Source organism: Colossoma macropomum, unplaced genomic scaffold, assembly GCF_904425465.1.
Source record: "Colossoma macropomum unplaced genomic scaffold, Colossoma_macropomum, whole genome shotgun sequence".
In the NCBI taxonomy this organism is placed as follows: domain Eukaryota; kingdom Metazoa; phylum Chordata; class Actinopteri; order Characiformes; family Serrasalmidae; genus Colossoma; species Colossoma macropomum.
In genome coordinates this window covers 5,585,762-5,729,940 of record NW_023494790.1, presented here as the reverse complement: position 1 = coordinate 5,729,940, position 144,179 = coordinate 5,585,762, and the positions used below count along the sequence as shown (strand labels likewise).

The 144,179-nt window shown below is 38.9% G+C and overlaps 6 protein-coding genes, 1 long non-coding RNA gene and 1 pseudogene across 10 annotated transcripts; 5 read left to right on the top strand and 3 right to left on the bottom strand.

Moving 5' to 3' along the window:
• Positions 1 to 17,879: 17,879 nt before the first annotated feature.
• Positions 17,880 to 18,956, bottom strand: LOC118808936 (olfactory receptor 52E8-like). The gene is made up of 2 exons (XM_036571816.1): positions 18,804 to 18,956; positions 17,880 to 18,584 (listed from the first exon to the last, which is right to left on the bottom strand). The coding sequence occupies exons 1-2, from the start codon at positions 18,954 to 18,956 to the stop codon at positions 17,880 to 17,882; spliced, it is 858 nt and encodes a 285-aa protein (XP_036427709.1).
• Positions 18,957 to 23,710: 4,754 nt separating this feature from the next.
• On the top strand, positions 23,711 to 25,220 carry LOC118808807. The gene is made up of 3 exons (XR_005007308.1): positions 23,711 to 23,750; positions 24,290 to 24,327; positions 25,033 to 25,220. It is a non-coding gene; the product is annotated as an uncharacterized LOC118808807 (long non-coding RNA).
• Positions 25,221 to 51,356: 26,136 nt separating this feature from the next.
• On the bottom strand, positions 51,357 to 60,343 carry LOC118809049 (proton channel OTOP3-like). 2 transcript variants are annotated; one of them, XM_036571983.1, is made up of 7 exons: positions 59,763 to 60,343; positions 58,824 to 58,960; positions 56,165 to 56,223; positions 55,760 to 55,887; positions 54,752 to 55,497; positions 53,270 to 53,449; positions 51,357 to 51,579 (listed from the first exon to the last, which is right to left on the bottom strand). In XM_036571983.1, the coding sequence occupies exons 1-7, from the start codon at positions 60,217 to 60,219 to the stop codon at positions 51,409 to 51,411; spliced, it is 1,878 nt and encodes a 625-aa protein (XP_036427876.1). In that variant the 5' UTR covers positions 60,220 to 60,343; the 3' UTR covers positions 51,357 to 51,408. The 2 variants fall into 2 exon arrangements, with proteins under 2 accessions (XP_036427876.1, XP_036427877.1); XM_036571984.1 differs by having other exon boundaries at positions 53,270 to 53,446.
• Positions 60,344 to 70,474: 10,131 nt separating this feature from the next.
• On the bottom strand, positions 70,475 to 84,391 carry LOC118809048 (proton channel OTOP3-like). The gene is given in 9 exon segments (XM_036571982.1): positions 70,475 to 70,701; positions 73,269 to 73,448; positions 74,251 to 74,691; positions 74,693 to 75,000; positions 76,715 to 76,842; positions 77,291 to 77,349; positions 80,271 to 80,407; positions 81,360 to 81,746; positions 84,178 to 84,391. Coding segments are annotated over 9 exon segments (1,884 nt in total). The 5' UTR covers positions 84,251 to 84,391; the 3' UTR covers positions 70,475 to 70,530.
• A 5,394-nt stretch (positions 84,392 to 89,785) lies between these two features.
• LOC118808806 (Usher syndrome type-1G protein homolog) lies at positions 89,786 to 104,251 on the top strand. Its single transcript, XM_036571682.1, has 5 exons — positions 89,786 to 89,949; positions 98,230 to 98,680; positions 99,500 to 100,060; positions 101,235 to 101,521; positions 103,987 to 104,251. The coding sequence occupies exons 1-4, from the start codon at positions 89,786 to 89,788 to the stop codon at positions 101,517 to 101,519; spliced, it is 1,461 nt and encodes a 486-aa protein (XP_036427575.1). The 3' UTR covers positions 101,520 to 101,521; positions 103,987 to 104,251.
• Positions 104,252 to 105,976: 1,725 nt separating this feature from the next.
• dydc2 (DPY30 domain containing 2) lies at positions 105,977 to 117,956 on the top strand. 3 transcript variants are annotated; one of them, XM_036571679.1, is made up of 9 exons: positions 105,977 to 106,067; positions 106,321 to 106,468; positions 107,695 to 107,805; positions 110,484 to 110,606; positions 110,981 to 111,109; positions 113,915 to 114,058; positions 115,234 to 115,338; positions 115,639 to 115,776; positions 117,823 to 117,956. In XM_036571679.1, exons 2-9 carry the CDS (start codon positions 106,322 to 106,324, stop codon positions 117,847 to 117,849), a joined length of 924 nt encoding a protein of 307 aa, XP_036427572.1. In that variant the 5' UTR covers positions 105,977 to 106,067; position 106,321; the 3' UTR covers positions 117,850 to 117,956. The 3 variants fall into 3 exon arrangements, with proteins under 3 accessions (XP_036427572.1, XP_036427574.1, XP_036427573.1); XM_036571680.1 differs by lacking the exon at positions 105,977 to 106,067 and adding an exon at positions 106,071 to 106,181; XM_036571681.1 differs by lacking the exon at positions 110,484 to 110,606.
• Positions 117,957 to 120,857: 2,901 nt separating this feature from the next.
• selenou1b (selenoprotein U1b) lies at positions 120,858 to 129,115 on the top strand. The gene is made up of 5 exons (XM_036571981.1): positions 120,858 to 121,312; positions 122,998 to 123,089; positions 124,588 to 124,728; positions 125,782 to 125,946; positions 128,689 to 129,115. Exons 1-5 carry the CDS (start codon positions 121,168 to 121,170, stop codon positions 128,800 to 128,802), a joined length of 657 nt encoding a protein of 218 aa, XP_036427874.1. The 5' UTR covers positions 120,858 to 121,167; the 3' UTR covers positions 128,803 to 129,115.
• Positions 129,116 to 133,435: 4,320 nt separating this feature from the next.
• Positions 133,436 to 140,663, top strand: LOC118808803 (annotated as a pseudogene).
• Positions 140,664 to 144,179: the final 3,516 nt, after the last annotated feature.

Here is a 144,179-nt window from a genome sequence, read left to right as displayed (position 1 = left end):
AATCCAAATACTATTCAAAATTTCACACACTGTGCTGCATTAAATTCAATTAAACGGGACAAACTGTGCTCTCTTTTCAATCAAACATGGAGTTGGGAAGAGATTTTTAAGCACCGATGATATCCATCGATATACACCGATCAGGCATAACATTATGACCACCTCCTTGTTTCTATGCTCATTGTCCATTTTATCAGCTCCACTTACTATATAGGTGCACTTTGTAGTTCTACAGTTACAGACTGTAGTCCATCTGTTTCTCTGCATACTTTGTTAGCCCCCTTTTACCCTGTTCTTCAGTGGTCAGGACCCCCATGGACCCTCACAGAGCAGGTACTATTTGGGTGGTGGATCATTCTCAGCACTGCAGTAACACTGACTGGTGGTGTGTTCTCACTGTTCTCACTGTCCACTCTGCTAGACACTCCTACCTTGTCAGTCCACCTTGCAGATGTAAAGTCAGAGACGATAGCTCATCTGCTGCTGCACAGTTTGTGTTGGTCATTCTCTAGTCCTTCATCAGTGGTCACAGGACACTGCCCACAGGACGCTGTTGGCTGGATATTTTTGGTTGGTGGACTATTGAGTCCAGCAGTGACAGTGATCACGATAATGATAAATACTGAAATATTGCCCAGCTCTATCAACCAACCAAGAGATGTCAATGATCAGTACTGAATTCCCAAAAGATCTGCTGATTTCTAGATCCTCACACAAATAAAAAGGGTTTGGGAGTATGCCCCAAAACGTTCCTACAATGAACCAGGCTGAGCCCCTGGGTGTTTACACGCCCAGCCAACAGTCTGATGTGAAATGCTCAGTTCTAGAGAAACTTACTAAGTCAGACTTGGTGGTCTGAAGAGCTTAATGTTGCTAAAAACTCCATCATAGAAAGTTATAACACTAAACATGTATAACTTGAATAAGCTGCCTGATGCCTGAGACATTGTTTTACAATAGTTTTGGCATAATATTTTAGCCTAAATGGTATTTTTAAAGGTCATTTATAGTGGAGGGGCTCATGCAGGTTATAATAGTCCCCAAAGAAAACTGTGTTCGCCAGGTTTACCACTACTTTACCATCATCAACATTACATTTAAAAACTTAGAAGACTTGTGTTAGTTCACTGGTGGTGTTGGGTAATAAATAAAAAGGCTATTTTGTCAGACATTGTAATGCCTGGTTCCTATCACCACCACTGTAAAGACATCTGAGTCAGTAAGTTTCTCTGCAATAAACCTTTTAACATCAAACCACTCTGAATGACTCTGATGAGGTGTCAGTGATTGAACTATGCAGACCTTTGGAGAAATTGGTGGAATTAATCTTTAATAACAACCATGATCATACTGTTCACAAACTACACTGCTTGCCAGAAGTGTTTATTGTGATTGTTGTGATTATTATTATTAATAAATGTAATTATTTATCAAACACAATGGGGGTGATTCATTATATCGTGGCATCATGGAGAAGAGGAGTTAGAGGAAGCCACATTACTGCTAAGAGAAGTGCTTCTTTATTAGCACCAACAGAAAAAGGCACATATATTAGGATGAAAATAGCAGGGAGGTCACCTAAAGCCATTATCCCCCTGCTAACACTGACCATCCAACCCACACTAACTAAACCCACACCCCAACACAAAATAACACATAACACAACCCTTAAATAAAGATGGTATTACATTTCAAAAGCAAGCCACTCAGTGCTGTGCTAGTCTTTTACCGCTGTGAAAGGGAAATTCAATTGTTGATGTAACCAAAGTCATTCAAAGCATTGTGGTGTGAAATGGTTAACTGTAGAGAAACTTATGACCACTAATTTCTTTACAGTGGTAGTGATAGGAATCATGTCTACAACACAAATATAACCACTTTTTTCACTAATCAAAACCACTGTACCAGTATTTATGGACTATACGGCCAAATGTATGTGGAAACCTGGACTGTCACACCTATATGAGTTTGTTGGACATCTCATTCCAAAACAAAGGGCATTAATATGGAGTTGCCCCCCTTTGCGGCTATAACAGCCTCCACTCTTCAAGGATGCTTTTCACAAGATTTTCGAGTCTGTGTGAGGGAATCTGTGCCCATTTAGTCAAAAGAGCATTTGTGAGGTCAGGCACTGATGTTGGATGAGAAGGCCTGGCTTATGATGTTCTAATTTATCTTAAAGGTGTTCAGTGAGGTTGAGGTCAGGGCTCTGTGCAGGCCACTGGAGTTCCTTCAAATCAAACTCTGGTAACAATCTGGGTGGTCATTTTCTTCTTTGGCCCAGAGAACACATTATCATAAACAATCTGAGAAGCTGACTCATCAGACCACAATACATGTTTCTACTGTGCGTCAGCCCACTGTAGATGAGCTTGAGCCCAGAGAAGTCAGAAGAGTTTCTGTTGATATATGACTTCCTCTGTGTCTAGAGCAGTCTTTACTTGCATTTGTGAATGCAGTGATGAGCAGGTATTATTGACAACAATTTGTTAAAGAATTCACAAGCCCATCTGGTGAAATGCATCACAAAAGCATGCTGGTTTTTAACCAGTTGATCTTAAAAATGTTATTTAAAGTGAAGCAATCCAGGTACATTCAAACCACTACATGTTTATAAAGATTAGATGTACCTCTTTAAATAATGGGGCCGACATTATTTGTTATTTATTTATTAGTATGTCTATGTTTTGGTACAAATAAAGCCTAAGACAGATAAGCTGCTTCGAAAGCCCTTCAGATAGACAAAGCTCTTTGTAACCATGCATTCAGTTTCTTTTTAGTGCAAACAGCAATGAGATCAAAGTTCATAGAGCCACATAAAGATTCGTCTCAAGTTTAACATCATGTGTGTTCAACCTCCTGCCTTTACTGGGGCATTTTGTATTTCACTAGTGTTTATATTTCTGAGAGGAAATTGTTCACATTTGTCAGGGTTCAGTTTGAGACCAGAGAAAAATGATCTATAGTCTTAAGTGTCTTACCAACCACTATAAAATTTTCAAGAAATATCATAGCATCCTCAGCTAATTTACAAATTTTTGCTGTATACCAAAATATTTATACCCTGGAGGAAAATCATTTTCACGAAGCAGAAGCAGTTTGTGCAACCAACAAAAAAATCTAAGCTGAAATGGGACATCCTTGTCCAAAGCCTTGTGTAAAGAGTTGTTACAGTTGTTCTAAAAAAAATCCAAATGTCCAAAAAAATTCAAAAGTTTTAAAAATAAATTGATGTTCAACAGTGTTGAAAACTTGAACAGGATCAGACATTCATTATTAATATGATAAAATCTGGCATAAGATGAGTGTAATTACATATTTGCCATCCTTCCTTGAAGCCTGACTGATATTGAAAAAATGAATATGCCTACGCCCAGTTGCAGTCTACTAGCAAAAGTAACTGCAAATAATTTGGCATCACATCAACATTACAGATGGTATTCCAGTGTGACACACCTCTACAGCAATGAATTTGACAGCTTCCTTCTGTTGCTCCTGTTGATGCAGGTTTAGCACATTAATGTATTTGTTAAACGTATAGATATCAAATCCAATATTTACATTTACATTTAACATTTACTAATACATTAAATATTTACATTTAAGATTTATTTTTATGTTTCATATTTATATTTACACACTAAAACTCTATAATAATGGTCTAAACGGATAGAAATTAACCCAAGTGTTTAAAAATGAGCATCTCCAAATGAGTAATAAGTTTTTACAGTGTAATATTGTAGTGCAGTGATTTATCAATGCAGGTTCTGAGGGCTTGTAGTCCAGCACAGGTTGGTGCTCAAACATACCTGTGTATTTGTGTCCCTCTAGTGGAACAGAGACGAGACACACACACTCTTACGCTCAGTCCTCCAGCAGAAGCCTGTCCATCTAGAAAGCACTGTGACTCTCACTGAAAGGGAAGGAATTACTCTGATTAGGCTTTAACTATGTTTGTAAATTACAAATGCCTTTACTAATGTATATTAAAACCATCCAGCTAGTGTCTGTCCTTTGGCCACTCTTGGATAAAGAGGCATTTGAAGGTTGACATGATTCGCAACTTGTATGGTACTGACATAAAACGGTAGCCACAGCCATAGCATCAGTGCACCAAGGGCTTAAACTGGAAGCTGTCAAAAGTGGACCAGAGATTCTTGCAGGTTAAGCTACTCATATGTAGAACTGGGCTCATCTTTAACCACATGTTAAAGCTGATGCTGGAAAAAAGTTTCTAGTTACATTTGTCTGCATTTGACCTAACAACCTCCCTCACAGAAAAGTCACCTACATTTCACATTAGAAGTGTGCAAAACTCATGTGTTTATTAAGTAATCATATGTAAACGTGTTTTTTTTTTTTTACGTGTGAAATTCCTGTGAGTTTTCTGGGCTGGTATTTAAGATAGAGTTTAGAAGGTGTGTAAAATAAAATGGCCAATAAGAGGTTTCCTAATAAACCCAATAAACCTTAAAGTGCCTTTTCACTCAGTGTAGTGCCTATTTTATGCATTGTAGGGTTCCACTATTGTTCTGCATCGTGCTGGTTGTGTTAAATCTGTCTGGGGAGGGAGGGCTGTATGTGTGTGTGTGTGTGTGTGTGTGTGTGTGTCTGTCTACTCTCTCTGTCCCAGTTAGCAAAATTTGTCTGGCCCACTTGCGGGCCACATCCTTGGTTCGTTCTGGCCCAATATACGGCTGGGTCCTTGGCCCAGATCTGGCCCACACACTAAAGTGTGTAGAACTAAAGGATATGGCCCAAATCTGGCCACAATCTGGCCCAACTACACTGTTGTTCTGCAACATTCACACCAGAATTGTTCCACAAATGTAGACACAAGGCAAAATGGTATGAAGCTGTCCAGGATCTGGTCCTATTCTGGCCCACATGCCTAGCATCTACCTGGTAGTCAACCAACACTCAAATAGTAAAACGAGGATTGGCCCAAAACTGTCTGCTGTCTGGAATGAGTCATGCCGCCTGCGTTACCCCTGGCATTGGTTCTGTGTTGGGGTTTGTGCTGGGTCACAGTGCTGCACTGCTGCTGGTTTAATAAAAGAGCCTTTCCTGAAAGCACTGTTTCCTGCATGTCCTGCGACACTACAAACTCGAAGATAATTGGCAAAAAAGAATGAACCCTGCCAAAGCCTGCAAAAAAGGGGGGTGAATAGCGAGGATGGGCGATGAAGACGATGGCAAAGGACACAGTAACGAAGAGTCCTGGACTAGGGCAGGTGAGAACACCTGGTTGGTGGCCAGCCACAAGGAGCAGCGTGGCGGCCTGGTAGTGTTGACCATGGCTCGCGAGCGCTGCTTCGAGCTGACAGCAGAGCTGTGTTCGATGGTTCAGCAGGCATTTCTGGCATTTGGGAAGGAAGCACAGTGCATGCTGCTGCCAGGGGAGCTGGACTGACACATGCATTTCGCCGGCTGAGCTGTCACAGCTGAGGCAAGGAGACGCAGCCCCAAGGGACAACTGGCAGCATGTGTGGTTGGGAGTGCGAGCCCATGATGTGAGTGTTTGCTGGGACACTGGACTTTCTATAACCCCTGCTCAAAGAGGCTGCGAGTGGACATGCCCCAGTGCACTTCAGTAACTCTACACAGACTCTGCCCGGACTCTGTGTAGGCCCCCAAGTTGGTTTGCGACTTCGAACAGCAGGGCAGTGTACCATTCCACTATTGGTTTGTTCAGCCATGGATGCACAGAGCCTCCTGGGGCTGGACTACCAGAAGAGAGAGGTTTTATTCTAAATACTATAACACATAATATTATAATACAAAAAAGTAAAACAATTTTCAGTGAAATGCTTTATTATTATAATGATCAAGTATATCAATTGGCAAGTATACAAATGCTTGTTACTGATCTGGCAATGAAGGACATGTCACATTATTTACTTTGTAATGCTACTACAAACACAAAACAGCTGACACGATTGAAGTAACTTAGTGCCACCAGGTTCACCATGACACAGGGGACTGGCGTGGGCCTCAGGGGCTACAGCCCAAAGGCGGTCCACTGAGTCACATCACAACAACATTTGTGAAGCAAACAAAAGGGAGGATTCAAAAGCATTAAGGAAGAATGCAAATACATTAAGAGGAACAACAACATTAAAGGAAAACGCAAAAACAAAAGGGAGCTGATACATTTAGGGAGAACACAAATTCATTAAGGAGAGCAAAAAAAAACATCAAGGAAGAAAGCAAATAATTTTAGGGAGAGCAGAAATAAATTAAAGGAAAGCACAAATTTATGAAGAACGCAAATACATAAAGGGAGAATATTCATAAATCAAGGGAGAACGCAAATAAATTAAGGGAGAACGCAAATAGATTTAAGAAGAACACAAATGCATTTAAGAAGAACACAAATACATTTAAGAAGAACGCAAATAAATTAGGGGAGAACGCAAAAACATTTAAGAAGAACGCAAATAAATTGAGGGAGAACGCAAATACATTTAGGAAGAACGCAAATAAATTGAGGGAGAACGCAAATAAATTAAGGGAGAACGCAAAAACATTTAAGAAGAACGCAAATAAATTGAGGGAGAACGCAAATAAATTAGGGGAGAACGCAAATAAATTAAGGGAGAAGGCAAATAAATTAGGGTAGAACGCAAATACATTTAAGAAGAACGCAAATAAATTAAGGGAGAACGCAAATAAATTAGGGAGAACGCAAATACATTTAGGAAGAACGCAAATAAATTAAGGGAGAACGCAAATACATTTAGGAAGAACGCAAATAAATTGAGGGAGAACGCAAATAAATTAAGGGAGAACGCAAAAACATTTAAGAAGAACGCAAATAAATTAAGGGAGAACGCAAATAAATTAAGGGAGAACGCAAATAAATTAGGGGAGAACGCAGATAAATTAGGGGAGAACGCAAACACATTAAGGGAGAACGCAAATGCTTGAGAACGCAAATACAACGAGGGAGAATGCAAAAATCAGTTTACAGGTGGCGTTTGAACTTCATTCAGCAATAAAAACCTACTGACTGGTTTGTTTTCAGAGCATCAGAATTTTGAGGGTTTACAGTTTAGATGGACCAGAAGTTGTGCTGTCAAAGTGTTTGTCGTGCAGTGGTGGACTAAACGCTATAATGCATTATATGATGAAGTAGTTTTCATCCTCCATCAAGATTATAAAGGGAACAATATTACACAGATTAGATCAGATCACATTGCAAAAAATGGCTCGTCAGATCAACCAAACAAATGACTCCATGTGGTAACAAGTAAATGAACTAGTTTTATTCAACCTAAATAAATACTTTGAATGAGCGATTCAGTGGATTTCTGTTGAATAAAACCAGCTCTGTTGCTTGTTAATACATTAAGTAATTTTAGGTTGATCTGACGAGCCATTTTACAGTGCAGATTACAGGAGGAACGATAAACCTTTACAATGTTAATTTCACAAAAGCTTCAATCGGAGGAGCAATTATCCACTCCATTAACTCAGAGAGCGAGGGGGAGAATAAGAGGGCGGGGGTGGCGAGAAGGGGAGGTAGAAGGGGGAGAGGTGAGGGACGGGGTACAGAGAGAGACGGAGGAGGAGGGGAGAAGGGGGAGTGCAAGCCACAAAATGCGTGAGTGCCTGAAATCTCTATAAAAAGACAATTCTGCTCCACTGCAAAACAATAATCATTTTAAATTATAAAGTAAGTTAACTGGCTGTTTCAAGATTGTAGGTTCACTGAACCTGTAATGGTAAGTTAACGGATCAATGTGCGTTACATCCAGTAAACGTCATTATTTGAAGTATAATGAATGTAATATTTTAAAGCAGCCAGATTAGTCCATATGACGGTGCTTTAGGGCCACTGCTGAAAAAAATTAAAAATAGTAGACGTCGAGAATAAAGTCGTGATATTTCGAGACAAAATGTCCTACAGTGTGACATGTTAAGAATAAAGGAATATTTCGAGATAAAATGTCGTACTGTACGACATTTTGAGAATAAAGTCAAAATATGTCGGAAATAATGCTGTAATATTTTGAGATAAAAAGTCGTACAGTGACGTTGAGAATAAAGGAATATTTCGAGAATAAAGCCATAATATTTCGAGAAAAAAAATCTAATTTTTAAATAACATCGTAATATTTCGAGAATAAAGTCATAATATTTCGATAATAAAACTGGAGAATTACGACATTAAAGTGGCATTATTACCCAGAAAAGCCGCAATATTGTGGCCAAACGGTTTTCAAAAAGGAAGGCAGCACCTCCTCCTGTTCAAATGGGGGGCGTTGAGTTGGTGGAGTTCCACTTTCATATCGATTTCACCCATAAAGAAACACTCAGTCTCCCTGTCTCTCCTGCACATCAGCACCAGCCTGTTATTAGTATAGGAAACGGCTGAGCATAAAAATGTGTGTCTACACGGCTATCAGTGGCTACATCTCCGTGCCGTTCAAAGAGGCCATGTAGTTTCACAGACAATGAGAACGATAATCAAAACGATCGATCCCGACGGAGTGAGCGGAACTCCGGCGCGCTCGGCTTTTTCGCCAGCCCCCCTACAATTAGCCCACCTTGTCCTCGAAATATCGCGAGTTTATACTTGTCATTTTATGACTTTATACTCAAAATATTACGTTTTTGTTCTCGAAGTCTATTATTTTTATTTTTTTAACAGCGGCCCTGAAACGCCGTCGGATTAAACAATTTAGAACTCTAATTTATTTTTTACCTTCTACATAAAAATCACTCATTTGAAAACCAGACCAACTCAAGCGCCGAGCTGTGCATGATAAAATGTTTACCTGATAATCTGTAGGTCTGTCAGACTGCAGACCTCAAAGAATTATCACACAAAATTACACTGTAATATAAAAAGAGTTTCGTCAGGTCAACTAAAAATCGTTATGTGGTAATAAGTAAATGAACTAGTTTTACTAAATAAATACCTAAATAAATACGCTGTAAAAAACAGCTGGTCAGATCAACCTAAAAAATACTTCATGAGGTAACAAATAAATAAACTAGTTTTATTTTGTCTAAATGAACACTTTGAATGAACGATTCTTTCATTCAGTGTGTTTTAGTGAGTGGGATAAAACCAGTTCAGTGACGTGTTACTACATTTTTTAGTCTGATCTGATGAGTCATTTTTTACAGTGCATTTGAAACGAGTAGAAGAGAAGGTTTTCTTCATCAGACTCAATCAACATTGTTGAATCGCTGCATGTTTAGATGTGTAAATCCTCATATTAAATAAAAAAGTAGCAACTGCACATTTTACAGGTTAACTGAATGAAATTCTGGTGGGTCGACATACCAAATAAAAAAATTCTACACTGAACCCCTGATCTTTTAATGTCCAGCCAAACACCCTGTCCAGGAGGAGATCGCAAAAAATGGCTCGCCAGTTCAACCTAAAACAAATGACTTCATGTGGTAACAAATAAATTAACTACTTTTATTTTCAAGCTAAATAAATACTGAGAATGAACGATTCTGTCAATCAAAGTCATTTTTGAGTCGAATAAAACTAGTTCAACTGCTTTTTACTACATGAAGTAATTTGTTCAGGTTGAACTGAGAGCCATTTTTACAGTGTAAAAAATGCTCCCAAAATAAAATTAATACATCTTTGAAAATTATTGAAAACTTTACTGGCCTTAATATTCACTGTAAAAAAAGGTTTTTGCAAAGGGCAACATTATGCAAGCAACATTATATTATTTTTGCAAACCTCAAATTATCGTTAATAAAGCAAATCAATGGCTTTACAGATACAGTGCTTGCTCTGCCCCAGCAGCTGTAATAAGAAAACATCTTCCGTACTGAGGCATCACGCACACCTTCATATTTCGTGGTAAAAAATTCTTGAATTTTTGCTATCTAAAGGTAGCACGAGCGCACCTTTTCTCCTGTATCCCACACGCTCCCTCGTCCCTGAACACAATCATATACACCATTTCCACACCAAGGTCAAAGCGGATTAATCATTATTTTAATTAAGGAACAAATTCATATAAAGAGTTGAAACATGTATTATAATGTCTGACAAGCATCAACCTTACAGACGTTTTCAGAAAATCAGTCCTTTTAATGTACCTGATAAAACACATCTGAAAAGGTCCCTTAACAGTGTTGACTGCACAACTTCCTTTTCACCAGCAGATGTCGCCCTCTTGCGCTATGAATGAAGCATCAAATAGCGAAAATAAATTCCATACAATGACTGTTCTGGAAATATACTGTAAAACGTGTCTCGTCAGATCTACCTAAAAAAATACTTCATATAGTACAAAGTACATTAACTAGTTTTGTTCAACCTAAATAAATACTTTGAATGAACGATTCTTTCAATGTAGTTTTCTTAGAATAAAACTAGTTATTAATTTAACTAATTGCTTGTTACCACATGAAGTAATTTTTTAGGTTGATCTGACGAGACATTTTTTGCAGTGTACATTTCATGTACATATTTTAAATAAAACGACGAAAGCGTCTAAATCTCTGAGTAAATGAAATGCTAATATTAGTTTAGTAAATGGAAAATTAAAAAGGTAAAATTGAATTCAAAATTGAGTCCAAAATTGCATATTGGAGGTGGAAATTTAAATTCAAATTAAACATGAGATTACATTGCCATTTTATCAGGTGTACAGGATGTAGTAACACTATATATGGCCATTGATTGTTCAAAATATGCCAAAACTAAGAAATTATTAAAAAATAATTTTAAATAAAAACAAATTGTTTTATATAAAACAGTAGACTGCATTAGCTACAGATAACCGTTAAACCTCTTCAAATGTTTATATCAACTGATAGATACACACATCAGAGTATATATAAAAACTGACTGTGTCAATCAATGGCAGATTTATTGTAATAAAAACATCACACATCAGTAAAATATGGAACATTGTTTCTGAATTACTACAGCTTTACCAGCTGTTACTGTCAGTTTCATTAATATACTGATTTAACACCTAAATACTAACATCTGAAATCCTAATAAAGTAGAAGAAAATCCCTGTTTTCAGATGTTTTCTCTTTTTTTTTATATAAGTACAAACAGAGCGGTCACTCGAGAGGAAGAGGGACAGGTCTTGAAAAGCCTTGAAGAGAAAAGGAGACGCGAGAGAATACCCTCTTGGCTCTACTCAGGATACCGGCCGAGGACCACCACGATTAGGAGCAGCACCGCACCGCCCCCTGGTGGCCGGCGTGGGACGAGCTCCGGCTCTGACTCCTACACAACCATTTCACACCAAACCACTCTGAATTACTTCGTTTACATCTCAGCTGTTGAATTACGCAGGAAATTTTAAAAATTGGGATTCAATTGTAACCAATTTATGTTTCTGAAATTCGGCTCCTGAGAAAGAAACCTCACTTTGATAAAAATACTGCTTCATATGTGACTCAGTCTACAATGAAGGTCCTGTATAGCTGCTTAGCTGAAGGCTTGTGTAACATAATCATGGTGAAATATCTGCTTTCAACTCTGGATCAGTTTGTGTCTTTAGTCCCAAAATCATTGTTAATGCTGTTAAAAGCAAATATACTGGTCAGCTAACACAGACATCCTGTACAGAAGGGGGCAAAGCTGGCTCTATTTCCTCAGGAGGCCGGGGTCCTTTAACATCTGTAGAAAGCTCCTACAGATGTTCTATCGTAGTGTGGTTGCCAGCTGTCTTTTTTATGCTGTGGTGTGCTGGGGAGCAAGTATGAAAAAGAGACGAGATGCAACTAGACAAGCTGGTCAGGCATGCAGGGTCAGTGGTCGGCGTGGTTAAGGTGGCCGAGAGAAGGACACTGCACAAACTGCTCTCTATTATGGAGGATGATGGCCACCCGCTGCACACCATCATCATGGACAAGAGGAGCATGTTTACAGGCAGGCTGCTGTCACAGAGCTGCTCAACCGACAGACTCAGGAGATCCTTTGTCCCTACAGCTATTAGGCTCTTCAACTGTTCCCAGTGGGGCCAGAAGAGAAGAGAGAAGAGGGGAGAGGAGAGATGAGGACTGAACCTCTTATGCTAAATTACAGGTTTATTTTAGCTGTCTGCACATACGGACACCTTACTGAGGAACCATCATTTTTAGCAGTGTGTAGTAGTTTAACCCACTGCGGCCACAAGGTTTCCCTTTGCTTTTGAGTGGCTCAGTAAAATAACATCATGTTTGTGAATGAACTCATCTGTATACTTCCTCTGTGCGACTGTATTATTGGAACAGTTCTGTTCAATAGATAACTGATAAAGTAATGTTACAGCATGTCTTAGGTATTTTAGCTTTACCATGCAGTCAGTGACACCCCAGATTCAGTGCTTCTCTGTTCCACTAGAGGGACACAGACACACACACACAGGCATGTTTGAGCAGATATGTTTACGTCACACAGTCAAACCGTCTCTGAATGATGTTAAGACCTGTGATTATGCAGGTCATCTCACTACTGGACAGCTCTGCAAGGCAGCTGAGAGCAGTAAGTGCTTAAGGCAAGGAGGCTGCAATTCAAGGAAGATCTCACCACAGCTGACGAAGCAGCAAGACAGCCCGCGGCCCAAGGTGGAGCGTGCTTATGCCGGAAAGGTCGCCTCTTGCAGGGGAGCAAAAGCCTACACTGATGGAAAACCGAAGAGTTTGGAGCATTAACGTGGTGCATGAGCCATCAGGTACTTTGCCTCGCTAAAAGATGCACAGCGCATTTTCTTTTCTTGTTCAGTTCTTTAAGGACCCTGTTTGGATTCATGAATAATGTTTTTTGGCTGCAAGGTTATTCGTGTCTCTTAATATGTGTGACTGTAATATCTTGAGGTATTTTATGCTCATACCATGTTCGGTAACACTTTACTGTAGGGTGCTGTTCATAAGGCCATATGACACCTGATATTACCTTACATAAATGTTTATAAATGCTTATTCCAATAGGCGTCATTCACTATAAAGGTTATATTTGCCAGTTCTCATCAAAGTTAGCTAATGTAGCCTTTAAGACAGATGCTGCCTGTTGGAATAAGCGTTTCTAAACATTTATGTAGAGTTCTGTCGGTTGTCATGATGAGTTTATGTAGGTGTCATGTAGCCTTATGGACTGCACCCTACAGTAAAGTGTTACCCAGTGTTTATAGATACATTTTAATATGTTATGTATCTGATTTCTTTAGTCTTCTCACTCTCACTTTAATCTTTTCACATAAGCTTAACAAAGATACTTGGCAGCAATTTCTTTTTGTTGCTTTTTTCATTCCTTATTTATTTCAAGAACTTGGAAGTATAACCTTTTGAAATGTTATTTTGATGGTAACAAATTTTCTATTAAGCTTTCTAGATTCCATAAGTGTGGTGTGTGGTTTATGAATAACTTTTTACATTTGGAATAATAAATATGTTATTCATCAGAGCAGATCTCTTTTTAATCAGTGGCTCCAAGCTAACATTCTGCAATCATCAACTACTGAATGCAGATCATTTAACTTCTTACATGTTGATGAGCTTCATTTGAGATCAAACTGCCACATTTCAGATTTAGAAGACATAATCGTTTTAGGATCCATATCTGACAAGGGTTTGTCTTTGCTTAAAGATCATACACTGCAAAATAATGAAATAATGAAATAATGAATAGTGAAATTCTCAATTCTAGCCGATTTATCTATTTTTTTTTCTTATTTTGAGATGGTTGTGCACTTATTATAAGATTATTTAGCTTATTTCTAGCCATGCTTGTCTGTTTTAAGTAATTTTATTCAGTAAATTTATCTCACTATACTGGCAGACAGTTTAGCTTGTGTCAAGTCCATTTCTTAAAGCAAGCAAAATTATCTGTCAATATAGGGAAATGATTTTACCTTATAAAATTATTTAAAACAAGGAAAAATGTTTGGAAATAAATGAAACAATCTTAAAATAAGCTTACAACAATCTTAACAGGACAAATATTGAACATACTGACTAGATTTAAGGTAGTTTTGCTTGACATTGATACTGTAATGACAAGTGTATCAGTGTAATAGATCATTGTGTAATTAGCCTGTTACACCTCCTTCACAATCTATATGAATCTCAATGTTTCACAATCTAATATGGGAAGATACCTGGTGTGCACTCAGTCAATACTGTATTACAAATAAAATCTAAGACGTCATTAAGATTACATTACATAGAATTTATCTCTGAGGTTCTTTATCTGAGGTTCCTTTGGAGAGATTTAAATTGAGTATTGATTATAGCTGCTAATTTTGAAATATAACTATAGAGCATCTCTTTCTTTAATGTACCTTTATATCTGTGTTCTGGCATTAGATGGATCAATTCCAGAACGTAGAGCTTGAAATGAATGTTTTTGGAGATGTTAGCTGTGTTGTTACATTCTCATAGAAAAAAACATTCTCAAAAATAAAAGATATATGATTGATCTGTTGTTGATACCAGGTGAATATCACATTCATGAATCAATGTAACTTCAGCCTTTCTTAATGATACTGACTGTATGAAGTTTTCTGTGAACAAGGAGGCTCTAAAGACTGTGTACATGTTTGATGAAGGTGTAGTTTTATAATATCATAACCTCTACTTATTCTTTTATCTATATAGTTCATAATTCTAGTGGTTAGTGGGTTTTACTGCAGTGTGGGCGACTCTAAGAGAACAGTTAAAAAGTATCAGCCACAGCTTTAGCAGAAGGCTGTGTGACAGTAACTGTACTGGCTTAGCATTTCTTATGTATTTTATGGTTCACCAAGGGTTCTTCAGTATAAAAAATGGTTCTACGTAGAACCATAATAACAGTAGTAACAACAGCAGAACTCTTTTGGAGGCCTTTGCAGAAAGTTTCTATATAGAATGGCCTACAGCACATTCTCAATCAATCTGAAGAACCATCTCACCATGCAAAGAACCATTTAATCATGCGAAGGGTTCTTTGAGTGTTCATGGTTCTATATAGAACTATTTTCTTTACTAAAGAACCCTTGAAGAACCATCTTTTTAGGAGTGTAGTACTTCTTAGCATTTCTTAGGTATTTTATGGTTCACCAAGGGTTCTTTAATATAGAAATTATTCTATATAGAAGCATATACACTCAAAGAACCCTTTGCATGACCAAATGATTCTTTCCATGGTGAAATTGTTCTAGATGGCAAGCTTGACATTGTAACAATAGCAGAACTCTTTTGGAGGCCTTTGCAGAAAGTTTCTATATAGAACGGCCTACAGCTCATTCTCAGTCAATCTGAAGAACCATCTCACCATGCAAAGAACCATTTAATCATGCAAAGGGTTCTTTAAGTGTTCATGGCTCTATTTAGAACCATGTTCTTTACTAAAGAACACTTGAAGAACCATCTTTTGTAGGAGTGTAGTATTTCTTAGCATTTCTTATGTGTTTCATGGTTCATCAAGGGTTCTTTAATATAAATATGGTTCTATATAGAACCATGGACACTCAAAGAACCATTTGCATGATTAAATGGTTCTTTGCAAGGTGAAATGAATCTATATGCCACCAAAAAGCGTTCTTCTATTGTTACAAGCTTGACATCGTAAAAATAGCAGTCTTTTCAGAAAGGTTCTACACAGAACTTCTATTTAGATCAGGGGTGCACAACCCCATTCCTGAAGGGCTGGTGTCCAGCACAGTTTGGTGATTTACCTGCTCCAACACACCTGATTTCACTCATCTATTAATTGCCAAGTTAAGTGGGTGTGTTTGAGCAGGGAAACCTCCAAACTGTGCTGGACACCGGCCCTCCAGGACCGGAGTTGTGCACCCCTGATTTAGACCCTCCACTTATTCTTTCATGTATAAAGTTTATAATTCTAGTGGTTAGTGGGTTTTACTGCAGTGTGGGCGACTCTAAGAGAACAGTTAAAAAGTTGTAGCCACAGCTTTAGCAGAAGGCTGTGTGACAGTAACTGTACTGGCTTGACTTCATGAAGGTTTTTGTTCCGGCACTCAGTGGAACGGTATTAAAGAGAACTCACCCTTCTTGTATGACAGATATTCTAATTATTTAATTAATAATAACTTTATATATAAAGCACTTTTTATACCGGTGGCAGCTCAAAGTGCTTCACAGATGGGTGATAAAGTTAGACAGGAAGAGAAGAAATTAAAGTTGAGTTTGATTTTCTTCTGTTATTGTGTTACTGTAAAGCTGTTTTATCAGTGCTAAATTTAATATTGTAAATATCATGTATTGATTTATTAAACACACAAGACACGCATGCTTGTGTTCTTGTTTTTATTTACTTATTGTTATTATTTGTTTATTCCAGCTCTTCACACATGCTTGAAAAATGACACCTGAATTGTCCATGTACAGTTTGATCTGAGATGTTTGATGTGAAATAGTGTGCAAAAATAGTCTTAGGACGCTCTGAATACAACGTATACGATTTATATCTTGTTTATTCATTACTTTCCATTGTAAATGTGTCATTTATTCATTTGTATCCATCAGCAAAGCTACAATAACCAGCAATAACAACCACTGAAAACAAGAGAGTAACCACTGAACTACCACTGAACACAAGGCAAGCAAAAGCACTGGAACAAACATTAGTGTCTCTTTCCTTTATGTAGTGTTTTAACCACTTTTTTTCCTCTTTTCTTGAGAATATTAATGAAATATAGAGTTGGATGGTGGGTTTGAACCTGTGTGTGCATTTGGATTCACTTCTCAACATTTCTTTTAAAGTAAAACAACTTTTCTAGCTGGCTATTGCTCAGTTAGGCACAAAGTATTGACTCATAAATCATAACTCAGCTGGCATTATGCACTTTTGAACATGGTAAAGCTTCATTTCAGCAACACATTAACACAAAATTTGTGGGCTTATAATTACACGGTTATATCTGACGTTTTCGCTCACACTGAGTTAGCAAGAAACTCACAATGACATTTAATTGATCATTTAAATTACAAATATAACACCGTAATCAATATAGACTTGACTGAATAATCTGGCTCCATACTAAACTACATAACTACATAACACTACACTTTACAATAAAGGTAGCATTCATTTATTACTAATACTTATGGTCACAATCACTACTAATGCTAATAATTTCACTACACAACACATTTTTACACGTCAAAAATCCCATATAGCACAAACGAACATATTTACTTTCAGATAGCAGCATTTTAGGCAAGACACTGCAGGTGAAGATTATTTAAACAACAGACAAATATATATCTGAGTGGATGTGAAGAACATATTCACTGCCAGAAATGGTGTCTCGTCAAGTAAAATTATCTTAACTATAGTGAATATATCTAATATTTCTCCTGTTGAGGTTGTCACAAGCTTTAAGACTATGTACCTTATTTCTAGACATTGTTCATTTTCGAAATGTGCTTGAAACCAGCAAACTGGTCTGCCAGTACAGTGAGATAATTTCACTAATAAAATGACCTAAAACAAGTAAAAAATGTCTAGAAATCAGCTGGTTAATCTTATAATAAGTGCACAACCATCTCAAAATGGGAAATATTAGACATATCGACTAGACTTAAGATCATTTCACTTGATAAGATGCCATTTTTTGCAGTGTTTCTATTGAGTTTTGAAATGCTTATGATTAAAGAATGTGAAAAATGAATGACAGGACCAAAATCAACATCACTGCTGCCTGCAGTGTTTTGCCTTAAACCAACATGATCAAATAACATGCAGAGACATACAGAATATTACAACACAATTCATGAAATTTCAGTGTTTAATATGCTCTCCTCTTCACTACCTGAATGCTTTCTACTTTTGCATCTTCACAACAGCACTCTGGCATCATGTGATATCAAGGGGTGAGTGAGGTTGCAGGGGTCTGAGAGGTTGCAGCACGGTGCATTATGGTGCCTCTGGACGCCCTAAAATCATTGAACGTTTAGACTGGGCTCGTCTGAGGAGCCTTGAGAGCGAGAGACAAGCCGTGTAAGTTATCGTCAGTCTCTGGTCGTCTCACAGTCATTCTGAAACCACAAAGACGCTGTAGTGCCCGGCGCACCTCCATGTTTCTGAAACCGTAAGCCAGAGGGTTGACACATGGTGGAACCAAGAGCAGTAACACATAAACCAAGTGGTAGTGCGCTTCCTCATGATACATAGTGACAAACTTAAAAGCACATGGAAACAGCTGCAGGAGAAAGACACCTAGATAGAAAGCCACAGTGCACTGAGCACGTTTATTGTCCTGCCGGAAGGGCTGCAGCGCCTGCCTGGCTGCCTGGTACATCCGGCTGTAGGAAAAGGAGAACACGAGGAGACCAAGGAAAAGTAAGGTTCCCATAGTCACCTTGTCGAACATCTCGAAATGCAATGAAAATGCCATCTGCACCCGCATGACGCCAGGTTCACACACTAATCCTGGGATGCTGTGACCAAACCTGGGTCCTCCTAACATCATGATAACAATGTGGGTGATAGCCACTGCCAACGCCAGCAGCCAGATGAGAGACAGGCAAGTGTATATACGCACGTTTGTCATAATAACCAAGTAATTAATGCCACAGCAGATGTACACAAAACGCTCCAAAACCATGAAGAAGACAGTCAGGAGTGAGATGACGATGGCCAGAGTAACAGTGAAAAACTGAACAACGCAAAACACACCAAATGTCAGAGTATGACGGTAAATTAAGTTGTATAAAAAAGAAGGCGTCAGAGTCACTGATTGCAGGAGATCACTGGCAATTAGATTCTTCAAAAATCTATACCGCGCCCACCAGGAGAGAGCCTCTGACTGCCCCAGTCCAACTAGAAGAAAAGTGTTGATCACCAGGGAGACCAGAAAGAAGGCCGTAACCAATACCCCTGAGACGTACATCAAGGCCTCATTGTTGAAAATGCTCCCAAACTGACAGACGGCCACATCAGAAGGCAATGGTGACGGCGGCTGTGTCCCGTTGAGAGACAGCATTGAAAAACTGGCACAGTCAGCTTGGCCTCTTCTTGTAGTGTTCATGTTGCTTGTAGTTCAGCACGCAAGAACAAGTCAAGGAGAAAAACACAACAATACCTTGTGTATGCGCCGGTTACAACCTTAAATAGCCAAGCAAGGAGGCTGACGTGATTCACTCATTGGTCTCTTGAAGGTGACGGGCACCTTCGTCATCTCCTAGTAACCGTGTTAGTGTTCTGCTTATTATGGCATTATTATTGAGAGGATGTCAATGGGTTCCACTCAATGGGATTGTCTTTAATTGTGAGCTACGTACATATTTAGCATTATGATTTTTTTCCTGTTTTGAAACTCATGAATCCGAGTCATGTGCATGACTTGGGGCATTATCAATAGGTAACGTGTTCAGAAAAGTGCTTTAATTTGAGTTAAGCTGGAATTTAACACAGAAGGATATTGCTGGCTGGAAACTGCTCAAATGAAATATGCCTGATCTTTTGTATTTTGCTCTAATAAAGTAGCCTGTTCAATCCGACTGTTCTGTCTGGGTGAGTTATGGAAGTTTATATATGAAGGGTTTAGTTCCAAAATGCACTACAGTCCACAAGAATTTTCTTTTTTGTCCATGATATGCAATGTTGGGAATGGACTTTACTCAATTAAGAAATATTAATGCTATATTATGATTGATATCAGCTTTATTAGAGAAGTAAATCTGAAATTGTTACGAATGGATGTACAGCATTTTGGAATGACCCTCATGTATTCATACACCTTTTCTGTTTGTGTTTTGCCAGTTAAGACATCAGGTAATTTGAGACTGTATAGTTTGGGACAGTCTTTCATCACAGACTTTACTATTATTTGATTTAATAACAACAACAACAACAACAACAACAACAAACAACAACAACAACAACAGGGGAGAATGAGGTTAGCTGACATGGTGTTACCCAGGGATGTTGGCTGGAAGATTCAGGGCTCAGCCCATAAGTTTAGCAAAGTAACCTTTAAAATGGGCTACTTTCATATTTAATGCAGGGCTTATTCAGCAGTGTTAAATGGATCATATTAACAAAATGATTTAAAAAAAAAAACAAACAAAATAAGAAAATTGTGACAAAAGGTTAACAAAATGTGTCAAAATTGGAGAGGTTTCCTCATTAATGCACTATCATTATCAACATTTCATTTATAGTCTTATATTCTTCAGAAACTGAACAGTCATCCAGTGAAACTCTTCCTCCCTGAAACCCAACAAGAAACAATATTTTAGGTATAAAAGACGACGTTAAAACAAAGCATTCAAAACCTACTATTACAGTTTCAGTGAACTGAAAACAGCCAGTTTACTTACATTCATAAGTTAAAATGATTATTGTTTTACAGTGGAGTAAATCTGGCCTTTTTACAGAAATTTCAGGCACTCACGCATTTTCTCCACTCTCTCTTGCTCCCTCTCTCCATTGCGCAGCTCTCGCTCTCTCTGTCTCTCTCTCTCTCTCAATTCCAGTTCAGTTCAATATTGGCATGACAAATATTAGCACTTCTATTGCCAGAGCTTTTGAAATGTACACAAACAGAATACAGAAAAAAGTAATAATAATATTAATACTACATATTTAAACAAAAATACTACTACTACTACTACTACTACTAATAATAATAATAATAATTAGTATAATGCATGTTTGTAGGTGTGTATCTCTGACATGATGTGGTCACTTACTGTCCTCAGACTGTGGCAGGTGTAAATGTACTGTACTGCACTACCAGTACACTCCTAGAACATACAGCAGGTCTCTCTCTCTCTGTCTCTCTCTTTCTCTCTATCTATCTATCGCACCTCTCTCTAGCAATCTATTGCACCACTGTCTCTCTTTCTCGCTCTGTCTATCGCACCACACTTTCTCTCTCTCTCTCCTAATGCTGCATTCTCTCTCTCTCCCTCTCTCTCTGTTATTGCTGCTCTTTCTCTCTCTAGATAGCACATCTCCATCTCTTTCTCTTTCCCTCTCTCAACTCTTAGAGTTTCAGCCTGCTAAATTCTGTCTTAAGGCCTTTGTCTTAGTTCAGCCTCTGTATATAGAAATATGTATGTAGAAATACAGGCCTAATTAAGCTCCTCTCATGTGTCCAGCTACACTCAGCGGTTATACTGGACTGGAGGCCTGACGTTTACAGTGTTTCGCCTTCGTCTCGCTCTGATTATGATCTGTTCAGAGCAAATGATCTTAATGAAGAAGGCTTGTTCTGCTGGTTAGCTTGTTGTTCATGATGCATGTGTTTCGTTCACTTGACGTTATTGATCAGGCTGTGCGTGTGTTCCTAAAGGTCTCTTCACATTAATGACAGATGTGAGTCGCTTACATACCTAATAAAGCTATTACTGTTTTGATCAAGTTTGTGTTAGATGGGCGCCTACCTGTGGGTGGTCCCACCTCCCACCTCAGCCTGCTGATTCCTTTCATTAAGCCTTGTCTTAGTTAAGCCTCTGTGTGTGAGGGTATGTGTGTTTGTATAAATGTGTTGACCTGCCGAGATGATTGTTCTCTATTCTCAGTTCTCTAAGGATGTTTTTCTTATATTTCTGAATTTGTGTGAGTCATGTTGTGGCAAATAATCCAACAGCTCTTGGTGTTTCCGCCTGGTTGCAAAGCCCCGTTCCAAAGTGTGGTTTAAAAGGACAAGCAATTCCAGAACCTCTGTTTCCATGACTGACTGACCATCCCTATAAAAGTAGGCCAAGTTTTATTCACAAAGTATTGCATGGGTCATGACCTAAACAGAGGTCTATGTACAACTCAAAACTGAATTAATAATGTAAAATCACTGAAACACATGCAGTGTCTTACAAACATCAGCGTCTCTTTCCTTTATGTGGCTCAGTATTAAGTATTTTATTTAGGTCAGTATTTTGTTGCATATCTCTTCTTTTGAGTTGGATGGTCTGTTTGAACATGTGTGTGCATTTTGAATAATCTCAAGATGCCTCTGCAGTCCACAAGATAAAACTGACCCGATCATTTAAGATGTAAATATAACACAGTAATCAATATAGACTTGCCTGTTTAATCTCATTACATAATAAACAACAAAACAGTACATACTCAGCTGTCACTGTGTCTTAAGATGTCTTGACAGTATTTATAAGATGTCTTGAGACATTTTCTTATGCCAAGACATCTCAAGAACGTCTTAAGACATATGAGTGAAGACACGATTTTTGTCTTGAGACATGAAAGTTAACGTCTTAAGACAAAGAAGTAATTAATTTGTGTGTCTTGAAGATGAGGCATGACTTAAGACATCACTTTGTTCACTTTGGTCATCACTTTGACATGTTGTGTCTTAAGACAGTTCAGTTGAGTCCAAAGAGTGGTCCATTACAAAAGGTTCTGTGGTATGAATGTGGTATTCCTGTGGTACTGCCAAACTGAAAATTACTACTGAGGATTACCAGGATTACCACAGCACTGCCTAATGTAAAATATAATGAGAATATAACAAGTATGTCCTCAAGAAACAGCCTGCTGTAATCTTATGGTTTTTGTGTGATATTACTAAAAGAACATTCACTAAGGCTTTACTTGCTGTACTTTTGTGATTATTTTTTTTTTTGTATGTTTTGTTTTTTGATTATTGCAGAAGTGTGTTTATAGTAGCAAAACAGCAAACGAAAAAATCAATTCTTAAATCATTTACCTTACCTTAAAATGTTTAAACTCATTTCCTTACATCATTGAAGTTCATGGTAGAATAACTTTTAATTTGTAACATTTACCAAAGGAGATAATCACAGCCAGTCACAGCCTTTTGCTCATTTGCAGAAAACATGCTATGATTAACACAACATTGATCTATTTTCAAATGTCGAATTGTAACCAGAGACAACAAGCTAGGAACCAAGATAAAACAACTTTGAACTAATAGGAAGTAAATGTACTTAACAGCTAACCTGTGTACTTCAGAGATCACATACCACCAAAACTTAATGCAGAAAAAGCCCTTGGTTCACTACACTTCTGTTTATTTTCTTAAGCAGATCAGGGCTGCCCAAAGTTAGACCATTAGGACTTTTAATTTGGCCCAACAGAAAAAGAAAACAAACTTTTTATATACTGTGTATAACTTTCAAAATGATTATCTCCAGGTATTTGGAAAACAAACAATAATAAACAAATGTATTTGAGTAGTAATATAAAAGACCTGTATTGTTTCACCACGTAAAATTACATAATAAACTGATTTTTGTTTAAATGTCCAACTTCATACTTTGACTTTAATATATGAAGACATGGCCTCCAGTGATGCTTTGTAAAATAATGCTGTACAGCTGTCTCATGTATTTCAAGAGTTTGCAGTTTTCTATTCTGTGTCTAGATTAAAACAACAAACAAACAAACAAACAAACAAACAAACAAAAACAAAACCGCACAGTTCATTCAGTAGAGCAGGGCGGTGCGAACCAGAAAAAAAACTCTATGGGAGGACAAACAAAAGACTGGCGGGAGTTTCAGACCAATTAGAGCGCGAGACTCCGCCGCTTGGACGTTCGGTTTAGAAGCGCGAGCGCTCTCCGCCGTTCCTCCTTTTAAAGCCAAGCGCGACCGTTACAGCCGTTTACAGTGAGTGACTCAGTCACGTCGCTAACGCGGGCAGTTTTATCGAGTTTGTTTAGCGAGTGTTAAACCAGTCTCTTACATTCCTTACTAAGACAGCGCCGCCTGCCGGATGACGCTTTCAGCTCCCAAAAAAAGGAGGATTTTCAGCTGCGTAGTTAACGCTAACCTAGCTAAGTAGCTGACTGGACTGAGTGGAGTGGCGACTGCAACGGTCAGAATCTGCTTTTAAAAGGTAAGTAGTGACAAAATGAGATGAGCAGCCTCACTAACAGTCAGCTGGAGTAAACTTTTATTTCTGTATTTCTCGGTCGATCTGCCGAGTGAAGACACCAGCGTTAGGTTAGCGTATGTAGTTAGCTAGCTAGCTAGCTGTCTGTTGGCGCCTCGCGGCTGCGTCAGATGCCGCTTAGCCCCGCTCCAAATGAGAGGCTGCCTCAGAATTAAATCTAAGACTGAACACAGTGCAGCAGGGTCAGCACGCTGATCAATACAACAATGAAACTGAACATAGTCCGTCAGTCTGTGTAGTTCAGAGAGGGTGGTAATGATTTTTATTTGCTCAGTTACATTTACTCCAGTAACGTCTTGGTGGATTTGTACTTTCTAGAGTATTTTTAAAATGTATTGTTTGTGCTTTATATTAATAATCTATGTTTTACTCGGCTACATTTATTAGTAATATATAATGACCAGTTTGTTTTGTGTTTTTCATTGTAATGCCTGGCTGTTATTGTTTTGCTGCATTTACCTCATGTGTCTCTTTTGTTTTAGATGTTTCTCATCAGAAATCATCTGAAGCTGAGCAACTGGTGAGACTCAAGTTACTATATGAATGTCAGACAGATGTTTAGATTTGGTGGGTATTTCAAACAAATATATTTCATGAAGTATTTATTGTAATACAGAAGAGCAGAATGTTTAGGTAAAGCTGGGTTACAGTACTCAAATATCTGCGCTTTGTTCATTCAGTTTATTAATATGTTATTTGCCATTACAGCTGTGTTCAAAATATCGATATGGCAATATCACCAACACTGGTCAATATTTATGAATTTACTTCTTCACAGTGCTTTAATGTGTAATACTGCAAGTCTCAGAGCGCTACAATTTATAGCATAAAGCATGTGGTAAACATGCTCTAATAAAGTTTAGCTCTTATTAATAATCATTTCATGTAATAAGTCTCTGTGAGAGAGATTAGAGGCATTGAACTCTTCAACCGTCTGGTTCTTGTCCCTGCCACTATGAACAACTCTGACTCTGTAAGTTTTTCCACAATGGAACATTTTGTATCAAACTACTTTTTTGCATCTTAGTGATGAAATTGTGCTTAAAAAGCATGTAATTATTCTTTAACACAGCTTTCAACAGATACAGATATCAGTACTAAGCTCACACCTGCCTCAACTGCAAATGATCATTTCTGTCATGTGTTGACTGAGGCATGTTAGAGGATGAAAACAATAGAATTGTGAATTATCTAATCAACTTTGTTGTTTTCAATCCTTCCAAAGGAACATTCTCTCTTTGGGCCTCATCCAGTATGGTGGCAGTCCATATCATTCTCAACACTCAACTGTGCTCTTACCCAAGTAGCCTCATCTTGATGCTTCTTTCATTACACTGAACATCATTGTCTGAACATCAGCTATGCGTGAGAGCTGGGTGCCACGCTGGAGTTCATGCATAGGTATAATTTAAAGCCTTGTCACATTTCTTTGTGTACTAAATGCCTGAGTTGATTTTAGATGAGTAAAATTATGTATACTGTACATTATATTCTACTTATAAAGGGAATATATAATGCTTTCCCTTTTATTTACTGTTATGTAGCTTTTTGTGCGTGTAAGATACAAAGCTGAAAGTATATGCCAGAGGGAGAAACTCTTTCCCACAGAAACCACTTTTCTCAGCCGCCTGAGGGCTGGAGTTCCCCAGCCCTTTCCTTTGTTACAAGATGATGTAATCCCATAACACAATCCTTATTGCCCACCTACCAGCGAGCTTGGCATGCCCTCACACAACGCAACGCATCTACCGGAGGCCGTGTATTGGTGGAACCGCTCTGGCGCTTGATCAGTCAGAGCCAAGTGAGCGAGCTAACTAATCTGAGCGTACTGGGCTCATCAGGAAGGAGGGGCTTAAAGACACAGGAGTTCTAACAGAGTGTTTCAGACAGAGGGTGAGTAGAGATTTACAGTATGAGAAAAATAATGCTTTCTGGAACACTGAAGCATGTAAATATATTATAGTAGACCCCAAAAATAAATTTATGAACATTGGAAATTAGCATAACAGGTCCCCTTTAAATTCAGCCTGTTTGTGTATGCAGATCCAAAAGTAATTTCAAATTTATTGTCTTAAAATTGATTTTTTAACAGATGCATTTTCCTCATATCTCTGACAAAGAAGACCAACACTGAGAAAAAAACAGAGGAAGAAGCGATGGGCTGTGAATCTGACAGTTCTCTCACTCATCATGGATTTAACTCTAAAAGGAGAGATCGGTAACATTAGCAGTGTGATATCAGTAATGTTAGTGTTCAGGCATTACGGCATGGACATATACACATCGAGTTATCTGTGTCCTGTTTCCTGTGTCCACATATGTCCACAGCTTGGCTCTCTTCCAGCTCCCAGCACATCTGAGTCTGGTATTAATTGTTTGACAGCTGATCATTATCTGGCTCAGGTATGTTAGCAGTGCTGCTGGGGTTCAGACCTCTGTATTACTCTGTTGGTCAGTTTTTTCTTTTTAGTCCATATGAATTCGTCTTAAAATTGTTTCCCATTGTTTATAATTGTTCATAGTACTATATTGCTGATAACTTTAGCATAACTTATATACGGAATAACAGCAGACCTTAAAATCAGATTTAGTGGTCAGAACTGTATTTATTGCAGTATGTTTCAAATTTCTACACAAAGTCAGTTAACATGTTTTTCCCCATCTGTAGAACATATCAAGTGTGATGACGCTATTGTACTGTGCATATACACAGTTGTAAAAACAATAAACAATAACTGTAATCTATATTTTTTGAAAGCTATGTGGGTGCTTTTTCATGGGCTATGCTTTGGATTGCAGAGTAAATTATTTGAATGTAGAAGTGTTCTGAATTTTTAACAGATTAACAAGGAAATACAAAATTGTAAAATAGTGATTTTTCCATAACCCTTTAAATTACATTACTGTAATTTATGCATACTTATTATTGTTCGTTGTTCTCCTTATTATTATTATTATTTTAAAAGTTGATAAAATGATACCTTCATTAAAAAATGAAGGAACTGTAAAATAGTAATTGTAAAAAAAATGTTTAACACATTTTTAAAACATTAAGCATTAATTACTATAAAAAGATATTTAAAAGAACTGAATTAGACTTTTAAATTTTGCAGCAATGCTGTATGACAAAATAGTTGTATAAGAGTCTTTCCTCATACTACCACCATGTTGAAGGCATGGTCTGAACTCACAAATAAATTATGCAGAGTTTCAGATTCTGAAAGAATTTTTAATCTAGGTCTCACAGTTCAGGAGATACAGACCAAACATGTAAAATGCTACTCTATAGCACTACCATCAGGCCAATTGAGCTCAATTTATTTGCCTGAGAAGTGGGTCAAAAATTACACCTAATCTCCAAGTTTGGTGCCTGGATGACGGCATCTTCCCTACAAACATAAAGGAGGAGAATGATTCCAACAGGGCTCCATGCACCCACGATGCTTGGACCCCTAAAAACAGTGAAGCCACAAGCAAGGTGTGCACCCACAACCTCAAAAATCTGAGATGGGTATTTAACCACTGTGCCACCACCACCATGATGATGAAAACACTGTTGAGGGGTTTTAAACAGAAAGAGACAGAAAAAAAAGACAGAAACAAAGGCTAAAACAAAGAAATGCTAAGACAGCATCTTCAAACGAGATATTTCAGAAAGTTTAGAGGGAAAAAAATAACACAAAAACACACAGGACCTTCCTTTTTCTTTTCTTAGGCCTAGCATTTTTTTATTTTTATTTTTTTTTAAAAAAAAGGAAGAAAGACACAACTCGAGAAAGAGGATAGGCTCGAGAAGTGACAGAGAGAAAGAAGCTCGAGAGAAACACTCCAGAGCTTCTACCTGAAATTACCGGCTGGTCTGTTTGCCAGAACTCTAAAACAAAGACTCAGCAACATGAGTCTCTGCCTCAGGCCTTAAGTAGCCCTACATCCAGGTGTAGGCCGTTGTGCTTGATTGCAGTCGGGAGTTGCACTGCGTCTCCCCCCAGTGGTCGGAGGTGGTCTTGCTCTAGAGCTACCCCTTGCAATAACACTCATCTCGATCTGCAACTGAACTAAAGAAAGAAACTCGATTTCTCTTCCAACACTAAGAGTGTTGATGGGCCATTGCTATAGTATCCTAGGTGGTTGCTAAGGTGTTGCTAGCCAGTTGTGATGGTATCCTAAGTGATTGCTAAAGTGTAGCTAGGCTGTTGCTATGGTATCCAATAGAGGTGGGAATCTCTAGGCACCTCACGATTCAAATTGATTATGATTCAGAGGCTGCGAAAGCCCTGTTGCGCAATGACTGAGAACTGGCGTTTCTCACGTAGCAACGAGGTTTCGCCGAGCTAGTAGCAAACGAAAAAGGAAAAGAGAAAGACAGACGAACATTTGGAGATGAATGGATTTATTCGCATTTATAAGCAGGGCAGTTTGCTGGTACGTTAAATCTGCAACTAGAGACAGTCAAACACTAACTAAAAAGTTGTGAAGATGAAGTTGCTTCTCTTTCTAATTTTCCCGTTCCACCTTAAATGGTGCCGCATTTACATTCGGCGCCTCAGTCAGAATTTAAGGTGGAATGGGAAAGTTCAGCAAGAAGCTGCCGAGTGAAAAGCAACTTCAGCCTCGCAAAACATCCGAATGCTGAGACATTTTACAAGAAACTATTCAACTAATGAAGAAAAGTTTTCTGGCGGAGATGGGAGGAAAGCGGCTATAGCTAAAGCTTAAAGCAGAGCAGAGCAGAGCAAGTCCGCGTTTTCGTTTACATTTTTTAGCCTATACTAGGACATTATGACACATTGAGACATACTGGACATTAAGTGTTGAGGCTCCCAAGGTGGTCTGATTTTTTATTGAAAGGACAAAATGGCTTGTCTTATCATTTGGGTTGTGACTCCTGATCTACCTGGCTTTAATACAGAGAGAGCCGGTCGGATTCTCACTCATCCAGTAGTGTTTTTGTTATGTGCCGCCACAGACTGTCCGGGCGCTGCACTTCCGCACTTCCAAGTTCCGCCTTTTACGTTCCGTCAATATTACGTTATCACTTAAAATACAGAAAATCGATTTTTTACATTTGTAAATTGATTCAGAATCGTCCAAGTCTGCATTGCGATGCATCTAAGAATCGCCCCTACTACATACTAAGGCTACTACATACTAAGGCTTATTATTCAGTAACAGGGACATCAGTGCAAACTGATTATTAGGTAATAGGAAGTGTGTAATAAAACATTGGCCATATAAGAGGTTAAATGTAAAAAGCTACATAGCACAGCCAGGGTAAACACGCAAGTGGAAAGTTTATTATAAGGAAGGTGAGAAAAAAGCCGGCAGGTCACTTGAAAAGAGAACAACCTCAGCATGAAAAACAGTTACACAGAATTCAAAAGGCAATAGACTACACAACAGTCAACATTACCTACACCCCACACCAGACTCCCCTGTTAAAAAAAATAAGCACAGAGATATGTGTCTAAAATTTGCACAGAAGCATTTAGACACATCAGAACTCTGGACTGGAACAAATACAGAACTCCTTGGCAATAATTCAGCTCAACTTGTTTGTAGAAAAAAAGTGGTACGTGTATGAACAGCATTCTCACAGTGAAGTTTGGAGGTGAGAGCGTCATATGTGGCTGCTTTTCTGCATACAGAAAGGCATTACATATCAATGAAGCCAACATGAATGGAGCGATGTACCTTTCAACAATGGCTTTGCAACAAAGTGTTAATGTCATTAATTTGTAGTGTCTTTTACTTACAAAAAAAACAAAACAAAAAAAAAAAAAAACAAAAACCAAGTGAATACTAGCTTACCCTCACTGTATCATATCCACAGAAATCTATTGTCTAAATGAAAAAAAAAAAGAGTACAAATAAATGTTATAATGCTCTTCAAAAATAGCACCTCAGAGTAAGATAAGCTTACGAGAATAAATCAACACATTTAAATAAGACTAAATGCTTCAAAATTTGATTAATATGGCATTAAAACACTTACCATTAGTTGAATCATACAGCTTATTCAGCCTTTTGTTTTTCAGTTGTCTGTTTCTCCGTTCACTTGTAAATTTCTTTTTTGCTTCTTCTAATTTTGCTTTATAGGGCTGTAATGCTTTGCAAAATTGGCAAATTTTACTTGCCACTCCTATCAGTGAACGACAATTAAAGCATTGCTTTTGGGTAGGCATCTCTGAAACATTCCTACAAAATAAAAAAAAGGTTTATGTACATTAGTGAAAAAGACTTTTGATGAGAATGATGAGATTCAAACCAACAGCCACATACGTACCTCCAGAGTTACAGATGCTGAGCTCTATAATTAGCCAAGGCTGGCCAAAGTTTTCCTGTAGAGTTCCAGCACAAATTCAGAGATATTTCCCCTGGATAAACAGACTCACCACATCCAAAGGCCTAGTGTTGTTTGGTGACAGGATGGTCCCACCACTCTATATGAGCAAAGAGCTCCTGCAGCGATTGCATGATGGGCATCAAGGCATGGTTAAGTGCAGAGAAAGAGCTCGTTTGAGTGTGTGGTGGCCTGGAATGGAGAAAGAATTATGTGAGATGATAACGGCTTGCAGAGAGTGCTTTGACATTAAGCCAGCTCAACAGAAAGAGCCACTAATGTCCACGCCACTACCTTCACGACCATGGAAAAGGATAGCTGCAGATATTTGTGAGTATGACAAGAAGCACTATCTAGTCGTCATTGATTACTTCTCACGTTATTTAGAAATCTCACATCTTCCAGACCTGAAAAGTGACACTACATGTAATTGTCTGAAAAACATCTTTGCAAGATGGGGATGTCCAGATGAGCTTGTTACAGACAAAGGACCTCAATTCAGTGGGAGTCAGTTCAGACAGTTTGCTGTGGATTATGATTTTTGCCATATCACCACTAGCCCACACTACCCTCAGGCAAATGGAGAAGCGGAACGGGCTGTTCAGACAGCCAAGAAAATCCTGAGACAGAAAGATCCATTTCTTGCTCTGATGAGCTACAGGGCGACGCCCCTTCAAACAACAGGTTCAAGCCCTGCACAGCTTATGCTTGGACGACAGATCAAAACAACTGTACCTACACTGGAGAGAATTTTAGCCCCAAGATGGCCAGATTTCAGGCTGGTCAGGAGAAGAGACGAGTTAATGAAGGAGCGCAATAAACTTGCGTTTGACAGACGACACAATGCACATTTGCTTCCAGCTCTCAGACCTGGGGAAGAGGTTGCAGTAAAACTGGATGGAGAGACCGGCTGGACTAAAACAGCAACCATACTTCAACAACATTCAAGTCCACAATTATACCTCCTTGAGACGCAAAAGGGGACCCTCTGACGGAACAGACGTCATCTTCGTTCACTACCTTCACCAGATTCCCAACCTGTTCAAGTGTCGGAAACAGGAGACTTAGAAACAAAGGAAGAGAGGACTGAGCAAAACCCTTCTTGTGATACTTATAAGATCAGTTCCAGAGGCAGAGTCATTCGGTTCCCAGAAAAGTTTAAGGACTTTGTAGTTAAAACATAGCTTGCTACATGAGGCAGAATAATCCTCAGCAGCTATGGAGGTGACCGGCAGTCTACCTGGAAAATCCTCAAGTTAGGATCTATAATGACTTATATATGTATTTGGTATTGAATGCATGTAAATCTCAAAAGAGAGGGGGGTGTAACGTAATGATCTATAATGTTGTCCTTGGTGAGCACCATTTACCTTTCGCATCCATGCGCCCTGCGCATTACTACGGGAAATAGCCCCGACTGAACGAGAGACCTCTCTGCAAGACATAACCTGGAAAAGAGAACAATAGCTCTGTTATCTAATGCTGTACATAAAGCGAATAAAGTTCATGTTACTGACCTCGACCTGTGTCCTCCTGCATAAGAAGAACCATCTTACAGCCACCTTTCTCTTTCATTTAGCATCTCCAGCTTCATTTTGAGGATTGTGCTTTTCAGCTGGCAGTTTTCGTCCTCCAGTCCGCCCCCTCTCCTCTTTAAGAGCACTCTCGAGGTGCTCCCTCTCCACTTCAGGAGCACTCTCGAGGTGCTCCCTCTCCACTTCAGGAGCACTCTCGGACCGCCCAAGCTCTTCAGCATTCATCGCGTTCAGATTAGACAACGCGATTTGCACGAGCTCCCTCAGTTTCTCCCGTCCTTCTCTGCGTGCTGTCTGTTGTGCAACAAATGTGGAATGTCGCACATGAGCGACATCACTGCTTAACTGTGCTATGAAAATCGAAGCATCTGTTTTGAATTCTTCTAGTACATCCATTTTTCAGGACACTGCACCAGATAAATTACTGGAAACAAAACGCTTTCAGTTCTCACAGACTGATGAACGCAAAGAGCGCAGTATTGCACCGCTGAGGCGCAACAATGGAAAGCGGAGGTTTTTCACTCCTATATATAACCTCGGTTCGGTGACGTCAGTGACGACGCCCTTTGTGACGTCACAATATAAATGAACGTTCTACAAAAGATGTCACTCAGAAAAAAACCCAGCCATTCCAGCCTGAACACTATGGGGGTGAACACTATCCTGCTATAGGCCTGTACATGGAGGTAATTTTAAGCATACACTTTTAAAAACAAAATAAAATCCTTAAGAAAACTCTTAAGCTCACATATTTAAACACAAAGTCGCAAATTTAAATAATCGGAAGTGAATTAAACTCAGTTTCCCCAAAAGAAAGCCGGTGCAGTTCCTTGATCAAACGCTAGGTGGTGATGTACCCACACTAACAGCGCTGGAGAGCTCAGCTCATTTCGCTGATTCTGTTCCTACAACGAAGCACTGATCACGCAAAGAAACGACCGTATAGGTCGATTATTCCAGTTTTCAAAAAAAAAAAAACAGGATCTAATTGAACGTCTGTTGTGTGCAGCGCCCCCAGTGGCCTGCGGAAGAATTGACAGTGTCAATGTAAAGCTCGATTTTAGCCCGTTTTTAACCGACTGAATTTCAGCAGACTGAGTTGAACTGCGAGGTATAAACAAATACAGTGTTTTTTGTCTTCGTAGAGCTGTCTGTACACCGCCTGCTCTTCAGCTTCAGTGCACAGTGTAGCACGAGTCAGCAAAGCTGTTGTAACAGGGTTTGTCAGTGGCTGAATCTCCAACAGCCCATCCTTCCTATGTAGTGCACCAAGTTCTGGCTTCTACACCAAAATAGTGCACCGTTTGTCCAGTATGGAACTGTGCACACATGGCTGTATCTCAGAAGGCTATTTATTAGACACGTGGTGCACTTTATGGGTGCAGGATCAACTATTTTAATATGTGGTGCACTATATAGGGAACAGGGAGCCATTTGAGATTCAGACAGTCTTTTTGATCAGGACTTGGAGGCGCAGCGTGTTGTTTTGAATGAAATATCGAAAGCCAATGGTGCCAAAACGTCTCCAGACTTTTCACCTACAGACCGCAATATCATCACTGTATGGACGTAAAAGAAATACTTGTACAGACGGAAATAACGTCTCAAAGCCGTTTTTAAAGCTGCAAATCTAAAAATGACCTACGCTATTTCCCAAAGTGTGCTGATGCCCCCTAGGGGGACTGGCTGGAGTCTGGTTGGATGAGAAGTGTCCATTATACTTCGTAGTGAACAAAAAAGTGCACTGTATTGCAGTTACCAGTGGGAGTCTTCTTTTTGCTCTTCTGAAAATCTTTATCTTGCACCTGATGGTGTAGGAGTGTGTGTGTGTGCGTGCGTGCGTGTGTGTGTGTGCGTGTTTTGGCAACTTATAAAAAATACTAATAAAAAATTCTCCATTTTACCCAAAAGCTACAAATAATTAGTACTTGTTTTATTATTACTATTATTATTATTATTATTATTATTATTATTATTATTATTATTATTATTAGTACTTGTTTTAAGGTTGTTTTCCCTTGCATGGTTACGGTGACTTCCTCTTTGGAGAGACAAAAAACTACTATCCAAACAACTGTGCATCAGATGTCATCCATCAGTGGTCACACACACACACACACACACACACACACACTTCTTTTTTTGGCTGGACTGTTCTCACCTTGGCAGTAACACTGACATGTAATAACTCCAGCAACACTGCTGTGTATGTTTCCCTCATATTAGCACCACACAAACGTCCATCGCAGTGTCAGTGCTGTGCTGATAAAGGACCAGCACCCAATTTATAAATGATCAGTAGTGGTCCTATGGTGGTCCCCTTCCATTGCTGAATGTAGAGGGGGTGCCCCAGAAACTGCCCCAGATTGGTTACAGTCAGCAACTGTACACATACAAAGTGTACCTATATGGTATGTGTAAATAAAAAGGACGAAGAGATAAAAAGGTTTGAGAACTGTGGGCGATACCTGAGAAAACAGAGCGGGGTAGTTTAGACCTGAATAGTCATGTGGGTTCATAAACTCAGTTGCTGTGTCCTTGGAAGCTGTAGTTTAAAGACAACCTAAACTAAACTCAATTCCTGTCATTTTACAATCTACTCAATTCCTGTGTCATTAATAACTTAAATGTCTAGATGTTGCTCTCTCTGAGGTTTGTCTTAAATCTGCGACAGACATGGTTCTACTGAGGTTTATGCTTACTAAGGTAAGCATATTGTAATTAAAGCACTTTTTCAGCTCAGATATTGTAGTATTTCACAGATAACTCTACATACTTCCCACCATAGTGTTTGTGTAGACACTGGCAACAGTAGGGACAAAGGGGTGGGACTGTTTGGAAAGTGGGGAGGTTTTAGGAGTAGTTTGCATTAGGTTAGGTCCATTAGGTTCCATTATGTTAAACTGGCCATGTTATTGATTGCTGTAGACAGAATTTCAGCATTTATCAATGAGCCACAAGGCAGTATTTTTTTCATGCAAGGAAATGAGCCTTGGCTTGAGCTGGTAACACTCATCTATCATTGAGAAAACGGTCCAAGGCATGCCTGCAAGTGTGTTATTACTTTCTTAATAGCAGCAAAATACAATAATACAACATTCAATATATAATTTATTACTATATACTATATTAATTGCAATACTATATTAATTGCAATAGACAGTTCTTCAACCAAGCATGTAGTTTGTTACCAGCAGGTGTTTAATAACTTCAAGCACTAAAGAATTATGTGTGGTTTGAACATAGCTCAGCCAATCAGACTTTAGAACTGTTTTATTAATATTAATACTATGTTATAACTGAATTTAATAATGAAAGTGAAGTTATATACATATATATATAGAAAAAGAAAAAAACTGTAATTAGCTTAGCAGCAGTTTGGTCCCTGTATAACACAGGTTCACTATTATTTATATATATACCAAATATATACCAAAGTTAATGACAGAGTAACAGCCCTGGTATAAACACTTATAAAAAAAACAAATATTTGACGTATATAAAATGTTATCTGAAAAGACAGACAGATTCAACAGTGGACTAGCCATTGAAGAAAATATACCATGTGCCATATAAGCAATATGAACAAGTGAAGAAGGTTACCATCCAAAACACATAACAGGTGTTCAATGAAGTGTTGATGGACTGTTCATTAATGTCTCTATAACATAAAAGCGAAGCTTTCCATTACAAAAAGAGAGTGAGTGGCACATGCACGTCCCTGTAGAACAACAGGAGGGTGAGTGGTGCATGCAGGTGGCTCCACAGTGATCGTACTGGTCTGGAGGACCGGCATCCAGACACAACCAGACAGCAGGGGCAGTTGTTCAGCTTTTTAAAAAAACAAAAAAACACACAGATTTTTAGTTCTTTTTAGAACCTGGACATGATATACATTAAAAATAGACTGCAAGCAGAGACTCTGGCTACAAGTGCTTAGCTAAAAGCTCCTGGAGATTTTAACGTCCCATCAGTAATTTTCCACGAACCCCCCTGATCTGCACCCATTTTCTAATGGGAAAAACTAATTACCAAAAGCTTGACTAAACAAACAGGTTTTCAGCCATATACAAGCTAAACACCCTGGTCAGATTACAAGCTTTGTTGCTTTTCTGCGTGAAAATAAATACACATTCTCTACAAGGAACAAACTTAACTATGGCATATTCTGAAAATTTCTAATGAACTGCATCGTTTAAGATATTGAGAAAAAAAATAAAATACAAAATGTGCCCTATTTTATGCTTTGATGTTAAATATTTGTTAAAGTGATTGTGTGTAATTGTGATCTCTGTAAAGAATGTGTACATACATACACACACAGGCCACTTTATTACATACACCTACTTACCGTACACTTTGTAGTTCTAAAAATTACAGGATTGTACTCTGTTTCTCTGCATAATGTGACATAATGTGAATGTACATGTTTAAGTACTCACTGACAGTCCAATACCATACAGAGTAACTTACTTAGAATTAAGTTTTAGCATAATAAGTACAATGTACCTTAACAGTTTAATCATTTAAAATGATTTTAAATTAGTGTACTTTAAGTACATTAGCCAGCTATGCTAGAGTATACACCTTGTATTGAGTAGCGTTGCAGTGGAGACAAGCGGGTTTTATTCCATGTCATGCACTCCAGACATAAACTGTGCAATTTTAGAAATCTTGTTATTTGGTGACTCAAACTGTACGTTTGAAACCTGTATGAACATGTACGAAAGACACGTACGAAAACACTCCGTCTGATTTGACATGCTTCGGAAAACGCAGCCCCTACACACAACTGTGTCTAGATACAATTATCAATAAAGCAGTTCATTCAAAATAACGTGCTGTGTCCGAGTACTGAGCAGAAACGCTGAGAGCAAAGCTAACTCTACAGCAGCTTTGCTGATTTGTGCCACACTGTGCACTGGAACTAAAAGTAGGTTGTGATGTACATGGTAGAACAATACTGTCTCTCTACAACTTATTTTTAAAAGACAATTTAAAAGATCAATGCATTAAAGCTCATACCTCACAATTCTATCCAGTCAAACAGATTAATGTCGCATATACCGACTTTGCTGTCGAGCAAACATGGACCCCCCCTACATTTTGTTAGCCTATGTGTCTCCAGCCTTATCGGGGAAGTGGTTGCGATTGTGACTGTTTGTGTGCGTTCAAAACTGCACAGTGTATTCCTGGCAAGAATCTACCAAGGTAGAGTGCTTAAAGTGACCAATGACTTTATGTCTGACTGTCACCAACAACACTTTCCTGTGTGAACAGATCCTCGTTCACAGCCAGGTCGAGTCATCTGTTCATTAGCGCAGCAGTGTACACTAGGCTTACCTCACATGTTATCAGGTGGTATCAGATGTTGGTGTCATTTTTATGAGTATGAGTAAATGAGCACAGTATCGGGCTGACAGCCGACACCAGTTTCAGTATCGATGAATCCCTAATTATGGCATATTACCCATGGGAGCCCCTGCTCTATGGCTGCATGATTCCTGCAGCCTTTTCAGTGTATTTATTAGCTCTGCTGCCCTCTAGTTCATCATTATTGGTCAATTCAGATCCAGACTACTTTGCATTAGTTCAACATACAAGATGACTCAACATAGCTTTAGGCATCATCTTACAATTGAATTAGGGACATCCAGATAAATTTTTTTTGACCCCCACCCCAACCCTCACACTCATATTTTACATGCCTGGTGTGTAAATGAACGTCAACTAGCTTAAACTCAGTGGAAATACTGGAGCTGCAGATACTACACGTCTTAAGCTTCCTGTTTAAAAGAGTTTAACACTGCAGACATTTAAAACGTTTTACATTCTGAAAATGCTCCGTACTGCTGCAGATTATGGAATAATGCTGATGTTTATGGAGTAAACAGAGCGCAAAAACAAAACAAAGGATCTGAACTGGATTGGGTATTATTAGGCATTCTGTGTCCTGAAATTTTGCAATATCTATTTTAAGAATTTGTAACTTTATAAGGATCTGCGTAAATCCTGTAGAAGGTAAGAGGAACTGATCAAATGAACGATGCGTCCAGATACAAAGTAGGTGTCACTACTAAAGTGGCCACTGAGAGTGTGTTTATAAATACATTTTATATGAGACAGAGTGAGAGAAAGTGTGACTATCTACAGACTGTATGTTGAGCTGGTATGGTTTTATCTAGCACACATGCGTTGCCAAAATGAAAGTACAGAGAATGGGCGAACACTTGCCTTTTAGTGTTCCTAGGAGGAAAAAAAAAAAAAGTCACATCTCAAAAACTCACAACTCTGTCCTGAGAGTGAGGGGTAAAGACCCCTCGTAGTCTGTGCAGAAGGGAAGTCATATCACAGTTCTCTAAAACTGCCTACAGGGAGAAAAAAAAAAGAATATATAAATACAGACATCCACAAGTTTTTACATTTATGGTGGAGGCAACAGCTCAAGATATTTTTGGAGGCAACAGCCCAAGATTTTTGTTTTTTTGTTTTTTCCAGATCTGGTGGGAAACTAAGGGGTTAAAAGCAGTAAAGCCTACCTGAAAAGGAAGGTTGGTCTTCACTAAAGTACAGACTTGAAAGAGAAAGCAGCGGAGCCCATAAGAGGTATAACTCTAGTCTGTGATAGGGTCAGACTACATTCTAGTAGTGGGTGGTATGGGCAAAAATTTATATCAAGACATTAAGGTTACTGAGGTTTCCAGTTTATACGGTATTGTGTATTTATGTATAATCTTTCAAATAACACCATTTTGGATGCATGAGTAAATCTTTTTTGCAGATTAACAATGGCATAGTGTTCTGGATTTCCCTTCACTTTTAATAAGAACCACACTTAACAACTAAGTAGACCTAAAACATTTTATTGGGCAAAATAGTAAAGTTGTCAATACTGCTTTCTAACCCTAATAAGATACAGCAAGATCTCTGAGCCTGGCAAAAAACAATGCTGAATTGTTTTTACATCCAAAAATCACGTCTCGTATGTGCATCTGTTACAATCAAACTTAAATCTATGACCGTCAGACACTGCTGGAATTGAGTAAATATTATAAAACGTTCAGTATCAGTTTTTTCTGAGAAGCTCGGAGCCTCATGGCTTTTAAGCCAAAACCACGGCATCGCCTGTAGCTGCTGGCTGAGCAAGGAGCACCATAGGTGGTGGGCATGGAATCTGTCCTTTTAATTTTAAATATTAATTTTAATCCAGTATGGAATTAATATTACAACTTAATCCCTGATAGTGATTTAAGCCATCAAAATATCATAAATATTTATTTAATACTGGTAACATTTCTGATAAGCACCTTCACTGGCTTCTTGTTCAAGGGTGGAATGGGACAATTTGAACAAAAAGCTGGCAAATAAGAAGCTGACTTTAGGTCTGTAGCTTTAAAGCCAGTGGGATTTTTTGATAAGGTGATTTAAGCTATCAGAATATCCAAGAGGTTTTATGTATGGAGCAAGTTCAGCGGTGCCAAATGAGCACCGTCAGCACAGTTCACCACCATTCTGAACAATTAGCCAGCAAGGTGCAACTGTGAATAACTGAATACTCACATTAATGATGAGTTTGGCTGACACCGCGTGACGCAACCCTGCATACAGACAACACAAAAAGCGTGCAGGGTGGAGAGGGACATGCAGGGCGTTGTAAGGAAAAGATATTACCCGCAGATTTTTTTTTAATTTAGCACTATTTTACCATTATCAGCATAACATATAAGAATTTACAGGACACAGGTAAGTTCCCTGCTCATTTTGGATAGCAGAAAAAATGGTGATATTTGTAGTGTAGACATACAGATGTCTGGTTCCTATTACTACAAGGGTGAACAATTTTGACTGGGTAAATTTCTGTGGAAAGACGAAACCACTCAATGATTTTGATCTCCTTCCTCTTCTCTTACCACATTAAGCACTGAAAGGTGCCAAGGTGACCCTCGTGAGTTTGGAGCGTTGACATTCTGACAGAAGCCGTTATTTTTCTCAATTAGTTGGTGGTTGTTTTAGATCAGAAAACACTTTTTGGTAGCATAACGTGTTTGAGATTGTGTTTTTGTTGTTAATTTAGTCTGTTTATTAAAATATTCGCTAGTAAAGTGAAATACTCAATAGCTCGTTGTAAATTCGTGTACAGCATCTAATTCAAATCCCTGTAAGTAAGTTTAATTCCCTTCATTTTCTGACAAACTGACCGACAAGGCGAGTCACTTACATCTGGTTAAATCTAGTTTGTTAGCTAATATGATCTTAAGAGATGCGGCTAATGTACGAGGTGATTTTAACCAACCCTCAGTTAACCTCAGCGATATCTAGGCTAGCCAACGAACCGTTAACAACTAGCTAGCTAGTTAGCTTAGCGACCTAATGTTAGCAAAATCATACAGTGTCATCGCTGCCCGGTGATTTTGTGGCTAGACTTCAAGTTTGTGGTCGAGAGAATCAGAGCTAAATTATCGCTACGCCACCAAATGACAAAATACTGCATTAAGGTTACCACTGACTTTTAGCTCAGCAACAGATACGATAACAGCAGCCGACCCTAGCGTTAACATTAGCAAGCTAACGCTAAGTAGACAGCCAGGTTAACGTTTGTTAGATTTGAGCGGCAGCTGTTCTTCACGCAACACATTCAAACTGATCCTTGTTTATCGAAGGCTTTTATAGTTTAGTAATCGACACTGATGATACACTTCACAATAAACAGTAAATTAACAAAACATATATAAAATAAAAACCTACCTCTTAACGTGAAGCTAACGCACCCCACATACAGGGGTCACCTCGCCTGAAATGAGCCAACGCCTTTTATTTCAGCAGCAGCTCCGTCTAATGCCAAAGCCCGCAGAGCAGCAGGGGAGGCACCAAGTATTGACTCAGCTATGTACAAAAGAAGGAACAGAATATCAGATTCCTCAGTCATGCGAAAAAGTCCTTACTTTGTCAAAGGAAGAGCATTTATGATATATGACGCCTATGCAAAATACAGTTATTAAAGTTCTTGTTTATCTTTTTTCTTCAGCCCTGTTCATCTGGCAGTATGTCCCCCAGAACGGTGAGTCCAGTAATGTTCAACAATGAGGAGTCAGTAAGATAGTTATTCCATAGTTATTCCAGTTCATGATACTAGAAAAGATCTAGGCTGAATCTCAAATGGCTCTATACTCCTTATGTGCACTATGTAGCTCATTAAATAACGTCTTCTACACAAAAAAAGTCCATTGTGTGTGTGTGTAATATAAAACCGTTTATTTTCAGACACAAGCTGCACGACTCTGTTTTAATATTAAATTAATTGAAACAAATTAATTCTTAAATTAAAACTTTTGCATTTTTTTGTAGTCAGCAAAAATTGTTCCAAAGCCCATTAGACTTCTTTAAAAAAACAAGAAAAATGTGTAGAACGTGGGTCGTTTAAAGACAAACAAGGTTTTATTATTGAGCATGTTTACTTTTGTACATTAAATAACATAATTAAATAACAATCCTTAAATTTTATATATTTGAATGTCCAGAAAACAATTTGGAATTGGTGCACACAGCGTGAAAGATTTAGAGAAAACTAACAGATTTGCTATTACCAATATAGCAAGACAAAAACACCTGAAAAGTTTCAAAGCCCTTAGGAATTATTAGGCCATCTACATGGTTGACTCCCAAAATATTACAGATATAGAGCTGGGCAGCATGATATTATTTGTTGTCATTGTGATAAATTACATCATAATATGTCACATTATCCTTTTTTCTGCTTTCACATTTATGCTTTTTTAACACACATCCCAGCTGCATGTATGATTAAAAAGAGAGCATAATTAGTCCTATTTCACTGGATTTAATGCAGCAAAAGTGTGTGAAAAGTTAAATACAAATAATTAGATTCATAGTTTCTGATACTATTTCAGAAAAAAAAAAATCAGATATCAGAAAAAATATAAATTGGGTATTGTGAAAACTCCTTTAAATATTCATATTACATTTTTGCCATATCACTCAATTCTATTCTGATTTTTACCCAATATAATAAATAATTATTTGACAAAAACATGATACATAAATCATTTGACAAAAAAATATATATTTATATCTCTATAACGAACAAACAGTTTAAATAATCAAGGTAATTGATAAAGTATGTGAATCTAAAATAATGGCTGCTGGAAAAGAAGACAATTGGAGCAGTTTTGAGTGTTATGGATTCTTATTGGTTACTCTAAGTTGGCAAATTTTTTTTTGAATAAATATCCACTATTTCCTATGTTACCTCTTATAACAAGGACATAGGACATTCTCACAAAAACATTTCAGAAATCAATTTGGACTAATTCAGACACAATATTTCATTTGGTGTCATAGCTGGCAAGTGTCCAAGTGTCTATATCAGCAGCTGCTATGTTTGTTTTTGTTAGAGGCATATTTAAAAAAAATGTAACTGTGTTGTTAATTTATAAATTTTTAACAGGCGTATCAGCTAGAAAATCATGCTAGAATTTTTGGGTGATTCAGTGTAGTATGATACGCCAGTTGCATCATATGGACATGATATGTCTGGTTATCTGAACTGAAAAATCACCCCAAAAATTCTAGCATGATTTTACAATTGATTTAAAATGACATATTGCATGTTTATCTTACAAATATTTCATTTGTATCTAACATTAGTTAGTGCTTGTTATATAATCACGTTAAGTAGATAATTAATGTTGCTATTTCTACATAAAAAGAAAAGTACATGGTGACATGGTGGCAGTCTGTTAAAAGCAATAAAACAGTTTATTTACCGAATGTGTACTCATCTAAACTTTTAAACTTCAGCAGTAAAATATTGGCACTTGCAGTAGATCCTGAAATATTACATGAATACTTTCGAAATATTCAACATTTTAAATCTCTGTCGCTCTGTCTTTAAACCTACCTATTTGCTTAAACTGGAAACCTGGCATCTTTTCTTTGCTGTAGGTTTATTAATGCTTGGGCTCAGTTTCTGAGTTGCTGCGCTGACGTTAAATGTTTATACTGGCTAAACTGCAGCTGAAATACAGCTGGTGTGTTTCGTGATATGACTGGTGTGGAATTGTGTAGAATTGTGTAAAACTAAGTGTAACTGTTGTCCCACAGATTGTTGTTGGGGTAGGATAGTCAGAGCGCACATTACATTGCAGTGCATGCTGGGGACTGTAGTGCAGCGCACTATGAAACGGGCTAATCTTAATAGAGAATTAAGGGCCTGGTAGGGTTGTGTCGTGTGCCTGATCTGGCCCATGGGCCTTGTGTTTGACACATGGGAGCAAATGCATCAAAAAAAGAGTAAGAGTTTAATTCACCACAGTGCCTCTAGAAACTGCTCCAATCGTTCCGATGCAGAATGAATTTCCCCGTGGTATCTGTGAAACTCTCTGTCGGACTGCTGAAGAGGGTAACGCTGTCATTTTGTTCATCAAAAACGAATCAAAAAAAATTTAACTTGGACTAAATACAGATTCTCAATACATATTCTGAATACCTGTATTCCAATACATCCAAACCCTGTTGAAGACTCAAGGCCACTGTTCTCCACATTATCATGCTTTGGATGTGGAAGCACCTCTCTGTGGTGGGACTGCCCTAATTCTAAGAGTGCTTCAACTGTGTAAAAATGAGCCATATAAAGTCTAAATGCTTACAATCTGCTGAAGTTGTACAGAGTTCTCCTCCAAATGGAATCTTAGACTGGAAGCCACCCACAGCGAACATCGCAGCCAAGCAGTGGGTCATCACCAACAAAGGAGAACGGAGGCCTAGTTGGCATCAGCCTCTGGACAAATGGGCACAAACATCGCAGATAACTACATAGAGGATGCTGGTGTCCGTAACTGATCTTGACCTCAGTACAACACCAGACACATTAACTGTTTTAGGAGTAACCATCCAAAAGTGTTGTCAACCCTCTGGAAACTGATGAACACATTACAGGTCCACATATATGCAGGTCCAAACTCGGTGGGAACAATCAAAGGTTGAAAAAAAAGGCAAAATGCTCATATATTTCCATGACATATATATATTGAATTTCTTAAGTACTCTTACCTGGCACCTATACTGGGCATTTATTCTGGTACTTGTATCATACAGATGCACTCAAGTGCTTATTTGTTAAAAAACACTAAAAACACTAACATTAGAACAGGTACAAAAACAGATCAACAATGCATTGTGACTTGATGTGTGTTAGCATAACCATTTTTAAAACTCTTCTGGAGGAAGTACAGTCTTCAGGTGAGCTGCTGGTGAAACAGAACAAATCTGTAAAGTTGCAGGGGTGTACAGACAAGTCAGCAAGCAAATCTTTGATTCTAATCAAAATATCAATAACTTTACTGATAACAGTCTCACTACTTTTTATTATTTGTATTTGTGTAAAGATGGTTATTTCTGAGTTTTCAACAATTTGCATGATAGCCTAAGACTTTTGCACATGCCAGATACACAAAATGAATATATATTTCACTCACTATATTAAACTGACTAAATTACAGTGGCCATGGTGAACAACCACTGGAAATTAGTTTTCATCTAGGATAAGCCTTAATCTGGGTCTGGAAAACCAGCCCATGGAGTTTCTGTCCAAGACTAACTTACAGGGCTGAGCAGGAGAACGACCTAGAGGAACAGCTTAGCTGTAGAAGGCCAAATTACTGTCAACACAATTAACATGGCTAAATAAACAGACTTGTTAATGGAACTGTTGTATGAAATCAGTATCATACTTGAGTATCAAGCTTTGATAGAATTTATCAGTATCGTTCAGATCATCTTCAGCACTCTGCCTATATTTAGATACACATAAAATCTGTAATTTACAGAAAAAAATAATAATAATAATAATTTGTCTTTACTTACATGAATGAAAACAGAATCAGAATTATGAATATCAAATTTTATTTTGTTCAGAAAATACAGACACATCAACAAAGCATGTCGCTGTCAGAACAAAACTGTATCTCCGTTTTTTATTTGAAAACTCAATTTCATGATTATTGGACCAACAAACAAATGACAGTATTACTTGAAATAAAATAATAATGTTACATTAGCTTATTTTGCAAGTTACTGAATGTTTAAGCTTTTCCTGTAGTTACTACACTGGAGATATCAGCCACTCTGCTAGCCATTACTTGTTACCTGGGCAGAAAACAAAACACAACCAAGCATTTTTTACCATTTCCAGACCACCCCTTGAGGAGCGGTATTTACAGTTTACAGGTCCTGGAGATCTACTGTCCTGTAGGAAACGTCGTACATCTTACAACTCATTCTGTAATCAAGGACGTCTGAGGACAATATTGGATAAGGCTCAATTGATCATGATTGGAACTAAAACACAGTCTGAGCTAAGAGCCATAAACAGGATAAACCGTCTAAGAGGTTTTACAGCTTAAAAGAAAGTTACCCTGGGACCAAGCACGGACACGGCGGGAGGTTATTAACCTTCTGCCCCAAAGGGTACACAAAGCAGCAATAAAACCCTGCCTGGAATCCAGCTGTAGAGTTTTACCAAGACTCTTAACTAAAACTTCTGAATTACAGAAAATCAGATTTCCAAAGTGTGCATCAACTCCGTATTGCCACCATTCATCAGGGTTCATTTCAAGACGCCTGGAGACCCCAAAAATGAGGTTGTTATGAAAATCTATAACAGAGGTAGCCCTCTTTGGGTTTTATTGACAATTTAGATATGGAGCCACAGCACCCCAAGTGGTGCGAATGAGACACACCACACCGCCACCGTAAAGACATTGCTTATAAAGAAATGGACCCAAGGAAACTTGTTGCATTGACTGCTTGATTATCAACATTTATATAATCCGTAAGCAATACTGCTTGTATGTTATGTAGTCTTACTGTTGTGTATTTCCTAAGACGTGTATCTTTTTCTCCTAATAAATGCTAGAAATATGTTGTGTATAACTTTGATAACAGACTGATGCAACCATTTCATTCTAGTGAGTTTAGACCACTGACAAATATGTATCCTGAATGTGATTTTCTTTCCTTTCATTTCCTTTTATTCTTGATTTTATTTCTTCATACATTGGGTAACGATCCAGTTTGAATGTATTCGTAACCAGCAATACCCAGATATTACAGGCAAATGTTGCATGTGTGTTTTAACACTGGGGTTTTCAGCCTGTGGGGCGCGAGTACCTGGCCAGGGGGTGCGAAATTGAGATTTTTGACTTCAACCACTTAAGAGAAAAATATAATAATGTGGTGAGCCCGTCCTGTCAGTCCTTAGCAATTCATTTTTCAACCAGTAGAGGGAGCTCATCTGATTAGTCTCGCTGATTATGCACGCTACTCGTCTAATGTTATCCAGCTCACCGTCTGAAAAATGGACCGGTGACTAGCAAAATTTAAAAATAGGGCTAGCAGTGAAGATAAATTGGTTGAAGCAAGTGGCAAAAACAAGGACTGCATTGTTTCAGCTGAGAAATCCACAAGTGAGGCCATCCATCCTGACCCCATCGATGCCACATCAAGTGCAGGGCTACCACGAAGTGAAAGCTACCTGGTAATTCCAAAGCCCTGGTTTGCATCAAAATGCAGAAAGTATGATGAAAGGCGCTTAAAATACGGATTTACATGCATCATACAAAATGAAAAACATTGAGAACATTACACTCTCTGATAACACCATCAGCCACCATGTTACTGAGATGGCAAACGACGTGAAGTGTAACTAATAAAGACTAAAAGGCATAAAGAAATTCTTTGCAATTGGACGAGTCGACAGACATCTCAAATGCATCCCAACTGCTTGTATTTGTCCGCCATTGCCACAAGGGGAAAACTGCTTGAGAATCTGTTGTTTTGCGGTGCACTGGAGGGAAGATGCACAGGGAGATCTATCTTTGAACAACTCAACAGCGAACTGGATGGAACGGGTCTGTGCTGGGACAGTTGTGTTGGTGTGTGCACAGACAGAGCAGGTGCCATGATGGGGAAAAACAAAGGACTAATAGCAATGGTTCGTGATGTAGCTCCCCATGTTTGTTTCACTCACTGTATGATTCACAGAGAGGCCCTTGTAGCAAAAACTCTCTTTTCAGAGTTGAGCAGTGTGCTACAGACAGCAACGCAGATTGTTAATCTTATCAAAACTCGTCCAATGAAGTCAAGACTGTATGCCTTGTTGTGCAAAGAAATGGGGTCAGAACTACGGATTTTCCTTCTTGATTTTGCATCTCCCTACACAGAATATTTGAGCAATACGGAGTGGCTCACAGATCTTGCTTACCTGTCGGACATTTTCGACAAACTTAGTACCCTTAATTCGTCACTTCAGGGCCCAAATTCTAATTTGCCAACATTGTCTGACAAAATCGAAGGGTTTGTGGAAACCTGGAACGATGGAGAGGCCAGGTTAAGGGTGAAAATGTAGACATGTTCCCAACCTTGGAAGAATTCATAACTGAAAATGAACTTAGCTGGGATGGTGCGAAAAAGGAAATGACTCTCAATCTCCAAACCCTCTCTGATCATTTCAGGAAATATTTTCCCCGAGGATCAAAGACAGGATCAGCACGACTGGGTTCATAATCCCTTTATCACCAGTGCAGGGTGCCAGTTGTCGCTAGACCAGCAGGATGATGTTCTGGACCTTTCAAGTGACCGATCATTGAAGGCAGTCTTTGATTCAACCTCGCTGCCAGAGTTTTGGCAGTCAGTCAAGGCAGAGTATCCTGAACTGGCGAACCTAGCAATTGATGTGCTTTTGTCTTTTCGCCAAAAGTTGTTCAGGTCGCAGCCAGGTTCGCCACATCACAGCCGCTTTAATTAACGTTCCTCACATTTCCTCATGTTCCTCATGTCACAACCGCATTTATTAACGATCGTCACGTCACAGGCGCTTTCATTAAGGTTCGTGACGTCACATCCGCTTTTATTGACGTTCGTCACGTCACAGCCGCTTTTATTAAGCGTCTCCACGTCACAGCCGCTTCTATAAAGGTTGTCGTTATATATACCTTGTCTTTCAGTTTCACTTCTTTTCAGGGTTGTTCATTATTATGAATATGTTTTTGTACATTTTTCTGTTCTGGTTAGACAGGAATGGAAACATGGTGTGTAGTTTCTATTTATTTAGTAGTTAGTTCATTGTTGTTTGTTGTTATGGAAAATAAAATGGAAAGATTTAGAAGGCAAGCATGCAAATTTTGAAATGTGTCTGGCTGATCATTTTACCAGAGTGAACTGTTAATCAGGTGAAACAAACAGATGAATCAAGAATTAAATTAAAATTACTGAAGGAAAAATGCAGGATGAAATAAATAGGAAATTATATATATTTTTAGTCTCAAAAATTTCAGATGAGTTTCAATTAGAGGCAGACATGTACATTTTACATTTATATTTATGGTATTTGGCAGACGCTCTTATCCAGAGTGATTTACAATAGTAGTGTTAGGAGTCTTGCCCAAGGACTCTTATGGGTATAGTGTAGGGTGCTTACCCAGGTGCGGATTGAACCCCAGTCTACAACTTAAAAGGCAGAGGTGTTACACACTACACGATACCAACCACATATAAGGCATGTAGGGCAAGGCAAGTTTATTTATATAGCACACACAAAGGCAATTCAATGTGCTTTACTGTAACACGGCCAGACAGATCAAAGTCCGGATGTACATAAGTGATCCAAACACACAATTCAAATGGGAAAAGATAAAAGGCAGAATCCAGAAAAAAGAACAAGCAATAGAAACAGTACATGGGATAAGCAAAAAATACATGAAACCCACTCAGTAGTTCTTTAGAAGACACAATACCTTGCAAAGCCCTAGACTACAAGAACGGGCTTTTATACTAACTAAACAAGACATCAAAATTAGATGCAGGTGAGGCATATCAATATTCAGGTGAGGGAGAACGGAGATTGGTTGGTGTTAATGAGGAAACCGTCATGTGATCTCTCTGGGAGTTCTACTGAGCCCACTGAGGAGTAGAGGGGTCCCAGGCATTTGATTTCTCAGAGAATTCAGGGAGATCAAGTCTTTCATGAGAGCAGAGTCAGAGGGATATGTGCTCAATATTGAAGAGTGCAGTAGCTTTAAAAAAAAAATAAATAAAATATAAATACTTAAGCAAAAGTAAAAACAAATGTAAAAAGAAAAATTAAAAGCAAAAAAGGTCTTCAGTTTAGCTTATTAAATATAAATTGCATTGAAAAGTCACCATCTTCCCTACAAACATAGAGGAGGAGAATGATTCCAACAGGGCTCCATGCACCCACGATGCTTGGAGCCCTAAAAACAGGGAAGCCACAAGCAAGGTGTGCACCCACAAGCTCAAAAATCTGAGATGGGTATTTAACCACTGTGCCACCACCACCATGATGATGAAAACACTGTTGAGGGGTTTTAAACAGAGACAGAGAAAAAAAAAGCTGGAAACAAAGGCTAAAACAAAGAAATGCAATACAGCATCTTCAAAGAAAGGAGATATTTCAGAAAGTTTGGAAAAATTAACACAAAACACACAGGACCTTCCTTTTTCTTTTCTTAGGGCCAGCTTTTAAAGGAAGAAAGACACAACTCAAGAAAGAGGATAGGCTCGAGAAGTGACAGAGAGAAAGAAGCTCGAGAGAAACACTCCAGAGCTTCTACCTGAAATTACCTGTTTGCCAGGCTGGTCTGTTTGCCAGAACTCTGAAACAAAGACTCAGCAACATGAGTCTCTGCCTCAGGCCTTAAGTAGCCCTACATCCAGGTGTAGGCCGTTGTGCTTGATTGCAGTCGGGAGTTGCACTGCGTCTCCCCCAGTGGTCGGAGGTGGTCTTGCTCTAGAGCTACCCCTTGCAATAACACTCATCTCGATCTGCAACTGAACTAAAGAAAGAAACTCAATTTCTCTTCCAACACTAAGAGTGTTGATGGGCCATTGCTAAGCCCTGTTTCGCAATGACTGAGAACCTGGCATTTCTCACGTAGCAACGAGGTTTCGCCGAGCTAGTAGCAAACGAAAAAGGAAAAGAGAAAGACAGACGAACATTTGGAGATGAATGGATTTATTCGCATTTATAAGCAGGGCAGTTTGCTGGTACGTTAAATCTGCAACTAGAGACAGTCAAACACTAACTAAAAAGTTGCGAAGATGAAGTTGCTTCTCTTTCAAATTTTCCCGTTCCACCTTAAATGGTGCCGCATTTACATTCGGCGCCTCAGTCAGAATTTAAGGTGGAATGGGAAAGTTCAGCAAGAAGCTGCCGAGTGAAAAGCAACTTCAGCCTCGCAAAACAGCCGAACGCTGAGAGATATTTTACAAGAAACTATTCAACTTTTGAGGAAAAGTTTTCTGGCGGAGATGGGAGGAAAGCGGCTATAGCTGAGCTAAAGCTAAGCAGAGTAGAGTAAATCTGCGTTTTTGTATATATTTATTAGCCTAAACTAGGACATCAGCACATACTGGACATAAAATGTTGCGAATCCCAAGGTGTTTTGATTTTTGTTGAAAGGACAAAATGTCTCTTCTTAACATTTGTGTTGTGACTCCTGACCTAACCTGGCTTTAATGCAGAGGGAGCCGGTCGGATTTCTTCATCCAGTTGTGTTTTTGTTATGTGCCGCCACAGACTGTCCGGGCGCTGCACTTACCCACTTCCAAGTTCCACCCTTTGCATTCCGTCAACATTACGTTATAAATTAAACATTTAGAAAATCGATTTTTGACGTTTGTGAATCGATTCAGAATCGTCCACGTCTGCATCGCGATGCATCTAAGAATCGATTTTTTCCCGCACCCCTAGTATCCAAGTTGGTTCCTAAGGTGTTGCTAGCCCATTGCTGTGGTATCCCAAGTGGTTGCTAAAGTGATCTTGGCTGTTGCTGTGGTATCTGAGATGGTAGCTAACATATGTGTGTACATATATGTGTGCTAGTATGTAATGTATGTCATATGTATGTTTGTGACATCATTTGTGGCAGTTACATTTAAGCTTTCTCAACATTTTGCATATCATGTCCTGTGAGGGGAAAAAGACTGATTATACAAACACTGTAAGGAACCAAACATGAAATTAGTTCAACAGCACAAGCACACTATTCCTTTGTAGTCTCTATGGTTATGCAAAGTTTTGTGGTTCTAGCTCAAAATCCTACGACCCATCAAAATGATAGCAAAAAAAAAGGATAAAATAATAAGAAGAAATATCAAACCAACGTAATAAATAAGAAATAATCAATGATAAATATTGTCTACATAGGAATCCTTGCACTGACATGACAGGTAGTTTGTCTATATGTAACGTGTAAATGTGAATCATATTCTGCAGACTTGGATCTTTATTATCCCATCAGTCATCAATTGATTAGTAAGTAGAAATACACTTGACGAGTGAGCAACCCATCATAACAGACTGATCAGTCTTCATCCAACTCATAAAACCAAAAAGAACAGCCCTAGAGCTCAGCTACAAGCCTTATTTGATACACTCAATCCAGGTGATGACAGCTTTCAGAGGCATCTGAGTATTAGAGGCAGATGTGTTGGATCTAAACTCTTCAGGATGGTAGATCTTTAGGACCAGGACTGGGCACTAATGCTTTAAACCTTTTCAAAATTACATAACTTCCGTAATAGATTCACAGTAGTTGCTGAAAAATAAGCCTTAATTTAACAAAAGCACACTCAGGGTTAAACAGTACAAAGTTTTTATTGTATATAGGGTTGAAACAGTCTGTTTTTTTCATGCAGAGATGAGCAGCTCCATCAGAGCTCCTACAGAGTGCATCCTGTAGAAGACGGTGAGCGGCTGGCCCAGATTCACAAACACGAACCACACGGAGAAACCATAAAACTGCTTCCCCACTCCACTCTCAAACTGCGGGTGGGCACCGAAGGCTGGAATCACCCATAACTGCACACAAACACACACACACACACACACAAACACACACACACACACACAGCTCCCATCAGACCTGATAGGCAGTCGGTGTTGCTGTATAAACATATCGTCGCTGTCCAATTAAAACATGTATCTCCATTTTTTGCAATTTTTACTTCTCTGCATCATTTGAGCTCAGCAGCTGTCCTTTACATTGTATGAAAATTTGTGACAATTGGACCAATACAAATGCTCCAAAATTGCTTAGAATAAAATCTCTTTCCATTAACTTACACTGAACGTTTTTGCCGTCTCCTGTGAAGTTACTTTTTTGGTGATACTGGTTTTTCTTTGGACAGCGACGATATACAGAAAACCTACTTGAAATCCCTAAAAAAACAATATTGCCCAAAGATTCATAGAATATTATCTACTGACACTTCTTCATAAACATAAGATTCTACTCTTAATAAAGTAAACCAAAATCCTGAATGATTAAGTTTTGTAATGCATGAGTCTACTATACTAATCAAGCTGTAATTTACCCATTAAACATTGAAATTGAAACATTAAAAAAAAACTTGTGCAAACAGAAATATATATCTATTATTTCCTTTTTCATTTTTCACAAGAAGGACCTTCTAGAAGGAAATACTTACAAACACGTTTCTGAAGTAAATACAAGGTCAATCAGAAACAGTGCTGGATTTGGTTTTGGAGGCAGACAGTGTTTATCTCACCAGCTGCCATATTTGTTTTTGTTTATGATAAGATAAAAAGAAAACATTCCAGTAAATGATCAACCAATACAAAGACTGAGTTCTGTTCTTTCATAGAGCTATGATACCTGGAAAAAAATGTCCAGTATATGGATATTTGGAATTAAGAGAATATATATATATATATATATATATATATATATATATATATATTATATATATATATATATGCACCTGAGATTGTTTAAAACCATTCATGTTTGTAATGGTTTAATGTAATGGTTTGTAATGGTTTAATTTGACCCTGAAAAAACATAACATATTAAATGCGCCAAAACTTTTGCACAGGCCACATTTTGTGTCTTTTATGTGTATGTTAAATTATAATAATATGTTAAATTCAGCAAATAAATATCAGTTGTGCATTAAAAGTGCAGAGGTGTGTTCTCTGTAGAGGATGTATTCACTTATTTACATTTGGCAAATCAACAAAACATGTCAACTGACCAGGGTGTTCGAACCTTTGCATACAACTGTGCATATCACGGCTGTCGGAACAAAACCTCCTATCTCCATTTTTGAAAATGCCTTTTGCCCTTTACATTGTGTGTGAATTTCATGATGAATGGACCAAAAGAAATCCCCAAAATGACATGGACAAAAGTCTGGTTCCATTGACTTACATTAAAAGTAAAGGATTTTTTCCTTCTCCTGTAAAGTTATAATTTTGGAGATATGAGGTTTTGTTCTGACCGCAGTGACATACATGTGTCTGTTGGTTGTACATAAATAAAATATGCTGGATCTGCACAGTAAAAAAGCAAACTTACAGATATCAATTGTTTTGATTTTTTTTTTCAGTAAAAGTTTTCAAGTTCCAATTCATTTATCTAACCAGGTGTTTGCTGTGTTAATTTCACCTGTGTTTGTGTCCCTGATGCAAAAGATCTCCCCCTTTCTCTCAGTAACACCTCCCTCTCTGCTCTTCATCATATTCTTACCATGATGTTGGACAAGATGAGGAAGGCGCAGATCTCCTGAATCACTCTCCTGCTCCAGCGGTGAGTGTCATGTCCTGGTTTGCCTGTAGGGGGCACTGGAGCATCACTGCTGCCTTGTAAGAATGCTTTTCCCTCAGCCTCCTCCACAACTCCTCCACCCTCCGCTCTCCTCTCCACCTGCTTTACAACAGGACATAAACCAGATCACTACATTCCTGTCATTGATGCAGGACTATCAGCACAATACGGAAGAATATACTCTTAAAAAGATGGTTCTTCATGGGTTCTTTAGTAAAGGAAATGGTTTTATGTACTATGAATACTCAAAGAACCAAAAAGGGTTCTTCTATTGTAATAATGTCAGGCTTGTAACAATAGAAAAACCCTTTTGGGTGCTATATAGAACCCTTTACATTTACATTGTTTGTACCTTGATGAACAAAAAAGTACCTGCACAGAACCTTTATTTCTAACAGTGCGTTTATGCACATTTTCCATCAGTCTCAAGAACTCTTTCATGATGTAAAGAACACTTTAATCATGCAAAAGGTTCTTTGAGTGCTAATGGTTCTATATAGAGCCATTTTCTTTGCTAAACAATCCTTGAATAACCATTTTTTAGAGTGTTCAGCACAAACATTAAAGCAATAAACCACTTTAACACCTGTAGATCTCATTAGGAAACTATCAAATACATTTAGAATCAGTCATTGTTCACCTGTTACACCATTAGATCCTTTACACTGTGATATCAAGCCATTAAAAAGCAAAACCACATGACAAAACCATCATGAAACAACAGAAACACTTAACGGTTTCCGTTTTTTTTTTTTTCAGCAGGGATATGTTTTGGTCTATACTGTTAAAGCCTATAGAAAGTTCTATAGAAGAGCTGTGTTACACACAGGTTACTGTTGGTTTCATGATGTTCATGGGCTCCGTTTAAATATTTCTACAAAGCTTCATTAAAAATCTATCAAATAAAGGCATACAGCTCCATTCAAAAGTACACTCTTAAAAAAGATGGTTCTTCAGGAGTTCTTTAGTAAAGGGAATGTTTTAGTTAGAACCATGTGTTCTATATAGAACCATTTCAGGCTTAATTGGTTCTTTCCATGGTGAAATCATTCTTCAGGTTGATGCAGAATGTGTTGTATATGGTTCTATATAGAGTCTCTATATATGGTTCTATGTAGAATCACCCAAAATGGTTCTTCTATTGTTACAAGCTTGACATCATAACAACAGAAGAACCCTTTTTTGGTGCTATATAGAACCATACACAAGACATTCTCCATCAATCCGAAAGGATTATTTCCTTGTGCAAAGAGCCATTTAAGCAGAACCATCCCTTTTACTAAAGAACCCTTTTTTCAAGAGTGTATAAAATAAATGCTAGCATTAAATTACCTACATACCTACATAGAGACACCCTGTGCAAGTTAGCCTTCAAATAAAGTGTTACTAAGAAGTGAAACTGACCTTAAAGCCAACACTTCCTTCTGGTGTTTCCTTCTCTGCTCTCTTTTGATCAGAGTGTGTGTGCAAGCTTGCGTGTGTGTGCTCTTGCAGTCCCTGGATGATAAACACGTTCTGCAGCACCAGCTCCAGCAGGCTGAGCAGTGAATATGACAGATCTAGACTCCCCAGAAGGCCTCTGGGTCCGAGAGCCAGAGCGGCCACCAGAGAGAAGTAAGAGAGGGACAGCTGGCCCAGGCCGGACCCCACCAGCAGGAGTACATCCAGACTGCGAGTTGGGTTTTTAGCAGACCCTCCCTCCTCTTTCTTGCCCCGCCCCCTTCCCTGTAGTCTCTCTTTGCGGCGGTACACCACCGTTCCTGCCAGTGAGCAAAGAGCCATGAGCGGCATCACGCCCAGGTGGAATCCGTAGAACAGCAGGAAGGCCTTGATGCGCCTCCCTCGCTGCCCCACCCACACCTGGTACAGTACGAAAATGACCACCCCGGAGATCAGCACCAGTAAACCCAGCACAGGACCAAGCAGGACGCCTCCATAGCGCACAATACGCAGGGTGATTTTTTGGGAATGACCAGAGTGAGTGCCAGTCGTGTGACGTCCCACGTTCTTCCACATGACGTAGAGCATGCAGCCTGCCAGCAGGCTGAACTCCATGTTAAAGGGGTACAGGACCTCGTAGCCTTTCCGCAGAGCGGAGCACGCTGGCTGTCTGCCACAGTGGCAGCCTGTGGCGTTGCCGTCGTCCAGATCTAAAAAAATAAACACACAGTAAATAAATATTTAACTGTAAATAAAATTTACAGTTTACAAATTTACATTGCAGTAATCAACTTGAATCCTTTGAGTTTGACATGCCTGGACTAGAGGATGGCTAATACAAACTGTACATCAACAGACTGACTACACTGTCTAACTGTAGAGACGGCAAGGTGGAGCTACGAGAGGGTTTTCACAAAAAAATCACAAAAAGTGAGTTAATAATCAAAAGCCTTTGCAGAGGGAGCAATGTACCTAACTCTGCTCTGAAGATGTGCTGCTTGTACTCTCTCTCCATCTCGATCTCCATGTGAACAGAATCTTCTGTTACTGCACTCAACCATAACAAGATATCTGTGCACAAAATCACCATCAGTCCTGACCTGAAACATACATACATACACCATTTGTTGGCATAGTTGCGTGAATTAAACTGATGATTTAGCATAGACAGTCCAGGCCATCTCATCAGGATCTTACCAACACTTCAGGCCGGCTTCCCAGATATGGCTTAAGCTTAGTCCTATTGCAGTGGCAACGGTGAACATCATTGGGAATTCTTTTAGTCTAGTCTTAGGCTTAATCTGGGTGTGGTGATCTGTCAGTTTATTTCTAAAATCACAGTGAAGACAGAGGGCCATTCAGAGTGGACAGAGGTACCTGGTGAGGATCCTGTGTTTGTGGATGCAGTCTTTGGAGTGAGCCCACAGCAGATAGGTCTGTAGGAAGAGAAGATCAAGATCAATGTTTTATTTCTTCTTTTCTTGTTCTATCCCTGCTGCTTGGTTGCTGAATTGCACTGTTTAATATTTAATATGTTTTTAATATGAGTTTATCTGCTTTATGGACCATTCTACTAAATTAGTTCAAACTGTGGTTTCACAGCAAAAAAACAATAAAAAACTATTCAGAAACTATTCAAAACAATTCAGTATATTTACAAGGATTATATTATGATCCATTTAAACATAAGGCATTAATAGAGATAGTAATACATATTCATCATATGAAAACAGGGTACGTTCTGTTGGGCGGTGTCCCAAACTCTAACCCCTAAATTTACACTTGTGAAAATAATACTTGCATATTTTTTGATTGTTTGTTTTAATGTTGTTTTTTTAAGGTCTTTCTGATTTTTTAAAGAGAAGTAGAAAGATTTCGATTTATTGCAAGTAAATAAATCCTGTCCTACACAAAGAGTTGTGGTCTGTAGGTGGAGCCTAATTTTAGCCACACCCCTGCATTTTAGAGCAGGAAGTAAGACTGCATCCCTGTCCCTCATGGCCACATGGTGAGAAGATAGATCCCATTCTTTTAACGTAAATGTGTCCCAATGTCTGAAAATCAGTGTGGAACTGTAAGGGTTCAGCCGGCCCCACCTGCTGCCAGCAGAGGGCGACAGCGGCATGGGGCCATAACTTCAGGGAACTGCAATTCCCAGAAGTCCGCGGGCTGATTAGGCCCAACGCGACACACCTGCGGACTCCTCTACTTAAGGCCGTGGCAAAGAGTGGTGTTTTTCACACCTTTGTAGAGGGGTGACCGGTACGGTACTTAGTGTCGTTAAAGAAAAGAAAATAAAAGAAAAGCAAAGAAAAGAGGGCTGAGAAAAGAAAAGAAAAGAGGGCTGAGAAAAGGAAAGAAATTGCCCCAAAACTAAAGAGCAAACACCTCAAACAAAGTCTACCTTCCCTTCATTTTTACAGGGGAGGTGTATTTTGTTTTCTCTTTTATTTCACCTTTCTAGTTCAACCTTTGTTTGAGCACGCTGTGTTTCTTTTGTTTGACGTTTCCTGCTTTTTCATTTCCCCCTTCCTTTTAGGTGTCAGCCTGGTCGAGCCTGGTTCAGGGTCACCTCAGTTATAACGTTTTCAAACTCACAATCCAGTGCCCCAATAAATGCATTTATCCCTCTTTCTATCTGTTTCCATTTCTGCACTTGGGTCCGCCTCCCCGCCGTCCCGTAACAGGAACATTAAGAATTGTCACTCCCGAAACACATGATTTCTGCAATTAAAGAAACTTTTTTTGTGTTTTAATAAAAATATTATCATTTTATGTGTGTACAGCCATTCAAAGCTATATTTGCTTGTCATGTACTGGCTAGCATTTTTGAGTTCTGCTCAAAATTAGTTAAAATTGTCACTACTGTAACATTTCTGTAATGGTATGATTGATATGGTAATGACAGAATGCGATGTTTAATCATTGCTTTATAAAAAATAAACATAATTAAGACATAAGTTCATTCAAAGCAAAATGATTTTAGTCTGAAGTCCAAGTCAGTTAATAGTCCAAAGTGTGTTTTCCTCTCTGACTTTGAACCAATCGGTAAAGTGATCCATATAGATCATTCTATATATGCATCTAAGGAAACGCCAAGTTAAGTGTCCTCTGTCAAAAAGAATAGTTATCGCATCTAATCTAATCTGAAAGAACAGTAAAGACGTTTCACATCAATAGTACAATGTAGTCATACTGTACTGAGGTTTAACTGTGATCTCCATTATTCAGAAACTACCACTAATCTCTTAAAGAAACTAAAGCTGTGCTGGTTCAGTCAGACAGTGCAGTGAGACAGTTCAGTGAGACAGTGTGAGGCACAGCTGAGATTCATTTTCCATTTCCGTTCACTTTACAGAATCAAGGTAATAATTCATTGGAAGCCAAACTGTTTCATTATCTAGATAAATAGATGTCTTGTTTGTATTTTAAAATCCTCCAGCCAGATAGTTATTTACCTACTTTACTAATTTATATGATAACTGTGGCAATAAAATCAGTAACTGTCTCGTTCTAGCGTTCATTCATTAACTGCAGTTTGTCCAATAGCATGTTCTTCTTGCCTTTGTCTGTTTGATTTTGTTAGGTTATAGTTACAGTTCAACTTGGTTAAATTATGGTTAGAATATGTTTAGATGACGCAACGGTCAGACTATCATACTATATATCATATTATGGTTAGATTACGATTAGGTGATACTATGGTTAGATTGTGATTAAATGATATTATGGTTAGATTATGGCTAGATTATGATTAGATGATTAAATGATATTATGGTTAGATTATGATTAGATGATTAAATGATATTATGGTTTGATTATGGCTAGATTATGATTAGATGATGATTAAATCATATGGTTATATTGTGGTTAGATTACGATTAGGTGATACTACAGTTAGATTGTGGTTAGATTATGATTAGCTGATGCTACAGTTAGATTATGGTTAGATTATGATTAGGTGATGCTACGGTTATATTATGGTCAGATAATGATTAGATGATACCATGCATAGATTATTGTTAAAACTGCTGACCTGCAGGCTGAGGAAGGGGGTCTGGATGAACGGTAAAAGAACTTTAGCAGATGGCCGACACTCCTTCATCAGAATATTGTGAGTCATCATAAACACACAGAGCAGTAAACTGAAGCCTGCAAAGAGCATTAACACCACTGTGGCACACACACACACACACACATACATACACACATACATACACATGCACACAACCCTGGATCAGAGAAGAAAGCAGGGGATATATTGTCACTGTCCAAAATAAACATGTATCGCTATTTTTTTCCATTTTTTTTTGTACATCATGTCAGCACAGCAGCTGCCCTTTACATAGTCTGAAAAGTTCACAATGAATGGACCAATAGAAATGCTCCAAAATTACTTGGAAATCTCTTTACCTTAACTTACATTAAAAGTAAAGAATGTTTTTGTTCTTTCCTGTAAAGTTTCTATTTCCTTTTTTTTGTTTGTTTGTAACATTGTTGCTGATAGAACAAAACCCTTTATGTCCAAAGTGATAAACTTACAGGAGAAGGCAAAAAAAAATACTTTTATTGTAGGTGCTTTTACCCAAGTAATTTTGGACCATTTCTAGTTATGTCCATTCTTAATTAAGTTAATGTACAATATAATGTAGAGGGTAACTCCCATAATTTTTTTGGGCACACCCAGCTTTTCGTTAGAGCAAATGGCAAATGTGCATTAGTTTGCATTGAATTACTATTTTGCATGCATTTTACATTTTTTATCGTTTCAGCAGTTTAAACTCTCTTTGGGCAGAAAGAGCTGAAATTGTCAAACCCTTTGTTAAAACCTGCCCTTTTTAACAGTAAAGATGTGCTATGCGCTAATCATTTGCTTCATCATCATCAAACTGTCTTCCGTCTAGTACTTTCTAGCACATTTTAAATCAAAGTGTCCTCAAATGTTGGCTTTAAATATAAGTTTCATGTGGCTTACCGGTGACAGTGGGGCCCCCTGCATGGTGGTCAGTGTGAGGGGGTAATCCAGGCTGTTTGCGTGCCCATAGCAGGTACCACAGCATCCACACCAGGCTCAGCCCCATCAGCAGCAGAAGGAACACCTCAGGCTCCTGGTGCTGTAAGCCTGCAGGGTGAAAAGCATCACCGGCCACCAGGGCGGCGCCCAGCAGCACCACATTCAGCCCCAGAAGCCCTGAGATGAGTCTACGGCCAGTGGGAACCCAGAGCAGCACAGAGTCCTGATCACCACCCACAACGTCCAAATGACCATCAGTCTTCTCACAGTCTTCATCATCATCTACATCATCCACACAACCACCAGCCTTCTTGTGGTCTTCATCACTGACCACAACATCCAAACGGTCTATACCTTTCTCACAGTCTTTCAGTTTATTCAGCTTCATTCCTTCACTTTCTCCACTTCTTGCCTCCATTCTTCTTTCTTTCCTTCTTTCTTTCTCTTTGTTTTAATCCTTTCTTTAATTCTTCCTTTCTATCTACCTACCTGTCTATGTACCTTTCACCACTTACTCCTTCTGCTGCTCTGTTTCTCTTAGGAGAGGCATGCAGTAACTTGTGTGGTGACTCACTCTGGTCCTGAGTGACCGTGACAGTAGTGGGCGTGTCTGTTTGTGCTCAGGTAGATTTGGGTGTGCTTGAAGCAGGTAAATATTCACATACAAACTTACAATGACCTGATTTATGTGACTCTGTTTTTGCCTTAAAGGCCCTGGTTCAGTTAAGGCCAACTACCAGCTATTGTGCAGGTGTGCTTTTACACTGACTTTCAATTTGGGGACATGCAGCTTCTCAATGTCCACTTTTTTAGCATTTCATTTTTTTCCCCTTGAGGTTTACGTATAATGTTTGTGTGGTTTTATGTATCAAAAACAGTCACAGTTCATTTTTACATGACGTTGCTGGGAGTTTTTTGTTTGTATGTTTGTTTATTTGTTTCACAGAATATTGAAAAGCCAGCTGTCTTTCACAGCAACCCAGCAGTGATTTCAGAATGATATACAGAGTTACAGATACTGTCCACCCAAATTTTGTGCACTCCCAGCTTTCCAAACGTTTTTTTTTAAATGAATATGCCTGATTTCTTTATCAGTTTGCAATGACTTAGTGTGTTACACTTATTCATATGTTTATTAGGACAACTGAATGTGCTTTTAACAATAGTTTGGTAAAGAGAACTGTCAAATAATGTTTTAAATCCTGCTCTTTATATCAAAAAAGACACCAAAAGATTGACACAAAGCTGAAAAGTAACAGTGAAAATCAAAATCTACTCAAGAACTTTGAAAAGAAGGCAGGTGTTATCAAACTGAGTCTGTTCTGTGAGGAATAGTTTTGAGATGTTTGCTGAATGTGTCTGTATGTGTTTGTGAACTGTGTGACTTTAGGCTGTGCATTTATTACAGCCTGCACCAGTCACCAATGTGGATAACAGCTCGCTCTCTCTCTCTCTCTCTCTCTCTCTCTCCCTTCTTTCCTTCTTTCTCTCTCTCTCCCCCACTCTCTTCATGTCAATATGTTAAATTCAGTAAATAAACTCTAACTGTGCATTAAACTGTGCAGAGGTGTGTTCTCTAGGATATGAACTTCTACTAAACATTGTACATTTATGAGGACCTGAGGTTCCACCCTGTAGTGGACTGTGACTTCACCACACCAGCACAGCAAAGGCCATCTTATCAACAAGTAAATGTTTAATGTCTGCATTTCTGCATGAGGTTTGTGTTTTTTTTTTTATGTTATTTCATCGTATCAGCATTGACCTTGACACCTAAATTAACCCAGAGGAAAATACAAAAATAATCATATTTTTTTAGCACTTGTGATTTTTGTAACTCCTTCAAATTCTGGTAATGAGTTTTCAGTATGACATTTCTAATTCAAAAATAGGCTCAGAAAATATGCTGAGAGAAGATACACATGTTCTCCAAGTACATGTCCTTGAAAAGGGTTGTTCTCTAACAAGACTTCTACAGCATGCAGTATAATATAATAGACCTTCTATACTAGAGACTGTAGTATAATAGTATAATGGTAAATGTATTATAATATAACAACCTCTATAATAGTGCAAGTTATATAATATACCTTATATAATAGCGAATGTAATATAATATCATAGACCTTCTATAATAGTGAATGTAGCATAATATAAAATACCTTCTATAATCAAGAATGTAATATAACACATCTTCTATAATAGTGAATGTAGTATCATATACCTTCTATAACATACATGCATATATACATACATCATCTAAACCGCTTATCCTTCTGGGTCGCGGTGCCTTCTATAACAGCGAATGTATAATATATATACATTCTATAATAAAGAATGTAGAATAACACACTTTCTATAATAGTGAATGTAGTATGACATAATATACCTTCTATAATAGTAAAAGTAGTACAATATATCTTACACTGTTAGAAATGAAGGTTCTGTGCAGGTACATTTTTTGTTCATCAAGGTACAAACAATGTAAATGTTCTGTCAAAGGTACAACAGTGGTTTTGAGGTCTAATCATGTACCTTAAATTAGTTTTTCCAGGTGAAAAGTACATATTTGTACATTTTCATAACCTGATTTAAAACAGAACAATAAAATAAAACGCCTGGAGACGAGACGGGGTGCGTGGGGTCAAAACAACTTTGAAAATATAGTTTCAGTGGATTATGGTACAGTTATGTTCCCTGACTAAAGGTACTGAGATGTACCCTTGAGTGTCCCACCTAAATCCTCACCAGAACTAACCATCCAAAAATATACAAAGGATGGCACCCGCCCCTAACCTAGATTATCTAGTCAGAGTAAGAAAAAACCCTGCTGTGAATATACAGGCGTGTCCAAGCTTTCCTGTCCACGCTTTACACTGACAAATTAGTGGTCAAGTGTGGGTAAACAAAGCAACATGTGCATAAATATATACTAAAACATTATGAGCGCACATTCCACAAACAAAACAAAATCTCAAAGTTAGCTTGTCTTAGACTGACTACCACAGCACTGTCCTCTCAGGTCAAACAGCATCTGTCACACATGGAGTAAAGGAATGTCTCCAGGGAGGTAATTGAGACGCAGGACATTTTGTTTGCTGGGGACCACCCTTGCATGAGGAAACAAGTGAAAGCAGAACGAGACAGAAAAAAAGGAAAACAGACAGTATTCTGGCTACACTGGCACGTAGCAACTAGTCCATCTATTGCTGCACAATTTATCACCCCCCTCAACCATCACTGGAAAGGGACCACCATTGGACCACTGATGGCTACCTGCAAATATGTGACTGTATGACTAGATCACATATACGGTTCTGGTCACTATTACTGGCACCTGTTTCTTTTTCATATAAAATGTATAATATCTTCATAAATAAATGGAAATAAAATATATAAATAAATGAAACTTATTAGAATATTTTAATGGATGTCTAAAGTTTTTAAACAAAAAAAATCACGTATTTTCAACCTGTAGGAAGTGATTTTAAAGAAAAGAAACAAAATATGGCATGGACAATATTAATGGTACTCTTTCCTAATATTTTGTTCCATGCCTTTTAACAACAATGACAGCCTCCAAACATTTCTCTTCTTGCACCTATCTGCTGGTAATTTTTCCCCACTCCTCCACTGGAAACTTTTCAAGCTCTTGGATGTTTGCAGAGTGTTTCTTACCTATGACAGATTTCAGCTGTCTCCAAAGATCTTGACTGGGGTTGAGATCAGGACTCATTACTGGCCAGTTTAAAACAGTCCACTTCTTCCTTTGCAACCATTCTATTGTGCGTTTTGATGTGTGCTTTGGGTCTTTATTATTCTGGGGGGCCCATAAACTTTGAACCAAACCTAGCTTACACTAGGTAGCACATTTCGCTCTGAAATGCCTTGGTAATCTTCAGATTTCATTATTTCTTCAGTTCAGTTGAGGCCTCCAGTAGCGCCTCCTCCTGAGGCAGCAAAACAGCCCCACAACATTATGGATCCACCACCCAGGGATGGGTGAGTTTGTAGCTAACTACAAATTTTTGTAGCTAATAGCTGTAGCCGCCACAGTTTTATGAAATGTAGCCAATGGCTGTAGTGCCTACAAATTTTTGTGTAGCTATAACGATAATTTTCACTACAATTTCGCTACAGGCTTCAGTCAATCCGCGCAAAATCTGAACCATAGTGCTGGTGGCAATTGTGCAATCTTGACTGAGCTGCAGACAGTTTGAGCAAACGGTCACGCGTGGGTCCCACGTGCTGATCACCCCTTACTAGTAGGCTTAGCTCAGGGGTCGCAACCCAAATGTTAAGAAGAGCCATTTTGTCCTTTCAACAAAAATCAATCCACCTTGGGAGGCACAACATTTTATGTCCGTTTTACACTTATGGCTGTAAATATGTCTCAGTATGTGACGTGCTAGTATAGACTAAAATATAATATAATAAAAAATATATAATATAAAATATAATATAAACGAAAATGCAGACTTACTTTGCATCTCCTTTAACCTTTAGGTCAGCTGTAGCCCCTTTTTCACTTTTCCGTGAAAATAGCTAGAGCTTCTTGTAAAATGTCTCTCAACGTTTGAATTTTTACGAGGCTGAAGTCAGCTTCTCGTTCGAATTTTCCCATTCCACCTTAAATGGTGCCTGAGGTGCCAGAATGTAACTGCTGCGCCATTTAAGTTCAATCGAGAAGGTGGCGAATGAGAAAACTGACTTCAGCTTTGCGACTTGGTGACAATTGACAATGCTTTGTACAAAATTGTTTGGTTTGTGTTTATTTTTGTTGATTTTTGTTAGGAAAAACCTGGAATGACTGTCTTTGCCTTTACTTAGTGTAAATTTTTGTTGGATATCACGTCTTTGGTTGTGTAAGTTTGATTGTTGGTTACATTTAAACTCACTTTTTGGTGATCTTTTTGTATATTTGCAGCTTTTTAATTGTATGTTTCTTTTTGGCACATGATTAAATGCAGAGTCTTCTTCTTCACACTGTCAGTTGGGCTTGTTTAGTGTGTCAGGTGGAGATTCACAAACATTCTGACAATCAGGCTTTGAAAGTAGCTAAAAAGTAGCCACTACCTTTCTGGAAAAGTAGCTAAATTGTAGCTAGCTACACATTTTGGGAAAGTAGCTACAAAGTAGCTAACTACTAATTTTTCAGTAGCTATCCCAACCCTGCCACCACCATGTTTGACTAAGTAGGGCGTTCTCACTTAGAACCTTGATTTTGTCTTCTATAAATAAATCGCTGGTCTGCATTGCCAAAGAGCTCTATTTTTGTTTCGTCTGTCCACAAAACATTTACCCAAAAGGATTGTGGTTTGTCCAGGTACATTTTGGCGAAGATCAGCCGTGCATTCTTTCTTTCAGCAATGGAGTCTTCCTTAGCTTTTACCCATGAGGTCCTTCTAGGTTTAGTGTGTGTGCCTTTAGCTCTTTGGATGTTACACATGGTGTTTTTTCCACACCTTTGCAGACTTTTCCTCTAGACTTTGACTCTAGGAGGTCTTGACAGTTCTATGAGCAATAAATGTCTTAATTACTTTACGCACTGCTGAAACAGGGATGGTAAGGACTTTGGAAATGGCCTTGTACCCTTTATCATTCTTGGGTTCAGACACAATAGCCCTCCTGATGCTCTCAGACAGCCCTCTTGTCTTCACCTTTGTGAAAAGGGATCAGGGAAAGTGGGCTTCTTAAGTATTAAGATTAAGTGACCCTTATTGGTCCCACAGTGGGGAAATTTTACCTCCACATTTAACCCATCCATGCAGTGAAGCACCACATGCATACTAGTGAACACACACACTAGGGGGCAGTGGGCACACTTGCCCAGAGTGGTGGGCAACCCTATCCACAGCACTCGGGGAGCAGATTGGGGGTTAGGTGTCTTGCTCAAGGGCACTTCGGTCATGTGCCGTCGGCTCAGGGGATCGAACCGGTGACCTTCTGGTCACAGGGCTGGTTCCCTAATCTCCAGCCCACAACTGCCCCTTAAAGCCCCTATTAATTGGTTAATTCAACTCATGTGAGCCCTCATTTATTACAGGACATTCTAATTTCTAATTTATCATGGGTGAGTCTAATCTGAATGTAATTCATCAAAAGGGTGCCAATAATTGTGTCACGTTCATATTTCCATTTTTATGGTTTTTCCCAGTATTGCTTTTTTGTTTTTTGTTTTTTTACCCTTAGCTGTTGTGAATTGAATATGAGTGTAAATTGACCAAAGCACTTCACAACACATTTTTATTTTAGAAGATATTGTACATTATGTACTTAAAGTTCAGGAGTGCCAATAATGGTGGCCAGAACTGGAAATGAAGATTAGATCACATTTGAGGAACCATTCGTGCTGAAGCCTCATGAAATCCAAGATACCAGAAACTTTACAATATACATATTGTAGCAGCAATAAACCAAGAACAGCGTTTCAATAAACAATCAACAGAAACAGGCACATATATAACACAGAGCTCCTAGGGGAGGTCACCATCAGCCACAGGCTCCCTGCTACCGCTGACCCCTGTTCACACACAAACAACCCCACACAATAACACACCTGAAACATATACACACACCTCTAACGAAAGACTGCTCTGTATGCAGTATGTTCTGTACATTGTCGGCAGTGTTTAATTTAGTCATACAATTACGTTTCTCCAGAAACTTTTTTCAGCCTACGACACATTTCAGAGGAAAATCAGAATCCAGAGACAAAAAGCAAACATAACAATGCATTACAGGATACTTAGCAATGCATAAGAAGTAAAGAACTTGTAAAGCAGTTAAATGCATGTAAAGGCAATAAAGTGACCACCAATTCATGCTCTTATGTCACACTGTGGATAAGATGAATTCCTGTGACTGTGCTTCTTCTTGATTCTTGTTTTTATGGACATATGTGTCTCTTCTGCTGATGGACGACAGATGGCATTTACTAGTATTTGCATTTTAATTGTGCTGAACTAATAAGTAAAAGGTCACTGCTGGGACACATATACACATATATTGAACAGCTGTGCTGAGGGACCTTTAGAAATGGGGCAGGGCAAACTGGGGGGCGGGGAGGGTTGGGGTCATAAATGAAAATAGAAGGGAAAGTTGTGTGATGCAGTGCAATCTGTATGTAATGTATGGGCTGAGTATCGAAATTCATATTATATATTCATCAGGCATAACATTATGACCACCACCTTGTTTCTACGCTCATTGTCCATTTTATCAGCTCCACTTACTATATAGGTGCACTTTGTAGTTCTACAGTTACAGACTGTAGTCCATCTGTTTCTCTGCATACTTTGTTAGCCCCCTTTTACCCTGTTCTTCAGTGGTCAGGACCCCCATGGACCCTCACAGAGCAGGTACTATTTGGGTGGTGGATCATTCTCAGCACTGCAGTAACACTGACGTGGTGGTGGTGTGTTAGTGTGTGTTGTGCTGGTGCGAGTGGATCAGACACAGCAGTGCTGCAGGAGTTTTTAAACACTGTGTCCACTCACTGTCCACTCTATTAGACACTCCTACCTTGTCAGTTCACCTTGTAAATGTAAAGTCAGAGACGATAGCTCATCTGCTGCTGCACAGTTTGTGTTGGTCATCCTCTAGTCCTTCATCAGTGGTCACAGGAAGCTGCCCACAGGACGCTGTTGGCTGGATATTTTTGGTTGGTGGACAATTCTCAGTCTAGCAGTGACACTAACACACCACCACCGCGTCAATGGTACTGCAGTGCTGAGAATGATCCACCACCCAAATAGTACCTGATGATGCAGGGACACACAGCTGGTCTAGAAACAACTGGATAGCCAAATGTCCAGTTACTTATGAACTTCTACAATGGGATGACCGTATATACAAATGACTGTGAAATCAGTTGACGACAGTAAACCACGATGCTTTAAGGATTTTATAAAGAATGTAAACTTGACATCAGATTTCTAGTAAAATGATAATGGAAAGAAACAGTAAAGTTAAAGCTAAGAGAGCATTTACTGATTAGATCAGATCAGGGTTGCTGTGTCATCCACAGTGATGCTGGAGCATTTTTATTTCTTTGGATAGGTTTACTTAACTGCTGGGTCTATTCACTAATCACTGTATGCGTATTATAATGTGCAATGATCTTTTTTCTGTGGTTTAGATGAGGTCTCATAAAGACACACAATAATAAATAAAGGCTGAGTAAACCAAAGGCTTAAACTCTGATTAGTGTACATTGACTATCAGGTTCTGTTTGGTCACTGATCAGCCTTTCACTGAATTAATAAATCTCTTAAAGTAAATTTGTTTTTCCATGTATAATAAGAACCATGGGGAACAGATGCTGTGTGAGAGTGTTTACCGAGCTAAGATTGTGCTGCAATTCCCCATTTTCCCTTTGCTTACACTGTCATTAAGGAATTGATGGAATTGAGGAATATTATGATGAGTAAAATCAAATAAACCACAGGCCATCTGTAACGTAGATAGGGAACGGGGAGAAAATTGTCACTGTTTGATTTTGAAACAAACGGAAATCCTTTAGAAGTGAATACTTGAACTTGTCAATAAAGAATGGAAGTCAAAAATAATCTTTATATGAGTAATTAATGATGTAGTACTGTAATTAGATTCAAATAGTGCAGCAATACGAAAACCTAAGGGACGTCTAAAGGTTAGATATTAATGTAAGAAAGTGTAGATTATTCACTGTAACATAACAAACATTTAAAACTGTAGGCGAACTGCACAGCATCCCGGAACAGGACACTGAGACTGAGGGTGCAGGCCAGACAGGTTTGGCTCCAGCGCTGTGTGAGCAGTGGGAGGTCATTAAGTAATGAAACCCCATATTAAAGCTGCTTCTTATCTCAACAGAGGGTTATTAATGAAGGCTAAAGGTCACGCTGTGAGCACACGCTCAGCTCACGCTGCTGCTGATTAATTACACTGAAGAGTTTATGAGCGTCTCTATCAGCCGGGCTCCTGTTTCTGTTTAAAACCTTCAGTGAGGAACGTCAGAGAGGAAAACACTATGTAGAAGGACTGATGATGGATTTATATACTCTTTAAAAAGATGGTTCTTAAAGGATTTTTAATAAAGAATATGGTTCTATATGAAACCTTTATGAAAAGGGATCTATATAGCACCAGAGAGGTTCTATTGTTATGGTGTCAAGCTTGAAACAGTACACGAACCCTTTTTTGGTGCTATATAGAACCCTTTTCATAAAGGTTCTAGAAAAATCATCTATAGCACATTCTGCATCAATCTGAAGAACGATTTAATGATGCAAAAGAATCCTTTAATCATGCAAATGGTTTTTGAGTGTTCGTGGTTTTATATAGAACCATCATTTTTACTAAAGAACCTTTGAAGAACTGTTTTTTTTTAAGTATGTAGAATTGAAATACATATATATTTCGTTTGTTTTTTTGATAGTAAAATGGACAAGTCAAGCATGCAATATCGAAACGTGTCTGGCTGATACTTTAACTCTTAAATGATTTGCAGAGTGTCCCTTTAAGCTGGCTTGACAAAGCCATTGCTGTGGCATCCCAGATGTTTGCTAGACCATTTCTTTGATATCCCAAGGCAGTTGCTAAGATGTTGTTAGGCCATTGCTATGGTATTCCAAGCAGTTGCTAAGGTGTTAAACAAACACTGTTAGGAAACCATGTGTGATTAGTTCAAAGGCACAAGCGGCTCTATGGCCGGGCAAAGTTTCATGGGTTTAGCTCCAAACCTGCGACCCATCAAAACGATACCGAAAAAAGCATGAAATAATAAGAAGTTTGTGAAAAATCCAACTTAATAAACAATAAATAATCAATGGTAAATCCTTGTACTGAAATGGCAAGTAATTCAGTTTGTCCATATGTAACCTGTAAATGTGAATCATATTCCGCAGACTTGGATCTTTACTATCCCATGAGTCATCAATTGATTAGTGAGTAGAAATAGACAAAATTTGACAAGCAAGCAAGCCATCATAGCAGACTTAGCCATCTTTATCCAACTCATAAAAATGAATAAGAACAGCCCTAGAGCTCAGCTACAAGCCTTATTTGATACACTCAATCCAGGTGATGACAGCTTTCAGAGGCATCTGAGTATTAGAGGCAGATGTGTTGGATCTAAACTCTTCAGGGTGGTAGATCTCCAGGACCAGGACTGGGCACTAATGCTGTAGCCTCTTATGCTCCTTGGAACCACTGGTGGTTCCAAAAGCACTTTGTCATTCTTCATAACGTTCATATTTCATAAGCTACATTTAAAAGGTGGGGGTCATATGAGAGCTGTAACTGTCTTCTTTCTAGTCAAATAGATGGGTGATGTAATTTTAAACCCTTATAATAAAAGAAGCTGAACTCACAATTGTTTTTTCTACTGAAAGTCGACCCATTTTTCCCACAAATCTGGGCTATAAACTATAAACAGATATAAACAGATCTTCAGTGATCTGCTCTGTAAAAATGATTTATTTATTATTTATAAAATTTTGCGTTTATTTCATGCAGTTACTGAATAATTTGCCTTAAGATTTGGTCATGTAAATTCAGATGGACAAACCAAAATATACCATATATTATAAGCATAAGAGGTTAAACCTTTTCAAAATTATATAACTTCCATACTAGATTCACAGTAGTTGCTGAAAAATAAGTCTTATATTAATAAAGCACACTCAGGGTTAAACAGTACTAAAACAGTCTTTATTGAATAAACAGGTTAAACAGTCTGGTGTTTTCATGCAGAGATGAGCAGCTCCATCAGAGCTCCTACAGAGTGCATTCTGTAGAAGACAATGAGCGGCTGGCCCAGATTCACCAACACGAACCACACGGAGAAACCATAAAACTGCTTCCCCACTCCACTCTCAAACTGCGGGTGGGCACCGAAGGCTGGAATCACCCATAACTGCGCACACACACACACACACACACACACACACACACACACACACGTCCCATCAGTTCTAACAGGCAGAGTATACATATACAAATACAAATAAACCTCCTCAGAAAGCTAATGTATCTCTATATATACACACTGTTTTGCCAAAAGTATTCACTCGTCTGGCTTCACACACATATGAAATTGAGTGAGATCCCATTATTAATCCATAGGGTTATATGTTGTCGCTATAACAGCTTCAACTCTTCTGGGAAGGCCTTCCACAAGGGTTAGGAGTGTTTATGGGAATTTCTGACCATTCTTCCAGAAGCGTATTTGTGAGGTCAGACACTGATGTTGGACGAGAAGGTCTGGCTCACAATCTCCGCTCTAATTCATCCCAAAGGTGACCTATCGGGTTGAGGTCAGGACTCTGTGCAGGCCAGTCAAGTTCTTCCACACCAAACCCGCTCATCCATGTCTTTATGGACCTTGCTTTGTGCACTGGTGCGCAGTCATGTTGGAACAGGAAGGGGCCGTCCCCAAACTGCTCCCACAAAGTTGGGAGCATGAAATTGTCCAATATCTTTTGGTCTGCTGAAGCATTGAGTTCCTTTCACTGGAACTAAGGGGCCGAGCCCAACTCCTGAAAAACAACCCCACACCATAATCCCCCCTCCACCAAACTTTACACTTGGCACAATGCAGTCAGACAAGTACCGTTCTCCAGGCAACCACCAAACCCAGACTCGAACATCGGATTGCCAGATGGAGAAGCGTGATTTGTCACTCCAGAGAACACGTCTCCACTGCTCTAGAGTCCAGTGGCGGCGCTTTACACCACTGCATTCGACACTTTGCATTGCGCTTGGTGATGTAAGGCTTGGATGCAGCTGCTCAGCCATGGAACCCCATTCCATGAAGCTCTCTACACTGTTCTTGAGCTAATGTGAAGACCACATGAAGTTCGGTCTGTAGCGATTGACTCTGCAGAAAGTTGGGGACCTCTGCGCACTATGCGCCTCAGCATCCGCTGACCCCGCTCTGTCATTTTACGTGGCCGACCACTTCGTGGCTGAGTTGCTGTCGTTCCCAATCGCTTCCACTTTGTTATAATACCACTGACAGTTGACTGTGGAATATTTAGTAGCGAGGAAATTTCACGACTGGACTTGTTGCACAGGTGAACACCTGAATTCAATGATTTGGATGGGTGAGTGAATACTTTTGGATATAGTGTATATGTATATATATACAGTATATCTCACTGCTGAAACTACAAACCTTGTATCTCCAAAAAGCATTCTTAGTTTTGAACGTAAGTTAATAGAACTAGATTTTTTCCAAGCAATTTTAGAGCATTTTTGGTGGTCAATTCATCATGAAATATTTTAAAGGTCTGCTGGCATTTTCAAAAAGAAGTACAAAAGGTTTACTTCCAACAGTAGCTATATATATATATATATATATATATATATATATATATATATATATATATAATATATCCCTGTTTTTAGAACAAAACCTCGTTTTCAATAAATTTGCAAAAGTTTTCACTTTCTCATTATGGGGTATTGAGTGTAGATTGATGGGAAAAAAGGCTTCAACATAACAAATGTGAAAAAAGTGAAAGGATCTGAAGACTTTCCGAATGCATATATGTGTACAGTAATTCACGTGTATCATTAAAATAAATACAAAAAATATAAATGCGGTTAAAAAAGAAGGCTTTCTTGTTTAAAAAAACTGTGAGTAAAAGAAAAATTTCTTCTGGTCACCCTGCCCCAAATGTATACAGTCGTATGCGAAAGTTTGAACACCCTGGTCAAATTAGAAACGTTTTGTTTATTTTTTCTAAGTGAAAATAAGTTAACACATCCTCTACAGGAAATTTAAATATGAAATTTCAATACAGTTTCTGTTTACTTGCTGAGTTCAACATAATGAAAAAAACATAACATAATAAAATGTGCCATAACTTTTGCACAGGCCACATTTTATGTTTTTCCCCCAGTATGTTAAATGGTAACTGTGCACTATAAATGTAAAGTGTGTTCTCTGTAGAGGATGTTCACTTGTTTACACTTACAATCAACTAAACATGTCATTTGACCAGGGCGTCCAAACTTTTGCATCAGTTGGTTGTACATAAATAAAATTTGTTGCATCAATACAATAAAAACACAAAATTATAGATAGCAATTGTGTTAATTTTTTTCAGGGAAATATTTTATTTAATAAGTTATTATGAAGATCAAAGTCATGTAACTTATCAGGTGTTTGCTGTATTAATATCACCTGTGTTGAGTGTGTGTTTCTGATGCAAAGGGACAAAAAGTTTTAAAAGATGCACAAGATTTTTCTCTCAGTGGGAAGTAATCCATTTGTGATCTACCTTTCAAGTATTGTCACTTACTAATATATCATTTTTGGTGATCATTTTACTTGAAATGAGCAAATCTTTCAATATCTCAGGTGTACAGTGCTAGTTTCAAGAATCAATAAGAGTTATTAGAATTCCTAAATTCAAAACATCTCCAATCTCTTTCTCTCAGTAACACCTCCCTCTCTGCTCTTCACCATATTCTTACCATGACATTGGACAAGATGAGGAAGGCGCAGATCTCCTGAATTACTCTCCTGCGCCAGTGGTGAGTGTCGTGTCCTGGTGTGCCTGTAGGGGGCGCCGGAGCATCACCGCTTCCCTGTAAGAATGCTTGTCCTTCAGCCTCCTCCACAACTCCTCCACCCTCCGCTCTCCTCTCCACCTGCTTTACAACAGGACATAAACCAGATCATTACAAGAATACAGCACAAACATAAAAGCAATAAACCACTTTATAGTGAATGTCATTCACTCCAGTGGATGGAGAGGTGCAAATCATCATCATCTGTAAAGTTTATACTGAAATATGGAATTATATAGCCTATAGAAAGTTCTATAGAAGAGCTGTGCTGCACAAAGATTACTGGTAACTTTATAGGCTTGCAGTTGCAAGTAGAAATCTATCAAATAAAGGCATACAGCTCCATTCAAAAGTACATTCTTAAAAAAGATGGTTCTTCAAGGGTTCTTTAGTAAAGGGAATGGTTCTATATAGAACACTCTCCATCTATCTGAAGATTGATCCATCAGATTGATGGAGAATGTGGTGTATATGGTTCTATACAGCATCACAAAGCGTTCTTCTGTTGTTATGATGTCAAGCTTGTAACAAAAATAAACCTCTTGCAAATATAAACCTCATTTTAAAAACGTATTAATGTTGTAATACATCTGGGACAATATGCTCACTGAAGTTCAAAGGCAAAATCTTCCATAAAACGTATAAATGGTGTTCTTGGGGAATGACGCTTCATGCCAGTGTTATGTAATCTCCATCACTTTAAACCAATACAATATAATTTTCTTTCTTACAATAATATTTTGTCATCTTGTGATCACTAGCATAAGCTGTTCATAAATATTCAATTATTGCTTTATGCATAGGTTATCCAATGCTTATGCATGTTTTATGAAGTCCCTGTGTAAGTTAACCTTCAAATAAAGTGTTACTAAGAAGTGAAACTGACCTTAAAGCCAACACTTCCTTCTGATGTTTCCTTCTCTGCTCTCTTTTGATCAGAGTGTGTGTGCAAGCTTGCGTGTTTGAGCTCTTGCAGTCCCTGGATGATAAACATGTTCTGCAGCACCAGCTCCAGCAGGCTGAGCAGTGAATATGACAGGTCTAGGCTCTCCAGAACGTCACTGGGTCCGAGAGCGAGAGCGGCCACCAGAGAGAAGTAAGAGAGGAACAGCTGGCCCAGGCCGGACCCCACTAGCAGGAGTACATCCAGTCTTCGAGTTGGGTTTTTAGCAGACCTTCCCTCCTCTTTCTTGCCCCGCCCCCTTCCCTGTAGTCTCTCTTTGCAGCGGAACACCACCGTTCCTGCCAGTGAGCAAAGAGCCATGAGCGGCATCACGCCCAGGTGGAATCCGTAGAACAGCAGGAAGGCCCTGATGCGCCTGCCCTCGCTGCCCCACCCACACCTGGTACAGTACGAAAATGACCACCCCGGAGATCAGCACCAGTAAACCCAGCACAGGACCAAGCAGCACGCCTCCAAAACATAAGATACGCAGGGTGATTTTTTGGGAATGACCAGAGTGAGTGCCAGTCGTGTGACGTCCCACGTTCTTCCACATGACGTAGAGCATGCAGCCTGCCAGCAGGCTGAACTCCATGTTAAAGGGGTACAGGACCTCGTAGCCTTTCCGCAGAGCGGGGCACACAAGCTGTCTGCCACAGTTGCAGTCTGTGGCGTTGCCGTCGTCGTCCTGGTCTAAGAAAATGAATCAAACAAATTACACTCATTATCCACTTTATTAGAAACCCCTACATATATTGATGTAAATTTATAGTGGACACATTGTAAATGTCTACAATTTACAAATCCACACTGCAGTAATCAACTAGAGTCCTGGTGCATCCTGGCAAAAAACAGGTCAAACATCTTTTCAAAGACGTTAAAATGTCAGAATTTTCAGTGATTAGCCGTTATTTGCATAATGGGCAAGTGACCACTACTTTGGGCAGTCCTGAGCAGCATGTCTCTGAATACTGTGGGGTCAGAACTTCCTTGCAGGTTTATGAGTTTTCGTTAATTTGCTTTGACCTACAGTTCATTTCACACAGTTTTTGTTTAATATTATTCCTATCCAAAAAAATAAAAGATATATATATATATATATATATATATATATATATATATATATATATATAATATCTTTTGGTTTTTCCACCTCAGTGGTGTTTGTGGTTCAGTCAACTAGTTCCTTTTATACTGTCATAATCAATATATATTTGGTCACTGCCATCTCTGTAGTCTTAAAGGCTGTGGGTACTGGGAAATACTAATGGTGTGTCTGATAGTCTAGTGGTAGGAGAAGTGAGCCAGGTTGTGGGTTCAAATCCCAGACATGTCTGGGGAATTCCTGGTTGTGCCCACTCTAGTGGTCTGCTGGTGATGCTGTGCTGCACCCAGACTGGGCAGAGATAGGCAGCAAAATGACAAATTTCCCTTGTAGGATCAATAATGTATAAATAAAGTCAGTTTAAGCTGATGCTTACGATGATAAAAGCAAAAAATAGAGTGTTGCATAAGAGAGAAACTATTCAACCAAAGCCTGTTGCAGCATGACTGCTGCACGATGACTGTCTTTAGCTATAAATAGCTTAGCTTTTCTTCTAATTCACACCTGGAGCTAATTAAATCTCCCTGTATGGACGACAGAATAGTTAGAAACAGCATGTTTGAATTAATAAATGAATGGAACTATCAAAAACACCGAGGAACACCAATGCTATTACAGTAAGAGTCCAGTTAAATTCTGCTGTTAAATTAAAGTTTACCTGATTTAATTGAACACTAATGTATTTATTAAACCCCAATTTATTCTACTACTACTACTCACACTAATAATAATAATAATAATAATAATAATAATAATAATAACAATAAAGTTATTTGTTTGTTGCTAGTAGTAGTCGTTGTTGTGCTTTTCGGTGACAGAAGAATTGCTAAGAAATATTAACTAAGATGCACTTAAAGTTCATACTTGAAAAAAAATTTGAAATACTTTTTCCCCAAACTTTCAACTAGCCCCCCTTGGAAAAGACCACCTGGTTATTGGACCCCAGGTAATTTGAGTTAAACACCCCTGGACTAAAGGATGGCTAACACAAACTGTCCACCAACAGATGGACTACAGTCTCTAGGTATAGCTACACTGTAAAAAGCTGGAACTACACTGTGAAAAAAAAAAACGTTCCTCAATTCAACCTAAAAAAATTACTTTATGTAGTAACAAGTAAATTAACTAGTTTTATTCAACCTAAATAAATACTTTGAATGAAGGATAAAGGAGTTGGATAAAACTACGTCAATTGCTTGTTACTGCGTTGTTTTTTTTTTGTTTTTTTTACAGTGTACAAGAGAGAGGTTTTCACAAAAAGTGAGTTAATAATCAAAAGCTTTTGCAGAGGGAGCAATGTACCTAACTCTGGGCTCATAATGGGTTGCTTGTACTCTCTCTCCATCTCAATCTCCATGTGAACAGAATCTGCTGTTACTGCATTCAACCATAACAAGATATCTGTGCACAAAATGACCATCAGCCCTGACCTGAAACACACATCCCATGAATTAAACTAACGTCTTGGATACACTTCAAAGTCCAAGCCAACTTACCAGGATTTTACCAACGCTTGGGGCCGGTTTCCCAGATGTGGCTTAAGCCTCGTACTACTACAGTGGCGTACATGACTGGAAATTCTTTTTAGTCTAGGTTTAGGCTTAATCTGGGACTGGGAAAGTGGTCCTTGGTTGCACGAACAAGGATTAAGCTTTAGCTTGGACTAAATCAATGGTCATCTATTATAAACCTTAAGCTGCCTTAGTTTTCTTAACAAATCACTAAAATGTTAAGCCATGTTTAAAATGAGGTGAAATGAATAATGAAACAAATCTTTCTTTAGCTCTTAATTCAATCCTTGTTGGTTTAACTGATCCGTCAATTTGTTTTTGAACTCCACAGTGAAGACAGAGGGCCATTCTGAGTGGACAGAGGTACCTGGTGAGGATCCTGTGTTTGTGGATGCAGTCTTTGGAGTGAGCCCACAGCAGATAGGTCTGTGGGAAGAGAAGATCAAGATCAATGTTTTATTTCTTTTTTTTTTCCCTCATTCACCCTGTATTGCTGCTTGGTTGCTGAATTGCACTGTTGGCCATTTAATATGTTTTTAATATGAGTTTATCTGTTTTATGGACCATTCTGCTAAATTAGTTCAAACTGTGGTTTCACACTAAAAACAAACAAACAAACAAAAAAAAACTATTAACAATATTTACAAGGATTATGTTATGATCTATTTAAACATAAAGGATTAACAGAAATAGTAATACAAAATCATCATTTATAGGGTATTTTCTTTTGAGAGGTGCATAATTAGATTATGAATAGATGATAATTGAACAATAGTATCATCTAATCATAATCTAATTATAGTATTATATAATTATGATCTAACCATGGTATAATCTAATCATAATCTAACCGTAGTATCATCTAATCATAATCTAACCATAATCTAACCAAAGTATGATGAGACGATGATTAAGTGATATGATGGTTAGATTATGATTAGATGATTCTATGGTTAGATTATGATTAGATAATAATATGATTAGATTATGATTAGATGATACTATAATTAGATTAGGATTAGTTGATACTATGGCTAGATTATGGTTAGATGCTACTATGGTTAGATTATGGTTAGATAGTGAATAGGCGATATTATAATTAGATTATGATTAGGTGATGCTATGGTTAGATTACGGTTAGATTATGATTAGGTGATGCTATGGTTAGACTACGGTTAGATTATGATTAGGTGATGCTATGGTTAGATTACGGTTAGATTATGGTTAGGTTTATGCTATGGTTAGACTATGGTTAGATTATGATTAGGTGATGCTGTGGTTAGATTATGATTAGGTGATGCTATGGTTAGATTATGGTTAGATTATGATTAGGTGATGCTTTGGTTAGATTATGGTTAGATTATGATTAGGTGATGCTTTGGTTAGATTATGATTAGGTGATGCTTGGTTAGATTATGGTTAGCTCTATGGTTAGATTATGATTAGGTGATGCTATGGTTAGATTATGGTTATGATTAGGTGATGCTTTGGTTAGATTATGATTAGGTGATGCTTTGGTTAGATTATGGTTAGATTATGATTAGGTGATGCTATGGTTAGATTATGATTAGGTGACGCTATGGTTAGATTATGATTAGGTGATGCTTTGGTTAGATTATGATTAGGTGATGCTTTGGTTAGATTATGATTAGGTGATGCTTTGGTTAGATTACGGTTAGATTATGATTAGGTGATGCTATGGTTAGATTCCAGTTAGATTGTGATTAGGTGATGCTATGGTTAGATTATGGTTAGATTGTGATTAGGTGATGCTATGGTTAGATTATGATGAGGTGATGCTTTGGTTAGATTATGATTAGGTGATGCTTTGGTTAGATTATAATTAGGTGATGCTTTGGTTAGATTATGGTTAGATTATGATTAGGTGATGCTTTGGTTAGATTATGGTTAGATTATGATTAGGTGATGCTTTGGTTAGATTATGATTAGGTGATGCTTTGGTTAGATTATGGTTAGATTATGGTTAGATTATGATTAGGTGATGCTTTGGTTAGATTATGGTTAGATTATGATTAGGTGATGCTTTGGTTAGATTATGATTAGGTGATGCTTTGGTTAGATTATGGTTAGATTATGATTAGGTGATGCTATGGTTAGATTATGATTAGGTGACGCTATGGTTAGATTATGATTAGGTGATGCTTTGGTTAGATTATGATTAGGTGATGCTTTGGTTAGATTATGATTAGGTGATGCTTTGGTTAGATTATGGTTAGATTATGATTAGGTGATGCTATGGTTAGATTATGATTAGGTGATGCTTTGGTTAGATTATGGTTAGATTATGATTAGGTGATGCTATGGTTAGATTCTGATTAGGTGATGCTATGGTTAGATTATGATTACCCTATGATTACTCTACTTGATGGCAATGGTTAATGGCAATGGTCAAATCTCGAACGGTACCACGAGCCCTTCGAGCTTCGAGTACAGCTCGGCTTGACTCGCCATCCTTCAAGGCGCGCGGAAGACAAGCATCAAGACTTTTCTCTGTACTGGCACCCAGGTGGTGGAACGAACTCCCACTGGCTGCCCAAACAGCAGAGTCTCTCATGGTCTTCAAACGCAGACTGAAGACACGTCTCTATTTACAGCACTTAAATGAGTACTGAGTTTAGTATTGACTGTATTGTATTGTACTGCACTTATGTATTGTATTGTATTGTATTGTATTGTATTGCACTGCTCTGTGTTCAACTCTGTTCCTCTTTCTCTAGGTATCAACGGTGACTTTTTCTTTCTAGCAGTATCTGAGCTCAGGACTGAGCTTTCTCTCTAACCTTTTGGTAACTAGCAAAGATACTTTCTCTAGATAGACAAAGCACTTTTTGTAAGTCGCTCTGGATAAGAGCGTCTGCTAAATGCTGTAAATGTAAATGATTAGGTGATGCTTTGGTTAGATTATGGTTAGATTATGATTAGGTGATGCTATGGTTAGATTATGGTTAGATTATGATTAGGTGATGCTATGGTTAGATTATGGTTAGATTATGATTAGGTGACACTATGGTTAGATTATGATTAGGTGATGCTATGGTTAGATTATGGTTAGATTATAATTAGGTGATGCTATGGTTAGATTATAATTAGGTGATGCTATGGTTAGATTGTGGTTAGATTGTGGTCAGATAATGATTAGATGATGCTGATTAGATTATGATTAGGTGATGCTATGGTTAGATTATGGTTAGATTACGATTAGGTGATGCTATGGTTAGATTATGGTTAGATTATAATTAGGTGATGCTATGGTTAGATTGTGGTTAGATTGTGGTCAGATAATGATTAGATGATACCATGCTTAGATTATTGTAAAAACTGCGTACCTGCAGGCCGAGGAAGGGAGTTTGAAAGAACGGTAAAAGAACTTTAGCAGATGGCAGACACTCCTTCATCAGGATGTTGTGAACCATCATAAACACACACAGCACTAAACTGAAGCCTGCAAACAGCATTAACACCACTGTCGCACACAATCGCGCACGCACACACACACACAAACACACACACACACAACCCTGAATCAGAGAGGAAAGCAGGGAGTATATCATCACCATCCAAAATAAGCATGTAAGCATGTATTATTTTTTATACTAAATGGACCAATAGAAATGCCTTTACATTAACTTACACTAAGAGTTAAGAATGTTTCTGCTCTCTCCTGTAAAGTTACCATTTTGTAGATACCTGTTCTTTGGGATTTTTTTGTTTTTTTGTTTTGTTGTTTTGGACAGTGACGATATCCAGTTACATACTGGCGCTGATAGAACAAAATCTTGTATGTCTAAAATGGTAAATTTACAGGAGAAGGCAAAAACAAGTGTAAGTACTTTTTGCCAATTCATTTTGGATCACTTCTTGTATGTCCATTCTTAAGAAATTTGGTAAACAATGTAAAGGGCGACTCCATCAGGTTTTTGGGCACACCCAGCTTTTCCAAACTTAGCAAAGGTTATTTATTTATTTGAACAACATCATCACAAGCAGAAATACTTGTGCCAATATTAGTTATAAGTCTATGTTCTACCTTGGAAATAAAACCACCCATTATGTCCCCCAGCACTCATCAGCCCCCAAACCTTTCAGCTGTTTAAACCATCTTTGGGCTGAAAGAGAGCTGAAACTGTCAAACCCTTTGTTAAAACCTGCCCTTTTTTACCAATGAAGATGTGCTATGTGCTAATCATTTGCTTCATGTTCATCAAACTGTCTTCCCTCAAATATTTGACTGTCTTTAAATATAAGATTCATGTGGCTGATGGACATGAAACTTCTGCTACTTAACAGATCCAGATAATAAACCTATAATATATACTAAGTTATTGACAAACTAGCATGTCCATATTTGTATTAAACACACTTTGAAAAGTTAGGTGTTACACGCCAGGCTAGCTGCTATATAGGCTGATTATTACCGGTGACAGTGGGGCCCCCTGCGTGGTGGTCAGTGTGAGGGGGTAATCCAGGCTGTTTGCGTGCCCACAGCAGGTACCACAACATCCACACCACGCTCAGCCCCATCAGCAGCAGCAGGAACACCTCAGGCTCCTGGTGCTGTAAGCCTGCAGGGTGAAAAGCGTCTCCGGCCACCAGGGCGGCGCCGAGCAGCACCACATTCAGCCCCAGAAGCCCTGAGATGAGTCCACGGCCAGTTGGAACCCAGAGCAGCACAGAGTCCCCATCACCATCCCCAGCGTCCAAATGACCATCAGCCTTCTCACAGTCTTCATCATCATCTACGACGTCCAAACGACCACCATCCATCTCATGGTCTTCATCACTGACCACAACGTCCAAGCGGTCTTTACCAGAGGTGGAAGAAGTACAGAAGTTCCTTACTCAAGTAAAAGTTGAAGTATGACTTACATTTTTTACTCAAGTACAAGTATAAAAGTACATGTTCCTAAATGTACTTAAAGTAAAAAAGTATTTTTTTAAAACATCACTGCTAATTCAATTATTTAAAAAGGATATATTGTTATTGAGGGTTAGAGGTACACATCATCAAACTGAGTGTACATAATGGTTCATACTAGAACTGCAGGCATCATCCATAAAAATCCCGTCATCCAGAGAGCCCAATCAGATCTCCTTTACAAGAATGAGATGGACATTTTTGGAATCTCTACAAAGAAAAAAAATTTGATTTTTATTTTAGCAGTCAGTACTGAACAGATCAGGGCTGGAGTGGGACTTGTTTTTCGGTTTTCAGGAGTTACATGATGCATCCCAGCCCATCCCAAACCACACACACACTACTTTTGCAATGTCATTGCATCAGGCTACAGCAGTGCAGTCATCACCCTACATATTCCAACACATCCACCCTGACACAAAACAATAGCAACCAACCAGAAAGCCGGATTTACTGGAACAACCAACACTGCAGCACGTTCAGTATAAGGCATGTTCACCACAGACACAACTTCTACCCAGAAAAGAGGACAAAACTAAGTCAGACAGTTAAACTTACAAAGTTAAAGATGTACAAACTTAAAACCTGATAATAATCGAAGCCAAAAACACAGGTTACAGATACAGAGCCCTGCTGGTGACACCCCATATAAACAAAAATAATGGGTGGCCACGCCTTATGTACACGTGGGAATGAGATGCTAATGTGTGGACAAGACTTAGTAAGGAGTGGGAATGAGATAATTAAGTCGTGGCCAACAACGTCATGCCTTACTAAGTTGTGGCCATGCATATCGTTCCCACGCCTTAGTAAGCAGTGGCCACGCATTAGGATCACATTCCCATGCCTTACTAAGTCATGGCCATGACTTAATTATCTCGTTCCCATGCCTTACCAAGTTGTGGTCACGTATTATTTTTATTTATACAGGATGTCTCCAGCGGGGCTCCGTAGGCAGACCCAGTGAAAACAACGTGAAAGTTAAATCAAACAGCTGATGTGTGAAGATGAAAACAAACACAGTTTAAACACCTAAACCTAATCATTGTAGACCAAAACATATATTGCCACGGCGGGCATGAAACGTCGCTGCTGTCAGAAGAAAACCTCGTATCTCCATTTTTTGTCGTTTTTTTTTCCGCATAATGTGAAAATGCCTTTTGCCCTTTATATTGTGTGTAAATTTCATGAAGAATGGACCGAAAGAAACGGCCCAAAATGACGTGGTAAAAAGTCTGGTTCCACTGACTTCCATTAACCTCTTCAACTCCTTGGAACCACCGGTGGTTCCAAAACGCACTTTCGTCATATTCTTCATAACTTTCATATTTCATAAGCTACATTTCAAAAGGTGGGTGTCATATGAGAGCTGTAACTGTCTTCTTTCCAGTCAAATAGATGGGTGATGTAATTTTAAACCCTTATAATAAAAGAAGCTGAACTCACAACTTGTTTTGTCTACAGAAAGTCGACCCATTTTTCCACAAATCTGGGCTATAAACTATAAACAGATGGCGTCTCTTCAGTGATCTGCTCTGTAAACATTTCTTTTATAAAGAAATACAAAGTCTAAGATTTTTGGCTTTCAGTGGTAAATTGTAAGCATATAGCAATATGTGTGTGATCATAAAACACGTTCTGTTAATTTGAGGGGAGCTTTTAAAAAAAAGGAGTAAATAAATAAAATTTACATTTATTTCATGCAGTTACTAAATAATTTGCCTTACGATTTGGTCACGTAAATTCAGATGGAAAAACCAAAATATACCCTGGAGAATAAGAGGTTAAAAGTAAAGGATGTTCTTTCCTTCTCCAGTAAAGTTACCAGTTTGGACATACGAGGTTTTCTTCCGACAACAGCGACGTTTATGGTCTGTTTATGGTCCGACGTGACCTGTGATGATGATGCGCTGAAGTAACGTTTGACGTCAGCTTATTCACATTTCCGTTCCACCTTAAAAAGCCCTGCAGCTGCACTGTATCACCCGTGCAGGCATCCGAATGCAACTGCGGCATCATTTAAGGTGGAACGGGAAACTGAAGCTTCATCTCAGCTCTGTGTTCTGTATGAGTCTCAGTTACAGTCAGAAAACCGGGGCTGTGTCACTTGAGGTGGGCGCCGCTGGTTTAACCCCTATATTACTACAGATATGCACCTGGAGGTTATACAGTTTGAGCATTCTTGAGCTTATATTGAAATGTGAGTAAAAGTAGAGTACTAAGTGACAGAAATACTCAAGTAAAGTACAGATACAAAAAAAAATTAAGTACAGTAACGAAGTACTTGTACTCCATTACTCACCATCTCTGGTGTTTACCTTTCTCAGGGTTCAGCTTAGACTCATACTTTGTCAGCTCCAGTCCTTCACTTCCTCCTCTTCCGGCCTCCATTAGTCTTTCCTTCTTTCTTTCTATGTTTTTTTTTCCTTTCTTTCCTGCTTTCTTTTCTCCTTTCGTTCCTTCTTTCTTTCTGTCTACTACCTGTCTATGTACCTTTACCCCTCACTCCTTCTGCTGCTCTGTTTCTCTTGGGAGAGGCATGCAGTAACTTGTGTGGTGACTCTCTCTGGTTCTAAGTGACATGACAGTAGTGGGTGTGTCTGTTTGTGCTCAGGTGGATTTGGATGTGCTGAAAATGAACCATGTAAAAATTCACATGCCAATATAGAACTTAGGACTGATTTATGTGGCTCTGCTTTCGCCTGAAAGGCCCTGGTTCAGTTAAGGCCAACTACCAGCTATTGTGCAGGTGTGCTTTGACACGGACTTTCAGTTTGGGGACATGCAGCTTCTCAAAATGTCTCATATCCTACATTTTTTGTATTTCATTTTTTCCGTTGAGGCTCACTTATGATCTCGTTCCCACGCCTTACTAAGTCATGGCCACGGCTTAATCGTCTCATTCCCACGCCTTACTAAGTCGTGGCCACGCATTAGGATCTCATTCCCACGCGTTAATAAGGCGTGGCCACGCATTATTTTTATTTATACAGGATGTCATCATCAGGACTCCATATATAACAGAAGCAAATCCTATCTTAATTTAAGAATCTTATTTTATCTTACAGCATCTTTTCTTATCTCAAGTTAGGAAATCTTAATGTACTCGATTGAAGTCGACAATCAACTGTCGTGTCTGTTGCCTAGCAACTGACCATACGTGCACAGCTGAAACGTAAAATACGTAATGAAGTTAGTTAGCCAGACGGCTAACATTAGCTACCGTTACTGAGGTAAAAATAGTCTAAAACTAAAGCGTGATAAACTGAAAGTTAAGAATAGTGTTTTAGCGCTTTGTGCTGTTTATCAGAGCGTCGGCGCTCCAGTTTCAGTCTCCATTTCCCAAAACGCTTTAGCCGAGCGTGCTGACGTTATTCCTCTTAATAAACAGACACTTGTTCAGCTCTGTCTCCTCATTATTCACCACCATCACTGTGATAGTGTATCTGACGAGTTTTTATCAAACATTAACACCCGGAGGTAATAAGAGGAGACGGTGGTGATCGTGTCTGCAGCGTCTGGGACTTTTAAATGCTTTTAGAAGAAAAAACCCTCATAAGTCAAAGGTTTTCAGTGTAGATAAATGTAGCGTGATTATGCTGGTTATAGTGAGCTGTGCTGCCTGACACTGCATAAAACAATAGAAACAGATGGTTAAACAGAAGTTAAGACGCTCTGGGGTTTATCTTAAAGTTCAGAAAATATTTAGGATATTTTGGGAACTTAGGATGTTTCTGTAAAACCGTTTTCTTATCTGGAAATAAGAGGTTATAGTCTTAATAACTGTTGTTCTGTAATAGCTGTCTTAACTGAAGTTGCCATGACAGCAAAGCAGATCTCAGACTTTTCTGTAATACGGCCCCAGCTTTCCAAAAATGTTTTTAACCCTTGTGTGGTGTTGATGTGTTTGTTACTCAGTGGTCTGGTGGACCCACCACATTATTGTTTTTAAATCAATACAGCCAGAACAATTTATGTGGAAATACCAGATGTTTAAAATATCACAAGTGGCCAGCGTAGGGTTCTCCTTTAGCAGCTGTAGCCAGTCAGCAGCCTGTCCATGTTGTCCAACCTCACACACATGCACACGTATACAAACACATACACACACATGCACACACAGACACACACACAGACACACATGCACTAACAGCAGGCCATGTAGGAGGAGAACAGAGTGAAGGACACAGCACCTCCACACTTTTACTCCCCGCAGGTTCACCCAACACTACATGTGTAGTATAAATGTTTGGGGGGGTGAACAGAGTGAAGACACTGAAAATGGGTTATTTTATATGTTCTTCCTATAAAATGAGCAAAGGACAAGAATCTGAGGTTGAAATAATAATAAATGACATCATTTTTTCTTTTGGTAAACATTGAAAACGGGTATCACAGACTTGAACACCACACAAGGGTTAAACAGATGTGCATGTTTTCTTCATCAGTTTGCTTAGAATATTACATTTATTTACATATTTTTGAGGACAACGACGCCACAAGTATAAATGCAGGTGACAGTTCTACCTTGAGAATAACACCAAAGTCCACTCATTTTATCACCTTGTTGTGATGTCAGTACTCATCAGCACTCAAACTTTAAACCAACTTCGCGCCAAAATGTGCTTTTGACAGTAGTTTGGAAAAGAAACGAGTCAAGTCAGTTTTTAAATCCTGCCCTTCAAAACCTACTTCAGAACTCTGAAAAGAAGGTGCTATCAAACAATTTGACAGAGTCTGTTCTGTGAGGAAGGGTTTTTGAGATGTCTGCATGTGTTTGTGAACTGTGTGACTTTAGGCTGTGCATTTATTACAGCCTGCACCAGTCACCATTGTGGATAACAGCTCTCTCTCTCTCTCTCTCTCTCTCTCTATCTCTCTCTCTTCCTCTTTCTCTCTCTTTCTTTCATTCTTTCTGTCTCTCTCTCTCCCCATTCTCTCTGTTATTTTTTTTTTTCAATAAACTGTAATTGTGCATTAAAATGTGCGGAAGTGTGTTCCCTGTAGAGGATCTGTTACCTTCTGCTAAATGCTGTACGTTTATGAGGACTGTGCTGTGACTTCACCACACCGGCACAATATGAAAAGTAAATGTTTAATGTCTGCATTTCTGCATGACGTTTGTGTTTTTTTATGTTATTTCATCGTATCAGCATTGACCTTGCCACATGAATTAACCCAGAGGAAAATACAAAAATAAACATATTTTTTTAAGCACTTGTGATTTTTGTAACTCCTTCAAATCTGGTAATGAGTTTTCAGTATGACATTTCTAACTCAAAAATAGGCTCAGAAAATATGCTGAGAGAAGATACACATGTTCTCCGAGTACATGTCCTTGGAAAAGGATTCTTCTATAACAAGCCTTCTACAGCTTGCAGTATAATATAATATACCTTCTATAATAGAGACTAGAGACTATAATAGTTGTTCGCATCAAATTCAAAATGGGCATATATTTTTCAAAAAACAATAAAATTTCTCAGTTTCAACATTTGATATGTTATTTTTGTACTATTGTCAATGAAATATAGGGTTTAAATGATTTGCACGTCATTGCATTTTGTTTTTATTTACATTTTGCACAGTGTGCCAACTTTTTTGGGAATGGGGTTGTATAATATAACATACCTTATATTAGTATAATGTAACAGATCTTCTACAGTAATGACTGTATAATATAAAACTGCTATCTTTTCTATCTACACTCATTGATCATGTTAGCAGGTACACCTGGTACACCAAGGAAAGAAACAAAAGACAGGCTAACCTGACCCAAAGGGCTAACCCTCCAAAATAATGCAAAGGATGACACCCCTAACCTAGAGTAAGAAAAAAACTGCTGTGAATTTACAGGCGTGTCCAAGCTTTCCTGTCTATGCTTTGCAACTGGGGAAGACAAGAAGCAACAAGTTAGCCGTCATGCGTGGGCAAATGAAGTGATGTGTGCATGATAAACGTACTAAAACAGCTCACAGACTGAGCTAAAAAAAAAAACATTCACATTAGGCTATGCTGACATTACCAGGATGAAGTGGCACAAATCTGATTTTTTGCCCTAATGTGACTCAGATCTGATGTTTTCAGGGCTGTGTGAACACACAAATCTGATCTTTTCAAATCCGACCTGAGCCACTTTAGCTACGTTCACATTACAAGCCTCATTGCTCAAATCTGATTTTTTGCCCAAATTCGATCACTCTGACACGATGGTTCACACTTGTTTAGGTAAGGCTACGTTCACATTACCAGTTTGAAGTGGCACAAATCCGCTTTTGAAATGGATTCCTGAAATGACCCGCATGCGCACGTCCTACTCAGTAACGTCACGTGAATGAATCACGTGAGTCATGTGCATCATCAGCAAACAGACTAACGAGCAGAACGAGCTTCGCTGTGAAGATAATTAACTCTGATCAGCTCTCAGCTTCATTATTAGAGCGAGACGAAGGTGAAAAAGGTGAGATGTGCTGCTTTTCCACCGTTTACAGGCTTTAACTTCTGTTCGGCGCTGCTGCCATGGTAACGTTGAATGATGGCGCACGCAGTGGGAAAAAAAGCAAATGAATTCCGATCTGAGCTTCACATTAAGGTCGCATTGCCATGAATCGGCTACGTATCCAATCTAGGACCACATATGACAGTGACTCAAGTTTGGAAAAGATCAGATTTGCGTGTCCACACAGCCTTGAAAACATAAAATCTGAGTCACGTTAGGGCAAAAAATCGGATTTGTGCCATTTCAACCTGAGCACGCAACCCACAAACAGAACAAAATCTCCAATTAGCTTAGACTGACCACTATAGCACCGTCCTCTAAGGTCAAACAGCATCTGTCTCACACATGGAGTAAAGGAGTGTCTCCAGGTGGTTATTCAACAAAGCTGGATCCCACACACACACACACCCACACACACACACACCCACACACACGTGCTACACTGGCAGGAAACCATTAGTCCGTCTGTTGCAGCTCAATTTGTCAGCCCCCTCCTCTACCTCGTCCATCATTGGAAAGGGACCAACATAGGACCACCAATGACTAGCCATAAACATGTGACTGTATGAAGATTAGATCACATAGATGAAGATCAGATCACATTTTAAGAACCATTCGTGCTGAAGCCTCATGAAATCCAAGAGAGCAGAAACTTTGCAATGTACACACTGTAACAGCAGTCAGAAGAAGAATCTACTGAAGCCATGACTCTGAACCGAGAACAGCTTTTTAATAGCAAACAATCAGAAATATGCACTTACATAACGCAGGACTCCCAGGGGAGGTCGCCATCAGCCACAGGCCGCTACCGGTGACCCCACCTCACACACCAAGAACCCCACTCCCAGACACAATAACACACCTGAAACACATACACACACCTCTAATGAAAGAACAAGACAATGACAGCACAAAAACACTACCTTTTTAACTGGGCGCGCATTTTTTTGAGGAAAGAAACGTAAAATGTGGCCTGTGCAAAAGTTATGGCACATTTTATATTTTATGTTTTATTTTTTTTATATGCCAAAGTATTAAAATCATAAAATCAGTAGAAATTTTGCTGAAATTTGCAGAAAAATGCCATATTTGCGTGTGTTCTCTGTATGTGTTGACACTTTTGCACACAACCGTATACATATTCATAGTTTCTAATACACAGTCCATGCAAAGCTCCCACTCACTTCATAGCAGCAGTTTTAATGAACTAGCAACCAATCACACATCAGGTGGGCGGGACACCACTGGCCAATCCCATCGCAGGAGGGCGGGGCTTGTCGGAAAACGGGTGGTGAAAAAAATAAGTGTAGCGTTTCGGGAGTTAACACAGCGCGCGCCGGTCCGTTAGCACCTCCAACATTTCTTCACTGGTGAAGAAGCGCTCTTTATCAGAATATGAGCGCGTGAGGTTTGGTGCTTAAGGCGTCATGGACGATAAATATCACCGGGCGGCGCGCGATGGGCGCCTGGACCTGCTGAGAGAGGCCACGCGCAGGGAGCTGAACAGCCCTGATGAGGACGGCATGACCCCCACACTGTGGGCAGCAAACCACGGACACCTGGACGCGCTCAGACTGGTGCTGGGACGGGGGTGAGTAGGGGAACGAAATCACTGAAAAACAAACGTTATTGCTTTAGAGGAGCTACAACAGCAAACAAGCACAAAACAATAACTTAAAAGCACAAAAAGTTATAAATGTTATAATAATCTCTCCAGTATTTCATTAACAATCAAATAATGTATTAATAATGAGTTGTTGTTACCATCACCATGTGTCTTTACCACCTACATAATGGTAATGTAATGGTAATGACATGTTGTGATGCTCCCTGCTGAGATAACTGGACATCTACCAATGTACTTTAACTATATGTGATTAAAGTGAAACAGTGAATTCCTCAAACTGTAACGACATAATAGAAAAGCTCTCAGATTATGATGTGTAAATCTCAAAATGTGCTGAGCTTCACTGTGTTACTCTTCTGCCATGGCAGCCATGTGCTCACCTTTCACTTCCCATTTCCGTGGTAACCAGGTAAACAGTCCTTTGAAATACTTGTGTTGCTCTCAGAAATCTTTGATCTTATAATGAGTGCAGTTATACAGATAAAGACTGTAGTAGTAGATGGTAGAACAAATAGGGACAGCAGAACTTTGCTAAAAAAAATACATTTTTATTATATTAATTCAAATTTTATTAATTTATTGTAGAGGAGCAGTGAAAAAGTCTGAAAATAGTGGTGAAAATAGGCAAAAGTGGTGAAATGCTTTATTGTATTTTTCTTTTACTTTTCAACTTATAGCAATAAAACGTTTTAGAGCCGCTTATCTAACCTTTTTTTTTCTTTGAAAAGATTGCTCCATATGCAGTATGTTCTGTCATTGCCGGCAGTGTTAAAGTCTTAGAATGAAGAAAGTAAACTGAAGTCATACAATTCTATGTTTCTCCAAAAACTTTCTCCAGCCTACGACACATTTCGGAGGAAAATCAGAAGAATCCAAAGATAAGCAAGATAAGATGAATTCCTGTGACTGTGCTTGTTCTCGATTCTTGTTTTTATGGACATATGTGTCTCTGCTGCTGATGGACGGCAGATGGCATTTACTAGTATTTGCATTTTAATAGCGCTGAACTAATGAAAGTAAAAGGTCACTGCCTGGACATGCACATGTATTGAACAGCTGTGCTGAGGGACCTTTAGAAACCATTTAGGGTTTGGGGTCATAAATGAAAATAGAAGGGAAGGTTGTGTTATGCAGTGCAATCTGTCAGTAACTAAGCAGTGGACAATTTTTGACAGTGAGGTGAGTTTTATACATTATATATATATATATATATAGTATATATATATATATATGTAAATATATATATATATATTTATATATACCGATCAGGAATAAACCACCCGTTCCTGTACAACACACACTAACACACCACCACCACGTCAGTGTTACTGCGGTGCTGAGAATGATCCGCCACCCAAACAGTACCTGCTCTGTGAGGGTCCATGGGGGTCCTGACCACTGAAGAACAGGGTAAAAGGGGGCTAACAAAGTATGCAGAGAAACAGATGGACTACAGTCTGTAACTGTAGAACTACAAAGTGCACCTATATAGTAAGTGGAGCTGATAAAATGGACAATGAGCGCAGAAACAAGGAGGTGGTCATAATGTTATGCCTGATCGGTGTATACAAATGACTGTGAAATCAATAGATGACAGTAAACCACGATGCTTTAAGGATACTGTAGAAAATGTAAACTTGACATCAGATTTCGAGTAAAATGATAAAGTAAAGAAACAGTAACGTTAAGAGAGCATTTACTGATTAGATCAGATTGCATAGCATATCGCTGCTGTCGGAAGAAATCCTCTTCTCTCCATTTTTGTCGTTTTTTTTTGGGACACAATTTGAAAATGCCTGTGTTCCTTTACATTGTGAGTAAATTTCACATAGAATGGACCAAAAGAAATGACCCAAAATGACTTGAAAAAAGTCTGGTTCCACTGACTTACATTAAAAGTAAAGTATGTTTTTTCCTTCTCCTGTAAAGCTACCATTTTGGAGATACAAGGTTTTCTTCCGACAACAGCGATATGAAAAATCAGGGTTTGCTGTGTCATCCACAGTGATGCTGGAGCATTGATAGGATTAGTTAACTACTGGGACTATTCACTGAGCACTGTGTGTGTATTATAATGTATATTGATCTTTTTATGACTGTGGTTTAGATGAGGACTCATAATAATAGATAAAGGCTGAGCAACCAAAGGCTTAAACTCTGATTAGTGTACACTGACTATCAGGTTCTGTTTGGTCACTGATCAGCCTTTCACTAAAATAATAAATCTCCTAATTAAAGTAAATTTGTTTTTCCATTTTTAATGAGAACCATAATTCAGACTGGGGAACAGATGCTGAGTAAGAATGTTTACCAAGCTGAGATTGTGCTGCAGTTTCCTGTTTTCCCTTGTCTTATACATTCATTAAAGAATTGCTTATTATGATGAGTAAAAACCAAATAAACCACAGGCCATTTAGACCGTAGATAGGAAACAGGGAGAAAAAATGTTATTGTGTGATATCGAAACAAACAGAAATCATTTAGAAGTGAATACTTATCAATAAAGAATGGAAGTCAAAAATAATCTTTATATAAGTAATTAATGATGTAGTAATGTAATTAGATTCAAATAGTGCAGCAATACGAAAACCTAAGGGACGTCTAAAGGTTAGATATTAATGTAAAAAAGTGTAGATTATTCACTGTAACATAACAAACATTTAAAACTGTAGGCGAACTGCACAGCATCCCGGAACAGGACACTGAGACTGAGGGTGCAGGCCAGACAGGTTTGGCTCCAGCGCTGTGTGAACAGTGGGAGGTCATTAAGTAATGAAACCCCATATTAAAGCTGCTTCTTATCTCAACAGAGGGTTATTAATGAAGGCTAAAGGTCACGCTGTGAGCACACGCTCAGCTCACGCTGCTGCTGATTAATTACACTGAAGAGTTTATGAGCGTCTCTATCAGCCAGGCTCCTGTTTCTGTTCTTTGTAGGGATGTGTCCAATTTTATGGACATCTGGCTGCTCTCTATGAACAAAACTGTTTTTTTCCCAAAACATCTGCTTTTGTTAGAACAAGTAAAACAGGCCAAAGCTGATTCAACTTGTCATTGGGATTATTTGGATGGTGAAAAGCAGAAAATGCAACCAACCTCTAGGACTGAACTCTGGTGTTCAGGCTGCAGATTTCTTTGAAAAACTGAAAGCGAGTCTCCTGAAAAGAATGGAAGCTGTCATAAAAGTAAAGAGTGGACACAGTAAATACTAAACATTCTGATATTACATTTAGTTGCTGAGGCTTCTGTGTTATTTTCTGTTAAATATGTTTTCTGCTTTTGAAATGAATACATCTTCAAAATGTAAACAAGATTTTTTTTTGACCTTTTCTGTTGTTCTGTTGATCATGTAACTTTAACATAGTCTAGAGAGTAACTGTTTTACAAATTGTGCAATAAGAGAAAAAAATGGAGATGGTTTAGTTGAATAAGCATTTTTATTTTAAAAGACCGCCCTCAAAATTAATTAATTTAAAATGATATTGGTTGTATGAAAGTTGTCCTGTTTAAGTTTATTTAATTAATCGTTTAACTATTTATCTATGCTTATTTTCAGCTGAAAATGTGTCAAAACCTACACTAAATCAAGTGATAGTTTCAAATTGATTTTATTTCATTTACCTCTCTCTCTCTCTCTCTCTCTCTCTCTCTCTCTCTATCTATCTATCTATCTATCTATCTTTGCTTGTCTCTTTTGCATCTCTGTCCTCACTGATTATTGAAAAAGCACACATTAAACATACATTATAAAAGGCTGTCTATACCAAACCCCAGCTAACAGGAAAGGCAGCTACTCATACAGTTAATGAGACAAAATAGGGCCTAATGTACGTGCTAATTTCTTAATAATGTTAGCTACATGATGCTATACCATCAATATGCTAGTTAACAGTGAACTTTCTCATGTTGGTTACAGTATGTTATGAGTAGGTAACTTCAATTTCTCTTCTAATCGCCAATATAGCCGACTACGGAGCCCATAGCCTAAACTGAGCCGTTAGCTACTGGAGCTGGACTGAAGCATTCTGATTTTGCCAGCAACATTACGAGAAGTCCAAACACCAAATGAAATACAGGGTTTGCATTTTACTTAATCTTAATGTGTTAATTCCACTCATAAACTATAAGGTAGATACATTTTCACGATAGCAATGTTGTATGTTGGCCCATAGCATGTGTGGTGCATACATGAACATTTCAAGAAGTCAAGGTTACTCTGGTTCTCAGGGCAGCATTTCATACAGAGATAAACAGAGCAAGCAGTTCAGTCTAGGGCTGAACCACAGCTGTTCTGAGGGTCAACTGAGAACCAGTCACTGCTCATTCGGTAGTTATGTCGCTTTTTTCCACACTGAATCTCTTAAAACCCTTCAGTATCCTTCTGAAACTACTGAGGTCTGGACCTCTGTGTCCTCATAGCTATTTATGGCCGTGAGAGTGACCCAACTAAAATGAAAGATAAGATTTTATGATCAGATGAGACAAAAATTGAGCTTTTTGGACAAAATTCAAAATGCTATGTGAAGCTAACACTGCCCATTCCTCATCAACCACCATCCCAACAGTGGACCAGTCTGAAGGGACTGAATACTTATTCAAGCAGTTTAATTATTTTAAAGACCTTCTGACAAATAATGAAATTTGACTTTGAAAATACTGTAAAAGCATGTAGGTTTACAATAAAAATGCTGGCATGAACAATCTGCATGCCATTTATAATTCAGATGAATCTGATGACATGTAAGAGGGTTGAATACCTTTGCAAAGCTCTGTATTTTGGCTGTAAGCGTTAATTTGTTCAAAAAACACTAGCGTTAAAATAAATACAAATACAGCTGCTCTGTGGGAGTGTCAGTGTGTGTGTAAAGGTCAGTATAAAGAGGACACAATGCCAGCTTTATAACCAAAGATTTATGAGCCTTTACTGAGAATTCATTAAGCTGTCTGATAATTGAGCACACAGACATAAATATTAGTAAAGAAATGCCAAAGGTCATCTTGAATGAGGAAAAAGTGAAGTGCAGTTTATTAGAGCATTGTGTAATGAATTAAGTCAACTGTACAATAATATGTTAGGTTCTATTGGAGTACATATAAATAGAACATCTGCTCTAAATATAATGTGATTATGGAGTATTTTGGCCAAAAAGTGGAGTGTTATTGACATTTTTTCACTATCATTATTTTTCAAATGATTATTTTATTTCGGTGTATATTTTATACAATGACAATAAATGCATTCTATTCTATTCTATTCTATTCTATTCTATTCTGTTCTATTCTAAAAATTCAATTACTCATTATAAACTGCAGCTGGGACTGTATAAAGAAGTCTGTTCTGGCAGTAGTGTTTCTAAATGGTATCTCAAAATAATGACTTATGTTGCGATGATTTTGAGCCACCATTTCAAAGTAATGTTATTAAATTTCAAAGTATTTATTTTTGGGATGATTAGTAGTTATTATGAGATACTAAGTCATTATTTTGAGAAAATTAGTCATTATTTTGAGATATTAAGACACAATTTCGAGAAAATAACTTACTATACTGCTGCCAGAAACGGGTAAAAGAAAAGAAAACAGGTGATTTTTTTTCTCTTCTGTCTGGCAGGAATGGGCTTTCGTACTTATTTTTCATTTGTGTAGTATAACAGAATATGTAAGTATTAATGAGTATAGAGTGTGTTACATCATTTGCAGGACAAGACGTGTGTGTGTACATGTGTGTGTGCACTTTACAGGATGCAATGTGATCTGGATGTGTGTGCGAGTGTATCGTGTTTGAATGTGTGAGGGTCGAGTTACATTAACACCTCACCACACATTTACACTTAAAGAGACACAAACCCACATTTACCAGCAGAACAAGGTGAATTAACTCTCTAAATCAGGTGAACATCAAATGTTCCTGAAGAGTTTATTTCTCACACAAATACTCCACATCTCATCATCTAAACTCAGTAAACATAAACATTACCTCTCACAGAGGAGCAACAGTCATGGTAACGATTCACTAGTTGGCTTGTTTTGCTTGTGGTATTGATTGGATGTCAGAAAGAGCACAGAGTAGCGGAATTTTTGCATGTTTACGCTTTTAGCTGCAGAGGTCGTGGGGGGAGCTGGAGTCTATCCTAGCTGTCATTGGGAGGAAGGCAGGAAACACCCTGGACAGGTTGCCAGTCCATCGCAGGGCAGACACACAGACATATACATTCACATACACACTCACACTCACACCTGGGGCAAAAGCCATGCAGACACAGAGAGAACATGCAAACTCCCCACAGTGTATTTATGTGTGTGTGTATGTATATATATATATATGTATATATATATATATATATATATATATATATATATATATATATATTTTTTCTGTAATCTACCTCATTTTATGTATCTACCTCAGACTCAGTAATTGCATATATGAAATATATATACAGAATACAAAAACTGCACAGTGCAAAATTCACTCACATTCACACCTGTGTAAATGTGATGTGACAATAAACATGATTTGATTACGTTGGTCATAAACTACCAGCTCCTGAAATCCTACTCAGTGGTAGAGCTTTCCTGGTTGTATCTAGCGAGATACCACAGAAAAAATCATGATTAAATAATTTGGATGGTTGAAGATTTTCACCCAAAACCTAACAAAGGAAAAAAGTACTACAACAATACAGGTGTAGTTTAAATAGAACAAGAATGATGAGTCTATTGATTAAAATTACACACATATATTATTTAGTCGCCAGACATCGTCAGATCTTCTCTGTAGGCCTAGAAGGTAAATATAATTTCATCCATGTCACTAACCATATCAGATTTAAAAACCTGATGCTTGCCTACAAAGTAACTTTCAAGCTTCAAGGATGGCTTGGCTTGGCTTGACCTGCCATCTGTAAAGAATCATGGAAGATGAGCATCTTCTGTGTCCTGGCACCCAGGTGATGGAATTACAGATTCCATCAAGTCAATTCAAGTCAAGTCAAGAGGCTTTTATTGTCATTCCATCCATGTATAGATACACAGTGGAGTGAAATTACGTTCCTCCAAGGAACAACACAGTGCAACATGGAACAAAAGAGTACAAAGTGCAAACATGCAGACATAAGTGTGCAAACAAAAAAATAAACTAGAAACAACACAATACGATAAATTAAACAGACATTAGACACAGGAAACAGACAGGACAGTGCAGCGCCGACACAGCACTCATTTCTGGACATGAGGTAGTGGAATAAGGTGCAGAGATATTTAACATGCTGTGATCTGTGAGTTTACACAGTCAGATAACATACATAAACACAGCAGTTACTGAGGTAGTACTTGAGTAAATTTGAATCAAAACAGATTCAAATGCAAATGCTGACTGAATGCCATCCCTTTAAAAAGCGTGTAGCTGAAACTGCTCTTCAGATCAAATCACATTTATTGTCACATCGCATTTATACAGATACAAGGTAAATGAAAACCTTAGGTGTGTAGCCCCCATGTAAAATTTAAATACAAATGCAAAGAAGAAAAAAGAAATATCTATACACCGACTCTAAATATATATACACATATACTATTGCACTATTTCCAATGTACAGTTGTACAGTAATAAGTTATGAAATAAAACTAAATGTACTGTTGTACACATTTTCATATGTGCAGTTAGTGAGTCTGAGGTAGGTAATAAATGAGATGCAGGTGATAGAATATTGATAAAGAAATCTTCCAGATTATACAAGATATGGATAGAAGATGTGCAACGTCAATCTATATGTGTAAGTATAGATTGCTAGATTGACGGTGCGGTAAGATCAGAGTGAGTCTGTTGAGGTGTGGATGAGGTGTAGATTGTCCATGGAGATCATCATGATGATGATTCAGGGGGGCAGTGACAGGCCTATAGACCAATACACCAGCACTATTGGCTGTTCAGCAGCCTGATGGCCTGGGGGAAGAAACTGTCTCGGAACCAGCTGGTCTTGTAATTGTCTTGTAATTGTGCTTATGAGTCTCATCTCTGTCTGCTGATCGCCATACATGTAAAAATGTAAATGGAAGCTGTAAACTGAACTATCCTTGACACTCTAAATGGTCAGTGAGCTCCAGTGAGGCAGGCAGCTTCTTGTTCTGCGCCTACAATACTTTAAGAAATAGCCAATAGCCAATACTAGATAATCAGTGGATAACACATTCCTTTTCTTTTCCCTCCTTTCCTTCGTCTTGTATCCTGTCGTCGTCTCTCAGCGGAGATCCGGATAAGTGTGATATCTGGGGAAACACTCCTCTGCACTTGGCTGCAGCTAATGGCCATCTGAACTGTCTGTCCTTCCTGGTGTCGTTTGGTGCCAACATCTGGTGTCTGGACAATGACTACCACACGCCTCTGGACATGGCTGCCACGAAAGGCCGCATGGACTGCGTGCGCTACCTGGACTCAATCGCTGCCAAGCAGATTACCCTAAACCCGAAGGTGGTGAGCAAACTGAAGGACCGTGCCTTCCGTACTGCGGAGCGCCGCATTAAAGAGTGCGCCAGACTGCAGCATGAACACCACCAGCGCATGGAGAAGCACTTTCTGAGAGAAGCAGCGGCCTCAGACATGTCTGACACCATCAGTCTGTCCAGCTACAGCAGCACCCTGAGCCGAAAGATACCACAATTCAGCACCATCAACTCCAGCATCACATACACACAGGTACACGTCACTCATATCTCCAGCCCTCAGCCCCATACCAAAACCAGTTCAGCCCCAGTTTCAGTCATGTGACACATGTATGACATATAATATGATATGTAATACAATATGTTGTTACATAGTAAATATACACTCCACCTTATTAGAAACCTCTATCTTACTTCCACTCACTGTCCACTTAATGACGACTACCACACATTATACTCCACTACATAGATGTATAATTACAGACTGTAGTCCATCTGTTTCACATCAGTTTCTGACCACAGGATTGCTGTTGTCCAGCTATTACTTGGGTGCTGAATCAGTTTAGCGCAGCAGTGACACTGACATGGTAGTGTGTGTAATGCTGGCACAAATGTACCTGCCACAGCAGTGTTGCTGGAGATTTTACACAGCAGTGTCACCTCTAGGTTAAGAGTGGACCACCACCCAAAAATTATCCAGCCAAAAGCAGCTCTGCGGTCAGAAACTGACCTTCGATGAGGGGCTAGAGGATGACTAATAAAAACCTAATAGATGGGCTACAGATATAATGGTTAACAGGACATTTTTATGTTGGATTATTTTTTTAAAGCTATACTATGTAAGTTTTGGGGATTTGGTGACCTCTCTGGTGGAGATGTGTAATTGCACAATATGTGGAAGAATGTGGGTTTTGCTTCAGTGCTTCAGGCCCCATCATGTCTGTATCAATACAATGTTGATATTGCATTTTACTACAGATTTTAACTGCACCCCATTAAGGTCTACAAGGTAGAGCTATCTAATAATGTAGACATTCTTTTGTTCATTTACACGTTCTTTTAAACCCTCTAGGGGCTGCACTCCACGGCCAAAGGCAGAACAAAGATCCAGAAGCGGCTGGAGAAGAAAAAGCAGAGCGACGGCACCTTCAAGATTTCCGAGGATGGCCGAAAAAGTGTCCGTTCGCTGTCCGGTCTGCAGTTAGGGAATGATGTGATGTTCCTGAAGCAGGGGACGTACACCAGCCCTGGCCAGCGCATCCCTAACCGCCTCCATGTCCGCAACATGTTCTCCCACAGCCCATTAGCTGATTATGACAGTGATACAGACACAGTTTCACGAGTGCTGAGTGATCCAGGACTGTATGAGGCCGCTTACTCTGAGATCAGCGAGGACTCCGGGAGAGACTCTTTGTTCTCCCGGCCAGGCCTGGGAACGCTTGTATTCCGGCGGAATTATGGCAGCGAGGGTTTGCTGGGGTTCAGTCGAGATGATTCATACAGTGTGGCGGGAAGCGAACCAGTGGGACGGGTGCCAAACGTTCACTTACGAGGTCGACTACCACTCAGATCTCCCAGTCTAGATCAGGACAGCATCGACAGCATAGCAAGCCTACAGGACAGGAATCTACAGGTATACGTATTCACCTTTTGGGTGTACAGTGAGCTGCACAGTATTGATGGAAACAGAATCAGAATCTGAATCTTTATTGGCCAAATATCAGGTATACAAGGAATTTCTCTTGCTGCAGCTGTCAACATAAAATGAAATCCACTTATCACCACTCAGCAAGAAGGCCCTGGGTTCGATCCCCTGGCCAGGCAACCAATGATATGCAGTCAGGCGAATTGGAAATGTTAAATTGCCCCTAGGTGTGAATGTGTGTGAATTTACACCGATCAGGCATAACATTCTGACCACCTCCTTGTTTTTACGCTCATTGTCCATTTTATCAGCTCCACTTACTATATAGGTGCACTTTATAGTTCTACAGTTACAGACTGTAGTCCATCTGTTTCTCTGATACTTTGTTAGCCCCCTTTTACCCTGTTCTTCAGTGGTCAGGACCCCCATGGACCCTCACAGAGCAGGTACTATTTGGGTGGTGGATCATTCTCAGCACTGCAGTGACACTGACGTGGTGATGGCATGTTAGTGTGTGTTTCGCTGGTACAAGTGGATCAGACACAGCAGCGCTGCTGGAGTTTTTAAACACTGTGTCCACTCACTGTCCACTCTATTAGATACTCCTACCTTGTCAGTCCACTTTATAGATGTAAAGTCAGAGATGACAGCTCATCTGCTGCTGCACAGTTTGTGTTGGTCACCCTCTAGTTCTTCATCAGTGGTCACAGGACGCTGCCCACAGGATGCTGTTGGCTGGTTGGTGGACTATTCTCGGTACAGCAGTGACAGTGAGGTGTTTAAAAATGGTACATGCTTTGTGGTGGTCCTGTGGGGGTCCTGACCATTGAAGAATGGTGAAAAGGGGCTAACAAAGTATGCAGAGAAACAGATGGACAACAGTCTGTAACTGTAGAACTACAAAGTGCTCCTAAATGGTCAGTGGAGCTGATAAAATAGACAAAGAGTGTGGATACAAGAGGTGTACTTAATGAAGTGGTCAGTCTGTGTATAAACCTGCCAAAATGGCGAAAAACTAGCCCAAATCTGCTCAGTCTGGCAACTACTCTATAATGTGGCAAAAGTGACCTCTGGAGCCATGAAGGAGAATCCTCGGCTACAGACGCAACCCAAATTTTTGTTTGCATGCTCCTGCTGCTGCTGATGTGTGTGTCTTCTGCAGGATTTGCCATGGGAGGAAGGTGATCTTGGTGTGGAGGATGATGATGAAGAGCTGCAGCCCTCCTCAGCTCCTCTGGAGGTGTTTCTGGCCTCTCAGGGCCTCAGCGAGTTTCTCTCTATTTTCCTGAGTGAGCAGATGGACCTGGAGGCTCTGCTGATGTGCTCTGAACCTGACCTGACCAGTATTCACATCCCCCTCGGCCCCCGCAAGAAGCTGCTGGATGCCTGCAGCCGCCGTAACCACACGCTGCAGAGAACCAGGGCCATATGTGACACCGAGCTATAAGGGTACACATCTGTGTGGATTTTGTGGATAGAGGTCTAAACATTGATCTCAAAAAGATTTGATGTAGGTTGTGTCTCAAAACCTAGTGAGCTCTCTAAGTAGCCGCTGTCCACCTAGGCAGCTGTCTAAGTAGGCAGTGTTCCAACCGTCGTCTGTCCTTATAAGATAGATAAATGAGACGCTCTGGTTAGACAGCAAAGACGTCGCCGCTTGTTCCCGCCCACTGCACGCGACCGGCATTTACTTACCTCAGTCGTCAGAATCACAATTAGCCAACATGGATCTGCTCTGGCGGTTTATATAGCAATTTTAATTGTATTTGCTCTGAATGAAACAGCAAAATAGACAACAGTTGTGGTCAAACATGGAAAGTATTGGCTATTTGTGCTCCTTTGTGACTAGAAAACAGATAAATACCCCAGAAAATCAGAATAACTTACATTTGAAGATGACGTCGCTGCTTGATGAAGCACTTCTGCCCGCCATCTTCAAACAACAGTTGCGCCGCGCTGCATCACGGGATTGCCTCAGCGGCTGAGGAAACATCCGATGCTCTCTCGATATTAGGCCAAAATGAGAGACCTCAGTAGGCAGCATATTTGAGATATCTAAGAATTGGGACAGCCTTCTTGTTGGGAGCGTGCATATTGTGACGTAAAATGCTGTCTATGTAGAGAGCTCACTAGGTTTTGAGACACACCCTTGATTATGATTTTTTATGAAATGTGGGTGCAAAATCGTGACATTGTGATGTCGCAATGCAAAACAGTGGCTGTGTTTTAACACTGAAAACAGTGTTAGTCAACTCGTGTCTGTGAGCAAGGCAGTGACCATGTTTTAGATTCTATACAACTAAGTTACTTAAGCCACTCCATAGCTGCTTTATACCCAAGCACACCCTAAACTCAGCTGTGTCAGGGTTATCGGTTGGTGCAGTTTTAGTAAGTTATACTTTGATGCAGTGAAGAGCAGGATACATTGTAAAAAATGGCTCATCAGATAAACCTAAAAAAAATATATATAAAAAAAATAATTTAAATGAATGATTCTATCAATCAGTGTAATTTTTTGAGTTGAATAAAACTAGTTCAATTGCTTGTTACTACATGAAGTCATTTTTTTAGGTTGATCTGACATTTTTGTAGCTAGCAATCCAGAGCAGATGGAAAAGAATGCTTTGAGATGCTTTGGGTGATTAAAATCGACATTATCGCCTCAAATTTGAGCTTGAATACAGACAGTTAGGGACAGTCTTGACAGCCCAGCCTCTGACTACAGCCAAGATATCGCGGTTGCTTAGAACCCTTCAAATGACATGATAATGACTGATTATAAACTGCTGTTTTTGTATGATTTGCCGGCAGATTATCTTGTTCTCTTTAGATGCACTGGTCTTTGTGCGAAATACCTCCTGGTGTTCAGGGGTTTCATGTTGGCGGGTTGGCTGACTGCTTACTCACTCGCCATAGCGCCACTGATGCTAGATTTAAAGGCAGCAAAATGTTTGCTTTAACAGTTTTTTGCAAATGCCTTTCAATTCAATTCAATTTAATTTTCAGTTCAAAATTAACTGAGATCTTACACAGTCTCTTCTTTCGTCTTCAGTGTAAGAAATGCCTAACTTCACTTTTTCCACCAGTCTCTTGGGAAACTGGGCAAGTTTTCAGATTTACAGATATGCTATGGTATATTGTAAAGTTTTTCAGAGGCATCCTGGGTATATCTACAGCTGCTAGGCTATGAGGAACCAACTGGGTGAACCAATTTGCTACCCTGAGGCAGACAAGTGCTCTAGTTAAGCCAGGGTTACATTACACACAACTTTTACCCCGATTTTAGACCCTGATTCTCAGTCTGGCCGAGTCTGTGCTAGTTGGCTCTAGTCTGCAGATTTTTGGGTCAGTCAGAGTCGACAGTTGGAGAGAGAATTGAGTCGTGTGTGAGGGGCAGACACTCAGATTTTTGGCCTTCCTGTCGCATTTCAGACCAGTTGGAGTTTATCAAACATGTTTGTGTTTTTTCGACCCAACTCTGAGCGTAATCTAGTGTAAACTGGGCACCGACTTAGTCTGAACAGATTCCCACTTTAAAAGTCGTATAGTGAACCCAAGGCTTTAGTTAAGAATACCAAAAACAGAAGCTCGATTTTGGGTGAAGCAGCTAAACAATGACCTTTCCCTTTGTATTTTAAGTGTCTTCTTTCCCTAACAGTATAATAAGTTTTTGTTTGTTTGTTTTCAGGGACCCCCCCCAACAGAATTTTGATTTTAAGACATTCAGGAGGTCCAAGAGGTTAATTACGAGGTCTTGGACCCCTCAGGATCAAACTTATCCTTTTTTATTGAATATTTGTTGCAGCTTGTGCACACGCAGATGTATTGGTTGTGTGCGTATGACTGAATGCTAAAACATGTTGTGACATTTTTAGGTCACCTAGTGGACACTCACTTTTCTCTGTATGTTTCAGATGAGAAGACACCTCGAATGTCCCTCCTTGAACTCGACACACAGCCAGCACAGCAGCTCACCCCACCCTCCCTCACAGTGGGCTTCTGAAGCGTTCACATGCGTTACCTGAAAGCACCTGAATGAGCCTGTCTGCTGTGAATGTGATCGTTCTAAGCACTTCACATGTATTTCTTATTAGAGCAGAGTAGTTTTGTGAAGAAGAGTGCTTGCCGAATACGCTTTGTGTCTCTCCGTTTCTTACGATCATTAGTAGGAATTACTGAAAAAAGAAGAAATTTATATACGTAGTGTTTTAGTTTACACTGTTTATTGAATAATAATATAATATCAGTTGTTAATATGACACGTGACCAAACTTTTGTGCTGTAATGTAACTGAACATTGTCTGTTAGGTTATAGAGTCTTGCAGGATCTCTGTGTGCTTTGGCTTCCACCGTTTGCATGTTTTATAAGTGGCTCTGGATAAGAGCATCTGCTGAAATACGGAATGTAAATGTAAATGTTGGGGGTAAATGTGTTTGCATGTGGGATTTCATGGCAATTTCTCAAGTATCGCTCCACAGTGTTTACTGTTTACCATGCATTTTGTTACGTGTTCTGTGGCGAGAGAAGAGTCTTATTCATTTATTTATTTACGTACCTACTTACTATCTGAAATATATAGTGAATTTATATATGTATATCTGCTGTTTTTATTTTGCAAGTTATAACTGTGCCAGAACAAGAGTCTTTGTTTAGTAACTAGCACTGCATGTAGTAGATAATTATTCTCCACATGCAGCAGTTTGATGAAAAGGCTGATGAATGGCTCATGATGATCCTGATGAAGGATGGACAGAAACACTAAAAGACTGAATCATTTTCTTATTTAAAAGAAATAAAATGAAGCCAAATGTTTCGACATTAAAGAGATTAAAGAGCCGCTGATGATGTTTGATGATGTCTATGCTGTTGATTAAAATGTATGTCTGTCTGTCTGTCTATCTATCCATCGATTGATGGATCAATCTCTCTCTCTCTCTCTCTCTCTCTCTCTCTCTCTCTCTCTCTCTATATATATATATATATATATATATACTTCTGCTCATTTTACAAGCTTAAATTCACAAATTAATATATTTAAAAAAATAAAATGTGACCTGTGCAAAAAGTGTGTGGCACATACTGTATTTTGTTTTTATTTTTTTACCAAAATATTAAACATTAAACTCGGTGAGCAAATTCACAAAAATATACATACATACATACATACATACACCGATCAAGCATAACATTATGACCACCTCTTTGTTTCTACGCTCATTGTCCATTTTATCAGCTCCACTTACTATATAGGTGCACTTTGTAGTTCTACAGTTACAGACTGTAGTCCATCTGTTTCTCTGCATGCTTTATTAGCCCCCTTTTACCCTGTTCTTCAGTGGTCAGGACCCCCATGGACCCTCACAGAGCAGGTACTATTTGGGTGGTGGATCATTCTCAGCACTGCAGTAACACTGATGTGGCGGTGGTGTGTTAGTGTGTGTTGTGTTGGTACGAGTGGATCAGACGCAGCAGTGCTGCTGGAGTTTTTAAACACTGTGTCCACCCACTGCCCACTCTATTAGACACTCCTACCTCGTCAGTCCACCTTGTAGATGTAAAGTCAGAGACGATAGCTCATCTGATCCACTCAGACCAGCGCAACACACACTAACACACCACCACCACGTCAGTGTTACTGCAGTGCTGAGAATGATCCACCACCCAAATAGTACCTGCTCTGTGAGGGTCCATGGGGGTCCTGACCACTGAAGAACAGGGTAAAAGGGGGCTAACAAAGTATGCAGAGAAACAGATGGACTACAGTCTGTAACTGTAGAACTACAAAGTGCACCTATATAGTAAGTGGAGCTGATAAAATGGACAATGAGCGTAGAAACAAGGAGGTGGTCATAATGTTATGCCTGATCGGTTTATGTATAACAAACATTTTAGCCCGGAACGTTAGTCCACGTTTGCATCGCCGGGGAAGGCATACAGCGCTGCGCGGTTGCTATGGAGATGACAAACCAGAGCTGAATAAACGGACAATTTGAAGTCAGTAGCTTCGTAGCTTCACATCTTTTGTTCCACAAAATTGCATTTATTTACCAAGATACTAATAAATAAACCTACAAGTCTGTTTAACACACTTATATCGGTAATAACGAGGTAAATTTTGCGGTAGAGTTGAGGCTGGACTGGACTGTGCTGTGCAGCTATTGCTGGTTTGATTGTTAGATCAGCTCAGTAACGTTAATTCTGTCTTTTCTTTCTTTCTTTTTTTGTTTTTCGTTGCTTTTTCTCCCAGGATGGACTCTGCGTACCTGAAACAGAAACTGGGGAAATGTCTTGTGGAAGGTTTGGCAGAAGTAATCGAGCAGAGACCCGCAGATCCGATTGAGTTCCTGGCACAGTGGATCTATAAATACAGAGAAAACCTGGAGAGAGCAGAGAAGGTGGGTCAGATGTATGTAGAGATTCACGGGGCTGAAATAATACATGTATCGCTGATGAAGGACTAGAGGATGACTAACACAAACTGTGCAGCAGCAGATGAGCCACTGTCTCTGTCTTTACATCTACAAGGTGGACCAACAAGGTAGGAGTGTCTAATAGAGTGGACAGTGGGTGGACACAGTGTTTAAAAACTCCAGCAGCACTGCTGTGTCTGATCCACTCAGACCAGCACAACACACACTAACACACCACCACCACGTCAGTGTTACTGCAGTGCTGAGAATGATCCACCACCCAAATAGTACCTGCTCTGTGGTGGTCGCTAACAAGCATTGAGCTGTGTAGCAGTGGAACTGCGTTCTCGGGAGTGATGGAGCTCCATCCAGTACCTTTGGGATGAGTTGGAGTGATCCAGAACTGACCATCCAACATCAGTACCTGATCTCACTAATGCTCTTATAGCTGAATGCTGTCAAATCCTCACAGCAATGTTCCAACATCTAGTGTAAAGCCTTCTCAGAAGAGTAGAGGCAGAAAGCAAGAAATGGATGTCTAGGCGTTTACAATTTTTTGAACATATGTACTAATTTATACAGTATGACACTATTAATCAAATATATTTAGGTTAGTGTATGAACTTTAGAGATTTAGCCATCTGTCAGCCTAATTGTAAGGTCTGTGTTGATTCTAAAACTTACAGAGGTAGACAAAGGAATCTATAGCAACCTATACCAACCAAACCCCAACCTGCTTGAAACTGCATTAGATCCAAAAAGTGGAACCTGCAGTGGAACTTTCATTATTGTTCATTCGTTAATGTTTACACTTCTACCAAGTTCTTTGCTTTAAGTTTTACTCTGTCATAGATTAACGAAATGTAATCGTTCACTAAGCTGCAACTAGTTTTCAGAAATGATGTCCACCTAGACAAATATAAATTGTTTTTGAATAACTGAACCATGTAAACTCTCAGGATCCATGTGTGGCCTACACTTCAATTCTCCACTGTCATAACTACAGAACTTACATAGTTTCATATCGGTTACTGAATAATTCTTGGTAGTTACTGAATAAAAAATCTTCAGATAATAACTGAACAATAAGTCTAGCGTCCAAGCAGTCAATCGTATAAATAGCTGAGACACGCTAAATAGATAAATACAATGACATAACACTGCCACTAGTTCATTATGTACTAATATAATGCTCCACGGCCTTTTCTCAGAGAGCTGCATATGAGAAGCAGCTAGCGGAAGAGCTGGAGAGAGCCAGAGAGGAAGAACTGCATCAGAAACAACTGAGAGAAGAGGAGGAGTGCATCAGAGCTGAACAGGAGGTGAGAGAGAGAGAGAGAGAGAGAGACCAGACGTGGAGAATAGGAGAGAATGCAAATTGTGCCGCTTGCTGGTGATACATTACAGAGAAAGCACCCAGCTTTATTTACAGCGAAACTAGGGGTGGGTGATATGGCACAAACATAGCATCACAATACATCATGACATTTTCACAGTACACAATTTAGTCAAGTCAAGGTTTATTTATATAGCGCTTTTCGCAACAGGTGTTGTCGCAAAGTAGCTTTACAGGAAAATCCGGATCTGAACCCCCATGAGTGTCATCAGTGGCAACAACGGCAAGAAAAACTCTCTAAGAGTGAGAGGAAGAAACCTTGAGAGGAACCAAGACTCAAAAGGGAAACTCATCCTCCTCTGGTTGACACCGGATAGCAAAACAATAACACAAGAGCAAAATGAACAGAGAATTAGGTTTTACTATTAATATAAAATATTAAAAATACAGAAAAGGGGTAAAGCAGGTGAAGCAATGGCTCTGATTAAATAGTTTAAGTCTGTGCAGCAGCAGCATCATCAGGAGGGTCAGTTCATGCAGGTGTTGTACAGCAGAAAGCTCTAGGGTGGTTACACTGGTCCAGAAGACACCCAGATGAAGATGAAGCAGATGAAGCAACAGAATCAGACCACACAGGATGGGCAGTTGTTCAGCTCGGCAAAGAAAACACACAACAGATAGTTCTGTTAATACAGACTGATTACAGTATACAGTGTTAAGAGAGTGAAGCAGAGACTCCGGCAGGTCGAGCTATTACAGCCTCACTAAGATGGAGAGCCAGAAGGTGACAGAGACATGAGCTTCCTGAGATGTCAGCGCCCCTCCGCTCCACCGTCAGCAAACCTGAGTGAACGCGTGAGAGCAGCTCATATGCTTAAATAATTGAATGTAATCTATTTAATTGTTTTTAAATGCATATTATGAATATTTTATTAATTATTGAATTATAATATTTTAACAAATTATTTAAACCTTTATTTATTTAAACATGTTTTTATTTATTTCATGGTTGCCTCTTCGGTCCTTCTTCAAGGTTTGAAGCTACTCTGTGTTCTATATCTCGGTCAGAGAGGGCAGAAATAACCACTACCACCTCAGTAAACTCTCATGATTGTCTTGGTTTCCACCTTCTGATTCAGCTCTGTTGTAAGACACTTCTAACGAATTCATGGCACATCAGTGAATGGAGCAACACCAGCAGGCCAAAGCAATCAACCTGAATACACTGGAGCTAAGCCCACCCACTGGATGATGCTGACATATTTAATTATTTCAAAGTGTAGAGTAAAGCAGCAACCATGAAATGAGTAAATAAATAAATGGTTAAATAGATAATTAAATTATTTTATTTCAACAATTAATAAAAGATTAATAATGCTTATTTAAATACCAGTTACATAGATTGCATTAATTATTTAAGCTTACATTTCAAAATTTAATGAAACGTAATTAATCACTTCTCATTTTTAGAATTTATTTCTCACATATGTGTCATAAGTGGACCTTTTGGGGAAAAAAAACATTACAAGACAAATGTGGGATCTGGGCCCTTTAATGACCAGATCAATCAACCTTTATTCAACCTCGGAGGACACTGAGGGTGACCCTCATTTACATTTTGCCGAGTTGATACAGGAAAAAGGGACTGATAATGTGTAAGAACATATCAAATAATGAAAGTAAATATAATAATAAAAATGACTCAAGTAAGTATAAAAAAGAAACATTAATAATAAAAATACATAAAAAACAGTAGAACACAACAAACAATAATTAAAGCCTAACTAAAATGTAAATGTATAAAATCAAAATCAAAATAAAATCAAAAGAAGATAACGTCACGCATGTAACGAACGCTCAGGGAGAGTCCGACTCCATTTCCCAGAATACTCTGGGAGGTCATGTGACTGAGAGACTTCATGCCGAGTCGCAGTCAGAGAAAGACTCCTGTACCAGGATCACGTGACTTCAGACAATGTCTCACGCACCTGTCAGCGATCGAAGTCTCCAGAGTATTAACCTGTTTCAACTGTGCTTTTATCATGTGATCTGTTTAGCTTAGTATTTAAGCCAGGGCTGTAGGTAGAGTCAGTGTGAGGTATTGTTTCCCAGCAAACTTACTGAGCGTTTATTTCTGTCTGTATGTTTCTGATTATCTGACCTTTGCTTCTTTGATTTGCCTCTTACCTGCCCATTTTGTACCATTGCCCTGTCTTTTTGATCTGTGTTTTTTGAACCTGCCGGCCTGTTTTTCGACCACGTCTTTTGCCTTGTCCTTTTGGTTTTGTTCGCCTGGTGTTATGATCACCACTGTGATCCTACTCCGCTTTTTGGTTTTGATCCTGCCTGTGTATTGACAATGAGCCTGCTTAGCGATAATAAAACCTTTTTTACTCATTTCGCACGCGTCTGGATACTGCTGTTTGGTTACAAATAAATAAAACAAAAGGAGGAAAAAAAAAATTAAAAGGAGGAAGAGGGAGGACCTGGCAGAAGGAATATTATTCCTGTGGTTTCCTCTGCCCAAATCTTTCCAAACATATTCACCATGAGCGCAGCCTTGAGGAAAACTCTCTCCGTTTGGCTGCTGATGGTGCACTGGTCTTTTCACTTCACTCATCAGTGCTTTAATGAGGCATTAATGGCTGTATAATTCATTTCAAGGACAAAGCTGACCCTGTCGCACCATTGCATGATGCAGCACCCGCTGAAACTGAGAGGACTGTAGAGCTTCAGTCAGAAGAAGGAACCGAACGTCCACCAGCGCAGCCTCATTCACTGGAAGAGGTGAAGCACCCTTATCGCACCACTGCGCCACACCATGAGAAACACTCATTAGGAGAGAGACGCACACAGGCAGGGAAGGAAGTGAATGATCAGTGAACAGCTGTAGAGTGAGAGAAAAAGCATGAAAGATGGCCTTTCTGAACCTTTGTGAACAAAAAGCAGCAGCATTAAAGGGCCAATATCATGGAAACAGATGAGTTTCCTTGCATACAAACTTCAGGGGGAAAAAGGAAAGCGCACAGTATGGGTTCTTTAAAAATACATTCCTCAAAGCCAGCAGAGTAGGCTACTGTAGTGAGCCCAAGACTGGAAAAGATGTAATAAACTATACTAAGAAAACTTAAGCATTCTCCTTCTTGTGGATTTGTCTCCAGGATGAATCCAGCCTTGTCGATCCCACAGGCTCAGAACAGCAGCCTGCAGATGTGGAGAGATCGCCCTCTAGAGCTGAGACTGAGGATGTGCAGAGACCTGAGGATTCTGAGCAAGGGCCCACGGAGACGGTAGCATTTCATTTAATAATCATTTATACACACTGCACAGGAGAGTGAGAAAGAAATAAAGAAAAAGAGAAAGAGAGAGGAATACAGGAGTAGTTCATAGACTTCACTTTGCTGACTGAAAGTACAGGACAGGAGAGGCAGTCTTAACAGCATCCTGCTCAGGTACAGTACCAGCATTTTTAACCAGTGAAGGTTTTGAAGTAGTCTGGCTTCAGCTCCCCTCACTATTGGCCGTGGTGATTCAGTGTAATGATGGATTCAGAACGACACAATCTCCCTATGACCTAAAATGTGATCAGTCATCCAAGATACGTATGGTGTCTGATGTTTTCTTCTTTAGTTCTGCAGTAGCGCTATGACACTATTAGAACTCGTGCATCATTTTGCACTGTCTGATCTGTCTGATCTGGTTTTGCCTATAAGAAAAATTGTGTTTTTATTTCCAAACAAAAATGTTCCAGACCCAATACATATTGTCCTGGGTGCATTTTACCCCTGAATGTCACTGGATTCTCTGATGTCATTGGATTCCTGGTGCCGTATTACACATGACTAACCCCTTAACCCTTTAATGTTCTGCTCAACCATTTGGTAGAGCACATTTTGAGTCATTATATATGCCATAAAGTGCCATCTCGACCGTTTGGTAGACGTGAATATTTTAAAGATTGTGGGGTCAAAAAAACAAAAAAAAAGAAACACTGATTGTTTTTATTATTGCCCCAAACAAATAAAAAATACAAAATTGCATCAAACAAAAAGCGTTCTTTGCATCATGAAAGGGTTCTTCAGATTGATGAGGAATGTGTTGAATATGGTTCTGTATAGTATTTTTTTTGAAAAGGGGTCTATATAGAACCAAAAAGGGTTCTTTTTGGTGCTATATAGAACTCTTTTCAAAAAGGTTCTATATAGAACCATATTCAACACATTCCTCAATCTGAAGAACCCTTTCATGATGCAAAGAACGCTTTAACCCCTTAAAGTCCCAGGCTTTTGACATACCAAGGTTTATTGCAAAGGGTTCTTTAAATGTTCATGGTTGTATATAGAACCATTTTTCTTACATAAAACCCCTTGAAGAGCCATCATTTTTATGTGTGTAGGATTGAATTAAGGACAGTAGCTATTACAGAGCAACAGTGCGTAAGTTCATAACCTTATCCTAACTCTAGATAAGAAAACAATATTACTGAAACATCCTAACTAAACAAAATTTCGTAAATATTGTCCTAAATTTAGGACAACCCCAGTGATGAACTTCTGCTTTAACCATGTGTTTCTATCATTTTACAGCATGACAGCATAATTCACCATAATCATAACTAGTATAATATTACGTTTATCTATATTTCAAAACAGTGGTTTTACCTTTGTTTTTTTTTTTTTACTTTGTGTTATCATGATGATGTAGACATGATCTCCACCATCCCCTTTTATTGTTATCGTGTGTTAAAGTTGTAGCAAACTCGTCGAATAAAATTATGCAATGATGGAGGTGAATAATGAGGAGAGAGACCTGAATGTGTGTCTGTTATTAGGAGGTATAATGTTTTCACAGTCAGCTAAAGCTTTTGCAAAACTGAAACTGAGGAGCAGCGATGCTCTGATTAACAGTGGGGGGCGCTGTCACTATATTTCTAACATCCAGTTTACTGCTGTTTAGTTTTCTCTTGACTTTTTTCCATCAGTAACATAGCTGTCTAGCTAGCTAACTTACATTTTTAACACTATTTTGATTACTTGTTTATGTTTCAGCTGTGCACATACCGCCAGTTGCTTGGTAGCAGACATGACAGTTGAATGTCAGGTTCGATCGAGCAGTTTAAGATTTCATAACTTGAGATAAGATGCTGTAAGATAAGATAAAATTCCTAAATTAAGATTAGATTTGCTTCTGTGATATGAATTTGTGAGCAGTCATATCTTGATCCTGTCAGGTCTTAACGTAGGACAAAAGAGGACGTTTCTGTAATGCAGCCTCTGAAACACAAATAATGCTAACTACATGCATGCTATAGGCCAGCTAACACTGTGCATTGCTGTTGCATGAATGTAAGTCTATATTAAAATCTAAATTTCAGCCAGATATGCCTTCACTGATTGACTACATTAGAGGGAAGAACTGTGTACTTTTGTATATTTTAAATGAACTGTTGCTTTAAAAAGCTCTTCAATTCCTTGGGACCACCGGTGGTTCCAAAACACACTTCATCATATTCTTCATAGCTTTTATATTTCATAAGCTACATTCAAAAGGTGGGGGTCGTATGAGAGCTGTAACTGTCTTCTTTCCAGTCAAATAGATGGGTGATGTAGTTTTAAACCCTTATAATAAAAGAAGCTGAACCCACAATTTTTTTTCCTACTGAAAGTCGACCCATTTTTCCACAAATCTGGGCTATAAACTATAAACAGATGGCGTCTCTTCAGTGATCTGCTCTGTAAAAATTATTTTTATAAAATAATACAAAGAGCGTCTAAGATTTTTGGCTTTCAGCAGTAAATTGTAAGCATATAGCAATATGTATGATCATAATACACATGTTCTGTTAATATAAGGGGAGCTTTTACAAAACAAAAATAAATAAATAAAATAAAAATGTACATTTATTTCATGCAGTTACTGAATAATTTGCCTTAAGATTTGGGCATGTAAATTCATGGACAAACCAAAATATACCCTGGGGAATAAGAGGTTAAGCAGGAAAGAAATGAACAGTACAGTATGAATGCAGAAGCTAAAGGGACGAAGTTTCTGAACGTTACTATCTCTTTACTTCACTTGATGATGTCTTACTCTAGGATGCAGACAGACCACAGTCTCTGGACGTAGAGAATGCAGACGATGCAGAAGTAAAGCCTGATGAATCTGCATCTGAGATACATACTGCAGTTCCACCTGTCAGTCCCCTCACCCAGCCAAGCCAAAGCCAGTCAGAGGAGGAGGTGACTGTTCAAATGTCATATTATGGAGTTCTCCATTTGGTGTAATTTAAAGGAATGGGTTGGCAAAAAAACACAATTATGTTTGCTAACAGACACTAGAAGTCAATAGTCACACAAATCGTTTTCGCTGAATACATCCTCAAAACTTCTCTCAACCCCAAACTGCGTCCAGCTCTTCATTAAAACTTGTCGATGTGGTTCAGGACACAGCATGACTTACTGTGAGCTATAAAAATGAACAAAACCTTACTGTATACCTGAACAATGCAGTTAGCCATTTTAGGCAGCAGGTGTTGTGCTGAATTCTGACTCCATCGCAGAATCCAACTCCCCTTCATGTGCACGCATGTCACACAGGTATGTGGACACTAGATTACATTTGCATTATGATTTCTTTTGTCTCTGTTTCAAATAATGGAATCTTGAATAAACCTTCAGTTTGAAAATTCAACATTAACAGTTATTTCTAAAAAGAAATTGAGAACATAACGTCTGATTGAAGAGTTCAGCTGCACATTTAGGTTTTGTTCATTTTTATAGTTCACAGTAAGTGATATTGTGTCCTAAACCATATCGACAAGTCTGTGCGACCTTAATGAAGACCTGGAAGCTATTTGAGCGGGTTGAGAGTTTTGAGGACATATTTACAGAAAAGATTTGGGTGACTACTGACTTCTAGTGTTTGTTAGCAACGTTATCTTCACAGCTCCAGCGCTAAACTAAAGAAGCACAATTTGGAAACAAGATATGTCTTGGCTAATAAAATACATCTGGGTTTAGTGAAGAATTGTGTCATTTTTATTTTTTTCCGAACCATTCCTTTAAAATGGTCCAATCTTTGAATGTGACTAATTTAAAACTGGAGTTATTTTACATGAGCATAAGATTCGATTCAGCCAGGATTGTTTTCGCTCTTCGGGACTGTAGAGGGAGCTCTTTCAGGTCTCAGAAATGGGATCAAAGGTGCCAGAGAGTACTGAGAGAGACTGACACCTTAGCAGAGAGAGAGAGAGAGGATGATAGTAGGAAAATAGAGAGACAGAAACTGAGAGAAGATAAAGCGAATATCTGATTTGCTAGAAACAGCGATGATCACTTTATAGGAAGAATGTGAAAATGCTGAATTTAATGCAAAACTGCTCTGTTGAAGAGTTTTTTAATATCATTTCCTGCAGCAAGCAGATGATGACTCAGCACAAGCTCCACTAAACCCAGCAGACGCTGTCCCTGAGGAAGAACCTCCAAGTCAGGAGCATTCTCCAGCACTATCTGAGTCACAGGTATCAGTTTTATTACTATACTTTAATTTACATTCACCATGCCTACAGTCAGACTCTAAGCTCACGCACAGTGTCTTGGCCTTACATGGAAAGAAGAGCTGAAGAAATAGCAGATTAAGCCAAAAAGACAGAGGAGCAACCCAAAACCATGAAAGAAAAGGCATAGACAGAGAGAAACAGGCTGAGACAGAGAGAAACAGGCTGAGACAGAGAGAAGGAGAGGGAATTTCACTCTCCAAGCAGTGAAAAACAGACTGGATGACAGAAGTGTTTTTCTTTGGTCTGTAACCGACTGGACAGGGCCTGAATGACCCTGAGAACACCCACCCTGACACAGCTGAAGACCAAACAGCAGCTGTGCCGGAAAGCAGTGCTCCCGCGCCGGAAAGCAGTGCTCCCAAACCGGAAGAAACACCCTCAGAGCTGAAGGAAGACATGGTGAAGTTTCATGCTGTTTGTTTTTTTTTTTTTACCATGACTGAGAGTTTTAGCACCAAGTATATGCACTTCACACAAAGTGCAGCTCACTTTGCTTTGATTTTGCATCGCTCCCAATGTGTCAGTTAGGTTTTGCTGCAGTCACAGTAAAGCTGTATGTGTATAAATGTCAGCAACTCATTGATTCCAACCCACTTTGACCACCTTTTGAAATTGAGGGGTCAGAATAAAGGCATACACAGAAGTGGGTAGAGTAGTCTGAACCCGTGCTCAAGTAAAAGTATTGTTGAGTCATCCTACCAATGCAGTTGCAAATGGGTTGAATGCTGATGTGTAATTCAAGTGTAAAACCAAGTCTGTTATATTGAAGAACATCAAAATGATGACTGAGCTTTATTCCATTGACACTTTAGTTCAAAATGACATTGTATGTAGAAAGTTATAAATGTACATTCTTTGTGTTATTTTATTTCAGTTTTAAAATAATTTAAAGGTTCAAGTGTAACTCCACTGACACAGTCCTTTTGCATCACATGAAGCTGTCAGGATTTTAACCAAATTAATCAAAAATAAGTATATAAACATCGGTGCTGCATCACGCGGTGACTGTAAAAGGCTGCATTGAATATTGGTGCATATTGTGGCCAGCGCAGTGCGTCAAGTGGTGTGCTGCTGTAAAATTGGCTTTAGACAAGGAAAAACACTGATCTCCACAGAGCTTTTGTCCAGAAAGAACCCAGTTTGACATGCCTGATCTACCAGCATGACTGAAGTTTATTGGTCTAAATGATGAAGCTCAAAAGTGTGACCAGTCACAAAGCAGTGCAGATGCTGTTACCAACACAACAGAATGAAATTAAGCACAAAAAAGAAATGAGGAAAGAGTCACACAGTAAAAAGTTGATTCTTTTCCTCACAAATATTAAAGCAATAAACCACTAGAGGCTGTGCGTTACTGTGGTGTTCTTCCCTGTGATAAAATCACAGTAACGCACAGCCTCAAGTAGCGTATTGGTTTTATAAAATGGCGAAATATGATAAAATACACAATTTTTCAGAAAATAATTGTTATTAATAATAATAATTGTCATAAACAAGTATTCCACCAAGAAATGTAGTTCCTTTAGAGTATAGTATCGTTGCCAAGCAACCAATGACCGTTCGGTTGCCGATCGCTGTATATTGCGATCATTTCATGAATTTTAAAACTTTTTCTCGTATAAAAATGAACGTTTGATAACACAGCACTGTTTAATGAAAGGATTTTGATTTTGAAAGTTCTTTTTGGTCACCAAATTCCCACCACGAATCGAATTTAACACCAATCCAGCAGTGCCCCTCTTCTCACACTGGGGCTGAATTTTAAAGTCTCCCTGCTTCCTACGTAGCGCACTACGTAGGAATGGAAATACTGGATCCTGCAGCCCAACAGTGCAAAATACAGCTAACAAATAGTCATTTGGGACTCAGACACATCCACACTCGATAAATGTTGCACTATTTGGCTGTAGAGGCTAGAATTTCTTTCATAGCACAGTATTTAGGGAGTATGGAGCCGTTTGGGACTCAGCCTGGGTTTGACGCGACTTGTGACTGAAACACGGACATTTGAAGCGTGTAAGACATTCAAGTGACATTTTTAGACTTTTATACTGACGTTTTACAGTTAATCATACTGTAAGTACTTTAATTCAAGCCTGTGACATTAATGATGGAGTTGTTTATCATGCTTGCTATCTTTTAGCCTGTTAGCTAGCTGACCAGCCTAATTCTAGTTAACGACATAAGCTGTCAGCCCCTCAGTTTAAACAAAAATCAGGTTTTTACTTCATCAGTACACTCGGTGGTCCATGTGAGCAGCATGAGAGTCAAGGATTATTCATAGGATTATTCGCGGTCATAGGTGTGTGTTTATCATGGATTTTACAATGGCTTCGAACGCAGCTGGGGATACTTATAGCATGTCTAGTTGTCCTATTTGTGTGAGCATCTCATAATCTGAGACATTTTAGTGTGAGACTGATTATTTTTCTCTTCTTTCTGCAGGAGGAGAATGAAGAGGACGAAAACTAAGGAAGATTTTCTCTAAATGCTTTTATACAATAACCTACAGTTCCTCTTTCAGAGCCATATGCATATTTAATGTACGTTCTTATATATAAACACATTAATCAGTTCTACATGGTGTGACTCAAGTCATTTTTTAAAACTTTTAAACACACATCATTGTCACTGCTAGGTTAAGAGAGGACCACCACCCAGAAATATCCAGACAAGCGCAGCAATTCCTAGCTATGACGTCCCACCTCCACTGTGTGACTGGGCCACTCTCTGAAAAAAAAATCTCACTGAGGTGGCACCTTCAAGGGTACGTCTTCAGTACCTTTAGTTATGGAACATAATTGCACCAAATTCCATAGTTATGTAGTTATATTTTCTAAGGTGTATTGACTCCACACACCCTGTCTTGACTCCAGTCTTTTTATTTTATTGTTCTGTTTTAAAACATTTGGTTATGAAAAGGTACAAATATGTACTTTTCACCTGAAAAAAACGTATTTAAGGGACACAATTGGACCTTAAAACCACAGTTGTACCTTTGAGGGAACATTTACATTGTTTGTACCTTGATGAACAAAAAATGTACCTGCAGAGAACCTTTATTTCTAACAGTGATGAATAATGGCACACCTCTGAACTTGAGTTCAAAAAGTTTTTTTATAGGTGTCTAAGTACAAAGACTACACACTTAAAAAGATGGTTCTTCAAGGGTTCTTTAGTAAAGAAAATGGTTCTATATGGCACCATGAACACTCAAAGAACCCTTTTTGTGATTAAAGAGTTCTTTGCCTTGTTAAAGTGTTCTTAAGATTGATGGAGAGTGTTTTATATGGTTCCATATAGCACCAAAAAGCGTTCTTCTGTTGTGACAGGCTTGACATTGTTCTATATAGCACCAAAAAGTGTTCTTCTATTATTATGATGTCAATCGTGTTTTTTTGGTGGCTATATAGAACCCTTTTCAAAAATGTTCTCTGTAGAACCATCTACAGAACATTCTCCATCAATCTGACGAACTCTTTAACGATGCAAAGAAGTCTTTAAATATGCAAAGGGTTCTTTGAGTGTTCATGGTTCTATATAGAACTATTGTCTTTACTAAAGACCCTTGAAAAACATCATTTTCAAAAGGGTAGTTAATACAAGTTTGTACAAAGAAAAAAACTAAAATATAATAAACTGTGATGTTTTTATTAGTGTGGTTGTGCCACCTGACATTTTCTGTTTGGTAAAATTGGTCATATTAATATTATTCTACAACTCCATTTCGAAAAAAGTTGGGACGCTGTGCAAAATGTAAATAAAAACAAAATGCAATGATGTGCAAATCATTTAAACCCTATATTTTATTGAAAATAGTACAAAGACAACATGTCAAAAGTTGAAACAGAAATTTCTGAAAAATATATGCCCATTGTGAATTTGATGCCAGCAACATGTTCCAAAAAAGTGGGCATGGGACAACAAAAGGCTTGTAATGCTAAAAAAAACACCTGGTGGTTAATTGGCAACAGGTCAGTAACATGATAAAAAGAACATCTCAGAGAGGCTGAGCCTTTCAGAAGTAAAGATGAGCAGGGGTTCACCACTCTGTGAAAGACTGCACGATCAAATAGTGCAACAATTCAAGAATAACATTTCTCAACATAAAACAGTAAAGAGCTTTTGCTTTTCATCATCTACAGTACATAATATCATAAAAACATTCAGAGAATCTGGAGAAATCTCTGTATGTAAGGGACAAGCGCAAAAAACGGTATTTGCTGGCCGTGATCTTTGGGCCCTCAGGCAGCACTGGATTAAAAACAGACATGATTCTATAGTGGAAATCACTGCATGGGCTCAGGAACACTTCTGAAAACAACTGTCTGTGAAAACAGTTCATCATTGCATCCAGAAGTTAAAACTCTAAAACGCGAAGAGGAAACTGTACATAAACAGGATCCAGAAACGCTGCCACCTTCTCTGGGCCTGAGCTCATTTAAAATGGACTGAGGAGAAGTGGAAAAGTGTCCTGTGGTCCGACAAATCAAAATTTGAAATTTTCTTTGGAAATCATGGACACTGCATCCTTCGGGCTAAAGACCACTCAGCTTGTTATCAGTGCACAGTTCAAAAGCCGGTATTCATTATGGTATAGGGGAGAGCATTAGTGCACATGGTATGGGTGACGTGCACATCTGTGAAGGCACCATTAATGCTGAACAATATATACATGTTTTGGCAACATATGCTGCCATCTAGACGACGTCTTTTTCAGGGAAGGCCTTGCTTATTTCAGCAAGACAATGCCAAACCACATTCTGCATGTATTACAACAGCATTGCTTCGTATTAAAAGAGGCGCTAAACTGACCTGCCTGCAGTCCAGACCTGTCACCACTGAAAACATTTGGTGCATTATGAAATGAAAAATACGACAATATCAAACAAGAACAGGAAAACATTTCACTTTCAAAACTACAGCAGTGTCTCCTCAGTTCCCAAACGCCTACAGAGCGTTGTTAAAAGAAGAGGTGATGCAGCAGAGTGGTAAACATGCCCCCGTCCCAACTTTTTTGGAACGTGTTGGTGGTATCAAATTAAAAAAATATGGTTTCATGATTTGCATATCATTGCATCCTATTTTTATTTACATTCTGCACAGCCTCTCAACTTTTTTTGGAAATGTGGTTGTATTATAAAACCTAGGAAACAGATAGCAATACATTGATTAGATTTGTAAAAATCTAAGTAGAAACGTTTTACTTATGATTTTTGCCTTCCGGATTTCCATTTAAGAGATTTCCAGTCAAGCTCTGTCATTCAGTTTGAAAGACAGACAAGCTGATTGTGCCTCCACTGATGCTGATAACACTCACACGGGCTCACGGGAAACTCGTTCATGCGTGGAAGTCTTTCTTAGACTTTATATGAAGACAAACAAGCTTGGTATGTTTTCATAAGGGGTGAAGGAACTTGCTGTATCACTGTTATGGAATGTGTGGTCAGTTTATTGTGCAGAGTCCACAGCCTAATCGCCTTATACACGCACACAGAAAATACCAGCTTGTGCAACAGCAGCGCACAATGCCTGGACCCATGACAAGTTCCTAAACTGTCAGAAGTGGACCTCGTGAGCAGCTCCCACAGGCTGAAGGGCTTTCGAAACGCTCACAGTTGTGTAAGACGGATCCAGAACATTAACTTCAGCTTCATTTCACAGTGTGGCATCGGGGTCTCGCCCTCTCTGTGCCGGGGAGTATGTGCTGTGCTGTGTGTGGCTGAAGCGCAGGGTGCAGCTGGTCTGCTTGATTCTCCTGCGTGTGAATGTGTCTGTGTCAGCTGAGTTATGGAGCTGGTGACCCGTACTGTGGGCACTGTGGGAGCGGTGATCGCTGAAGCTTTGCGCTCTTTCACAGAGCTCTTTCTCACTCAACCGCTCTGCGCAACCGTCGCCCTGCTGGGCGAGACCGAGCTCAAAACACTGGATGGAGGTGAGCATGTGTGGGAGTGGGCGCTTGTTTTTTGGGGCGCCCTTTGAGACAAAGTGTGCTCATTAGGATTTGCTTAAGGTTTACTCACTTACCCAAAATATGCAAAAGTTTAGGCACCCCTGGTCGAATGACATGTTTTGTTGATTTTTTAGGGGTAAACAAGTAACATACTCTGCAGAAAACACACCTCTGCACATTTTAACATAGAATTACTGTTCGTGCACTAAATTTAGCAGATAAAATATCACAATTAAGTGTGTTCTCTGTTAAATTTAACAAAACATGTAATTTGACCAGGGCGGCACGGTGGCGCAGTGGGTAGCGCTGTCGCCTTACAGCAAGAAGGGCCTGGGTTTGATTCCCGGCTGGGTGACCAGGGTCATTTCTCTGTGGAGTTTGCATGTTCTCCCTGTGTCTGTGTGGGTTTCCTCCGGGTACTCCGGTTTCCTCCCACGGTCCAAAAACATGCAGTCAGGCCGATTGGACATGCTAAATTGCCCCTAGGTGAGTGTGTGTGTGAATGTGTATGTCTGTCTGTCTGCCCTGCGATGGACTGGCGACCTGTCCAGGGTGAATCCTGCCTTCCGCCCAATGACAGCTGGGATAGGCTCCAGCACCCCACCGTGACCCAGAAGGATAAGCGGTTTAGATGATGGATGGATGTAATTTGACCAGGGGTGTTCAAACTTTTGCACATAACTGTACGTTTTTATTTCTGACTGTATGTTTTAAGCAAGATAAGGCTTGGGTTCAAATGTGCCTGTGATTACCCTTTGTAAAAAACGTGCTCCCATTAAAGGGTAATTCCACCAGTTTTTCAGATTTTTCAATACTTCAGTCAATGAGATGTGAACAAGGTTATTTAGAGTGGTTTGGTGTGAAATGGTTCATTGCAGAGACTCAGATTTCTTTACAGTGGTGGTGATGGGAACCAGGGGTCACCATGTCTACAACACAAATATAGCCATTTTACTCATGATCCAAAACCACCAGTGCACCTACACGTGTCTTCCGAGTTTTTATATGGAATGTTGATGATGGTAAAATAGTCCATCTGAAAAAATATGTTCTACATTTTATTTATTTTTGTGGACTATTTTGCCTCTCATGTACATTTCCACCATGAATGCTTTTTCAGTTCTCAAAACTATCATAAAACAATGTCTCAGGCATCAGGCGGTGTGTTTGTAACTATTTCTGTGAGGTACTGTTTTAGAAGCATAAAACTCTTCATACGTCTGGTTCCCATCACCACCTGTGAAGAATTCTGACTTGGTAAGTTTCTCTAGAACTGAGCATTTCACACCAAACCACTCTGAAGTCTCTATTTAGATCTTAACCATTTAATTAAATTTTGAAAAATCAGTGAATTCCTCTTTAAGATAGTGTAACCTGTTTGCCTATTGTTTATTTATTCAGAAACTATTAAACTATTCCAAGCCTAATTCCAGGATTAGACTTGGGAAGTTGATTAGTGAGTGAAATGAGACCAAAGGTCACGATGTAAAACAGAAGGATTTGTTTCTTAATGGCTTGTTGTGCTTTGGGTTCATTTCTCCCACTGTGTTCTCACGGGGAGGGAGAGCAACACAATGTGGAAAGTAGCCCATTCTCAGCAGAACCTGTTGACTAAAGTATGAAAGGCCTGAGGTAACCTGCTGCATGTCTTCCCTCCCGCTGTGTAGAGGAGTGTGTGTTTAAAGCGCGTGAGCTGTGGGAGAGGACCGGGGCCGTGATCCTGGCTGTGAGGAGGCCTGGATGATTCCTGTGCAGAGAGGTGAACATATTACAAATCAAATTAATCAGGCAATTACATTCAAAATAATCAAGCATAATGCTCCATACTGTCAAACAGTACAGTCACATGTAAAACAGTATGGAAACTGCGTCCTGCCACAGAATATACTATATTGCGCAACAGAACAGTCTTCTAACCAGCTCAAGTAAACAATAGCTTCACAAAAACAGCAAATTCTTGTTACTTTTTTACTATATAATAATGTTAACTTGCATGTATGCTTTGTTGTATATTGTTTTTGCATGTAAAACACACTTACTGCCCAAAAAAAACACAATTTAAACCATTTTTGCACAGTACTGTATCAGTTAGGGGTGGGAGACAAAATCCAGTATAATATCACCACAAAAAATAGTACTGGTGCACGGGGTCTCAAGTATCAGTATTTCATTGTTTCTTGTATATTTAAAGGGTATTGACCCCATTGTTAGAATAAAACATCACCAAAATTGCATTTTTTGCCATAATCCACAAGAAGGTGCTGTTTCTTTCTGTTGAGACCAAGGTTTCTGTCAGTGGCTTTTAAAAAGTCAGTTAGCATAGTGGATAAACAAACTCACCCTGAGCACAAAGGCACAAAGTTTGATCCCACAGTTGATCCCACATGCTTTTCTTAGATATATAAAGAGAAAGCCTATTTTAAATGATTGTCACTACAAATATAGTTTACGCTAAATATGCACATGTAAGAACAACATTTTTAGGAATGTTGAATTGTCTACTTTACCGTTCTGTTTTGCAGCAGTAAAGACTAAAGTGAGACGAGCAAAGTGTAAACTTTATTAAGTTAATTAAAATTAGAGTAATGGATGACATTATTAGAGTAATATTTATTTAGAGTAATGTTTCATATTACTTTTATATATTAAATAATAATTCTTTTTATTAAAATTGAAAGATGTAGCATTGCTGGGTCAAAAAAAAATCAGAGTCACCTCATAATGCCTGAAACGATCTTTTAAAAATCAGAGGCGGAGAGTTGGATTTCAAGATTTTTCAGACCACATCATACGTCTTTTTGTATTAACATCACTCACACAGGGCTCAAAAAGAAGGTCCAGCTTGATGTTTAGGTCTCAAATGCAAAATCAACATTATACTGATGAGGATATGATGACAATAGTAGAAAAGTCGCTCACATCATTGGAAAACACGCCTCTTTCAGCTTTCTTCCGCTCGGAAAAGGCTCAAAAGCGCAACCCATGTTACAAAATGTTCGTTTGCACTTTGTGTGTAAAAACACATCCCGAAAATGTACAGAGTGCAGCATTAGCATATCACAAATCTTTAAATCTTGCAATAGAACCATATCAAATCATTGGATCTACAGTGATTCCCGCTCCTGGTATCTGCAAACGATCCTTCAGCAATTACAAAAACTATCACAGTCTTATATTGTGCATTGTTTTTGTGAGGATGTGAGTGAAATGGCAAAGCTCTTGAATGTTTCTGTGATGTGTGACTGTGTGTTTGTCAGGAAGCCTCTGAGCTGTCCTCTCTGAGACCCCAGCTGGATGCCTTCGGGGTTCCTCTGTATGCAGTAGTTAAAGAGAACATTGGGACGGAGATCAAGAACTTCAAACCTTACTTCAATGGAGAAATCTTCCTTGACGAGAAGGTGACAACATTTTTTGTTTACCATTATTGGAGAATAGGTCAAGCTGTTTTTTCGTCCAGTAGATGGCGCTGTAGCTGGTGGAGTTTTGCATTTGAGAACTTGTAAAGCGTGATTACTACATATCTCACAGTATACACTGATCAGGCATAGCATTATGACCACCTCCTTGTTTCTATGCTCATTGTCCATTTTATCAGCGCCACTTACTATATAGGTGCACTTTGTAGTTCTACTGTTACAGACTGTAGTCCATCTGTTTCTCTGCATACTTTGTTAGCCCCCTTTTACCCTGTTCTTCAGTGGTCAGGACCCCCATGGACCCTCACAGAGCAGGTACTATTTGGGTGGTGGATCATTCTCAGCACTGCAGTAACAATGACGTGGTGGTGGTGTGTTAGTGTGTGTTGTGCTGGTCTGAGTGGATCAGACACAGCAGTGCTGCTGGAGTTTTTAAACACCTCATTGTCACTGCTGGGCTGAGAATAGTCCACCAACCAAAAATATTTACATCTACAAAGTGGACTGACAAGGTAGGAGTGTCTAATAGAGTGGACAGTGAGTGGACACAGTGTTTAAAACTGCAGCACTGCTGTGTCTGATCCACTCGTACCAGCACATCAAACCTAAACTCATCTGCAAATAGAGTAGATTTTGGTGTCAACATTAACCAGGAAGTTGAGTTGAGCAGAAGTTCTCTCTCATTAGCGCATTATACACTAGCAATCAGGCGGTTTCACAGATCATAGTGAAAGTCACCGGAGGCCAAAAGATGTCACTGGTGCATTTCTTTCCTTGCTTTTTTTTCTTTGAAGGGCCTTTGATGGCAAAAAAACACAGTTTTTTCAAACCTCTGGCATGACAAATTACCTTCTGACATCACAAAATAGCCAAATGTGACTCTTCTCCTTTAACAAACGAGAGTAAAGAGTGTCATCTTTTATGAAACGTAGCCAGGAGCCTCTGAAGGTGAATTGCAAAAGAATCTAAAACTCTAAAGTCTGTGTGTGTGTGTGTGTGTGTGTGCGTGCGTGTGTGTGCGTGTGTGTGTTTCAGAGGGGTTTCTACGGGCCGCGGGAGAGGAGGATGGGTCTGTCTGGGTTTCTGCGTGCAGGAGTGTGGAGGAGTGGATGGAGAGCATTTCAGAACGGATACTGGGGGAACGTGTGGGGGGAGGGCTTTGTGCTGGGGGGAGTTTACGTCATCGGACCAAGACACCAGGTCAGTCTATTGGTTAGACGTGTCTCAAAGCTTAGAATGCCAGTCCCAAATGGTGGCCCGAGCCCTGCAGTCCTCCTCAAAATCCACACTTAAGTGAAATCAACAATATGTAGACCTGTGGGGGAAGAGACCTCGAGGTTGCTGTTTCAGAGTGCATTTGGGAGTCATGTGACACACAGGGTCTGCATTAGATCATTTGCTTCTCAGCAGTATCTAGATCCAGATTCTCACAATCTCAATTTTTTTTTAATGTCAGTTAGTCTTAACATTTTGTTAAAAATTTCATTGCATATTGACCAATATAAATGGTCCAGAATTACTTGGAAAAAAATCTTGTTCCATTAACTTCCATTCCAAAATGAGGGCATTTTTTCTTCTCCGGTAAAGTTACCATTTTGGAGATACAAGGTTTTGTCCAGATAGCAACAAAATGCACTTTTATTCACATTTGGATAACTTCCTCCTCTGCTATGTTGGTAAGGCAGCTGTAAACAACACCATCTGGTGAGACTGGGTCCTCATCTGTATCTAAGGTGATTTTGAGTAATAAGTGCTAGCTGAGCCTGCTTTACATTAATGGCATTTGGCAGACGTTCTTATCCAGAGCGACTTACAATTTAATCACTTTACACAGGTAGGCAAAGGTAGTGTTAGGAGTCTTGCCCAAGGACTCTTGTTGGTATAGTGTAGGGAGCTTATCCAGCCAGGGAATTGAACCCGTCTACAGTGTAGAAGGCAGAGGTGTTACCCACTACACTACACCAACCACGCTTTGTTGCTATCCTGATGCTATCCTGATGGTGGGTGCTACTGTGGGAAAATACTCTGCTGCCTCGTGGTGCTTGCATGAATGCACGATTGTGGACTGCAGAACGGCCATTTGCGACTGAGCTGTAGACTGCATTTCTTAGCCGTTATGTCATTGAAGTCTGTCCCATTTTGTAGGATCCTTTGAAATTGGCAGTGAAACGCATGACACCTTACTGAGAATTTGAAAGACTCAGCTGGGTTGAGACTGAAATGGATCCCTACTTCCTCATTTGTATTGCGCTGTATGGGGGTGAACTATTTCATTTACCAAATAGTGGTAAACCTGCATAGATCAGTTAATGATTGGCCAGTATTTACCAGTTACATAAACAAACCAGCATTACTTGCTTGTACAAGGCTGAAGTTGGCTTCTTATTAGTAGACAAAAACATGGGTGTACCGTTTAGAAAAGTACAAATGGACAGGGCAAAAAAAAATACAGAATTTGACTAGAAAACACATTTTCTTCGTGATCCATAATTGCAGTAAACTACAACAGTTTGCGTTCAGTGTTTTTGCAGTGAGTAGTTTCATTAGAGTCTTTGTTTTTAACGGTACAGTGCTGTTGTTTTTTACAACAATGCATCACCAAAGAATCAAAACTGATAAATTTGGTGAGCTGATGTCCCTCTGTCCATCGCTTTGTGAGAAGACACTCGACAGATGTGGTGATGGATCTACAGTGTTCACTAGAAAGAAAGACTGCATTGCTGAAGATTATAGTGTCCTAAAAAACAGGCTTTGATAGTTTGGACACTAAAGTGAAAAATGGCTGATGTGTAAAAATACCCTAAAAAACAGAAAACGTACAAATCTATTTTGGTGACAGCCCAAATGTATCCTTCCAGGATACATTAAATCACCCACAATGCTGTGCTTGTAAGGCAAGAGTATAAGTTCTACACAGTTTGTGAAAATAAATAAATAAATAAACATGATAATAACTTATAGCAGTTGATAAAGAATTCACCAAAATGTTACGTTGTGTACACTATTATTATTATCATTGCTTATGTCAGTACGGCCACTAAGGTCGTCTCGATTGTGGCCACTGAGCACTGTATTGGTGCCTTTGCACACCAGTGCTGGTAAGGTCCCTTAAAGTTTGGCCACCTCTGGCCAAATGACATATTTATATTTGATTAGTAAACATAACAGTAGCCTTTAATGCAGTTGTTAATCCGAGTTACTTTGTATTTGAACACACAGTAGTAAAGTATATAAATTCTATTTATAAAGTAAATTTGGCAGATCACAGCTTGCAAACACTTGTTGTAGTCGGCTAGGACTCTTCTTATTCTTGTTTCAGGATTTTTTACCTATTCTTCCTTGCAGACCGCTTGTAGTTCTGCAAAATTCTTGCGCCATCTTGCATGTACAGCATGTTTAAGATCTACCCACAGAGTTCCAGTGATGTTCAAATCAGGGGACAGTGAGGGCCATTCCACATTTCACAAGCTTCAGCTTGTGTTGCTTGAAGTAGTTCATGGTGGATTCTGAGGTGTGTTTGGGATCATTGTCCTGTTGTAGAATAGCTTATCATCAGCTTCAGATTCTTGACTGGCTGCGTCACATTTGCTTCCAGAATTCCAAATATTACCAGACTGTAATGTACTAAGACCTGTACCCATGGCTAATCAAAGCCTCTGAGCCCTTCATGGTTTCCTATTTGGCCAGTCAAATGACTTTGTCCTTTTCCTTACTGACCTTGACTGAGGGTAAATCTCAAATGGCTCCGTTCTGCCTATGCAGCGTTCTGCACAGGCCATGAAATAATGACTTCTGCCCCAAAATAGTACATTATATCCAAAAGAGAGCCAATTGGATTCAGCCACTAACTGAACACCAATGCTTTATCAGGTGTAGAAGTCATAATAATACTAAATACTAAAACTAAATAATAGTTTGTAATGTGTTTGTTATTTTCCCCAGGGAGTCCTGTTAGAGCACAGAGAAATGGAGTTCGGAGACAAAGTGAAAACATCTGATGTCATCCAAGCTGTGAAACGGATCCAAACTGAATTTCTGCCCCTCCGTCTGAGATAGACACAACTTCTTATTCTCAATCAACATGTCGAAAAGCCCTTGTGTATCACACTGAGGTTTATATGTGCTGCAGAGCAGAATGCCATTTATACAGGTTGACTCCACAGCACTGCACAGTTTTGTTTACAACTATTTCAGGTTGATTTTAAATTCATCATCCCACAATTCAACATACAACACCATTCAACAGACAAAGTCATACAAGTATACTGTCTTTTTCTTGATACCCTGAGACCCTTTCACTCACAAGTACATCACAGTACAGAAGATGCAGTAACACTCCTTGAACACTGCTACATAACACTGACATAATCATGCCATTAACATGTCATGGCAGATGTCCAGTGGCAAACCGTGACTATTACAGTTAGGCCTTCAGCTCGGGTCACAAATGTCAAAACTCAGAAAAAAAGTCAGAACATTAGGAAAAATGTTCTACAAAAACAGTTCAACAATAATGCTAAGTTTTGTTGTTAATGCTAAGCTAACACTGATTTGCTTGATCTCTGTCTGAAGAGGCCTTCACTATCTGAAGAAACGTCTTATTCAAATTTCCCATTCCACCTTAAATGCTGTGACACTTACATTTTGGTGCATGAATGTGCCTTAATGTAACTGTTGCACCATTTAAGGTGGAATGGAAAAGTTGAAAAAAGACAGCTCTAGATTAAACACAGACGTTTCGGTTTCTCAGATTCATTACTTGAATTTACAGTTAGTGACGTATCTGGAACTTCCAGAAAGCCTAGAGTATTGTTTTTTTACTCACAAAAGTGGTCCCCTGTATTGGAAATCAAACCTGATTGGTTGATTCCACTGTCACTTCTAATCTAATGTGTTAGGACCTCTTTGAAGTCCTAATCAATAGGAGAGCTCGCATAGCTAGATACCACAAAGAAAAACAATTTCTGACTGGCCAGTTTTCAACAATTTATCCTTTGTTTCTGTCCTCAGCTTAACAATGAAACAAGAGTGACACTTTATTTCTTGCAGAGTTTAAATACAAGCGTGATTCTTTTGAATAAAAATCAATTAAAAAGTTACAGACACCATTCTTTTAGAATCTTTAGGTCTCCTGTTAAGGCCTAAAAAGCCCTAAGGGTTCCCACCTACAGATGTGATGTTCCGATTTTGTTCTGTAATATGACAACATGATGTTATCATTACCGGTAATTGTCATAACAGATAACCAGAGCACATATAAAACAGTAGCTTGTGACAAAAGCTTTCATAACGTAATATAATGACATCTGTCATGATAATTACACCGATCAGACATAACATTATGACCACCTCCTTGTTTCTATGCTCATCGTCCATTTTATCAGCTCCACTTACTATATAGGTGCACTTTGTAGTTCTACAGTTACAGACTGTAGTCCGTCTGTTTCTCTGCATACTTTGTTAGCCCCCTTTTACCCTGTTCTTCAGTGCTCAGGACCCCCATGGACCCTCACAGAGCAGGTACTATTTGGGTGGTGGATCATTCTCAGCACTGCAGTAACACTGACGTGGTGGTGGTGTATTGCACTGGTCTGAGTGGATCAGACACAGCAGTGCTGCTGGAGTTTTTAAACACCTCAGTGTCACTGCTGGACTGAGAATAGTCCACCAACCAAAAATATCTAGCCAACAGCGTCCTGTGGGCAGCGTCCTGTGACCACTGATGAAGGACTAGAGGATGACCAACACAAACTGTGCAGCAGCAGATGAGCTATCGTCTCTGACTTTACATCTACAAGGTGGACTGACAAGGTAGGAGTGTCTAATAGAGTGGACAGTGAGTGGACACAGTGTTTAAAAACTCCAGCAGCACTGCTGTGTCTGATCCACTCGCACCAGCGCAACACACACTAACACACCACCACCGCGTCAGTGTTATTGCAGTGCTGAGAATGACCCACCGCCCAAATAGTACCTGCTCTGTGAGGGTCCATGGGGGTCCTGACCACTGAAGAACAGGGTAAAAGGGGGCTAACAAAGTATGCAGAGAAACAGATGGACTACAGTCTGTAACTGTAGAACTACAAAGTGCACCTATATAGTAAGTGGAGCTGATAAAATGGACAATAAGCATAGAAACAAGGAGGTGGTCATAATGTTATGCCTGATTGGTGTATAGTCTGTCATGTCAACTCCTGACAGCACATGACATCTGCGATGGCATGTTAATGGCATGGTTATGTACAATGTTATGTCACAGGGTACATTTGTTACTGAAGATGCATTGTGATTTCACATTCACAATGAGGTCATATCAGGCTTGCTGATGAACTCAGTCAGGTGTTTTAAATTAAGGAAACTTTGCAGTGATGTGGCCCTCCATTACTCTAATATGGCGACTTTGTGATATAACAACAAACAAGTAATTCAGGAGAGCTGGAAGGTATTATTGTGTGTGCCTGTGTGTGTGTGTGTGTGTGTGCATGTGTTTCTGAAAGTGTGTTTATGACAGGCTGACTCTAAGCTCTAGTGAGGGAGCAGTCTTGATGTTTCATACGCTAAACACATCACATTCACCCTACACGCAAACAAACACATGTAAAATGCTTGAAAACATGATGCACAGCTGACAATAAAGCCATTTCAACATTAAACATACCTGTTTCTGTAAATGTATTAATATTTAGAAACAAATATGAAATTTATGCACCCTTAAATGCACCCTTCAAAATACACTCTCTCTGCACTTTATTAGAAGCTCCTATCTTGTTGGTCCAGTATATACAGTACTGTGCAAAACTCATTAATGCATCTAATATTCAGTCAAAAGTTATCAATTTTTCAGGAAATCTTTTTGAGAAGGTTGGATATAAAATAATTTACTTGTACAAAGAAGGGAAAAAGTCAAATGAAAAAACAAGATTTCAAAAATGATTAAAAGCTACAGAGAAAATGGGACTCCCAGCCAGACCTGGTAGACATCAGATAAACAGCACTTAAAGCTTTCATCTTTGAGAGAGAGGAGAAAATCAAGCTGCTTCAGATCTGAAAACATTCACAGGTGTTTCTGTCCATCCTTCCACTGTGAGAAGATGACTCAGCGCTATGGGTCTGAAAGGATGTGTAGCTGATCAAGAAGAACCTCACTGAGAAAAGGAGACATATCAAACAAAATCAAAGTCAAAGTCACAGTGAACTTTGTCATTCAGACTATACAACAAGCAGTGCACAGCTGAACGAGATTGTGTTTCTCCCAAAATATACATAAATATAACATAAAAGGCAACTCCACATAGACATAGACAGCACAGACAGACATAAAACATACAATAGAGAAAGTGAAAAAAAACATAGAAAGAAAATCTCCATTTTTCAGTTTTTGACAAGATTTGAAAATACATGTTACCCTTTATATTGTATGTAAATTTCATGATGAATGGACTAAAAGAAACGGCCCAAAATGACTTTGACTTACATTAACCATAGACTTACATTAAAAGTAAAGTAGGTTTTTCCTTCTCCTGTAAAGTTACCACTTTGGAGACATGGGGTTTTTCTTCCGACAACAGCAATATATATATATATATATATGTGTGTGTGTGTGTGTGTGTGTGTGTGTGTGTGTGTATGTATATATATATATATATATATATATATATATATCTATATATATATATATACGTATACACACACACACACACACATATATATATATATATATATATATACACACACACACACAAACTGGAGTTCAATTCCCCGACTAGGAGGCTTTGCCCTTTCGGGGCAGTCATGGGCTGGAGGTTAGGGAACTAGCCGACTGAAGTGCCTTTGAGCAAGACACCTCACCCCCAACTGCTCCCTGGGCGCTGTGGATAGGGCTGCCCACCACTCCGGGCAAGTGTGCTCACACTACGTCTTCACTAGTGTGTATGTGGTGTCTCACTGCACAGATGGGTTAGATTGCTGAGGTGAAATTTCCCCATTGTGGGACTAATAAGGGTCACTTAATAATAATACAATTTTAACCCAATAATCATGTATCATTTTTTTTAACATAATGTCTAAGTTGTGAATATTGAAACAATTGTGAATGTGGGAGATTAAGTATGGTTCGGAGTTGAGGAGACAGATATATCATCTGTGTAAAGGTCCCTGGTGCACTGTAGTCCTTTTTCCCCTCTAGGTAGAGATCACAGTATCTAATTGAGGTGGAATAAAACAATTGGAGTGTAAATGGAAGTTGGAGGTGGAGAGAGGAAGCCTTTTATTTGATAAAGAGATGTTAAGAGAACCATTTTCTGTATGTTTTCCTGAAAAATGAGTTTCTTGGTTGAGAGCGGTTCGTCCCCCAAAAATCTCTGCGGTCAGAAACTCACCATTGATGAGGAGCTGAAGGATGACTAACACAAAGTATGCATGAACAGGTCAGCTACAATCCTGTAACTGTACACCAGCAAGGTGGAACTACAGAGTTCCATTACTTCTTGTTCTTTAGGCATTTTCATACATTGCATTTTTAAAGGATATTAGAACAATAATGTATGAAGTTTGGCATGATTTAACGTGGGATTGTTTTCTCTTTTCCTGTCAAGGCCATCAGATTTTTAAACTCGCTCAACTGAAGTGGCCCCTGATTGGCTGATGCCTTATTTATGCAAAACGTGCTGGTTTTAAGAGCAGCAGAAGGACGTTCAGTTCTGAAGCTGCTGCTCACTCATACGATCAATGTAGACAAGCAGAATCAGGACATAGAATGAAGATTTGACTGTTCTGACTGATTTCTACAGCAGAAAGTGAGTATTTATTATTACCATTATTTAAAAAATACTTATTATTCAGTTACTAATCTTAGGAATTATTATTCTGTACCTACTATAAATTATTCAGCATCTATTGAAAAGCTAATCTGTTGGTTCTGAAGTGAGGAACTGAAGTGTGGGCCCACATACAGACTCTTTATTCACTAAAATATTTTAAAGGACCTGTTCTGGAATGTGTAATAACATTAGACCCAAATAAGACATAAGGAATGATCTGGATTTGTTCAATGAGATGAAGGACCTGAATGAATTATTCACTAGTTATGAAGAATCAGTGAACCATATTTCTTACTCTTGTCTTTGTCAGACTGTCAATGAATGAGCCAATTAATAAGTTATTTTTCATTGAAATGAAAGAGTGAAATGCACTTAACTCCTTAAACTCTAGTCTTATTTTTCTTTTCCTTCAGTAACTACTGTAATTTTTTAATAACTACTATAAAGTATTAGGTATCTATAATACACTACTTTGTAACTACTATAAATTATTCAGTAACTACTGTAATGTATTTAGTTACTGCTATGAATTCTTCATTAACTGTGCTCTTAAAAAAGATGGTTCTTTTTCTATATAGAAAATATAGAACCATCTATATAGAACCATGAACACTCAAAGAACACTTTGCATGGTTAAAAGGTTCTTTGCATCATGGAAGGGTTCTTCGGATTGAAGGACAATGTGCATGACAATGTGCTATAGATGGTTTTTCCTAAAGGTTATATATAGAACCATCTATAACACATTTTTCTTCAGTCTGAAGAACCCTTTCGTGATGCAAAGAACCTTTTAACCATGCAAAGGGTTCTTTGAGTGTTCATGGTTCTATACTCTTAAAACTGATGGGTTTAAGGGTTCTTTAGTAGAGACAAAGGTTCTATGTAAAACCATGAACATTCAAAGAATACTTTGCATGAATAAAGCATCATAGAAGCATTCTTCAGATTGATGGGAAATATGCATGAATGTGCTATAAATGGTCCTATATAAAATCTTTTTAAAAAAGGTTTCTATATTGTACCCAAATAGGTTCTTCTGTTTTTACAAGCTTACATCGTAACAATAGAAGAACCCTTTTGGGTGCTATATAGAACCATTTTCTTTACAATAGAACCCTTGAAGCACCATCTTTTTTAAGTGTGTACTATAAATTATCAGTAATTACTTAAAATTGTTTAGTAACTGCTATAAAGTGTTAGTAGCTGTAGGAATTATTTAGTATGTACTATAAATTATTCAGTAACTGTTATAAATGATTCAGGGACTATTATGAACTGTTCAGTAACAACTATGGATTATTCAGTAACTCTTAGAAATTATTGAATAACTACTATAAATTATTCCATAACTACTATGAAACTAATGTAAGTTCTGTAGTTATGAGAGTATGGAATTGAAGTGTGGACCCACATAGAGTTTAAGGGGTTATAACAGCAATAAGCCATAAGAGGCAGTGATTTTAGGACAGTTAAGGTGTCTAAAACTGTAACAAAGTACAATATTAAATCACACAAATTGTAAATAAAACATTATTTTATTAATATTAATCACAGTACACTTTTCTTCCAAACCATGTAGTTTGATAAGAATAAGCAACCAACCAGTCAAAGACTATTCGACAAACAGCACAATGATATTCAATAACTTGGAGTGTTAATATAGAATTCAATTCATGTGTGCAGCCACATGTGTGAGTGTATTGAGCCAATCAGATTTTAGCACCAGAGTTTTTCGGAATATCATTCTTTTTTATCTTGCTAAAAAATTGAATGTCAATAAAGGCAGTAACAGTGTAGTACTGTCAGTACAGTGTGATGTGTTGTAGGTTTTGGATGAGATGTTTATTTTGATATCCTCTCTGTTCCTCTGTAGTATTGTTGCTGGACATGGACGGCGTGTTTGGGTTGAGTGTGTGGTCTCTGGCCGTGTGTGTGGTTATTGTGTGTGTCCTGCTGGTCAACACTGACCTGTTCCTGACTAAACCACAGCAGTCTGCCCTGGACACACTGGCCAATGCTGACCTCCAAACCACCACCGGAGGTGAGGCGGCAGTTCATCTTTCCCCAGATTACCACCGTCTGGTTCTGCCAGAGAGCAGTGAGAACTCACTGAACCCAGTCAGTAATGTCTTCTGGGTTTGTCTGATACTAGTGGACGCTTCCTATGGAGCGAGTCCAAAATCAATGGGTTCCTATGGAGCGAGTCCAAAATGAATGGGTTCCTATGGAGCGAGTCCAAAATGAATGGGTTCCTATGGAGCTATTGTGTAAAATCATAGTTTGTAAAGGATTTGTAAATGTTTTTTCAACACAGAGCAGCATAAAACATTTCAACATTGTTATCATATTTTTAGTGCTTTTGAACTCCAGTTATAGGAGTTATATTTCTAATAGTGCTGCTACAGACAGCCTTATGTACATTCATAACATCATTGATCATGAACTGCTTTACTTGCCATTGAGCTGATCAGCTCACCAACAAATCAGTACTCAGTAACAGTAATGCTAACTAACCAATCAGCTTTCTGTAGGAGTAATGATAACCAATCAGCACTCAGTAGCAGTAATGATAACCAATCAGCACTCGGTAGCAGTAATGCTAACCAATCAGCACTCGGTAGCAGCAATGCTAACCAATCAGCACTCGGTAGCAGCAATGCTAACCAATCAACACTCGGTAGCAGCAATGCTAACCAATCAGCACTCGGTAGCAGTAATGCTAACCAATCAGCACTCGGTAGCAGCAATGCTAACCAATCAGCACTCAGTAGCAGTAATGCTAACCAATCAGCACTCGGTAGCAGCAATGCTAACCAATCAGCACTCGGCAGCAGTAATGCTAACCAATCAGCACTCAGTAGCAGCAATGCTAACCAATCAACACTCAGTAGCAGCAATGCTAACCAATCAGCACTCAGTAGCAGCAATGCTAACCAAAAAAACCAAAGCATACAAAAAACCTGTTTAGATCTGTTCATGTTTTTGTGTCTTTCTGGTTTAAATGTTGCGGAAGTAGAAGAGAGAGGTTTTAAAGCCCTCACGCTGTGGGAGGACACTGGAGCGGTCATCATGGCTGTCAGACGACCTGGATGATCCCTGTGCAGAGAGGTGTGTGAATTTTTATGTTTTTATTCCTTGTGCCTTTTGTTTTGCCAAGCTTCTGCATTCTGTGATCATAATGAAGACATCAAAACTATGAAACAACACCTATTGAATTACTGCTAATCTAATGAGACACACATAGTAATGTAATGACTGGAGTTTGACATTTTCCAAATCTAAAGACCGTTCACACCTGCAGTTAATATGCCTCTTGGGTGATTTTTGTTTTATTAAATTAATAATAAATTATTATAATTTTATTTTGGAAATAAATTCATAGACATTAATTATAAAACAATGTTTGTCCTAAAAACAATTCCAATCATTAAGTTCAATCCTTTAGATCAAAAGGTCTTTGTGAGTACACGGCCAGTGCTGAAGCTGCTCAGTGAATGTCTTTAAAGGGAATTCCACTGATTTTTTTAACGTTTCTTTAAAATTAATTGATTAAAATGTAAACAAAGTGAGTCAGAGTGGTTTGGTGTGAAACGCTCTGTTCTAGATAAACTTACACAGTCAGAATGTTCACAGTGGTGGTGATAGGAACCAGACGTCTGAAGAGTTTAATGCCTCTAAAAGAAAGTTGTTATGTGGAATGGTTACAAATATGCTGCCATTCAATTATGTGGTGATTTTGAAAAAGTGGTGGTATTGCCCTTTAAAGTCAGCCAGTTTGCCTGTGGCATTAGAGTCTGTGGCTGAATCATTTCCTCATCTGTTATGCTAGTCACATATTTGTTCAACCTTTTTTTCTTTTGTGGTTTCATGTTTTTCTTTCGAATGTGTGTGTGTGTGTGTGTGTGTGTGTGTGTGTGTGACTGTGTGTGTGTCAGGAAGCCTCTGAGCTGTCCTCTCTGAGACCCCAGCTGGATGCCTTCGGGGTTCCTCTGTATGCAGTGGTTAAAGAGAACATTGGGAACAGAGATCCAGAGGTTCAGAGCCTACTTCAACGGAGAAATCTTCCTGGATGAGAAGGTCAGAGATTCTCATTTTTCACGGTCACTTTTTCTTTCAGAAATGATTAGGCAAACATTAATTTAGCCCAACTTATCCTGGGCTCCCTCACGTCTCTCCTGGTCAGGGTAAGGTGATTGTGCCTGACCATATGTTAGCTATTTTAACCGGGCAAAACAGTAGGTCACTTCTGGCCTTCATAACTTCCGAATGGTTTAAGCTACAGACATGATCCACATATCAGGACATTCAGCAGACCCGCCCCTAACAAGCAAGCATGACGTCAGCATCAGCGAGTAGGTCGGCTTGGAAAATCACCTAAAGTCCTGATATTATTGCTCTGCTGTTTGGCCTTCATACTCCAACAAAGGGGTTAAAACAGTCACATGATTCACACATCAGATCACTCATCAGACTCTGCCTGACCATCCAGAGTGATTTCATCCACCTGTGACCATCAATCAGCCAGCAATCCAGCTCCAAAATCACCCAAACCCATTCACTACTGTTAAATTACATCTCTGCCATTAGCCTTCATATTATAAGCAAAGGGCTTTCAGTTTATGTTGATTTTGAGTATTAAAAATATCTGATATTAAATATGCAACTCATTTTGTAATTAAACATAAAGTCTGTCTTGCTGTGTATCAGAGTTTCAGCACTGAGCATGAAAAATACCAAAATAATTACCCGCAATTTAGGTTTCAAAGGGTTAACCTGAAATCAGAATTGATCTTTTGTTTCTCTTGTTAGTTCATGTTCCTGATCAAATTCCATCAAAATGTGCCGACTTTTGATCGGCCTGTAAATTGTCTCCTGTCTTTTGACTGTCACTGTGCACCAGCAGGTGAGGCAAAATTATATTAACCAATAATATTATGCTTCATTGCATGGAGAGAAAAGCTAGATAAGAGTCACTCCTGGGTGATCCTAGCCCCTTCCTCCACAGTAAGAGTCCTGGTGAAGAACAAATAGCCTAAGACCAACAAGCAAAACATTTCTTGATCACACTACAATACTTTCCCAAAACGTGTCCACGTAGGATGGATGGCCTTGTGCTTTTATGCTTTTATGTATGAATATGATTTTATGATGTGATCTCTGGAGGAGATATGTTGCATTTGTGGTCAGTATTGTTAATCTCAGCTTGTTTGATGTTGCAGAAATGTTTTTATGGCTGTAAGCAGAAGAAGATGAGCCATCTGGGCCTCCTTCGTGTCGGGGTATGGCAGAACATCCTGCGGGTTTGGACGCAAGGCTACGTGGGAAACAAGAGAGGGGAGGGGTTCATACTAGGGGGCCTTTATGTGATTGGACCAGGCTGTCAGGTGACTCTCTGCAAGTTTTGTTTTTTATGATCAATCACTGCAAAAATGATTTCTTGGTGAGTGAAGTCATTTTAAATATATTCGATATAAAATATTGCTCATTTTAAGATTGTTGTGAGACTAATATAAGACTTTTAAAGTTTTATTCCAGACATTTTTACTTGTTTTGAATAATTTTATCTAGTGAAATGATCTCACCCTACTTAAAATGTTAAAATGTTAAAATACATATAATATTTATCATTTATATTATTTATTACACATGCACTACCATGCCACTAGCATGTTAATAACTACACTGGAAACTAAAACACATTGAATTTCAACTTCAAAAAAGTATTGAACTTAGTTGCCCTGCTTTAAATTCTTTGAGTAAAATATCAATTTGCTTTAAATTAAAGTGAACTATGCTTAACAACTTTGCAGTACAGTTTTACCAGGTACAGTGTAGGTTTGCAAACATGTATTTACATGAGCTTACATAGTGTAGCTTTGTACATTATGGCATTCAAGGTAATTTTAGATTAAATAAACACTGACAGTGTGAAGGGCATTTCAATACATATGCATAAAGCTGTTTACAAATAGCACAAATTAAATAAAAATGAAGTTACATGATTTTTATACATGCACTCCTGGGGAAAAAATGGGCTAAGCCCATAAATCTTAACCACAAATAATTAAACAAATAGATAAAGTAAGTTAATATAGGAGAGCTCTTCCCTTTGATTTCATCAACTGTTGAAGTTTTGTGTGTATATTTGCAGACAGCCTTTTGCAGAAAGACGAGTCAGTATTATTTCACTGAACACTGATGGCTTCAAACTGTTGAAAAACAATGCCGAGCTAGTTTGCGTTTAATGTGAGACCATATGCTCTCTATAGGGTTTAAATCTGGACTATGACCACCCAGAACCATCAGTAACAACCATTGTATTTTGGGTTTGCTTGGCCCTTTTTTTGGCCCTGGGTGTCACGGTCAAAAGTTAATTCTCTTGTAATGTTGTTCTCGCGTTGTTCTTGTTGTTTATCTGTGTATTTATAGGGTATTCTAATGGAGCACCAGGAGAAGGAGTTTGGGGATAAGGCTGATCTCAGATCAGTGCTGGAGGCTGTGAGGAAAGTGGAGAAAGCTGAATAAATATGATCCCAGCTCAACTCTGTAACGAACAAAGGACACAAGGGGACCAGTGTCCCGGAGCCAGATTTGGCCTGAATTTAAACTACAAAGGATTTTCAACACCTGCTTTGCTGTTTACCTGCTCACAAAAAGTGCTTTATTTCAAAGATTTTCCTCAACAAAACATCACACAAATGGAAAATAACACAAATGGAAATATTGGCCCTTCTAATTAGAGCCATTCTAACAACAATGGACCTGATTGGCTCAAATCAGTGGCACATGTAGGGATCTTTAAGGCCCCAGTGCAAAACAGTTAAAGCTCCCAATGAAAATTACTTTAAGTGAATAAACAATCGACGATAAATTTATTTGTTTACTCGCCATTTTTAGGTCTAACAAGTTGACCACTGACATAGCATTTTAGTCCAAGACTAGACCGAAAATGATCCATCCATGACTGAGGAATATGAAGCGTGTCAGTTAGTGTGAGTTTCTGATTTATAGAAAACTCTCTTCATATAAGAACCACAGCTAGTTGCTTTTTTGCCTGTCATTGTTTCACTGTTTGGTATCTATTCATTCATACACTGATCAGGCATAACATTATGACCACCTTCTTGTTTCTACGCTCATTGTCCATTTTAGCAGCTCCACTTACTATATAGGTGCACTTTGTAGTTCTACAGTTACAGACTGTAGTCCATCTGTTTCTCTGCAGACTTTGTTAGCCCCCTTTTACCCTGTTCTTCAGTGGTCAGGACCCCCATGGACCCTCACAGAGCAGGTACTATTTGGGTAGTGGATCATTCTCAGCACTGCAGTAACACTGACGTGGTGGTGGTGTGTTTCTTTGTAAAGCTGCTTTGTGACAACACCTGTTGTAAAAAGCGCTATATAAATAAACTTTGCTTGCTTGGTGTGTGTTGTGCTGGTCTGAGTGGATCAGACAGGAGTTTTTAAACACATCATTGTCACTGCTGGACTGAGAATAGTCCACCAACCAAAAATATCCAGCCAACAGCGTCCTGTGGGCAGCGTCCTGTGACCACTGATGAAGGACTAGAGGGTGACCAACACAAACTGTGCCGCAGCAGATGAGCTATCGTCTCTGACTTTACATCTACAAGGTGGACTGACAAGGTAGGAGTGTCTAATAGAGTGGTCAGTGAGTGGACACAGTGTTTAAAAACTACAGCAGCACTGCTGTGTCTGATCCACTCGTACCAGCACAACACACACTAACACACCACCACCACGTCAGTGTTACTGCAGTGCTGAGAATGATCCACCACCCAAATAGTACCTGCTCTGTGAGGGTCCATGTGGGTCCTGACCACTGAGGAACAGGGTAAAAGGGGGCTAACAAAGTATGCAGAGAAACAGATGGACTACAGTCTGTAACTGTAGAACTACAAAGTGCACCTATATAGTAAGTGGAGCTGATAAAATGGACAATGAGCGTAGAAACAAGGAGGTGATCATAATGTTATGCCTGATCGGTGTATGTAGTATACTATATGTACTGCAGTACAAAATGTGTGTTTGTGTACGTGTAATGATGCTGTGGGGAATGAGACAGTGTTAATGATAGCCTGGCTTTAAAGTCTTTATAGGATGAATCAGTCTTGATGCCTCACTCTCTCAAACCAGCACAGCACCAGCACATTTATACACCCTAAACATCTACAACTTTACACAACTTTACTTTGAAGGATTTTCATGTTAATTTTTTCATTTTGACCTTACATTTCAGACCTAAGTCTCTTGGTAAGGCTATATTGCCAGTAACCTGAGACTCATTTTGGGCATAAAGTGTAACATTGTGAGTATTTGCCATATGTGCCATGTGCCATAACTTTTGCATAGGCCACAGTGTTTTATTTTATTTTATCTTATTTTCAGCAAATAAATTAAAATGCCAAATAGATGGTGTGTCATTTTATTTTCACTTAATAAATCAACAAAATATGTTATCTGACTACGGGCACCCAAACTTTTGAACATGACTGTAAGATATATACTCACAATCTTGTGACTGATACTTATTTCTAAACACAAATTGCCCACATGAATGATAAAATGCCACAACATTTGATTTCTTGGGGATAATTCAATGTTTTTCTAAAACAATATTTAAGATACCAAGGGCCATATTACAGAAAATTCTTAAGTCTGAGATTATGTCTTATCTGCTTTGTTGTCGTGGTAACTTCAGTTAAGACTGAATTTAGGACAGAAGCCTTTACAGAACTACAGTTCTTAAGTCTATAACCTTATCTTACTTCCAGATAAGAAAACTGGGGCCGTATTACAAAAAATTAACTTAAGATCTGACAAGTCAAGATAAGATTTTTCACAAATTCATATTACAGAAGCAAATCTGATCTTAATTCAAGAATCTTATCTCACAGCATCTCATCATATCACAAGTTAGGAAATTTAACTTGAGATACTGAAGTCGACAATCAACTGTCGTGTCTGTTACCTAGCAATCAACCATACGCGCACAGCTGAAACATAAACACGAAATCAAGCTGGTTAGCCAGACAGCTAACATTAGCTACCGTTACTGAGGTAAAAAAGGTCAAATAAAACTAAAGTGCAATAAACTGAAAGTTAAGAATAGTGTTTTAGCGCTTCGTGCTGTTTATCAGAGCGTCGGTGCTCCAGTTTCAGTCTCCATTTCCCAAACGCTTTAGCCAAGCGCGCTAACGTTACTCCTCCTAATAAACAGACCCTCGTTCAGCTCTGTCTCCTCATTTTTCACCACCATTACTGTGATAGTGTATCTGATGAGTTTTTATCAAACATTAACACCCGGAGGGGATGGTGGAGATCGTGTCTGCAGCGTCTGAGTTCTTAAAAAACGCTGTTAAAAAAAAAAAGAAGAAACAGACAGACAATTAAAACAGAAGACGCTCTGGGGTTTATCTTAAAGTTAAGAAAATATTTAGGATATTTTGGTAACTTAGAATGTTTCTGTTATTCAGTTTTCTTATCTGGAAATAAGATATTATAGACTTAAGAACTGCTGTTCTGTAATGGCTTCTGTCCTAAACTCAGTCTTAACTTAAGTTGCCATGACAACAAAGCAGATCTCAGACTTAAGAACTATCTGTAATACGGCCCCTGACTTACAGAAACATCCTAAGTTGCCAAAATATCCTAAATATTTTCTTAACTTTAAGATAAACCCCAGAGCGTCTTAACTTCTGTTTTAACCGTCTGTTTCTATTGTTTAATGCAGTAACAGGCAGCACAGCTCACTATAACTAGCATGTTAATGACGCTACGTTTATCTACACTGAAAACGGTGCTTTGACTTGTGAGTTTTTTTTTGTTGTTGTTGTTTTTTAACAGCCTTTTTTAAGAACTCAGACGCTGCAGAAACGAACTCCACCATCCCCATCCGGGTGTTAATGTTTGATAAAAACTCGTCAGATACACTATCACAGTGCTGGTGGTGAATAATGAGGAGACAGAGCTAAACGTGTGTCTGTTTATTAGGAGGAGTAACGTTAGCGCGCTCGGCTAAAGCGTCTGGGAATAAAACTGAAACTGTGGAGCAGCAACGCTCTTATAAAGAGCACGAAGCGCTAAAACAATATTCTTAACTTTCAGTTTATCGCGGTTTAGTTTTATTTGACCTTTTTTATATCAATAACGGTAGCCATCGTTAGCTGCCTGGCTAACTAGCTTAATTACATGTTTACGTTTCAGCTGTGGGCGTATGGTCGGTTGCTAGGCAACAGACACGACAGTTGATTGTCGACTTCAATATCTCAAGTTAAGATTTCCTAACTTGAGATAAGATTCTTAAATTAAGATCAGATTTGCTTCTGTAATACGAATATGTGAAAAATCTTGTCTTGACCTGTCAGATCTTAAGTTAAGACAGGAAGATAGGAAGTTTCTGTAATAAAGTCCCCGGAAAACATGAAGCAGAGGCTCTCATTCTCCGTCCTGGGGAGCCAACTGTGCTTATTTTCCTCATCTAGCACACCTGATTTAGCTCATTAACTAATTACTAACTAATTAGCAAGCACCAGTGCTGGGTCAGGTGTGATAAGAGCAGGGGAAACACAAAAACGTGCAGAGCATAGGGTC

Coding starts and splice junctions, on each gene's coding strand:
- dydc2 (XM_036571679.1), top strand. CDS start 106,322: ATGGACTCTGCGTACCTGAAACAGAAACTGGGGAAATGTCTTGTGGAA. Junction 110,607..110,980: donor AGCCTCATTCACTGGAAGAG/GTGAAGCACCCT, acceptor ATTTGTCTCCAG/GATGAATCCAGCCTTGTCGA. Junction 115,339..115,638: donor CAGCACTATCTGAGTCACAG/GTATCAGTTTTA, acceptor CCGACTGGACAG/GGCCTGAATGACCCTGAGAA.
- LOC118808806 (XM_036571682.1), top strand. CDS start 89,786: ATGGACGATAAATATCACCGGGCGGCGCGCGATGGGCGCCTGGACCTG. Junction 89,950..98,229: donor AGACTGGTGCTGGGACGGGG/GTGAGTAGGGGA, acceptor GTCGTCTCTCAG/CGGAGATCCGGATAAGTGTG. Junction 98,681..99,499: donor CCAGCATCACATACACACAG/GTACACGTCACT, acceptor TAAACCCTCTAG/GGGCTGCACTCCACGGCCAA.
- LOC118809049 (XM_036571983.1), bottom strand. CDS start 60,219: ATGGAGGCAAGAAGTGGAGAAAGTGAAGGAATGAAGCTGAATAAACTG. Junction 56,224..58,823: donor CCCCCTTCCTCAGCCTGCAG/GTCAGCAGTTTT, acceptor CTCTTCCTACAG/ACCTATCTGCTGTGGGCTCA. Junction 55,888..56,164: donor AAACACAGGATCCTCACCAG/GTACCTCTGTCC, acceptor TGTATGTTTCAG/GTCAGGACTGATGGTGATTT.
- LOC118808936 (XM_036571816.1), bottom strand. CDS start 18,956: ATGAACACTACAAGAAGAGGCCAAGCTGACTGTGCCAGTTTTTCAATG. Junction 18,585..18,803: donor CCTTGATGTACGTCTCAGGG/GTATTGGTTACG, acceptor TGCGTTGTTCAG/TTTTTCACTGTTACTCTGGC.